The sequence below is a fragment of the Myotis nattereri genome (assembly GCF_964212035.1).
Source record: "Myotis nattereri genome assembly, chromosome: 3".
In the NCBI taxonomy this organism is placed as follows: domain Eukaryota; kingdom Metazoa; phylum Chordata; class Mammalia; order Chiroptera; family Vespertilionidae; genus Myotis; species Myotis nattereri.
In genome coordinates, this window is record NC_138077.1 from 7,995,121 (window position 1) to 8,116,999 (window position 121,879).

General features: G+C 46.3%; 2 protein-coding genes across 3 annotated transcripts; one reads left to right on the forward strand and one right to left on the reverse strand.

Moving 5' to 3' along the window:
• Positions 1–18,921: 18,921 nt before the first annotated feature.
• HSF2BP (heat shock transcription factor 2 binding protein) lies at positions 18,922–85,264 on the reverse strand (the record flags this gene model as incomplete). Its single annotated transcript, XM_081087957.1, has 8 exons — positions 18,922–19,613; positions 51,028–51,131; positions 59,866–59,983; positions 64,154–64,286; positions 65,692–65,841; positions 72,085–72,188; positions 84,285–84,435; positions 85,229–85,264. The coding sequence occupies 8 exons, from the start codon at positions 85,262–85,264 to the stop codon at positions 19,405–19,407; spliced, it is 1,005 nt and encodes a 334-aa protein (XP_080944083.1). The 3' UTR covers positions 18,922–19,404.
• Positions 85,265–86,567: 1,303 nt separating this feature from the next.
• On the forward strand, positions 86,568–114,812 carry RRP1B (ribosomal RNA processing 1B). 2 transcript variants are annotated; one of them, XM_081086502.1, is made up of 16 exons: positions 86,568–86,778; positions 94,710–94,792; positions 96,490–96,547; positions 97,755–97,840; positions 98,206–98,267; positions 98,626–98,755; positions 99,654–99,718; positions 100,200–100,381; positions 102,209–102,303; positions 103,230–103,327; positions 104,814–104,833; positions 105,563–105,694; positions 106,251–106,996; positions 109,928–110,077; positions 111,327–111,390; positions 112,197–114,812. In XM_081086502.1, exons 1-16 carry the CDS (start codon positions 86,661–86,663, stop codon positions 112,388–112,390), a joined length of 2,283 nt encoding a protein of 760 aa, XP_080942628.1. In that variant the 5' UTR covers positions 86,568–86,660; the 3' UTR covers positions 112,391–114,812. The 2 variants fall into 2 exon arrangements, with proteins under 2 accessions (XP_080942628.1, XP_080942629.1); XM_081086503.1 differs by having other exon boundaries at positions 105,566–105,694.
• The last annotated feature ends 7,067 nt before the right edge of the window (positions 114,813–121,879 follow it).

The following is a 121,879-nucleotide window of genomic DNA, read 5'->3' on the forward strand; positions in this document are numbered from 1 at the left end:
CCAGGCCCTAGCTGGGCCAATTCCAGGAAGCCTGGTCCCAGGCGGCTCTGTCTTGTCCTGGCCTGGAGTGTGGACAGAGGCTGCCCTGGGCTGGGGCTCCCCGCTGTGGAGGCCGCAGGCTCCCCTGCCCATGCCCCTGCCCCACCGCCCCTGCTCTGCAAGGCCAGGCGCCCAGGCTGGCCTCCAGCGTCGGGTCTGGGTCCCCGGGGCTCAGCGTGTTTCCTGAAGAAGCTTCCTCAGGAAGCAGAGCTCCCCCATTTCCTGTGTTCCCAGAACTGGCAGGGAGCACAGCCGAAGCCACAGGCCTTCCAAGCAGCCTGGGCCTCAGGGAGGGCTCGGGCTGCCTGTGACCCTGGGCAGGCCCCAGCCCTGCCACACCTGTTTCCCCAACCACCATCAGGGACGTGTCTCCCCTCCCCTCTTGGGACCCAAGAACCAGCCTCCGCCCCCCACACCCCTTCACCCCCGCCAGCACCCTTCCCTCCTCCGGTCCCGGAACTTCCAGAGAGGAGTTTGCGGAACCTGTGTGGCCTGGTCTGCACTCGCTTGTCACAGAGGTTGAGGCTGGTGCCCAGCATGGACCCGGGCCCGGGGTCAAGTGCAGGGAGCGGAGGGGAGGGTGGGTGCTAGCACTCCCAGACTGCCAGCAGGCCCTCTACCTCCCACCTGCAACACAGGCCCCGGACCTGAGAGCCTCGTCCAGCTGTTAGGATAGAGGGTAACTGGCCTAAAGCCGCCATCCTGCCTGGCTCTGTGGAGCCGCTCGGGACACACAGGCATGGCCACCTACCTGAGGCCACGCACACAGACAGGCCCCGGCCAGAGCTGGGTGCCTGTCCACATCAGGAGCCCCCAGGGTGGAGGGTGGAAGGCAGACGGAGGACTTTCGAGCCCAGCATGCCCCTGTGAGCTGGAGGCCAGGGCAGGGGATGAAGCAGGGCTGTCTGCCCTCCTGCCCACCCTCTCTGCCCTTCCCGTGGAATCGGGGGCACAGACGCTCGCTTCAAGGCACACATTTGCCATTTGTTCACGTAAGGCCATCACGTGGACAGTAACTATACTTTCTATTTTTGTGAACTAACTTTTAATGAGCACGGTGGCCCTCCCCCCAGTGCAGGGGGAGAGCAGTGACTGTCCTCCACTCCCAGCCACCCACCTGGCAACCTCTGCCCAGACCTGCGTTCCTCAGCCTCTCTCTTCTCTCTTTTTTTTTTAAAAAACATCTTTTGTTTTAAATATGTTTTTATTGAGTTTTTGGAGAGAGAGGAAGGGAGACGGAGAGAGAGAATGAACACTGGTGAGAGGGGAACATCATCAATCGGCTGCCTTCCGCACGCCCCCCACGGGGAATTGAACCGGTGACCTCTTGGTTCCTGGGTTGATGCTCAACCGCTAAGCCCCACAGGCCGGGCTCAGCCCCTCGCTTCTCTAAGCGTTCTGTCACATGCACATTCATGCCGCACAGCCTTCACGGGCGCATTGGCAAGGGTACCCGAGTGTGGCCTCGGGGCTGCTCTTCCACTCAGCCTTCCGTTCCTGGGAAACATGGGGTGCTGGGCACAGCCGGGCTCAGTCCTCCTCTGTCCCGTCCTGTCTTGCAGGTGGGAACTGCTGCTCTCCATCCAGCACCAGACGAGAGGCCCACAGCCCTCCCCCCAATTGCTGGGTATCCTAATACCCACAGGCTGGTGGACAGGACGGCTCTCTGCCCAGGAATGAGTTGACCATCTTTCCTTGGGTTTACTGGCAAATGACTGCAAAATGCCGCGTGTGACGGGGCCCGTTTCCCATCGGCTGTCGGCCTTTTCCTCTGGTTTGCAGGTTCTGGTGCTGGTCCTGTTGTCTGAAGTGCTGCGAACCCCTCTCCTCAGGGTGTCGCTTACATTTCCTCGAGGTGGTTTTGATGGACACGTTCTTGGCAAACTCTCAGAGGTGTCCCGCCTTCCCTCTGGCGTCCAGCTCCCCCGCCTTGTTGAAACACTTTCTTTAGAGCCTGAGAGAAGCAGGGCGCGCCTTCTCCTGTGCCCGCAGCGTGGTGGCCTGGCCTCAGGGCAGAGGGCCATGAGGAGGAGTGTCCGCGGCTCCACTGCTGGCTTCAGGACAGACGAGCTCCAGCGACACTCCCCCCTGGTGACAACTACACCCTCGAAAGGACCCTTCTTTGGGGCATCTCACAAAGGGGAGGGGCCTCAAGGGACCCCAAAACAAATCAAACGAATGTGAGCTGCGCCCCAACTACCCAGAGTTCCCTGGGTGGCCCGAGCTGGCCAGGAGTACCCAGGTCAGGGCCAGTGTGCACCAAAGCCCGAGGGTCTGCAGGCCAGGGGGTGTGCTAGGCCAGGGCCAGAGCTGACCAGGCACAGTGCCCCCAAGGCCAGCTGGCCAAGGTGGACCAGGTCGGGTCTCAGCCCTGGACCCACCTCAGAGGTCAGAGCTGCCAGGAAGTAAGAGACAGCCCCACCCTGTGCTCACAGGCAGGTGGCCAGCAGGAAGACACAAGCCCAGGAGCAAGAGAGCGGGTGAAGCCTTGAGCCAGCCCCTGGCACAGCGTGAGTCAGCACAGGCACAGCTGATAAGGCAGGCAGGGCAGGGCAGGGCAGGGCGGGGCACCGGCTCGGGGACTCCCGCCTGCTGGACAGAGGAGTTTGGTGCTGCAGCCTTAGCTCGGCTCGTGGATGGGAACGTGGAATGGCCACGTCGTGGCAGGTGTGCAGACTTGTCCACATGTGAACAGCAAATGTGACTGCAGGAGAGGGTGTCTAACAACAGCCCATGGCTGGTCCCACCCTGGCACACCCAGAGCATGAACAGGAGCTGAGGCAGGAGCTGAGGCAGGCCTGCAGAGACAGATTCCCGTGGTCGGGAGGCATGACCACACAACACTCAGACTGTGCCCATTCTCGACCAATACGTGCTGCTCGGGGTCCAGGATCAGCAGGGTGCCTGCCCTCACAGAGCACAGCACCTAGGGTGCCAGCAGACCGCCCCACAGCCCTGTCCACAGGTTATGGCGCTCTCTGGTACAGTCATGCTGTGCCAAGACTCAGCGACCACACCTGGTCTCTTTGTGTCTCTGAGCCACAGTCTCCCCACCCAGGAACCCAGGCTGATAACAGCTGCGCCTCTAAGACACGGGGACGAGATAAACAGGAAAAAGAAACAAAGACACATGTAAAGTAGTGCTGGCCCTGGGCGCCCAGGAAACGCCTGTCATCTTGTAACCAGACAACCAATGGGTCCATGCTGCCTGTCACTACTTGAGCCAAATGAGCAGAGACAGGGTTGAATCATAGATGAGTGTTTATTCCAATAATGCCGGCAGCATGGAAGAGCAGGAGGTCATCCACGAAAACCTGCTCTGCAGCCCCCATAAGTCAGCTGGGTGTATAGCAGCGGTTCTCAACCTGTGGGTCGCGACCCCTTTGGGCATCGAACGACCCTTTCACAGGGGTCGCCTAAGACCATCGGAAAACACATATATAATTACATATTGTTTTTGTGATTAATCACTATGCGTTAATTATGTTCATTTTGTAACAATGAAAATACATCCTGCATATCAGATATTTACCTTACGATTCATAACAGTAGCAAAATTACAGTTATGAAGTAGCAACGAAAATAATTTTATGGTTGGGGGTCACCACAACATGAGGAGCTGTATGAAAGGGTCACGGCATTAGGAAGGTTGAGAACCACTGGTATATAGGGAAGGACAAAGTTACATGGGGAAGTAGGGATTACAGGAATGGGGAAGTAGGCTATGCAGGCCAGGCTAGGACTCCATTTTTTGGGCAAGAAGATTGTTAATCTTTCCATAATAATAGGCAGTTCTTGAATGAGAATGGACCGCATTCCAAGGTTGACTCCCTGGTCCCGAAGGTACACAACTCCTATGCAGGTCAGAATGTCCTTTCTTTAACCATCATGAGGCAGTCATGGTTAGCGGAGCATGGTTAATATTTCCCATAACCATGGCTAGTCCCCGATATTCTGTATTTGCCCCTAACAATCTGAACTTTGTTGTGTCCCCCAAATTCACACGTTGGAGTCCTAGCCCCTGCACCTCAGAGTGTGGCCTTTACGGAGGTGATTAAGTTAAAATAAGGTCACTGGTGTGGGCCCTAATCCAATCTGACGGGTGCCCTTTGAGAAAAGATTAGGACACAGACACACAGAGGGACGGCCTTGTGAGGACACAGGCAGAGGACCCCTCTTCACGCCAAGGAGGGAGCTGACCTCAGGTTTCCAGTCTCCAGGACTAGGAGGCAGCAAGTGTCGCTGTAAGAGCCGCGTGGTCCGTGGATGAGCTGCGGGAGAGCGCCCCAGTGGCCTTTCCTTCAGCAAAGACATCTCCACCGGCTGACCCGCAGGCTCCCGGAGGACCGCCTCCCTCAGAAGCAGCTGGAGCAGGCAGCAGGCGGGCTCCTGGGGGAGGGAGCTGAATGTCCTCAGATGGGGTGGTGGTAGGGGGAGGCCCATCCACAGAGGAGACCTGGCCTCTCCGAGGAAACCGCAGGTGAGAGCAGCATGTGCTCCAGTGCAAGCTCACATGTGCACATACACTCACACATGCGTGTCACACAGTGTTACATGGGATTCACCAGATGCTTTTGAAAAATATATCGAGCCCAAGTGACAGTGACGGGGGTGGGGGTGGGGGGGGGTGGGGGGTGCGGGGGGGGGGGCGCCCACTGGCTGCTCTCAGAGTGCTGTGACGTCAGGAGGTGGGCACAGCCCATCAGAGCTGCAGGTGCCCTCCTGGACCGACTGACTGACGGCTGGCCCCAAACCAAAGTGCTCGAGGTGGTAAAGGAAAGAAAACTGTTGCCCTAAAAGTGAGTCTTAGGAATCCGTATCCACACGGGGCAGCAGCAGCCCTGAGCCACCTGCTAGTGTGGCTGCTGAAGCTGTCAAGCACTGGGACCAGCAGGGCCCGGCCTGCGAGGGGGGTCCCCAGCTCTCCGTGCTCACCAGGCGTCCCCTCCACCCTCAGGCTCAGGGTCCCTGCAGAGTCCCCGTCCATGGAGGCCTAACACCACCGTGTCACTGCTGAGTTACCGAAACAGGAATTCACAGGACAAAAGGGCAGATGGTCCCAGGCCTCTGGGCCAGGCCCGGATCCAGGCAGATGGCGCTGAGAAGCTGGGGCTCCGAGCCCCCATCACTCCCCTCCCTGGCTTCACTCACCTGAACAGAGGAGCCACTAGGAACGCGACTTCCCCGGGGCTTTGCCTCCCAGCTGCCTCTGCACACTGGGCACGGCCCACAGTGCTCTCCTGACAGCACCGATGCAGGATGACACTGAGTTGTTGCCATGGCAACCATTCTTGACTCATTTCCTCTTTCGCAGCCCCTCTCGGAACTCAGTGATTAAACACTCCCACCCCCGCTGTGGGGCTGATGCGCATCCAGTGTTGGAATTGGCTGCCCTGTCATGCCTCCCAGGCTTAGGACACGCGTGGTCCTGGTGGAGCATGTGGGTAGCTGGTGGGAAACCCGAGGGGTGCGGGAGGCCTATTCGCATCTACTCTCTCTTCTTTCCCACCCAACCCCCTCCTCTGTGAGCAGTGCCCCCAGGAAGGGCCCTCCCTCCACCCACCTGGGGGCAGCGTCCCATCTTATTTCCTAGCAAAGCCCCCTGGTCACCTGACAACCATCCACTGTGTGTCCCAGAGGAGACCCCTGAGTAGGGTCCAGCCTGGGGTTTGCACAGAAACCATGTGCAAGGTTGGGAGGCAGTCCTAGCAGGAGAGGGGAGGGGGACAGAGGCCCCACGTCCCCCTTGGTGCACACGTGCGCGCACACACACACAGCAAGTATGGCTAAGCTCCCCCTCTGCAGGCCCTCCTGTAAGCCCCAGAGGAGCTGCTCGGTCTGGCCCCACGTCCGCCTGTGAGCAATTCCTGGTTTAGAAAGTCCTCCTCGCCAGCCTTCCTCCTCTGTCTTCTAGGAAAGGCATCGCCATTGCTCTTGGGCGCAGCATGGAGAGACATCAGCTCTCTTCAAACACGGGAAGGTCTGCCCAGCATGGGTGGGAATAAATGGTCCCAAGCACTTCTGAGGGGGCAGAGCTTTCACCCCACACGTTCCTTCCACCAACGAGCATTAGCCCAAGGCACCGTCACATGAACCCTCCCAGTCTCACCCTGTCCCCTGGCACACGAGCTTGCCACTGCCCTGCCTCCCACAGGCACAGCCGGGCGCCCTCCTTCTCACTCACCCAGGCCCTGAGTCCTGGCCAGCATGAACTGGCACAGAGCTACAGCCCCGCCAGCCGACTGGATCCGAGCTCGTCCACCGGCACTCACGACTGCACGACTTCTCCAGGTTCCTGCGCCACCTGGGCCTGCTTCCTTTCGATACACTAAAGCTCTGGGCTGGCTCAGTGATTCCCAAGAAACAGCATGTAGAACAGGAAGTGGGCTGGGGGCCCGGGGCCGGGCAGGCCTGGGATGTCGAGGTGCACAGGTGTCTCACTGGGGCTTCTCTGGGCCTTGGCACAAGCGGAGATCTGAGGGCGACGGATTGAACTCCAGGACCCAGGGCACTGGTCTGCACATCAGCCAACACCAGGTCGCTCATGCTCGCAGCCCACATTCGGGAGACATGGTGGTGGAGGCACCAGCGCCACCGCACTGTGGGCTGTGGTTCTGCGCTGAGCCCCACGCAGCATCCGCCCGGGAGGCCTCAGGCGTCTTACACGGGACTGGAGGACAAACCAAGGCCTGGGGAAGGAGGCAGGAAGAGCCACTTGGAAAGGAAAGCTTCAGTCTTCCACCGGCCGCCTTTCTTTAATCCTCACCGAACATATGCTTTTATTGATTTGAGAGAGAGGGAAGTGGGGGAGGAGACATCCATAGAGAAACGTCCGTAGGCTGCCCTCCGCATGCTCCCGACCAGGGATCAAGCCCGCGACCTGCGTGTGTGCCCTGACTGGGAATCAACCCCGTAACCTTGTGGTGTTCAGGACGACACTCCAGCCGAGCCATCGGCCAGGGCCTTACAGCACAGGCCTTCTTATCAGCCTCCTGCGATGGTGGGGAGAGGCAGGGCCAGGGTCAGCCTTCCATGGAGGATGCTCTGCCATTCACGCTCTGCCTTCTAGAAGGCTCGCCCATGGGTGCAAAATACAGGGGCAGCAAATGTGAGGTCCCACAACAGAGAGGAGCCGGGGCAGGTGTGGCTTGGTCTGGGCCACTGGGACCCATCGGCAGTGGACCTGCCTCACTCAGCTCTAGCCCCATCCCCGCTATGGCCTAGATAGGCCAGACTAGGGGGGCTGATGGGCAGCATTCCTGGATGGCAGGAGCCCCGCGCTGCAGTGATCTTCCCCATTATTCACTGTGTGGATGTGTGCCAGGCACTGTTCTAGGCCAGGACTGTCCTGGGCCAGGACCACAAGTCAGGCCCCCAGGCGGCCTCCCTCAGCCTCCTCCGGCTCAGGCTCTGCAGGGCCAGGCAGATCTGCACCAGAGACCTGAGACGGGGGTCATGATGTGAGCCCTGAAATGTGGCAATAGCCCTTCACTGCCAACTCAGAATGGCTCTGTAATTCCAGATGTGAGCCCAGATGCCAGGACTAAGTACATGGTTATGCACACACTCAGGCTTCCTAATAGTTTCCCAAGAAGGGATCTAGCCTGCAGGAAGATTCTAGAAACCAGCTTTCTAGGAAGAGCAGGCCTTGGTGACGCTTGTCTCCAGGAAGGGCAGAGCTCAGGGAGAGGCTGGTGAAGGGCAGCATGGTGCCAGAACTTTCCGCTGCCAGGGAGCAGCAGATCCGATGTCTGGGGAGGGCCACATCCTTTTTCTTGTGTCCCCACATGGGAGAGAAAGAGACCATCGCTGTCTTGTCTCTTCCTATAAGGCCACTACCATCACCAGGACCGCACCCTCATGACCTCTCACCTCCCCACAGGCCCCACCCCACCTCCTCACACACACAGCCCAGAGCAGCAACTAAGGCTCAGAGCCCTGGGGACCCTCTGAGGATCTGGGGAGAATGCACCCCAGCGTCCTTTGCCCAGGCCGGAAGTAGGGAGCATGTGTCATGCCAGGCAAGTGCTGGCCAGGCAGGCCTGGCAACCCACTGCCCTGCCCGAGGAGCCTGGCAGAGGGAGAACAGGCCACAGCTCGGGCCGGGGCTGCAGGCCACACCAGGGGACCGTAGTAACTGAAGTGGGTGAGCCAGGGCCCAGGGCCCAGACCCTTGCCTCACAAAGGAGAGCTGCTCGGGTCACATGGAGAAAGGCTCTGGGCTATAAAGCTCTCAGATGCCAAGAGAGAGACTGCGAAACCCCTGCCAGCCTTTCACCTAATTGGCACCCTCGAGAAAACGGAGGGGCAGATGGCGGAGATATCGGAGGGAGACTTATGAGACGCTGGGCAGCCACGGAGAGCCGAGTGAATCCAGATGAGTCCACACCGTCAGGCGCAGGCCAAAGGCCGGCAGGATGGCCAGGTGGTAGAGGGCCAGGCCACCCCATCCAGCCTCCTCAGGGACCCTGCATCAGGACAGGCCAGCCCTGGCAGCAGCACCTGCCCCCAGTGTGCACTGTCTGCAGGTCATCTGGGCCCTGGCTGGAGTCCCCTTCCCTCCTCTTGTGTGCTTGGGGCATGCTAAGAAAATACAGACAGGTTTTATTTTATTTTTATTATTTATTCATTATAAATATATTATTGATTTCAGAGAGGAAGGGAGAGAGAAACATCAGTGATGAGAGAGAATCATTAATCGGCTGCCTCCTGCACATCCCCTATTGGGGATTGAGCCCACAACCCGGGCATGTGCCCTGACTGGGAATGGAACTGTGACCTCCTGGTTCATAGGTCGACGCTCAACCACTGAGCCACATCAGCCGGGCAGCAGACAGATTTTAAAGGGAACCTAGACTAAATGCAATCAGGGAGAACATTTAAACTGGGGCAAAAACATGGGATCCGTTCCAAAGCCAGAGTGAAAACGGATTCAGATGGACCTCCTGCCTGTCTGTCACACTTGAGTGGCGGTCTAAGAATGGAAACTGTCAAGTCACGGGTGGAGGAGGGCCCATGGAGGCTGGTGACTGTGGGAATGGGCTCCCCTCTTCTGAGATGGGAGACCAGCCCAGAATCCCACTCTCCCTGCTCTTGATGGATTTGCTCCAGATGGGGCTCTGGGATAGGGCGCAGCCTGGTGAGCGGTGGGCACCGGCCTGGCCAGCCAGCAGCCCCTCTGGAGCCTTGAGAAGTGCCTTGTTCAGAGACTGTGATAGATCATTTCACTGATCCCCGAGCCCCAAAGACAGTGCATGTAGATCTGCAAAGAACAGAAACAAGCTGACCCTGGGTCAGTCTGCTTCTCTCGGTGTGCACATTCTTCAGTCCCGGGGACCCCGAAGCGCGAAGGTGGCCTTCACCCGGCCAGGCGCTGGGCCAGGCCCTCATCGGGCACAGGAGCAGAGCTTCCTTCTGTGACAAAGGCTGCCTCTCCTGGCTGCCTCACAGCGCAGCCCAGCCCAGTGTTCCAGAGGCCTTGGACAGAGGAAGCGTGTGCTGAGTAGGGCAGAGGTTGCAAATGACAGGGAGGAAACGCCACCCGCTGCTTTAAGTGCCCATTGTGCAAGCGCCAGCGGCCCCGCAGCCTGGGGATGAACACCGGAGCAGCGGCTCTTGGCCCAGAATCAGTGTGACTAATTGGGGAACAAACAGGAAGGCTGTTCTGTTCACCTGCCCAGAGCTCGGTCAGGGTTTCCTACGGAGAGCAGCAGCCCCAGAGAGTACAAGCAGTTTTGTTCCTTGCTTTGAGACTCTCATGCCGGTGACGTCAACAGGGCCTGAGGCAGTGTCCGATCTGGACGGAGCAGGGGAGGAAGCTGGTCAGCAGGCATCTGAGACTCTAAGGCAGGGAGCTCTCGTCCCAAAGCCAGGCCTCCGTCCGGGACCAAAGCTATTCATTTCCCTTGTGACTCCTGTCCCTCTGACCTTAAGATAGGGCTTTTCTCTTGGCAACTTCCAGGAATGAGACTTTCTTCCAGCACAGCGGCAAAAACAAGATTAAGGAAAGGGAGTTCCTGGTGCGTCCTGCAGGGCTCAGAGATGGCCTCCGTCCCGTCACAGCCTCCTCAGGCCTGAGCACAGTACGCTTGAAACAGGTGACCAGATATGCATCCCAGGAACGGCGTGAAGGCTTTCAGTGTCAACTGAAACACACCACCTGGGCCCACTGGGTGTCCCACAGGCCCTCCCATGAGCAGACAAACCCCAGGCTGCCCATCATGGGGACACAGAGTGAGGGGACATGAGGAGAAACATCCACTCTGAACCCTGTACATCCCCCTCAGCAGAGGGCTCTGTCTGTTCTATTGTCTTCCTTGGCTCTGCACAGGAAATGCATGACCAAGATATCAGATAGAAAATAACCCTCCCATTGTTACCAGTCCATTCAGGCAGGACACAGGTAATGAAAGGCCAGCCCCTCGTGAGGCCTCGGTGACCAGCCCTCTCCTCTGCTCCGTCTGCTCGAGAACATGACGGAGGCCTCTCCCTGGAGGACATCCTCCCAGGACGTTGCTGCCTCAAGCCTTTTATTCTTTTATGTGCTTCCTTCTATTCCCGAAAGAAATCTACACAGGGGGCTTGGGTTTTCTTATTTGTGGCCAAATTCCCACCAAGATTTCATGGTTTGGAGAACAGAAATAACAGGATAACCTGGCTGAACTAAGGGAGTGTAACTGAGCCCACACGCAGGCACACAGGTGCACGTATGCTCACACAGGAACATGCATCCTCACAAAGGTGCACGCATGCTCACATACACACAGAACAGACAAGATCTATGGCTGGATCTACTAACTGACCTGCCAGGGACATCATTACAAAGACCTGCACTATGTCCACACCTGATTCAAGCAGAACGTGTTTCAGGGTGGGGTAGGGTTGTGGGGACCCTGTGGTGTGTATATGGGGGGAGGAGGGAAAGGGGGGGACAGCTCAGCAGCAACAGCAGATGCCACAGGCCACTGGCAGCTGTGGCTTCAGTGAAGGTGCTCTGGCCATCAGGGACACAGGTCCTGGTCCAGGGGACAAAACGCAGAGCGTAAGGACACCAAGAGCCCAGGGCCTCACCACCAGGCAGGTCAGCACCTGGGAGAGGCCTTTCCCTTCACTCGCAGGAGCCAGGGCCCTGGAGGAGTCAACATGGGTGAGAAGTGAGACAGGTGGGAGAGAATCAGGCAGTGCTGGGCCAGCCAAGGGGCGAGGGGGCTCCAGGAGCTGGCTGGGTGCTCGTGTCCCCTCCATCCAAGGGAGCACCAGGGCGGGGCTCCCCCAGAAGCAGGTGGTGCATGCAGGGGCTCTGCCTGCTCCCCCAGGACCCTCAAGGGCACCTTCCTGGAGACCAGGAGGATCTCAGCAGTGAACAGTCCCATGGGGCCACGCCCACAGACACAGCACACCACCCAGGCTTCAGCAGGCAGGATCACAGCTCAGCTGGGCCAGAAAGGCCTCAGCACTCCCAGTGCCCAGTCAGAACCAAACCCAAACCACCTCTGACCAACGGGTCTAGGCCAGTGGTTGGCAAACTGCGGCTGGGCAAACTGCGGCTCGCGAGCCACATGCGGCTCTTTGGCCCCTTCAGTGTGGCTCTTCCACAAAATACCGACTTCTGCGCATGGGCCACGAAGTATCAATTGCACTGTACATGCGCGCCCACACATGGTATTTTGTGGAAGAGCCACACTCGAGGGGCCAAAGAGCCGCATGTGGCTCGCGAGCCGCGGTTTGCCAAGCACGGATCTAGGCCAACACCTACTCCTGTCCCCATAGCCAGGAGACACAAGGAGGCAAGACACTCATCCCCACATAGAAACAGCCTCCTCCTTCCTCCCTGAGGAAGTGTGTTCAAATGCCAAAGTGTAGCACCAAGATTCTGGAAAACTCACTTCCCTGGAGGGTGGGGAGAACACTGATTCATCAAGAAGAGACCAATGTGCCAAGTAGAACGTATAGAGGCAGCTAGTGTGCCCTGTTTTATAGACTGCCTCAGAAGCAGCTGTGATGCTTGAGGCCAGCTTCAGGTGTGTGTGTGTGGGGGGGGGGGGGTCTCTTTGTGAATTTCATGACAACTCAGGGATTTGCTCCACTCTGCCCTTATGTGATAGCCTCCAACTTCAGTTGCCCTACATTTCTCCTCTACTAGCATTTAAAAAACAAAAAGAAAAGTAAAAGCTCTGGCCATTCCTGCAGGGAGTCGCCTGGGCAGCACCTATCCCTCTGCCCTGCCCTAGAGCCAAGGCTAAGCCAGCCATCTCCAGTCCTGGCTGGCACGGAGCTGGGTTTCCGGCCTACAGCAGGTAAGAGAATTTGTCTACTCCTGGCTACTTGTCTAACTCTTCGGGATCTTAAAGAAATAATTTTCTAGGCAAAGGTATGACAGGTCGTAGTGACTCTGTCAACAATTAGCTGTCTGAGACAAAAGTAATGTTAATTTTGCAAATTTACCTGCAGATACTGAACATACCTTTTAAACATCAACGTTTTTAATATTCATGATTAATCTACATTTCCTCTACCTTCCTAAGTTATCATGTGATCAGGCAGCCACGGGAGCCTGCCATGACCAACACATGCTGTCTATCACTTGGGGTGGACAGAGGGTTAAATGGTGGATGTCTGGCCACCGTCCTCCGCCTCCTCTCCCTCCCTCTATGATCCCATAGACCTGCTGGTGGCACCCAGGGCATGCTGGCTAAAGAGGGTGCCAGGGGAATTTAAACCACTAGTCACCAAAACTGTGAAGGTCCAAGAACAGGACCAGACCCTCGTCTGGAGAACAAGTGCCCAAGGTGAAGACAGACACATACCCAGTGATGTCACATTGTGATTAAGAGCTACTAAACAGGGACACAGGTTCAAATGGCAGCTCTGCAGGTGGGCAGCTTAACATCTCTAGGCTCATCCCCTCACCTGCAGAAAGTGGCCATGAGGACTGAGCTGGTACAAATCAGACACGGGCCCTGACCCCCACCAGGACACTAAACGCTTCCTGTCCAGCTACAGGGTTGACGTCAGTGTGGGAGACCTTCCAATGTCACAGGAATCACGACACTACTAAATGCTTTTCCTGCCTGAGTGCCTGGCTACATGCCTGGTACTGCACTAGGCCATACGAATTCAATAAACGTTGAATCCTTACCCCAGAAACCGTACAGGAAATGGCCCATGTGCTTAAGTGCATTTAGTGAAAAGAAGTTTATCAGGTTGTCCAAGTGCTCCATGACTGCACGACAGCTAGGAACCACTGTTCTCAGGGTCTGAGTCAAGCAAAAAGCAAGGGGATTTCAAGAGTAGGTGGAAGCTGCACTCACCTGCTCCCAGTGCCACACCAAAATCATAGCTAACATATAGAGCGATCAGTCTGAATAACCAACTGAAGGCTAGCTGTACTGGTACATTATAACCAAGGATTTACAGAAGAAGCCACATAAAGACTGGTAAGAAGGGTAGTGACATGGAAAGGGCTGGCCCTGGCTGAAAAGCTGGAGGGATATCTTGGCTGCAAAACTCCTCTCCCCTAGGAGCATGGGATCTCAACCCCCTGCAGGGATGCCCAGGGCAGGGCAACAGAGACAGGAAGGGAAGCCTGTAGCACTTAATGCTGAAAATCTGAGGGTTCAGTCTGCCTGGGAGAGAAGAGAGTCTGCTAGAGACCCAGAGGCCACCTTCCCAGGGTCGAGCACTACTATTGTTACAGCACCAGCCTGGGGAGTGCATTGCCCTGTCCTCCAACTACAGGCAACACCACTCTGCCATACTTGGCTCCTGCAGGGGGTCTGCTGGCTGCACCCAGCAGGAACCTTTGGACTGCTTTTTCTGAAGAAGCTCTTGGTGGAGACTCGGACAGTGAATGAACTGTGTAGCTTTGGAGAGGGGACCATTCTCCCCTCCTTAAGGGCTCAGAGTGTTCTGTCCCTACCCCCTAACATCTGCTGCCCCCCCCCGCCCCGCCCCCGCCTGTTGAATCACTGGCCTGCCTTTCCATTCCCTGTGGCCCACCCTGCTGAGTTCAGTCCCTCAGGGGGATCAGAGTGCCCTACAGAGCTGGGACTTTGGAGTAAGTCAGGAGGCTTTTGTTTGAGAATCAGATGGGTGGGTGATGGGTTGTGTGGCTACATTGTAGGGAAGAGAGCTACTCCTATGTCCCCTGTGAGCTCAACCATGATATTCCAGGAAGGGGAATTATCCAACCCCTACCCCCTGGGCAGTTTTCTGGCAACACTCCCATCAGGAGACTGGATCTGCCCTGAAGTCCCAGTAGCCCAGCCCTGCTAAGCTCAGTTCTCTCCTTTGTTGCCTAGAGATGCTTTTTTGTCACGCCCAGGTACCAGCTTGAAAGGGTTGACAGTTCCAAAACTGAAGTTTGGTCCAACAACAGAGACATTTTTTTCTGTGAACAACTTGAAAAGAACTGAATTGTTTGAGATGGGAAACATTTGAGGAACAAGGTTTGATGGTATGACCCAAAGAGAGAACAAGAGAAATCCCCAGAAAAATAATTAAATGAAATGGAAGCAACCAAGATACCAGATGCAGTGTTTAAAACAATGGTTATAAGAATGCCCAAGGGCCTTAGGAAGAGAACTGACGATCTCAGTGAGAACTTAGTGATATTACGTATTAAAAAGACATAGAATCCTGGCTGGTGTGCTCAGTGGTTAGAGCACTGGCCTACACACTGAAGGGTCATAGGTTTGATTCCCGGTCAAGGGCACATACCTAGGTTGCAGGTCCTATTCCTGGCCTGGTTGAGACATGTGTGGGAGGCAACCAATCAATATGTCTCTCTCACATTGATCTTTCTCCCCCCGCCCTTCCATTCTCTCTAAAAATCAATGGAAAAAATATCCTTGGGTGAGGATTAACAAAAAAAATTTAAAAAATAGAAAGAACATAGAAACCATAACAAAGAACCAGTCAGAAATGAAGAATACAATATCTGAAATGAAGAATATACAAGAAGGAATCAATAGCAGGTTAGATAAATCAGAATATCCTACTAGGACGGCTATAATCAAAAACAGAAAACTACAAGTGTGGTGAGGAGGTGGAGAATTTCAACCCCACGTGCACTGCTACTGGTGAGAATGTAAAATGGCACAGCCGCTGTAGACAACAATTTGGCAGTTTCTCTAACAGTGACACACAGAACTACCATATGATACAGCAATTTCTCATTTAGGTATACACCCCAAAGCTGCAGCATTACTCACAACTGCCAAAAGATGGAAGCAACCCAGCTGTCCATCAACAGGTGAACAGAAAGATATAAACACACTGTGGCATACAAGTACAATGCAATATTATTCACTCATAGAAAGAATAAAGTTCTGCCCAGCCAGCATGGCTCAGTTGGTTGAGTGTTGACCTGTGAAGCAAGAGGTCCTCGGTTCAGTTCCCAGTCAGGGCACATGCCCAGGTTGCAGACTCGATCCCCAATAGGGGAAGTGTAGGAGGCAGCTGATCAATGATTCTCTCTCATCATTGATATTTCTATCTCCCTTTCCCTCTCCCTTCTTCTCAGAAATAAATTAAAAACATATATTTTTTTAAAAAAGAGTAAAGTATGACACATGCTATATGACATGAATGAACCTTGAAGACATTACATTAATTGAGATAAGACAGATTGAGATAGACAAATATTTTATGATTGCACTTATATGAGGTATGTAGAGTAGTCGAATTCATAGAGACAGAGTAGAACAGGGGATACCAGGGCTGGGAGGGAGGCAGTGGAGAAAGAGGAGTTATTGTTTAATGGGTACAGAGTTTTTGTTTGGTCTGATAAAAAGTTCTGGAAATAGATAGTGGTAATAGTAACACAATACTGTGAATGTATTTAATGCCACTGAATTCTACACTTAAAAACAGTTAAAAAGGTCAATTTTATGTTTACCATTTATGTTTATGTGGTAAATTTTACCACATTTTTAAAAAGTCAGAAAACTACAAATAACAAAAAACTAACAATAGTCATTTTGTCACACACACTAGCACATTCAAAGGCCTCCTTACTCCATGTTTTATTCTACATCTGAAGACACATTTATGTGGGCTCCTTTCAGGGCAGGGAGACAGCCAGCAACTTTCAAGATGAGCCCTGTGAAGACAGAGGTATACCAGTTGTCTCTTCTCCTCCCCACCTGAGCCTGGACTTGGAAAGTACCAGACTTTTTTTTCTTTTAATATATTTTGATATTTTACAGAGAGGAAGGGAGAGGCACAGAGAGTCTGAAGCATCGATGAGAGAGAAACATCGATCAGCTGCCTCCTGCACACCTCCCCGGGGGATGTGCCCGCCACCAAGGTACATGCCCTTGACCGGAATCAAACCCGGGACCCCTCAGTCCGCAGGCCAACAGTCTATCAACTGAACCAAACCAATTAGGGCAGTATCCAGACTTTTTAATGTATTTATTCACTCCACCTTCTGAGCTTGCACACCCGCTACAGGATGCTGTATACTACTCTGAGTCCTACACTCTCCCAGGACCCCACTGAGACCCTACACTGGTCAGAGAAGTCCTTCCCAAGTGGTCTAAGTACATACATCACACATACACACAAAATAAAGGAAATTCACCTGCAGGACTTCTAAGGAAACTGGTTAAGTCTATGCAAGTCTTTATCAACCATTTCCATTCAGACTGATGTCACGGTAATACAGCTAATGGGAGGTCTGACAGAAGCACTATAATGGGCACATCTACAACTTGTACTGAACCCTTCCTTAACCATGATCTGACTTCCAGCCTCAGGCACCAATTTCCTCAGGTCCCAGACTTGTGGTGCTTGGTTGGTACTCTAATTTCAGAGTGCCAAGTGGAATAAGTGAAAACACAGGGCTATATAAATATCTGGATGAGAACTCCTTATAACATTAGGCTTCTCCCAATTCATGCCATGAGCAGACAGAACCAGAGCCATCCACGAGGGTCCACTCCTTCCAGACCCCACAGGTAACAACTTTGATTGGAAACAAGAGGCCTGCTCAGACCACCTGTGAGGGGCAGGGCATGGGAGGAGTCGTCTCACTGCAGGCCTGGCAGGTTTCACACCTTTATACAAAAGCTGACCGCACCACAGAGAGAAGAGTTCCTTAACTTAAACAGAAGAGCAATTTTTAAAAAATTAAATTTTAAAAATACATGTACCATTGTACTGCTTTTGTTGATGGTTTTAAAATTCATCAGAGACCTCAAACACTGTCAAGTACCTGCACATACTTTTTAAACTGCATTTCTTTAAATCTCTGGATGCAAAAAAATTTAAAGAACCCATGTTTTCTCCTTGACCCTCACACGAAAACAGAATATTAGTAAGGCTAGTGCCCTGACTGGTTTAGCTCAGTGGATAGAGCGTCAGCCTGCGGACCAAAGGGTCCGGGGTTCGATTCCGGTCAAGGGCATGTACCTTGATTGCAGACACATCCCCAGTAAGGGGTGTGCAGGAGGCAGCTGATCGATGTTTCTCGCTCATCGATGTTTCTAACTCTCTATTTCTCTCTGTAAAAAATCAGTAATATATATATATATATATATATTTTAAAATATATTTCATTGGTTTTTCAGAGAGGAAGGGAGAGGGATAGAGAGTTAGAAATATCGATGAGAGAGAAACATCGATCAGCTGCCTCCTGCATATCCCCCACTGGGAATGTGCCCACAACCTAGGCACATGCCCTTGACCGGAACCGAACTTGGGACCCCTCAGTCCGCAGGCCGACGCTCCATCCATTGAGCCAAACCAGTTGCGGCTAAAATTTTTTTTTTTTCTTTTAAAAAAAAGAAAGGCTAGTCACTCCTTGAAACTGACCTTAAGTACTTTTCCTGAGATATACATTCAAAATATGTATTTGTCATGTTCCTTCATGTAGGAGTTTTCAGTAAGAACTCTTGCTATCCTTAGCACTTCCTTCTTAATCTCATCTATCTACTAACTAGCTAAACTACAAACATTCACAGCTTGGGCCCAGTGTCATTTCTCTCCATACACCACTGACCCCACTTCAGCAAGAAAAAATCCTGTGTCTAGAGGCAGCACAAACTAATTACATTAGTTAGCTCCCATTACCTTATCAAACAACCAAAACAGAAATGATACCATGCTAGAAAACGTACAAAAACACATCCTCAATTTTATTCACCAATAATCAGGCCCATGCAGCACAGATGGACCAATTTCTGCCTCCATGAATTTTAAATTGCTTTTTACAACTTTTCTCTGGCTCTGATGAGCTAATGTTTCACAATATGCTGGCTCGTGAAATTCAAGCAACTGAGCCTTCCCTTAAGCTCCTTCATTCAGCCTCGGCCATAAACCACACATTGCCTACAAAAGTCTACTTAAAAGAAAAATGAAATTATCCTAAAATGCCACACAGTAGAAACTGCTTATAAACGTACCTGAGGCTGCCACGGTAAGGGACACCTGCAGGGGTTTTTGCTCACACAGGACACCCGGAGCCCACAGCCGCAGTGTCATGCTGAAGGCAGCAGCACCAGAAGAGAGGTGTGAACGCGTTCCCTGGCGTGACCTTAAGGAGGGATACAGATGCACTCCCACTCTCACACGTGGTGGTGTCTATGGGAAGTGAAGTGCATCCTCCTTCGTTCTTGCCAGTGGCCTAGATGCAGACGAGAAGGAAACCTGTGGTGCGGGGACTCTGGTACACACTAGTGTACATCATTACACTGCATGCGTTTCAATCCTGGAGGCCCTTTTCATGGTATTTGTTATATGAAACAGTGGGCTTTATTCTGAGTTTATAAAGGACCCAGAACAATGCAAGGAGAGTTCTCCTACCAATCATTGTCAGATACAGCTTCCCAATTCAAGTTTGTAATATTTCAAAAAACAATAGTTGGAGCACATCAATGATTCTTCTGACTTTCTTTATTCAAAAATAAAAGAGGCACAAAAATATAGAACTAAAATGTCCAATGGCATGTGAACTAGCAAGTCACCAAAAGTTTAAAGGTAAACTTGCATTTGGGGCATTAGTTATAATTACTAGAGAAAGAATGAACTGTTTTTCAATTAAATGTATCTCAGGGCTGGTGGTTACTTCATCTCCCATTTTGGGGGGACTCACAGGTCTCAGAAAGTCCCCTGAGCAGCAGGAGCCCTCTAAGAAGCCAGCACAGCTGACATGGCTGCTGCGACAGGATGGGTTCTTTCTCGGGCTCCCCTTGGCAAGATTAACTCACCACCCACAAGTACCTTCACTCCCAGGGGGAGGTGTGTGGATACATATTCATTCACGTCCATCTCTAGTCAAGAACATCTGGCCATCTCTAACACATGGCCCTCGGTGATGGTTCAGAACACCAAGTGGGGACCTGGGAAGGAGGAGGGACATGTCTACGCATCACACTCCAGAGCTCGGAGGTCGTCCAGGAGCTCCTGGGCCACGGCCTGCAGGCGGGGGTTGCGGCTCTTGGACATGGCCAGGATGCGCTGCAGGGGCAGGGAGCTCCGGAGCTCAGAGGCCAACTTGGAGAAGACTTCTGGCTCCAGAACCACTGACTGGACAAGTCGCAAAACATGAAGACACACCTCTGCGTCTGGATCTAGGGGCAAGAGGTAACACTCTGGTTAGAATGAAACTCCTAATCTTGAGGTAGAATCTAACCCTCAAGGGTTCTTGAATTTTCTGAATGACAGATTTGACAGTTTTGAAAATTATGAGCTGAACTAGAAATTGCATCAATTCTTGATGTAAAAACTTAGCTCATAAGAGCAGCATGAAAAACCTCAATCGTCATCTATTTAGTAATATCCCGTCTTCAAATATTACAACCACATAACTTTAAAATGCTGAAAAATACGAGGGCTTTTCATGTTGTTGACGGTAATTCTATCCACTTGCAACACTGTTTTCAAAGGTATTATTACACTTTCACTGCAACAAATCCCTCAGAAACCACATATGGATGTGGCATCTGTGCAGGACACTGAGTTCCAGAGTCACAGGCCACAGCACTCACATTGTATTCCACTTTTCCCACATGAAGTACAGAACCGAGTAGCCCTGCATATATTGTAGCAACCATTTAAAAAGCTAGACTGAAACAACAGTCCAACACAAAGTTTTATCCTTAACCAGGTGGACCCAGCTCTCCTTATCATTTCTCCCTACCTGGAGCCTTTGCTTCTTGATTGGATATTGTAACTGGAACCGGGCTCAAAATCAGTACCTCTTTCTTAGCATTGTTCTTAAAAAGCCTTTTAAGTACGTGAATGGAAAGAGTGGACTGAGCAAACCTTCACTGGGACCTGCCACAATACCAAGGCCCACCCAGAGCTTTCCCTATTGAATCAGAGCCCTTGGGGCATCGTAAGGACTGCTGGGCTAGGGCAGGAGAAAAGAGAGCCCTGCTGCACCCTGGGCAGGGCAGGGATGTCCAGTTTCAACTCTAATAGGTAAAGAGCTTGGAAACTGTCACCCCACCCATGTAACAAGAAAAGAGGAATAAACTGAGAATCAAAGACTTTTCTTGAAATGAGGTTGCAGGGTAATGACAGCCAACATCAGTTTTCCTAGACAGAAACCACTGGAGCCTAAACGGATAGGATCATTCTGACAAACTGCTGGAAGCTGGGTATGGAATACCATGATAGTAAGAAACTTCTGGGGGTGAGGCAATCTTAGGGGGACCTCCACATTCTTGTGGGTTTGATCTCCAAGAACCCCAAAAGGTTCTCACATGGTCTGGCAGAGGGCAATGAGGAGTGACTGTTCTGAAATACATCTAGGTTGCTTCCCATGACAAACTTTTTTTTTTTCCCAGAAGAGACTAAAGTCTCTCCACACAACAAGAACTACAGGAACTACAAAAACAAAGGATGATAGCTGGGAGACTGAAAGGCACAGACTCTATCTAAGGAGGAATTCTTAGGGAAACCCAAAGGAAACAGGGGAAATGGTGAGAACAACTGGAATATGAAGCCCCTGGAGCCTCCATAGAACACAGCCCAACCCCTAGCCAGATTAACATAAAACCGCACACGGAAGTCCTATTTACCCAGTAAATAATGTCTATCCTTCAACCAAAAATTACCAGGCACACTAAAAGGAAAAAGCACAGTCTAAAGAGACAAACCAGGCATAAGAACCACATTCAGATAAGACAGAGATTTTGGAATTATCAGATAGGTGATTTAAAATAACTACTAGAGGCACAGTGCACAAAATTCGCGTACTCAAGGGGGGGTTCCCTCAGCTCAGCCTGTGCCCTCTTGCAGTGCGGGAGCCCTTGGGGGATGTCTGACTGCCACGGAGGCGGGAGAGACTCCTGCCATCATCACCGCGCTCGTCAGCCGTGAGCCCAGCTCAGAGCTTCTGGCTGAGCTGCGCTCCCCCTGTGGGAGCGCACTGATCACCAGAGGCAGCTTCTGCATTGAGCATCTTCCCCCTGGTGGTCAGTGTGCATCATAGTGACCAGTCGTTCTGCCGTTCAGTCGATTTGCATATTAGCCTTTTATTATATAGGATGATCTGGCCTGGCCAGCGTGGTTCAGTGGTTGAAAGTCAACCTATGAACCAGGAGGTCACAGTTCAAGTCCTGGTCAGGGCATATCCCGATTGCGGGCTTGATCCCCAGTGTGGGGCGTGCAGGAGGCAGCTGATCGATGATTCTCACTCATCACTGATGTTTCTGTCTCTCCCTCTCCCTTCCTCTCTAAAATCAATAAAAATATATTTAAAAATAAAATAACTATAATCAGGATGCTTCGGGCTCTGTATTAATCAGCTGCCAAAACAAAATAGTACAGACAAGGTGGCTAACACAATAGAAATATATTTTTTCACAATTCTGAAGGCTGATAGTTCAAGATCAAGGTGTGTCAGCAAGGTGGGTTTCCCTAAGGCCTTGTCCTACAGATGGCCTTTTCTCTGTCCTCACACATGCCTGGTGTCTCTCCTATGTCCTAATCTCTTCTTGTAAGAACACCTGTCAGATTGGATTAGGATCCACTGTAAAGGCATCATTTTAATTGCTTTTTTAGAGGCCCTAGTTCCAAATACAATCAGAGATACTAGGTAGGTTAGGGCTTTAGCATATGAATTTTCAACAATTCAGCCCATAACAGGCTCTAATGCAAGAATAGAAGAACAATGTAAACAGAGAGATGGAAACTACAAAAAAAAGAATCAATTTCAGCTTAAATATTCTCTCTTCAGAGAGTCATTCCCTTACCACCAATGAAATTACCCTGTCACCCATCACCCTGTCTTAATTCTCTGAATACCAATTATTCTATGGAGTTATCTTCTCTCCTCCCCCACTGAAAAGCTACAGGAAAGCAAAGACCTGACTGTCTTGCCCATCACTCTATCTCCAATACAACAAATATCTGCTGAATGAATGAGATGATTGTATTTTATGTGGTCAAGCTGATGTAATATAAATGAGAACGAAATTTCTGAACAAATAAAATAATTAGGCAAGCTGCAGAGACAGCAGTGTAGCCCTTTAAAAAGGGCCAAGTAAAACAAGCCACTGGAGGTCATAAATGAGACACATGCAGTCAAGGGTGCAGCCCTACAGGAACAACTTCACGGTGACATCATCATAAGGAAACAGTTCAGTGACAGCACTGGAAGGGAACACAGACTAAGGGAAAGGGCAAATGGTTTGTAATATAAGCACCCAAACTGTACAGGGGGAGAATAACATGGAACTCAGGTTCATTTGGGCCACAGATTAACAAATGCTGAGTTATAATGATACAATTTCTCTTTTAAAACAACCATGGAAAACCTAATTACTTGAGATTGAGAACATCCCCACAGATGGCTCAATTTTGGGTTTAGAAATGGGTAAAGCAACTTGACTGAGAAAGGCATCCACCAACACAGACATGACACAGATGTCAGGATTACTTGACAGGAGTTTTCAAGAGCCTCCACAAAAATTCTTAACATGCTGGAAACAGATGAAAAAATAGAAAGTCTCAGCAAAGAAATAGAAGACATAAAGAACAAAATGGAAACATTATAACTGAAAAATACAATAACTGAAATTAAAAACTTGATGGAGACAGAATGGAGGAGCCGGAGAAAAGAATCAGTGAACTGGAAGATGGGACAATAGAAATTACCCAATCTGAATGACAGGGAAAAACAGAGCCTCTGTGTCCAGTGGGACTATGACAAAAATCGAACACTCATGTCTTTGCAATTCTGGAAAGAGAGGGAAAGTCAGCAGGGCTGGAAAATACTCCAAGAAATAATGGCTGAGATTTTACTCTATTTGGCAACAGATACAAACCTACAGATCCAATAAGCTGAGCAAACGCCAAACAGGATAGACCTTAAGAAATATGTGCCAAGACACATCACAGCCAAACTTCTGAAAACTAAAGACAAAGTCTTGAAAGCAGCAAGAGAGAAATGACACCTCATTTTAAAAAATATATTTTATTGATTTTTTACAAGGGGAAGGGGAGGGACAGAGAGTTAGAAACATCGATGAGAGAGAAACATCGATCAGCTGCCTCCTGCACATTCCCTACTGGGGACGTGCCCGCAACCAAGGTACATGCCCTTGACTGGAATCGAACCTGGGGCCCTTGAGTCCGCAGGCCGACGCTCTATCCACAGAGCCAAACCAGTCAGGGCATGACACCTCATTTATAGGAGAAAAACAATTTAATGATACTAGGTTTCTCATCAGAAACCAAGGAGGTCAGAAGCAAGTGACTCAATATTTTCCAGGTGTTGAAGCAAAAGAATTGTCAACTCAGAATTCTTTACTTAGGGAAAATGTCCTTCAGAAATGAAGGGGAATTCAAGACATTCTCTGTTTAAGAAAAATTAAGAGAAGCTGCTGCAGACCTACTGTAAAAGAACGGCGGGTCACACAGAAACTCATACAGGAGTGTTCATAGACGCATTTATCAGTAACAGCCTGTTGAGAGTGTAGCTCAGCTATTCCGTGGTATTACTGCCTCACCTTCCCTTTTGTTTTGCCCAGCGGGGCCCTAAACTAACACTGGCCCTCATGCAAGGTATGTCCTAGATAATAGCTCAGAAAGTCACAAGCAAACGTATGTCCTGATACAATTTCTCCAGTATCCTAAGACCAACAGTCTCCCCTGCCTTCCAGCGGCTTCCCCTACGTGCCCCTTAGATAAGACCTTTGTGGGGCTTACCCAAACCCCACTCTTTTGGTTGGAATTGACGAATCCAGTCTTAGTCTAGGAACCTCAAAGCACTCCACCCTCAGACCCTAATAAAGGCATGAATGAGCCCCAGGTCCTGCTTCCTGTGTGCACTCTGCCCTGACCTCCTGGTGTGGCCCCTCCAAGTGTGTAGGGTACCTCCTCCAGGACCTGTGACTAATAAACTCTTTTTCAATTCCCCTTGCGATCCATTGTTGAACCACAGCTCACCATCCAGCAACCTGCATTTACCAAGTTTTAACTTGACAATTTACCCAGTCTAAAAGTGGAAACAACACAAGTGTCTAAGGGATGAATGGATAAACAAAATGCGGTACATCTATACAATGGAATACTATTCAGTAATGAGAAGGAATGGATAATCCTTGAATACATGCTAAATGAAAGAAGCCAAACATAAAAAGCTACATATTATAAAATTTCAATTTTATGAATTGCCCCAAGTAGGTAAATCCATAGAGACAGAAAACAGATTAATGGTTTCCAAAGGCTGGGTGGAAAAAATAATGGGGAGTGATGGCTAAGGGGTATGGGGGTTTCCATGGTAGTGATGAAAACATTCTTAAATTAGATGATGGTGATGATGGTTGCACAACCCTGTGATTACCCTAAAAACTAATGAATCATGCACTGTAAGTGGGTGAATGTTATGATGTGCACAAATCTTATGTACAATTCAGAAAGTTCTGACAGATGTACACATCCATGAAAAAAACCATCCCAACAAGATCGAGAACACTTGGCACCGCAAAGCTCCCTCACGGCCTTCCCGTCCAGCCAGTCCTTACCTACCAGCAACCGATGTCCTGATTTCTATCACCACCGCTTAGTTTTGCCTGTTCTTGAAAAACGTACATAGAACCACACATTTTTTCAAAAAGCACTATTTCATTATTAAAGCTCAGGCAAATCAAACCCAATAAAATAATGTTCTGCTTGTTGTTTTCCTCTATTTTTTATGAATTTAGTCCCCTCTTGACATTGGGGGTATTCTCACGAAGCGTCCTACTAACAGTCTGGCTGGACACGGAATCAATGGGTCATGTACGTCTCTTCCCAGACAGTGCGTAGACAGGTTTCTCTGTGAATGTCTGTATTAGATTTAGTCCTTTGGGCGTGGGGAGAAGAGGTGAGGGGAGGAGACGCTATGCTAACAGGGCACCAACAATTATAAACAAGTGATGCAATTTTAACAAGCTGATCAAAGAACTCCTCTGGGTGATATCCTCCCCAGCTCTGCACTCTCAGTGACTGGTGGCTGTCCCAGACCCCCTCGCCCACCACCCCTCACGCCCCTTCCTATTCTCCAGACACACACTCATCACCACTGACTTAGCTCTATGGGTCCCAAACGGGGCTTTTAGACACGACTTCCCTGGATGGTGACAGGTGCTTCCGTCCACCCCACACCACCCCCACTGGGGAGGAAAACATGGGACAGGAAAAAAGGCACTCTGGGAATTAAGCTATGGCTAACTAAGGACTAGAAGACAAGGAGATGGCACTGTGATAGCTCTTGTCACAGGCACTGACTCCACATGCCACATTTCTCAAAAGGCACTCACACTGACACAAAGAAAACCTGACAAAGCTCAGGATTTCCTGACAGCTGACCTGGCTCCCTAAGGCACAGCTCAGACACACTCTCACACATGCTCACAGGGCCTTTCTGTTCTCAGTCATTCTTAAAATTAAAACAAACGGTCTAACTTTACTTATCAAGGTAACCATCCTTGTTTTCTAAATTACTGCATTAAATGCATAAACTGAAATATGAAGTGAGCTGCGAGTTCATCTCCATGACAAGGTGTCTCACAGGGTGAAGTATGTAACCTGACATCTCCCCACCGTCACTTCAGCAAAGCCAGCCGTTGTTTTCTCATGTGTAGACTGAATGTTTAATCGTCTACGTGGTTACTGTAGAGACTGAATAAGGAGACACATCAAAGTGTCTCTCAAGACGCTGCGCACATAGCTGCATTCCATAAATAGCATTTCCAAACTACACAGAACAAACCTTCACCCCCGCTCTCCACCAGCGGCCCATTCTCACCACACAGGCCTCTGCTGCTCTTCCAACAGAGCAGCGCCACCCCCACCTCGGAACTCTCGCACTGCCCATCCCCCTGGGCAACATACTTTCCTAGAAACCCTGGAGCCAGTGTCCCACTGCCTTCAGGTCTTTGTGTCGAAGTCAGCTGCTCAGTAGCCTTCCGTGAACATCTTAAAATAAAACCAAGAGCAAACACTGCCGCCTATTCCCCTTCCCTGCCTTTTTTTCTCAGTAGCATTAAAAATCATAAAACACACTGTATGTTTTCTAATTTATTTTCTCTACTGTCTCTCTTCACTCACCCGCTCCATGAAGACAAGGGCTTGAAACTGTTTGGTTCGCTGCTGTATCCCCAGTGCCAGGAACCGTGCCTGCACATAGTAGGGGCAAATCATAAAGATCTTTTGAGTGGATTAAGAGTGTCCAGTGTCAGAGAACAAAGGAATTACAGAATTCAAAAGAAGAAAACACTGCTGCTAGGAGTAAATCTAATGAAAGATGACAGTCAAGATCTCTATGCAGAAAACAATATACTATTGAGAGAAAGATCTAATCAGTGAGGAGATATATCATGCCACGTACTAAAGTCTCAACACTGTAAAGATTTCAGTTTTTGAAACTAATCTACAGATGCAATTTCAATCAAAATCAAAACAGCTTCCTTTGTGGAGTTTTACATACAGATTCTAAAAATTACATGGAAAGGAGCCAGCAATAGCAAAGGCATCCTTGAAGAAAATTAAGAGAAAGTGCCTGTATGTCTCTAAAAGAGATGATGTGATAATGCAAAGTGATGGGCTGGAATGGAGAGCCCAAGAACGTGAGGAATGCTATTAAAGGACAAAGGCCACTCTGAGGAGCCTGGGGAAAGGACAATCCTGCCCATAAATGTGCTGGCCTGCAGATATCCATATGGGAAGAAAATTAAACTTGATCCCTACCACACAGCATACCACATGTCAGGGAGATATGGCCACTAAATGCGAAAAGCAGAAAGAGAAGGCTACCAGATGAAAGAGAACTTCTGACTTATCAAAAGTCACCACTAAGAGAAATAAAGCAAGACACGGAGTGGTAAAATATATGTGCAACTTTTACAAAACCAACTGAGACCCTATTCCAGAATGTAAAAATTAATAAGTCAGACAACCTAACAGAAAAGTAGTAGCAGAGTAGAACAGGACTTGACAAAAGAGGGTATCCGAAAGGCCAAGCATACACAGAACTCATCAGAAAAATAACGTTAAACCACAATGAGGGAACATCTACCCCCGCTGACTGGCTGAGGACGGAGGCCTACAACAGCAGGCATTCATGCTGCTGGTAAAATTGACACCTGGTACAACCACTTTGGGAACAGCCCAGCATAAGCTACTAGAGTTTGAAGACATACACTTCCATTGATCCCAAACTTCCATTTCTAATTGGTGCCCCCAAACAGGAAAATATGCATGTTTACCACAGGCAGGTTCCAGAGTTTTGGAGCAGCATTATTTGTAAGACAGAAGCAACCCAAATGTGCGATCAGAATGACAAGTGGCCCAGCTGATATACAGGAATCCTGCACAGCCGTGAGTCTCAGCTGCGGGTGGGCACTGTACCCTCCGGGGGATATTCTGAATGTCAGTTTTGGTTGTCATAACTGGGAAGTGCTACTAGCAATAGTGAGTAGAGGCCAGGGCTGCTGCTTACCATCCTGCAATGCACGCTGACGGCCCCACCACAGAGAATGATGCTGCCTGTATGTCCACAGTGCTGAGACAACCTGCAGTGCGACAATGTGTCTCCAGGGACTGGCAGCCTGTGAGGAGCCTTGCAAACAAAATGTGAATGAAAAGCCAACACAAAAGCATGATTCCACTTAGATAACATTCAAAAATGGGAAACAGGCAGAAGAAAGAGTGACTAGGAGGGTGCAAAAGGTTTTCAGGGTGCTGGCAACTCATCATTTCTCGGTCTGGGTGGCGTTAAAAAATGTTCCTTTGTGATAATTCTCTCAGTTTCACTTTTATGTTTTATATATTTTTCTCTAAGTATGTGCACTTACTAATTTTGATAACAGAAGGAAGGGAAAAAGGAAGAAAGGGAAGAAGGCAGGGAGGGGACAGAAAGAAAAATATCTATTTGCCAAAGTCCTTCCAGAGAAGCCCTTCCCACACCTCCGGGCCAACAGACCTCCTGCTGTCTCCCAAACCTGACAGACTGGCATGGGGGTCAGCCCTCCCAGCCCACCCACTGGGGTCCACGCTAACATCTCTTCTCCTGGATCCCTCCCTCGCTCTATCAGGGCCCCATTGCCAGGTTCAGGGTCCAGCTCCACCACTTGATCCCTGGTGGCAAGAGTAGTGGCCTCACAGGGCTGGTGAAGGGATTATGTGAGTTAAACACATGTAACATGCTCAGGATAAGGCCCAGCACAGAGCAACACTAAGAAATGCTAGTTATCATCATCTCATCAAGTATTCTATACTGTCTCAAACTAGTTCGTTTAAGTATTGCCTTCTATGATGGTTGATTTCATGTGTCAACTGGACTGGGTTTAAGTACAGAGCTGGAAAACATGGTTTCTGGGTGTGTCTGTGAAGGTGAATCCACAGACTGAGTAATGATCACTCTCACCAGTATGGATGACATCATCCAATCCTTAGAGGCCTAAACAGAACAAGAAGGCTGAGAAAGGGCAAATTCACTTTCTCTGCATGAGTGTGATGTCAGCTCCTGCCTCCAGACATCAGATCTCCTGGTCCCAGGCATTAGACTGAATGACACGCCTGGCTTTCCTGCCCCTCCACTTTGCAGAAGGCAGACCTAGGGACTTCTTGGCCTTCATAATCACATGAGCCAATTCCTGTTATATCTCCTCTTATGTATGGATGGATGGACGGACGGACAAACAGATAGACACACAGATCCTATTGGTTCTATTTCTCTGGAGAATCCTGATTAATATATCTTCTCTGCAAATTTCAAGTTCTTTAACACAGACTACAAAGCAGTAACTCTGAGGCCCAGATCCAGCGCCGTGCACTCCTGATGCTCACGTCTTTGCAGACTGGCTGACACTGCACCTGCGTCACAGGGAGTCCCACTGCACACAATGTGCATCTGCTTTCCAGGCAGGCAGGAGGGCTGCTGCTCACATCCGGCAGCAGGAACCTCTGCACTGGGGTGTGTTGGCCTCAGCTGACTGTCTATTAGACTAAAGTCTGAGTGTGACCGTGGACAAATTCTGGAAATAAATAACACCTAACATGCTTTTAAAATAAGCTACACATCACAGCAGCAGCTCACCCAGCCATGAAACGAATTATTTACTTGGTTTTTCCTTTGTTGCCTGCAGGTCTTTTTCTTTAGATTAAAGAAATAGGTGCCTTGCCTTAGCCAGTTTGGCTCAGTGGAGAGCGTTGGCCTGTGGACTAAAGGGTCCCGTGTTCGATTCCAGTCAAGGGTACATGCCCAGGTTGTGGGCTCGATCCCCAGTAGGATGCGTGCAGGAGGCAAGTGATCAATGATTCTCTCTCATCCCTCTCCCTTCCTCTCTGAAATCAATAAAAATATATATTTTTTTAAAAGGTGCCTCGAACATCAAACTGTAATGTAAAAATATCTCTGAAGCCACAGAGTGTCCTCAATTAAAATCTAAGTAATCCAACTCATGTCATGTACACTACTTGTTCCAAGTGACAATCAAGCATTTAGAAAATCTCTTACTCTGCCATGTTCTTTATGAATCTCTTTAGCTATCAATGCATGTTTCCCAGGTGACAACTGTTCTTGCCCCTACAATGACATCTGATTATTTCAGGTTATTACCATACCAACCAGCCACTATGTATAAATGAAGATGCATGTTACTCCTGACAGAAACAACACAAAGGATTTCTCTGCAATTACTTCTCTATGATGGAGGAAAAATTAATTGGATCCAAAAAATCCCATTAAAATAAGAACAAAATCCATTTTCACAAATCAACCAAAACTGTTGTTCTAAGTCTCTAACCAGAGGCAGCTACTGAGCCGTAAGCATGAAGACAGATGAGATTCACGGTGTTATACTGCCACAGGAGCCCCCTGTGAAAGCAGCAGTTTGAGTTAATTTAGCACTCTACTACAGGAACAGTGAGCAAATACTTCTGAGTGCTCCCTGCAGTGCTCTTGTTGTCACAGGCTGACACTAGCGGATGGGCTCTGTAGAGTCCAACACTGTGCCCTGTCCTCTCTCAGAGCGCATGTTCTCTATGCCTCTCTTTGAATGTGAAACAGGGGTCTCAAACTTTACATTCACCAAAGCAAACTCCATCTCCCTACTGCTCCTCCCCAGTACTCCCAACAGCACCAACCGCTGACCCCAAAACCTAAGTGCCACCCTGGACTTCCCTCCTTCATATGCCTCGCCCTTCAAAGTGTACCTTAAATCTGGTCACCTTGATCACCGTCGCTGCTACCTTCCTGGTCACACTGCCACCATCTCCTCAGCTAACCTCTTACAACTGCCTTTAACTCCTTTTGGCCTTCCCAACAGCACCATAATGAGCTTAGTAAACAGTCCAACAGCTAACCTCAGCTAACCTCTTACAACTGCCTTTAACTCCTTTTGGCCTTCCCAACAGCACCATAATGAGCTTAGTAAACAGTCCAACAGCCCATGGCCTGCCCTGCTCAAAGATCTGTTCTCAGCTGTACACTGACCGTAAGGGATCTAGGCCCAACTCTGACTCCTCTCCTGCCATTGGCAGAGTCCTCTACAGCCACACTGGCTTTTCCCACTCCAATACTCTCACTGCCCATGGCTGCTGCAGGGCCCTCAGCTGCCTGTCCTTGGCCCATGATGCTCTGCTCCCAGATCTCTGCATGCTTGTCCTTCACTTAAGTCTCCACTCAAATACCTAAAGAGCAGACCCTAAAGCAGTGGTTCTCAACCTTCCTAATGCCGCAACCCTTTAATACAGTTCCTCATGTTGTGGTGACCCCAATTTCATTGTTACAAATTGAACATAATTAAAGCATTGTGATTAATCACAAAAACAATATGTAATTATATATGTGTTTTCCGATGGCCTTAGGCGACCCCTGTGAAAGGGTCTTTCGACCCCCAAAGGGGTCACGACCAACAGGTTGAGAACCGCTGCCCTAAAGCATGGTCACTCTTGAGTCCTCATGCTACTTCACAAATCAAACAAAACTGTGTTCTACATCTCTAACCAGGAGACAGTTACTGAGCCTTAAGCATAAAGATAGATCAGATCTTTATTTGTATTATGTGATACACGCCATTCTACCTGTTCATTGTCAAGTCTCTCCACCTGAATAAAAGTTCCACAAGGGAAGGACTCTGTCTTGTTCACTTTCGAACCTAGTTCCTAGAACAGGGCTTACTGCTCAATGAATACTTGTGATAAATGAGTTGCCGAGTGGACTCCAAGCCACAGCACACCCTAACCAATGCACCAGCCGCCTGAGGGACAGGTAAAGCCCCCACAACTACAAAGTCAGGTAGAGTCTCCTACCACCAAGGGGCAGGGGGTCAGATAGAACCCACCACTGCAATGAGGGCAGGTAGAGCCCTCAGCTCAGCAACAGAATCTGTGCAGGGGATGTTGAGCCCCTGCAAGTGTACTTTGTGGGCGTCAAAGGAAATACAACATCTAGTCTCTAGTCTCTTACCTAGTTAGAGATTAAAAAAAAAAAAAGTTCCAGGCCATTAACAAGCAACAGATCAGAAAGTGCAAATATGAGTTTGTTTGGAACATTCACCATGGGGCTCTGAAAAAGGAATGATCAGACTTGGGGACAGGATGTCTAGAAAGGCTCCTAGAGAGTGGTTTCAAGTTGGATTCTGAAGGTCTGGGAATAGAATGCATCTTTCCTTAGATGACTGGGAGATGGACTAGAGAAACTTTACAGAGCAGTCTATTTTATGTTTCTAATTTTTTCTTTCCAAAATCAAAAGAGAAGTTATTACTCCAACTATTACAAACTGAAACTCCCTCATCTTGGCTTCTTGCATTAGCTCGTCTGTTTCTGAATTACACTCTAGCAACAGATTCCTCACTTGCCTCCTTCCAAAATCACTTCTCAACTTTTCAACACGATACTTTAGACAACAGATCACACACAGAGGGAAATGGAAAAGGTGTTATTTAGCCCAATGAGGAATTTACTCCTTTTCTAAAATACACTCATGTGGCAGATGGGTCAGCTCTGATATATATGCAGAGCCTGAATCACAACCAAATTAGTCCCACTTCAACACATGTCAAAATACATTAAAATAAGCAGATGTCAGTAACCGTAACAGAAATACCACTGGCAAACACAGAATCCTCAGGAGGGTGTATCATGTATTAAATGGAAGCAACAAAGAACTTTTACATTTCAAATTAAATGTAGTTTAATTTATAAATTCAGCATGGCCTAGGAGAAAACACACAAGCTCAGGTGGAGGGCCACGATATGAACACCAAATACAGTGCTTCTAATGAACTGGTGTTCATGTTCTCTGAGGCTGTTTCCTCATCATAAGCGGGAAGTACACCCATCTCAGAGACTCACAGCACACTAGGTGACACATGTAAGCTTGTGCCAGGTAGAGCTGATACTCAGTAAGTACAGCTATTAGGACTCTGGCTGTTGTGCCTCCTTCAGCCACAAGGATTATCACATACCTATCAACCGACAATTTAGGCATCTTACCTGGAAGATCTTTCTAAGAATTACCTTTTGGTTTGGGTTTCCAGTATGAGAGCTTGTGCCAGCAAACATGTTTTTATTTACTGTGATGGGACAGTGTAGGGAGAGGCAGGGGAAGGGTGTGAAGAGGGTGATGAGCACATACAGCCTGCTCCTAAATGCTTTCTGAGGAGGAGGAGGGCCAGAACCCCAAGGAACACATGAAACTATCAAGTTTACCCATTCCGCAATTTTCTTCACTGGACTTTTGCCCTCACATGAACAGGAAAAAAGACTGAAAGAAAAGCAAAAGGCACCAGTAACCTGTAGGATAATATCAAGCATATCAATGGAGTCCCAGAAGGAGAGGGGAGAAAACATAAATTCTGAAGAAGAAATAGGCATAAATGAGTGAATCCATTAGTGAGTGAACGGAAGAGAAAACATGCCCACCAGAAGTCGCCTGTCCCATCCTTGCATGGCTGAGCAAAGCAGGGTTTGATCCCAGCTCCCCCGTTTTCTAGCACTATGACTCCAGAAAAACCATTTTCTGAGAGTCGCTGCCCAACATAACGGATGGAATGAACGCAGCAAACTTCAGCATGTGCTGTAAGGCTGAGCCCCACATATGTGCAGTGGCCCAGGACACTGTGCAGTCCAGGGAGTGGGTTTCCCCGGGAACTTGTAAATAATACCTCTTCTCTGAGATGAGGAAATCCCCATACTTAGAATGATAAATTAGGAACCTGACTGAAAATATGAGCAGAGAGTTGTAGACCCTGTTGAAATCTCCAGAGACCAGAGCAAAGTTCTTTCATTCATCAGATGAATGCTGATGGAACAGATAAGCCTCAAACCCCAGGTCTCAGCTGAGTATAACAGGACTCGGTGTCTGCCCTTATAGGGCACAGACAGTGTGACTGTAATGGTGAGCACCCTGGTGGGCAGATCATGCAAAAATGGAGAAGCTGGTCAGGCTCAAGCATGGTATAAGGTCGCACACAGAGAGGCAGTGCTGGGGAGGCTGCTGAGGACTGTGCAGAACATGGCCTGTCACTGGAGCCAAGCTCCACGCTAAGAGACTGGGGTGACTCCCAGGCTTCCAGGCTCATCTGCCTCCATGCTCTGCACATCCTTCCCATGCTCTGGGGGCAACTCTGTGACAGGTAGTTTGGCTCGCTAAGGAGTCAGAAACTAGGAAGAAGGTGCTCTGGATAGGGATGAAAGCAATCACCAGCAATCACCAGCACCAGCAATGACCTTCCCGGGGTCCACTACTCCATTAGTGTCTTGCTCTATAAGCCTCAGTTTCTCTGAGTGAGCGTGACCTGAGGCAGCTTTTCATTATCCAGATCATTCCGAGGTCTTGAACGAGGAAGAAGGCCCCGACCATGATCCCTCAGGTCTCTTGGCAGACTGCCACAATCAAGCCTTCCACTGGAAATCATCAGTCACTTTACCATGCCCTTTCGAACTACAGACGATTCTATTTGGCACTTAAATTTGACAAAAACAATCCACTGACCTCTTATCAGTCGGTTGCCACACACTGGCTGGCACCTCTGAAGATACCCAGCGAATCTATGAGCTGGGTGTTTACCTTGGGAGCAATGGTTCGCCCACCTTTTTTGGGCTAAAAAACGTATATATTAAAATTCTGATAAAAGCTATACCCAACCCCCTCGAAGATGCCAGAGTTACATTCTGGCTGGGAGGGCAATGCAGCCTCGAGGAGGAAGTCTGCACCTGCTGGGTTAATCTTGGTCTCCCCCCTGGGAAATGCCTTCCTTGCCTCCCACAGCCCTCCAGGCACTGCTGGAACATGGCTAAATGGAGCAGCTTTCCTGCTGATGGTGGCTAAGGAGGGCCAGCAAGACCAGCCAGCAACTGTAGCCCAGACTGACAGAGCCCTGGGCAGGAGCAGCGGGAGGCCTTCCCTCCCCTTCTCACTGCTAATGGACTTCCCACTATGCTTTTAAAATACCCTGTTAATATTTTCTTTCTGATTTAAGAACTGGAACTAAAAATCTTTGGACCTCTAGGGTTTGGTATTTTTCAAAGATTATAATGTATTCGTATCATAATCCTGGTAACAGGCGGTTGGTCAGCTACAAAGGTCAGAGCCTCGTTCAGATTCATAAGCACCTAGTCATTCTAGAACCTAGAATCTAGGTGCTGCAGTACCATCTCTTCACACTAAAAATAAAAGCAACTTATTTCAAAGACTTCACATTTCCACAGAGATGTCATAAACCTGCTTTGAGAGCTACACCATTCACCTGGTCCTCAGACTCTCCCCTCCACCTGGTCCTCAGACTCTCCCCTCCACCTGGTCCTCAGACTCCCCCCTCCACCTGGTCCTCAGACTCTCCCCTCCACCTGGTCCCCAGACTCTCCCCTCCACCTGGTCCTCAGACTCTCCCCTCCACCTGGTCCTCAGACTCTCCCCTCCACCTGGTCCTCAGACTCCCCTCCACCTGGTCCTCAGACTCCCCCCTCCACCTGGTCCTCAGACTCTCCCCTCCACCTGGTCCTCAGACTCCCCCCTCCACCTGGTCCTCAGACTCTCCCCTCCACCTGGTCCTCAGACTCTCCCCTCCACCTGGTCCTCAGACTCCCCCCTCCACCTGGTCCTCAGACTCCCCTCCACCTGGTCCTCAGACTCCCCTCCACCTGGTCCTCAGACTCCCCCCTCCACCTGGTCCTTAGACTCCCCCCTCCACCTGGTCCTCAGACTCCCCCCTCCACCTGGTCCTCAGACTCCCCCCTCCACCTGGTCCTCAGACTCCCCCCTCCACCTGGTCCTCAGACTCCCCCCTCCACCTGGTCCTCAGACTCCCCCCTCCACCTGGTCCTCAGACTCCCCCCTCCACCTGGTCCTCAGACTCCCCCCTCCACCTGGTCCTCAGATGCCCCTCCATCTGGTCCTCAGACTCCCCCCTCCACCTGGTCCTCAGACTCCCCCCTCCACCTGGTCCTCAGATGCCCCTCCATCTGGTCCTCAGACTCCCCTCCACCTGGTCCTCAGACTCCCCTCCACCTGGTCCTCAGACTCCCCCCTCCACCTGGTCCTCAGACTCCCCCCTCCACCTGGTCCTCAGACTCCCCCCTCCACCTGGTCCTCAGACGCCCCTCCACCTGGTCCTCAGACTCCCCCCTCCACCTGGTCCTCAGACTCTCCCCTCCACCTGGTCCTCAGACTCCCCCCTCCACCTGGTCCTCAGACTCCCCCCTCCACCTGGTCCTCAGACTCCTCCCTCCACCTGGTCCTCAGACTCCCCTCCACCTGGTCCTCAGACTCCCCCCTCCACCTGGTCCTCAGACTCCCCCCTCTACCTGGTCCTCAGACTCCCCCCTCCACCTGGTCCTCAGACGCCCCTCCACCTGGTCCTCAGACTCCCCCCCTCCACCTGGTCCTCAGACTCCCCCCTCCACCTGGTCCTCAGATGCCCCTCCACCTGGTCCTCAGACTCCCCCCTCCACCTGGTCCTCAGACTCCCCCCTCCACCTGGTCCTCAGACGCCCCTCCACCTGGTCCTCAGACTCCCCCCTCCACCTGGTCCTCAGACTACCCCCTCCACCTGGTCCTCAGATGCCCCTCCACCTGGTCCTCAGACTCCCCCCTCCACCTGGTCCTCAGACGCCCCTCCACCCGGCACATAGACTCCCTTTAGGAACTCTAAGAAAATGTATCTTTCCCGCTGCAAGACTGGGGAGCTGATGTCCAACTACTGAAAGACAAACTGCAGTACTGGCTACTCTCTTGACAGCCTGATTCTTTCCAGAAGGAAATGATGGTAAAAATACCTTACATTTGACTAGCAAGTTGCCACTTAAAAAGTACTTTCACACACAGCACTGCGTTTCTACTTTGGGGGAAAATCTCTTCAGGCCAAAAGGAATGTAAATACTCTGCTGTCGAGTGACCCTGTTCCCTCACTGACTCAGGAGGATGGGGCGGACTGTTAGGATCCTGCCATGGAATAAGAAAATCCCTAAAGACACCTCTCCTCCTATCCCTAAAGCCACGAGTAGGGCCAATTGGAGACAGTGGTAGGTCTTAAGGATATTTAAATCATAACTTGGAAGACATTTTCACATTCCCATGTCCAACGATGTGTAATGATATCAACATCTGAAGTGGGTCAATCCTTCTAGGCATGGACCTCAGTGGCCTCAATATCTAGGCAGAAAAGAAGTTGGGGTTGGCCATCTGTTCAACGCCTTCTTGATTGTTCAAAGCATTAAATTAACCTACAACCGTATATTTAAATCAGGCCTCTAAAGCACCACATTGCCTAGTCGTGTGGCCTTGAAGAACTCTAGTATCTTCATGTTTTTATACATACCAGCTGTAAAGACTAAACACAATGCAATAAATAAAGGCTTTAGTCCAGTCATCACACACTCAGTGCAGAGTACATGTGCTATATATTCTCATTCGCTCCTGTAGTTCAGTACAGAAATGTGACATGGTCACTAGGGGTTAAAAATAAGCCAATCATGTCTATTCCACAAAATATTACGTTGAAGTTAACCCTCTACTATCACATCGCATGGATGAAAGCCTTGCCTTGGTGATACGAAACCTTTTCAAAAATAACACAATTATTATCTGTATTCCTAAGAATTAAGCATCTGTGCGTAGTCTTAAAAATTAAACGTGTACATTACGTTTAACTGAGGTTTTAAATCATACAAAGTGAAAGATGTCTAATTCTGTTTAAAAAACAAACTTTCACTGAACATTATATGAAGCCAAAACAATGCTTTTAATTATCCTGATCACATTCCTAGAACCCAATTTTCACTTATTGATATGAACAGCTACTATTATTAGAGAAATTGTACAGCTATACCCTGTGAAATTGTCATTTTTATAGATCTAAAATGGACAAATAGTGGCAATTTCATGTGGCTCAACCTAGCCCTATGCCCAGGCACTGTGCTGGGATGGGAGCCTGTGTCGATGGACTAATTAGATTCTGTACCCGCTCTGCAGCATATGTCACGGACACCATTTACAGATGAAGAGTGGGAGCTGGTCAACAAACTTCTCAAGACCAACAACTAACATGTAAGATCTGCACTCCTTTTGTGCCCCTCCACATCTCAACCACTGGCAAAGGGTTCTGTTAGCTTCTCTATTTGCATTTGTACCTTCATATTTTGTCAAGAAGAGCAAATCAGGTAAGTTGATGCTGGCAGGATGTGTTTTCAGCAAATGCAGATGTTACCTCCAACTACTGTACTTTATAACCCTTCATTCTGCATATCAAGAAATGTGAAACTGATTTCAGAGATTTTGTTGTATTTACTATAGAAACAGTGAATCAGAATACCTCAACTAAAAGTACAAAACTCCAAGTCAAACTGGCTTAAGCAGTAATAACATGTATTCCTCACATCAAGTCCAGAAACAGGGCTTCATTCCATGGCTTATGTCATCAAAGAACTGGGTCCATTCTCTCCGCTGCCCTCCACAGCATCACCTGTGAAGCTGACTCAACTCACTCACAGTGCGATGCAACCAGCATTCGGGGCTGCACACTTCCTCGTTCACATCCAACAAGGGAGAAGCCTCCCCACCATCCGCGGAGTTTGGATGAACCCACTCAGCTCAGGTGTCCACCTCCAGACCAGGACTGTGGGCAGAAGAATGCCATGCACTGACTGGCTTAAGCCTTGACCCCAAGACTAGCCACTGGCAGAATGATAGGATTGTCATGACTTCCTCGACCCTGTTTTATACATGAGAGTCACCTGAAGAGGTGTGACAACCCTGATGCCTGGGTCCCACTCCCAATCAATTAGATTACAAGCTCTAGAGATGGGACCCACGCTGGACTATCAGGGCACGGGTGTGTGTGTGTGTGTGTGTGTGTGTGTTTTCTTTCTTTTTGCTTTTTTTTCCTTCACAAAAGTCCCCACTGGATTAGGATCTCTTTCCCAAAGGCATATAGTCCATTAAAGGGAGAGTGAACCCCTGAATAGTTAGATACAAGGAAAAGATACAGGGGCACCACAGTATCCAATATACACAGACACAACCAAGTAAGTCATGGAGGAAAGGCAGTGTGGTTCCTAATTCAAGCTGCAACAGGCTTAGGAACCGTATTACCCTCAGCACTGTCTCTAGTGCACAGTTTTGTGTCATGTAAAACAGAGATAGCAATCGTAGAGTGCTGTGATCTGATACCACTGTAACATGACTTCTCTCCCGTTCCCTCCTGAAACCCCTCTTGTTAATTCTGTATTTCCCCCAAAGTCTTCTCAAAGATCACTGATGATTCTGTCAAAGCCTCTTCTCCATTCCTGTTTTCTGATCAAGTTCTATCTGATGCTGTTAGACTCTCTTCTTCTCAAAGAACTATTTTTTCTCGTGGTTTTTTTCTTTTTTAATTTATAAAGCACTTCCATTCACCGCTCTATTCAATTCTCATGGCCTTCATGGCATTTCTATTTCTATTGAGAAACAGTATTTGTATTTCTATTTCGTGGATGACAAGCCCAAGTATCACAGAATTTAAGGGACTCAGACAGAGCCACAAACTAGGAAACTGCAAGAGATGGACCTGCCTCTTGAACTCTGAGCTTCCAGAGACCCCTCCTCTTCTGCTCAGGCCTCTGCCTCTGGCCCCAGGCAAGCTAGCCTCAGCTGAGCTGCCATTCTCCATGTTCCATATTCCAATGTTCCATTAGTCACTCAGCTTTGTCACTTGTTTAAGAATGAGTCCCAAACCCATGTCTCTGGACTGTCATGTGAACTCCAAGTTTCCCATCTCCAATGGGCTTTTTGGATAGTTCCGTGTGTGTGTGTGTGTGTGTGTGTGTGTGTGTGTATCTTTTTTTTTTTTTTAATCTTACAAACACTGACCATGTCCCACATCAAATTTGTGACTATGAGTTAATTCTACCTGGATCATATCTGGATCAGACTACAGTAAATTTTAGATTGTTGGGTTTGACATACGTAAACCAAATGTTTCCTGACATCTTTTAAGATATAATTGGTCATCTGACCACTCAATTCTATCAACAGCTTTAAGAACTTCCTTTCCTGTAAAGAAGGCCTGCTAGCAATAACATCTCTAAGTCTTTGTTTATCCAGGAATATATTTTGCCTACATTGTTGAAGAACAGTGTAGCTGGACATAGAATTCTTGGTAGGCAGCTTCTTCTTTCAGAACTTCGAAAACATCATCCCTCTGCTTTATGACCACGGTTTCTTTATGAGCACCGAGCTGTTAATCTTGTGGTTCCAGTACACACTTTTCTCTTGCTGATTTCAAGATATTCTCTTTGTCTTAAGTTTTAACAGTTTAACTATAATATGTCTAAATGTAAATCTCTTTGGGTTGATCTTACTAAGAGAACACTGTATTTTTTAAATGCATACACTGTTTCCCATTAAAATTAGGAGTTTTAAGACATTTTAATCAAATGTTTTTCTGCTCCTTTCTCGTATTTTCTTTATAGCCTCTTATTATGCATATATTGGTATGCTAGATAATATCCCACAGGTCTCTGAGCACTCATCATTTTTCTTCATTCTTTGCTTCTGTCCTTGAGACTGGGCAATCCTATCTAGCTTTAAATTTGCTGAATCTCCCTACTGATGGCTCAAATCTGCTCCTAACCCTGTCTAGTGAAATCTATTTATTTATACTTTTTTCTTTATTATTTTCTTCCTTAAACTTTATTTGGATTTTTTCACTTTTTTTAAAGTTCTTATAGTAAATCTTTGTTTTCTGCTTTCTTCTTTTTTAAATATACTCATTCAAACTAATAAACTTTCCACTAAATATTGATTTAGATGTATTTCATTATTTTATTTGTAACACTTTTATTATTCTGTTCGAAATATCTGATTTTGTTAGGGGCAAAAATAGAATACTGGGGACTAGTTATGGTTAAGGGAAATATTAATCATGCTCTGTTAACCATGATTGCCTTGTTCTGGTTAAAGAAAGGACATTCCAACCTGGCTGGGGGCTGAAGTCAAAGAATCCGCCAAAAAGAATACGCATTGTTCTCTAAGTGGGGACCACCCAGGTGGTCTAAATTAAGGCTTCAAAGCTGCATGAAAACCAGTCTACATGATTGGTTCTCAGAGATTTTTCCTACACCCTGCTCAGGTCAAAACAGGCGATTTTCCTGCAGTTACCAAGGAATGGTAAATACCTTTCAAAGCCCCCTACTAGGCTATTCAGCTGGGTGGATCCTGGGCTTTGCTTCCTGTCCCCAACACCTGCGAGGCCATGGAAACTGAAGGTCAAGTCTGACAAATGCCCCAAAGCAGGGATTAGCTCAATCCATTGTTGTCCTCCCTGCCATCCCATTTTCACTTAGCTTTTGTCATTAGGCTACTTTTTTCCTAACTCAGAGGAACATTTCTTTAGATCTCACTCAGCATGTGCAATGGAGTAGAAATTCTGTTTCTTCAACAAGATCCTTTTTATCCTTCCACTCCCTTCCTTAATCACTAAGCCCTAAGGATTTCAGATTCAGGTCAGCATCAAACTGTCCAAGCCTCAGGCCTGCTGACCACAGAAACAAAGTTTAGGTCAAACTGAAGATAGCATCTTGACCTTAATTGTGTTTCAGCCCCAGGCCTATGAAAGCAAAATAACCCTACAGACCACATTCTCATGAAATTAGACAGAATGATGCCACAGTTGACATTAGGACCTGAAATACTGATCAACTACTCCAGTAATGGCGAACCTTTTGAGCTCAGCGTGTCAGCATTTTGAAAAACCCTAACTTAACTCTGGTGCCGTGTCACATACAGAAATTTTTTTATATTTGCAGCCATAGTAAAACAAAGATTTATATTTTTGATATTTATTTTATATATTTAAATGCCATTTAACAAAGGAAAATCAACCAAAAAAATGAGTTCGTGAGTCATCTCTGACACGCGTGTCATAGGTTCGCCATCACTGAACTACTCCCTACCCTGGCCTCAACTAATCAATAGAGCCCACAACTCCATCTTCCTTAATCACCATGATTAATAATTTTTCCTGTATATACTCTGTCCCTGTTCAGGCCCTCAGGAAGCCAGGTTTTAAATTCTAGTTCACCTGTGCCTCCAGTTTAGTGCCATTTCCTTTGCTACAAACACCTGTTCTGTGTTACTGGGCTTTGATGTGTGCAGGGAAATGGACCCAGAGTCCAGTAACACATGTTGGCTGTTTTCAGTAAGGAGAGCAGGTCTGGGATCTAACCCATCATACCCTTGACTCTCAATTCCTGGCCTGCAAGGGTGGACTATGGCTGAGCTGTGAAGGCTCTAAAGTTCTCTGAAAAAAAAAGGTAATGGATGGCTCAAAACCAGGCAGTAATGGTCAATGATTGTCAGATTCTGGATATAACTTACAATAGAACTGTCAGGATTTTCCAACAGGTTGGATGTGAGTGTGAGAGAAAAAGGAGACAAGAATCACTCCAATGTTTTTAAAAGCCTGAAAAATTAGAAAAAATAGAGTTAATGCTGGAGGCCAAAGCATAACAAGCATTTGCATGAAAGTGCAAAAGGGACATTGGAAGGTCAATGGATCTTGAATCCAGCAGGGCTGACATCAACACAAGATTGCTCCTGCTGTGACTGTGATGGCTTGAGGCGATTTCCTGACCTGATAATCCTTAAAATATTAGCAAACTTTTACCTTCGATCTGCCTGTATGCATTGCTAAAGGACAAATGCATATTCAAAGTGAATAAAAAGTGGGCAGGACCTGGACTTGGTGTTCCTCTTCATGCAAGAGGCTTCCACCTGGCCCCCCAATGCCTTCAAAATTCGTATCTCTTGTATAGTGTACTCATTGTGTGTCTCAGGCCTCCTGCCAGTCATCCTGAACCCGCCATGCAGGTCACAGCAAATGGCGCCTGAACAGGGGCTTGAGGAGAAGGTTCGCCTGAGCGAAAATGAAGTGGAAGTGGAAGTCGGCCGAACGCACAAGCCCGTGCCAGCTGTGGAGTTGTGACGGTAAGTGGACAGGGACTTTTCTGAAATCAGCCAGGTTATAATGGGGCAGAATTTGAGTAAAAGGCAAAAACATTACTATAGACTTTTGGCTTGCATGTTCAAGGATAAAAAAGTACTCTCCTACAGTTTGTGCTTATCATCACAGAATATAATCCTTGGTTCCCTGATGCTAGAACATTAGACCTTGATCTCTGAGAACAAGTAGGTAGGAATTTAAGGAGAAATCAGGCTCAAGGAAAATGAGCGCCTTTGTCATCTTTAACTATGTGGGCTCTTGTTCAAGCTGCACTATGCCCACTTTATATTGAGGATCAAAAGCCTACAGAATGCCATGAGGATTTGCCACTGCCCCCTCTTCCTGAGGTAGAGCCTATAAAGCCTGTAATACCTCAGGGCCCCATCCTCCACCACCAGTCTAGGAAGGCTCATCAACTAGAGAAAATGGGGCTGACAGTCCGTTTACAAAAGGACTCCTTAATGCTTTGTCTGAAAATTATCATATGACACCCTGGGACTGGCAGTTTTTAGCTAAAATGACTTTATACACCAGTCAATGCTATGGGGAGAATATGATAAGACCTGTAAACAACAGGCTGTGGGTGTTCACTGGGACCCCACCTGGGAACCCTCTGGGCCGCATTCTGGCTGTAAGTCCCAGGCACTTTAAAACATCTGAAAGAACCATGAACAGAACTCTGATTTATTAAGTCTTGTCTATGTGTTATGCGTGGTTATAAATATAGTATATATGAGTGTCTGTTGATTATTGTTTTACCTGTCTTTGTTGTTTGGTTTGTTTATTGTTAGTCTATTCAAAAAAATGTATTCCAAAAAAGATGGAAATTACTAAGAAATTTTAGAGACTGTCTCAGAATTATTCTAAAGTTAATAAATGCCTACACTCCATTCCACACACCTCCCCCCCTCCCCCCGCCCCCTGTAGGAAGCATACCTCTGATTTATCTTCATAGAAAAGAAATAGTAGGTGGCCAGGCCATTACTGAATTTTCCCAGAGCAAACAGGATGTGGGGGTGGGGAGAGAAAATACGAGCGGTACACGTGGCTGATAACACAAGTCCTAGGAAGATTCCCCTAGACCAGTGGTTGGCAAATTGCGGCTCGCGAGCCACATGCGGCTCTTTGGCCCCTTGAGTGTGGCTCTTCCACAAAATACCACGAGCGGGCACACACGTACAGTGCGATTGAAACTTTGTGGCCCATGCGCAGAAGTCGGTTTTCAGCCTGGGCAAGTCTATTTTGAAGAAGTACTGTTGATATTTGGCTCTGTTGACTAATGAGTTTGCCGACCACTGAGATAGACGAAACAAGTATACAAGACGAGTGTGGATGGGAGAGTTGGAGGGGTCAACCTCAGCGAACATACCTCAATCAGATTGAGGACGTCTTTAGCAAAGGCCAGCTTAGGAGTACCCTAATTAAGTTAGTAACAATGTACCTACCTATATAGTTTAAGTTTAAAAAATTTGGCTCTCAAAAGAAATTTCAATCGTTGTACTGTTGATATTTGGCTCTGCTGACTAATGAGTTTGCCGACCACTGACCTAGACCAGTGGTTCTCAACCTTCCTAATGCCCCGACCCTTTAATACAGTTCCTCATGTTGCGGTGACCCCCAATTTCATTGTTATAAATTGAACACAACTAAAGCATAGTGATTAATCACAAAAACAATATGTAATTATATATGTGTTTTCCGATGGTCTTAGGCGACCCCTGTGAAAGGGTCGTTCGACCCCCAAAGGGGTCGTGACCCACAGGTTGAGAACCGCTGCCCTAGACAAAGGGAGGTAGAGGTAACTAAAAAAGGCCCCAGCCATTAATTACTAGGTCTCTTGCCTATTGCCTTTATTGTGATCCTGTAAAATGGGCGCCTGCTCTCAGGAGTGTTATTAAAAGTCTCGTTTTCGCCATGTTTTTGTTTCCAAGTCTATCATTTGAAATTTGTGCAGGTGAGCCATTTCTCACAATTTGGAGATGCATCCGTAACTTCTATACCCATGAAGAGAGAAAGGCTAGTTTAAGGGAAGGCGCGCCCCACCCGATTTTGGGTGGCCTCTTGGCCTAAGCCCCATCTCTTCACAGATGCTATAGAATAGGCCCAAGACTATTTTGGAAGATGGTGAAAATGACACAAGGAAAATATACAGGCTGGGTTTGGGCAACAAGGTTAATATTTCCATGATAATGGGCAGTTCTTGAATAATAATGGACCAGATTCCAAGGTTGACTCCCAGGTCCCAGGGGCACTCCTGTTTTTTTATAAAGAAAAATAAAATAAAATAGTACTTTAACATTAAAGCCACTGAAAGCCAGTGAGTTATCTCTGTTACAGAACTTGCCAAGGAAAATGCCTTGGATAATAATAATTGGCTTTAAAATCTCAAAGTTGTTAAGGCAAAATATATATAACTAAAATGAAGGGTATATGGTAAATCTTTTTCAGTGGTAATTATATATGCCTAAACATAGTTTTCCATAGTCTTTCGTAACTTAAAACTTTGGAGTTTGCTGAATTAAATAGTAAAGATTATTAAACATCTAAATATTTTGAAATAACAGTATACTGAAATATTAATCTGAGTTTGTCTCATATGAAGAATCTAGGGAATAAATTTAATTCTATTAATTGGATGTTTTGTATTTTATTTGAAATATATCCTTAAAAATATGAATATATTACTAATCTGAAAATGCTAAGTATTTAACTTGCCACCAAAAATTTGAGGCTTCTAAAAGTTAAAAGTTCAAACTAAGTTGGGACAAATTATATGGTTGTGATAACAGAATGCATGAAGTATGGAAATTCATTTTTGAGGAAAATAATTCTTGTGTTTTCTCTGGAAAAATTGGTAGTTCAAAATATGTTATAGTCTTTATGTGTATGTGTGTCTGTGTACTACGTGTGGTAAAATTTCAACCTAGGATATAGTATTTTATTGGCCTGATTGAAAAAGAGAATTAATTCTATGGTCTGAACCAAATTTTTAATATTAAAACTGGTTTAAATTTAATTGATGTCTTTTAGAATAATTACAAAAAGTGCGTAATACAATCTTTGGGTTATGTATATTTGATAGTCTTTCCAAGTTAAATTTCAAGACTTTAACCAAGAGATAGATAGCTTTGGAACATTTCAAGGGCCCTGGAATGACTTAAGAATTTATTCTCTTTTCTTAAAAGAAATTAGTTCTAAGACTAACTATTTACAAAAGTTGTAAAAGAGTCATAAAAGTCCCACAGAAATTTAAATAAAGGCATGACCACTAGCTAATTTATAGCCTACCTGTAACTAAAAATCCCTTATCTCCCCCCTCCTCACGCCTCGCCAAGGACAGAGCAAATGGTTAATACAGAAAGGGAGGGGGAGAGGGGGAAAGAAAAGAGAGAGAGAAAAAGGAGGGCCGTTTTACTCTGAGCAAGAAAGCCCGAGGTTTCAGTCTCTAAGCTTGGCAGGCAGCAGCGGAATTTTAAGACAGGAGCATACATAATGCCTCAGACCCCCACCAAGCCTGCTCTTCAGATTGGCTGGGGGGGAGGGGAGCATCTGTACTTCAATGGATCAAATGTATAAATTTGCTTACTTTGCTTTTTCAATAAAGGTGCATACTTTAATTACTTAATAAGCTAGTTTTTCACAATATAATCAAGGTCTCATGTAAACTCATTTATATGAGAAGCCAATATTTTATGAGCGACTAGTTCTAATAAAGTCCAAAGTAAAATTTGCTTATATGTGCAAATAAGCACTAGCCAAAAAGAATGCTGTTTAGAAGTAAATTTAAGCTTAAAAAGGAGAAATTTAAAAATCTCTTCCACTACTATTTACAAAGTAAACTAAAAGTTATTATTCAAGCATTAAATCTCACCATTAATGAGACACCATAACTAAAAGAAAGTTACTTTTACTTGAGATATACTCATTGCAGCATTGGCCAGCAGCAATGGTCAATGGTGGTCAGATTCTGGATATAGCTTACAATAGAACTGTCAGGATTTCCCAACAGATTAGATGTGAGTGAGAGAAAAAGGAGATAAGAATTACTCCAAGGTTTTTGAAGGCCTGAAAAATTAGAAAAAATAGAGTTACTATCAACTGAGGGTGGGAAAGCCATAGGTAGTTTAGTGTGGGGGAAGATTAGGAATTTAGTCTAAACACATTGAGTTTGAAGGCCTATTAGACCCCCATGTGGAGAGTCAAGTAGATAGTTGAATATTAGTCTGGAGCTCAGGAGAGATATAAATTTGGCAGAACTGATCAGTGTTTCATATTACTTAGACAAGCCAAATAAATGTAAGATGGGATGCAAATGCCTCTAAGCCTAGTCAACACTGTAAATGTGGGTAGGAAATGCATCACTACGGTTACAAGAGTCATCATAACACTGGTTTGCATTAACAGTTACGCAACATGTGGTCGTCAGCCCAATACACTCTGTCTTCATCAGCTATTTGCTAGAATTCTTTGCCAGACCTGTGGCTTAAAAGGAATGTGAAGAATTTGGAGAACGCCTGGAAAAGAGCCAGCCATCTAGTTGAATAAAGAGAAGGAAAATGATATCCAGTAAAAGTAAAAAGAAATGAGACCATTTAGTAAAAAATTATTAATAGCAAAGAAGTCCGGATGCTTCATTGAAAGCAACTTGCCACCTTTAAATAAAATAAAAGGAAATGAGCTTTTATTTTGGCATAAAAGACTCAGATTGGAAATAAAAAGGGAAACTAAGACCTATTTAACACCTACTATATGAGGTGCTGGCCTCAGCACTATTGCACTTTAATCAACATGAAGACCCTTGAGGTAGAAATCCCCACTTACTTACAGATCAGAAAAGAGGGGACCCTAAGTGGTTAGGTAAGTTCCCAGTAGAAGAGCTGCAGTTTCAGTCTGGGTCTAATAAATCCAAAGTCCAAGCTCTTTAAAATACATCAAACTTCCAAACAGGAAAACTGATAAAAGTAGAAGCTGATTACTGAGAGAATAAAATAGTTTTTCCTAGATCTTTTTAAATTAGAAGAGAATCTTATTTGTCTAGAATAAACCAGTTTTCAAATTCTCTCCTAGTCCTAAACAATTATTAGAATCTAGAATCTGAAGAAATCACACCACCAGCACCAAGCAGCACATAATATTTTCCAGGGAACTAGTCGTATTCCTATTTTTCTCTTCTATAGTAAAATACATATTCATCTTCCTAAAACATACACCAAATTCTATAACAAATTTCAAATTAAGTTAATTCCATACACAATTAAGGGGTCAAACATCCTGGGCTTGATAGACCTTGTTTTATTTGACTGTGATAATAAATAACTCTAAAGATATCAAGTAAGATATATTGAAAAAGATTTATGAGGGTTTGAGCTGTGCCCATTATGTAAAACACACACACACACACACACACACACACACACAGTAACTGTCTTCATGGACAAGAAAGCCTGATGCCCCAGTTGCAATAGCAGTACCACCCGCTACTGCACATGACCAAGGTTTAAGCAGAAACAATCCAGCTGGTCAAAGAGCACCAGATTCCGTGTGAGCAACACTCTTGTGAGCTTGCTCCTTAGGAAGCTGCACATATTACACGGAAACTCCTAAGAATTTTCACTTAGCCCAGGAAAATTTCTAGAGTACAAGAACTAGAAGGAGCCCTAGAGAACATTTAGCCTAAAGCTTTGTTTTTTATTTTATTTTTTTACTTTATTTTTATTGTTGACACTATTACATGTTTCTATTTCCCTCAGTTTGCCCACCTCCACCCAGCCCCAGCCCCAGCCCCAGCCCCAGCCCCAGCCCCAGCCCCAGCCCCCACTTCCCTCTAGCCATTACCGCACTGTTGTCTGTGTCTATGGGTTATGAATATATGTTTTTTGGCTAAGGTCCTCCTTTTATGAGAAAGTAAACAATGTGCAAAAGGTGCTGAGGATTACTGGCTACAAGCTAGCTGAAACAGAGTGGGGGATATGTGTGTGTGTGTATACACACATATATATATTTTTTAAATACGTTTTTATTGATTTCAGAGAGAAAGGGAGAGGGAGAGAGAGGTAGAAACATCAATGATGAGACAGAATCATTGATCGGCTATGTCCTGCACGTCCCACACTGGGGATCAAGCCCGCAACCCAGACATATGCCCTGACTGGGAATCAAACCATTACCTCCTGGTTCATATGTCGATGCTCAACCACTGAACCACATTGGCCAGGCTAAAATTATTTTTTTTTAAAAAAAGAGAATAAATCTCATTTTAAAAAATTTTATCTAATTAGAAAAAAAATGAGCCAATTAATTTGCACACTTGAGTGAAATATGTATCTACTAAATACATAGTGCTAAAAATTATGATGAACAGATTGGTACAAAAAATTAGGTTAATTAGTGGTAAAGGAGAAGAGGAATAGAGAGGCAGCAGGAATAGCTTTTATTTTAAAGAAAACAAAAAGAACACATATACATTATATATAATTATATATATTATTAGAGGCCCGATGCACGAAATTCGTGCAACGGGGCTCAGCCCTCGCAGCCCCAACTTTGTCCAGAAGGTCGTCCAGAAGGTCGTTTGGCTGTCCAGTCTAATTAGCATATTATGCTTTTATTATTATAGATAGTATATACACTGAGTGGCCAGATTATTATGACCACCTGACACTTGTAGGCAAATTAGCTATAATTTCGTGCTGAAGCTGCTAGAGGGCCAGACCATTATAAATAGGGAAGCGGGTTGTTTACCATGACAATAGAAGTGATTTTTTTCTGAAGATATGGTAAACAACGTGATTTAACAGCCTTTGAACGTGGGATATATTTGAACATGAGTGGCCAGATTATTATAACCACCTGATGTTTGTAGGCAAATTAGCCGTACACTGCAATCGTATGGGATATGAAAGCCGAAGGCCTGTTCGAACACCTTTTCTGTCTGCAATTACAAAGATAAAACATCTCCAATTCGCACAGGAACACAAGGATTGGACAGTCGAGCATTGGAAAAAAGTCATGCGGTCCGATGAATCACGTTTCCAGTTGCACCATGCAGATGGCAGAGTGAGAATTTGGCAGAAACAGCATGAAAGCATGCACCCCACATGCATGAGTACAACCCTTCAAGCTAGTGGGGGCAGTGTTATGGTTTGGGGCATTTTTCCTGGCATGATTTGGGCCCTTTAATTCGTGTGAACAACGTCTGAATAGCACAACATACCTAAGTATCGTTGCTGATCAAGTTCATCCTATCATGTTGATGGTGTATCCCAATGGAGATGGCTTCTTCCAACAAGACAATGCGCCATGCCACAGTGCTCATATTGTGCAGGAGTGGTTTCAAGAACATGAGAGAGACTTTACCTTGCTTAGGTGGCCCCCACAATCACCAGATCTCAATCCAATTGAGCATTTGTGGGACGAAGTTAAAAGAGCCATCAGGCAGCTGGTTCCACAACCATCAAATCTCACAGAACTGGACAGTGCTATTCATCAGGCATGGTGTCAATTCCTCACATCACCTTTCAACATCTCGTGGAGCCAATGCCAAGAAGAATCGCCACAGTATTGAAGGCAAAAGGTGGCCCAACGAAGTACTGATGGGGTGGGGTGGTCATAATAATCTGGCCACTCAGTGTGTGTGTGTGTATGTGTGTGTGTGTGTGTGTGTGTGTGTATAACACCTTCAGAGTTGTAGTATCTCTCAGGTTTCCTCTTCCCCGCATTCCTTTAACACTAGGACTTCTCCTTTACTTCATATTCAGAGCCACAGACACCTATAGTGCTGGACTGTTCTCAGAGGAAGGAACAGGTCAATGACATCTACCAACTGCTTCATAATTTTTCTTTGTGTCACAGAATCATAACTAAATTGAAAGCAATACTTCAGAAACAGAACTAAAAATAGCTTGGCACACGACTGAGTTTTCCATCATTTGAAATCTTCTTTTCAAGAAATGATAACACCTTGGGACAGTCGATCCTAATTTCTAATGTGTGACAACCTCCCTCAGCTACAGAGGAAAAGTATGTAAGCTGTATGGGAAGACATCCAGGTCACCCCCTCCTTACCACTCAGAAGCCACCACAGCAAAGGGATGAACCCTGGGCTCTCACTGATGTACTTCAAGCCTTTCAAATTGATGCTCACGTTGTACAGGGACATCAGCATTAGCCTGAAATGCAAACAGAAGGTGGTGAAGTACTGGCCCCTCCACACTGCACTTCACCATAAATCCAGCTGCTGGTTAAGAGGACCTGAGCATACTTACACATCAGATGTCCAATTCTAAAATCTGGATGATAGCAAGAGTAAGCAGAAGGTATGTGAGATAATATTTGTCTCTATGAGGCTACAGCAAAATGGGAAATTTTAGCAATAGCACCATAACATCAGCTCTTACAGGCTCACAGAATCAAGAGACACAATTGCAGAGAGGATCTCGTTACCAATACTGCATTTACATACAGGTAACCTTCAGATTAACCAAAGATCTTACCTATGGACACAGACAGTAGGGTGGCGAGGCGTGGGGAGGGGCGGGAACCGGGTGGAAGGAGGTAATGGGGGGCCGGGGGGGAGCACATCTGTAATACTCTCAACAATAAATATTTTTAAAAAATATATATATAATATATATTACATATATAATATATATAATAAATATCCCTCAATTCATAAATACACTGTACTCTGAAAGTTCAATTTAACTGTTTAAAATTTGGTCCTATCTTTCCATTCAGTAAACTCTATCCATGACGTCTGGGCAGCTAGGTCAGGCCATACACGCCTGTTTAATCCACAGCCTGAGGGATGAAAAACACCATAATCCCAACCATTCCAAACAACCAACCAAGCACTTTGCGGAGTTAAATAGGATTTTATAAGCGGTCTTGGGAACTGACCTCAACTGGTAATATAGAGTCTAATGCAAATTGGAAAACTACAGGACTGGTTTCTGACACTACTGCAAAATACAGACATCCCCAAAACTTCACACTGAAAATCCATAAAAAAGGCTACACAAATGTTTCACAAACCCTTAAAAGAATGGATGAGATTTCAAGAAATGAAGAGGGAAAACCTCTCTGATCAGGAACTACGTAAGTGAAAACACAAATTCAGGGAGGTAAGTGCTAAAGATGATAGATTTCAGAATTGCAGAGCTTAAGTATTAGTGGCTTCATGCAGACAGGCAGCCTCAGACCAACACAAGACAGATTCAGATCACAGGCCCCTGCAGAAAGCCAGGAGAAAGTTAACTTTCAAGCGTGACCTATGGCCATACTTTTGTACAGTCTGAAAATCCACAGCCAATAACTTTAACACAAAGAGACCAGGGATAGGAGCTCCTTCGACTGCCTGGCCAAAGTAAACAAACATTCTCTTAAAGGGCCCTCAACCTGGTCTTCAAATAATTCCCAAAAAAACAATACTAACAAATGTGAGTTCGAAATAAAAATAAAAACATCCCCTGGCCAGTTTGGCTCAGTTGGTTGAGCATCATCCCATGCAACAACAACAAAAGGGTGCTGGTTAGATTCCGGGTCAGGACATGTGCCCGGTTTGAGGCCTCGATCCCCTGTAGGGAACATGCAGGAGGCAGCTGATGGATGTTTCTCTCTCACATCAATGTTTCTCTCTCTCCTCTCCCTTCCTCTTTCTCTAAAAATCAATAAAAACATTTTTAAAAAATAAAAATAAAATAATGAAAAATGATATTATAAGTAACAGTACAAAGAACCAATGAGAGCCAGAATTTTTATTTTTACTTCTAGTAAAAGGTCATATACTAGAGGTATCAATTGCAGTATAGAAAAAACGATTATGTTTAATAGGTATAAATAATTTTTTTTAAAAATTAAAGCCCTAACCGGTTTGGCTCAGTGGATAGAGCGTTGGCCTGCGGACTGAAGGGTCCCAAGTTCGATTCCGGTCAAGGGCATGTATCTTGGCTGCGGGCACATCCCCAGTGGTGGGTGTGCAGGAGGTGGCTGATCGATGTTTCTCGCTCATCGATGTTCCTAACTATTGCTCTCCCTTCCTCTCTGTAAAAAAAAAAATCAATAAAATATATATATATATTTTTTAATATATTTTATTGATTTTTTACAGAGAGGAAGGGACAGAGAGAGTTAGAAACATCGATGAGAAAAACATCGATCAGCTGCCTCCTGCACATCTCCTACTGGGGATATGCCCGCAACCCAGGTACATGCCCTTGACCGGAATGGAACCTGGGACCTTTCAGTCCGCAGGCCGACGCTCTATCCACTGAGCCAAATCGGTTTCGGCTAAAATATATTTTTTTAAAAAATTAAAAACATGATCAAAGATCTACTGAGTATTAGAAATGACCAGTTGTAAATAAAGTCAGAATTGGGTGAGAAAAAAAAAAAAAAGAAATGACCAGGCACTTCAAAAAAGAATCCAGTAGAACTTAAAAAAATGCAAACTATAATAATCAAACTGTAAAACTCAAGAGCAACTGACACATGGGAAAAGAGAAATACTACACAGAAAATAGAGCTAAAGAAATGGCAGCAAATAGCGAAGCTAGGAAGGAGGAAGCCCTGCAAGGCCAATCCCAGAACAAGGGAAGCACAAAACACAAAATCGGCCCAGGTCATGGCCAACTTCGCACTGCACCAGTAGGAGACTAACACCAGGCGCCAGGGAAGAGGACAGCTGGCACCCCACAAGGAGGTGTGGGGTTTGGTTGGTGGCCACCTCAGGAGAGCCAGAGTTGAGGAGTCAGGTAAAGCTAACTACCTGCAATGACAAACATCAATTCTTTTCAGGAAAAGACACCAGAGTCCAGAGTCCACAATGTATCTTCTGCAATGTCCAACGTACAATCGAATATTTTACTAGCAAGGCCACATGAGGTGAGCAGAGTAAGGCACTTGTTTGGGGCGCAAATTTAAGGAGTGCCAAAATGCTCAGTAATCAAGATTTGCAAATAATACTGCAATGCAAAAAAAAATTTTTTTAACCCTCATTCGAGGATATTTTTCCACTGATATTTACAGAGAGAAAAAGGAGGGGGAGAGACACAGAAAGAGAAACATCAATTTGAGAGAGACACATTGATTGGCGGTCTCCTGCATGCAACCGCGGTAAATGCCCTTGACCGGGAATCGAACCTGGGATCCTTCAGTCCGTAGGCCAACACTCTATCCACTGAGCCAAACTGCTAGTGCTACAATGCAAAATTTTAAAAAATCAAATCTACTGCAAGGAACTCCACAATTAGCAATATATCAACATTTCAGATAAAGATGGGACAGTCACAGTGCCATGCCATGACATAATGCTGCCCTCAGCAAAAGGAAAATCAGTAATTGTGACTGAATCCATTAAAATGGGACGGACAATAAACGACAGGGCATGCATATACACGTGCCAGGAAACATGCTTTCCAGTTTTCTGTTGAAACAACTGTTTCCCCCTAAACTTTGTTTATCAAAAGCCAGCCCCATGGCTTGTTCGTCTTTACAGCCATATGGGATGGCACCAACTGGGACACAGTGAGTGCTCAGTGTAAACGTGGAAAGTGAGTGATTCCCAAAGGCCTGGAGCTGCAGCAGGCAAACACACAGCAATCGCTCCCCTTGTGCTCCCATGGCATTTTCAAAGTGCAGGCAGGGCTGGCATCCAGGCAGACACCACCACCAGCACCTCAAGGGAATAGCGCCCAGTTCTCATTATGATCCTCACTCTCCTCATAGGCCACAACATGAGCCAAAATGGCAATCCTTTCAAGTTTTCCTGACAATTTTTACACATAAGCAAAATCTATTCACTACTAATCTATTTAATGAGTTATTAAGGGCTATTCAAATGTCATACTCATGAGGAAAATTCAGCACCTTCACTAAAATTTTCTGAGGTCTCTAATCCAATATCCCGGGAGAAAAGTTCCTACTTTAGATCATCAACACATGACTGGAATTCTTTAAAATTAAGTGTATTGTCTATGCTGCTTTCACACCACAAGAGCAGGAATGAGTCATCACAACAGAGATCCTTTGGCCCACAGAGCCTAAAATATTCTCTATCTGGCTCTCTACCGAAAAAGTTTGCGAACCCCTGCTTTAGAACATGAAAATACCACAAGACAGTCTTCTCTAGATCTTAACTGGCAAAGTTAACATCTGAGTGATAACTGCAATATGGAGCAAACTCCAGAAAATGTGTCCACTTGAAAGTCTCCAATGACTCCATTTAATTTTAAGATGTTAAAAATGACTCACACCCTAGCCGGCTGGCTCAGTGGATAGAGGGTCGGCCGAAGGGTCCCAGATTCGATTCCGGTCAAGGGCATGTACTTTGGTTTCAGTCTTCTCCCCAGCCCAGGCCCTGGTTGGGGCACATGCAGGAGGCAACCAATCAATGTGCTTCTCTCACATCAATATTTCTCTCCATCTTTCCCTCTTTCTTCCACTCTCTCTAAAAATCAGTGGGAAAATACCCTCAGGTGAGGATTTAAAATAATAATCCTATATAATAAAAGGCAAATAGACCAAATGGCGGAACCGAACAATAGCCGCTATGACATGCGCTGACCACCAGGGAGAGCACGCAGAACATGGCAGGCATCAGCCACGGCAGGATGGTGGAGCAGGTGAGCAGGGGTGCCAGGCCAAGCAGAGTGCCGGATGCTGTCATAAGGGCGAGTCTCTGGTGCTTACTGAAAATTCTTTGCTCCCGCGTGCCATGGTCCCACCCAGCATGTGCACCCGCTGCTGGCGCAGGAGCTGCCGCTTGCACCCGCTGCTGGCGCCTGGCGCTGGCCACAATTGCCCCTGAAGGCTCCTCCACCTCCCAATGCTCCTGAGGGGCGATCAGGGCAGCAGCCACCGCTCGCACCCGCTGAGGCACTGGCCCCACTCACACCAGCTGCTGGTGCTGGCCCCAATGGCTCCGCGCCATCTGTGAGTAGGAGCAGTGGCAGCGGGTGCGGGGCTGCTGGCTTACAGAGAACCAGAGGGGCTGCGGCGGGAGGGGCTGGGCGGGGGTGCGGAGGATGGGCCAAGACCCACCCCTGTGCCCACTGCAGCCTCGCAGCCCACAGTTCCTTTCAAGGTGCACGAATTTGTGCACTGGGCCCCTAGTAATAAAATAAAAATTACTCACAAATTGAATATCTTTAAAATTTCGCATTTGGTCAAAGTCAGCCCTCCTTAAGGAGTCAAGATGGAGCAAATGTAATTGTGATGACCATGGTGCCATGTGAGACCCCACATCACTGCGAGGCTGTATCTCACAGAAGACCAGAGACTTCTCCAAGGTCACACAAGACTTAGTAAACAACAAATCCAGAATGAGTTTTCCTTGCATGTGCTTCTCTTCCAACATTTCTATTCCAACCAAAAGTATTTTATAAATATCAAGTGTCCAATTGTCAAGTCAAAAGAGACTGGCCACTCAATTCCCTCTTCTAGTACTGAGATACTAAAGGCAAATGTCATTTCCAAAGTACTAGGAGTCAGATTTCCCCTTCCAGTGACAGAAAAGACAGGCAAACCCTGCTTCCTTCCTACCACAAGCCTATACGCAGATCAACGGGTTCCAAATGAACAACTTCCCAGGCTCTGCAGTCTTGAGAATTTTAGAGACACCTGACATTTATTATAAAATACCTGAAAACAAGGCTAAAATAAAGCCGGGAACTGCAGCAGGGCAAACAAACGGAGACAGACTCCCATCGTGTGCCCGAGGCATTTTCAAAGTGCAGGCAGGGCTAGAGCCCAAAATCAAAATAAAGAAATTGGCAAACCTAAAATGCTACAGAAGCTTCACAAGTAACTCTCCTTCAGTAAAAGGGCACTCCCTTCCCCTGGATACACCAGGCCTGGGACAGAACAGGTTCTCCCAGCAAGAAACCAGAAAGCCCTGCTGACAGTCTGACTACAAGGCTGAGTCACTAAAAGTAAAAGTGACTCAACCGAACTGCCTAATTCTTCTTAAAAGAAATTAAAACAAAGAATAAACACATCCAGTACTTCAAAACACACCAGCAATAAACAAAAGGGCACGATTGTGCTGCCCCCTCCACCAGAAACAAAAACTACACATCAGTAGCCAAATTAGCACCATCAAGTAATTCTAAGGAACAACAAGCAATAAAATCCTTACAGAAAACTGCAGATGTTATGAGATAGAGAAGCAACTGGCAGAGCAATCACACACTTCAGACCACATGACAGAAATCTGCAGCTGGAGGCCTACCGATTTTGAAAGAGCAGCACAGTTATTAACTATTTACCATGTTGTTTTAGATTCTGTGCCCCTGCCCCAACCAAATTAGAACCTAAAAATCTATGATGTCAATGCCATATGTAATTCTAAACAAATACCCATAGATTTTTTTCTACTATGTAACACTGAAGGCACACGGGTATAAAGAACAATACATACTTACCTCCCTGGTTAAGAAAAAAATATCTTATCACCATAGTCAAATCCTCTTTGTGAATTCTGAACACCTACTTCAGGGATGTGGGTACCACTATCACCATTTGATATGGAAAACAGTCATGCATTTCCATGAACTTTTACAAAACATGTACAGAACCTGACATGTATCAGCAGCAGCATACTGAATATAATTTCCCATACCACAGTGAGCTGTTTTCCACGTTGATTTGTACAGTTCTAACGTATTTTCACTGATGTGTCCTAACATATTAACTGTTCACAATCTATCTATTCTCCAGCTGGTAGAGGTATAGATAATTTCCCGGTGAGAACTATCACCAGCACGGCTGCTGCCATGGTCCTGCACAAGCATCCTGGTGTTTGTGGGTAAAACCGGTTTGGCTCAGTGGATAGAGCATCAGCCTGTGGACTCAAGGGTCCTGGGTTCGATTCCGGTCAAGGGCATGTACCTTGGTTGCGGGCACATCCCCAGTGGGGAGTGTGCAGGAGGCAGCTGATCGATGTTTCTGCACAGCAAAAGAAACCATCAACAAAACAACAAGAGAGCCCACTGCATGGGAGAACATATTTGCCAATGTTATATCCGATAAGGGTTTAATCTCCAAAATTTATAGGGAACTCATACAACTTAACAAAAGGAAGATAAACAATCCAATCATAAAAGGGCCTATATAGACACTTTTCGAAAGAGGACATACAAAAGGCCAAGAGACATATGAAAACATGCTCAAAGTTACTAATCATCCGAGAGATGCAAATCAAAACGACAATGAGGTACCATCTCACACCTGTCATCAACAAATCAACAAACGACAAGTGCTAGAGAGGATGCTGAGAAAAAGGAACCCTCCTGCACTGCTGGTAGGAATGCAGACTGGTGCAGCCACAGTGGAAAACAATATGGAGTTTCCTCCAAAAAGTAAAAATGGAACTCCCATTTGACCCAGTAATCCCACTTCTAGATATATCACAAGAAATCAGAAACACCAATCAGAAAGAATATATGCACCCCTATGTTCATAGCAGCACAATTTACAATAACTAAGATCTAGAAACAGCCTAAGTGCCCATCACCAGATGAGTGGATTAAAAAACAGTGGTACATCTACACAATGGAATACTACGCTGCTGTAAAAAAGAAGGAACTCTTACCATTTGCAACAGCATGGATGGACCTGAAGAGCATTACGCTAAGTGGAATAAGCCAGTTGGAGAAAGATAAATATCATATGATCTCACTCATTTGTGGAATATAATGAACAACATAAACTGATGAACAAAAATAGATCCAGAATTATCAAACAGACCATCCAACCTCAGAGGGAAGGCAGGGGGTGAGAGATCAACCAAAAGACTTGTATACACGCATATAAGCATAACCCATGGACACAGACAGTAGGGGAGGGGGTGAGGGCATGTGCTGGGGGGTGGGAATGGCTGGGGAGAGGTCAATGGGGGAAAAAGGAAACATATGTAATACTTTAAACAATTAACTTAAATTAAAAAAAAAAGAGACATCAAGGCTAAGATGACACAAATGTTGGAAATCATTGACAAAGACTTTAAAGAAGCTATTATAAAAAATGCTCCAAAAAGAAAAGCAACACTAGAAATGAATGGTGTGAACAGCAGTCCACAATTTCCTGCCCTAATTGCAGGGACTATGCACAGAATATCACACCTTGGTAAGTTACAGGACAGAGAGACTCTGCAGATATAATTAAATTACTAACCAGCAGACTCTGAATTGATCAAAGGGAGTCTACCCAGTTATGCCTAATCTAAACCCATCAAAATCTAAGAGGGATTCAGTGAACTACTGCAACTTAAAGGTAAGGTGGGGTCATGTGATAAGGAAATCTTCCAGCCCTGGAAGCTGAAAGTGACACCCAAGGACCTCAGTTCTACAAAGGCAAGGAACTGGATTCCGCCAGCAATCTGAATGCACCTGGAAGCATCTTGCCCTGAGTCTCTAGAAAAAAGCCCGGCCCAGACAATGCCTTTACTTTGGCCCTGTGAGGCCCTAGCTGGAGAACCAGTCAAGCCCACTCAGACTTCTGATTTATAGAACTGTGAAGGAGATACTGTTTTAGCCCCTAAGTTGGTGGTATTTTGTTACACAACAGTAGTAAATAAAGACTGATTTTGGTAGTTGGAAGTGAGATGCTGCCATAACAAACACTTATTTAAGTTCATTTTGAGGTCATTAATATAACCCTCAAGTATCACATGATTGCATCTGGGACTCACTGATTGCTCTAAAGTGAGAACATTCCTTTTGTTTATATTATTTTTCTAAAATAGTATTGAATAGACTGCATCCCTGAATTCTGCAGGCATTTGTTCCTTCTATTTTTTCTAGAACCACAGTCAAATTAATTGTGTTTATATGAAAAGGAGGGCCAAACAGCAAATTCTGACTAATTTGTAAACAAACATTAACTCTTTAATACTGTCCACCGTACACTTTGAGTTTGGTGCACTGTCCTGGCTTCAAGTCTCCCAGAAGTTGCAGTATGGTGTCCAAGAGCACCCGGCTGGAGTTAACCAGGAATTCACGACCACATGCTATGGCAGCAACATCTGCAACAGAAAGACAAAACCAAGTTCAAAATCTCTGTAACTTCAGACTCTAGAAAAGTTTCTCAATGACAGAGTATTCCTTGCTGTCTTTCTCCTAACAAAATAGCCAGTGAGGCATTAAAAAATGGTGTTGTCCACAGAGTGACAACCCAGAAAGAACTGACAACCACAACAGTTACTCAGTGAGTAATGCGCTTTGTGAATAGCAAACACCTTGATAGTGGAACAGAGCACTGGAATCTAAATATGACTGCAGCCAACCATAGGACAGCAAGTGGATGCCTTGCTCCAGAACCCTGATTGACAGCTGTGGGCAGTCAGGGTCCAAACAGAAGATGGGGCAATGGAGAACCAAGTTGGTGGCGTAGGTAAATGCTGGTACTCACTGCCTCCAACAAACACATCAAAATTCCAACTAAAATACAGAACAACCATCATTCAGAACTGCCTGAAATCTGGCTGAATAGAAGTCCTACAATTAGAGAAGTAAAGAAGAAAATACACTGAGACTAGTAGGGGGGGCGAAGGCACAGAACGGGCTGGTGTGGTGTGTTTTTTTTAATCTGGAGGGATATCTGGCTGTAGAGGCCTCCTGTGAGGAGCAAGGGGTCCCAGCCCCACACCAGACCCCACCAGCCCAGAACTGGGAAGAGAATTCCACATAACGTTGGCTGTAAAAACCAGAGGGGATTGTGGCTGAGTAACAGGGAGATTGCTACAGTCCCAGGCAGTTCCTCTTAAAGGGCCAGCATAAGAACTTACACAGTCCTGCTTCCTCTGAGCTCCAGCACTGGGTGGCGGCTTTGGGGGATTCAGGGACATACAGGGAGGAAGTGGATTGTCTGGCACTGGGGCAGGAACTTGGGCCGACTTTCTCCAAGATGGGGGTGCTCACATGGGTCACTGTTCCTGTGCTGGGACCTTCCCCATTGCAAAACTGAGATTCCATCAACGTGGCCCACACTGTTTACTCCACCCTGCCCCATCAATTTGCAGCCCAACCCAAGCTGTTTGCAGGGGCTTTTCCATATGCATGGCCTGTTCCAGCTCAGGCTTCAGACCTTTATAAAATCTCTCAAACAAGCAGCAACTGGCATCAGTGTGGCACAAACATATCAATAAGAAGCCCAAGACCCAGCACCTGCACCAGCCCACCTTGCTTCACAACTGGGCCTTGCCTGGGCACTTCCAAGCCTAATACAAGTAGCAGCAATCTGCAGATCACTCTGTAGCTGCTGTGGGTGGCCCAGACAGTGGCTGACTTTGCACTTTCCAGGAAGCCCCAGAGCCAATGCACACAGTGGACAGCATCAGACCATACCAGATTACAACTCTACACATCCATGAGCAACACACTCAAGGGGCAGACTCGGTGAGCACCAAAGCCCCACTGAAGCAAGTCTTGCTCCACAGGGTGTCTCTTGCACAGCAGCTCTTCCACTGTAGTTGCAAATGTTCCTCACAGGAATGATGATCATTGACATGAGGGTACTCTATTGACTTTGTGGAACAATTATATCCATGAAAGATAAGCTGGATCTTAGTCATGCCCATATATTATCAACAGTCAAAAAATAATTTGTATTCTGAAATCACTATCTAATATTGTTTGAATGAATAAACCCAGAATAAAAAGGCAAGTAGTGTAATTATAACTTGCAAGTAAACAAAAAGCAAAAGAAACAATTAGAAAAATAAGTTTTCTGCCAGCTGGTGTGACTCAGTGGTTGAGTGTCAACCCATGAACAAGGAGGTCACAGTTCAATTCCTGGTCAGGGCACATGCCAACGTTGTGAGCTCAATCCCCAGTAGGGGGCTTGCATGAGGCAGTCAATCAAAAATTCTTTCTCATCCTTGATGTTTCTATCTCTCTCTCCCTCTGCCTCTCCCTTCCTCTCTCTGAAATAAATTTAAAAAATTTTTTTTAAATATAGCTTTTCCACTTGCATGGTAAGCAAATTAATCTTTGCAGGATTCTGACAATTTACCATCTTCTTTTACATTCTTCATTTGTCCCCTTACACAAGTTATTGAAAAGAATCACATGCTTATGTTGAAGAGCAGCTTGGTTTACAATGTGCTATCACCTCCATAGTTCAGTAAATATTTACAACAGCATGTAAGGTGATTAGAGCAGGTACTACTATTGCACGTCAGATGAGGAACAGAAAACCAGAGAATTGATAACCTGGGAAGTGGACTAGCTGTGCCTGAAAATCCAGACCCTTCACTATACTAACCTATTACTAAGGACAGTGACTGTGGATGAGTAAGAAATCTAACAACTTCAATAAATCCTTGACTTCCAGTTTTTCTTTAGGATACATTAAATTGGAAAGAGTTACACCTTGATTCTTTAAAAGGCAGGGGCGGTCATTTCCAAAATCACAACTTTTCTTGAACACATCGGAGCTAAGGTCAGAGATCAACCAACTAACATGAGAAATAGGAAAAGGCAGGGGCTCATGAAGAGATATGAGGCAGACACTTGCTTACCTGGGGCAGATGCTGGACACCAGACAAACCAGCAAGAAAAATCCAACTAAAAGTTTTAACAAAGTGCCAGATCAGCAGTTGCCTGTGGCTGATGTAGACAGAGTGGTTGACTACAAAAGGAAAAGGTGGGGAGATATTGAGGAGATACGTTGGAAGTTATAGAACTATTCCACATCTCAACTGTGGTGGTCACATGACTATATACATTTGTCAAAACTTAGGAACTGCAAAAAGGTGAGGGGAAAAGTGTAAAGGTAAGTTTATTGCATGTAAATTTTTAAAAAGAATCCTTGTTTTAGAAGGCAGAGGATCTGTGTGACAGCTAACCAAGGTCTCTGCTGTACTGCCTACTCCCCAAGAACAGTGTTCTCAGTGTTAGAGATGCATAAACCACCAAAACAGCGCTTTAATAAAACCACCATAGTATGTAATACTCCAGTAAAATTCATCAGTGAGGAAGCAAAAAAACATATGTGTCCACTTTCCAACTCTTTATGACAGCTCCTGTGAGTCACTCCAAGCAGGGAGAAACAAAGCCAAATTGAACTCGTATGCTGGGCAACAGGCTGGCTCTGCCCACTGGCCAACTGTCTCACCATTACACACCAGCTGCAGTTCAAGCCGCTCAAATTCACAACTCAGCAGAATGACAAATCACATATGTCATAGACCTTTGGCGTCACTTGCAAATAGCAAAAACTCTAGTCATCAAATTTACAAATGCCTTCTGTTAAAAAAAAAAAAAACAGAAACAAAAAACCTTAAAAGAATTTGAAAAGGTACAGCAATGCAAGCCTCCTCCAGCAGAAGGTGCCAGGATGAGAGTGCATGATGCCTGCTGTCCTGCAGAGTAGATGCTGGATAAACCAGGACTGGCCTGAAGACCACAAGTCTCAACATCTCCCCAGAAGAAGGATCATAAGGAATTATGAAGGGACAATGACTACACAGGACCTGCCTCATTTGTATTTAGTAGGTGAAGGATATTGCCACAAGGAAAAGTAAAATGTCCTCTCTCTCTTTAATGGCAAAGAATTAACCTAAGATACACAGCAGAGATGAAAGAGCAACATAAAAAAATAAATCGTAGCATCTATTTAACTATTTCACTGACTTTGGAGCAAAAAGCCTTGGTCCTCACTAGTACATACTACTCCTACTATACACTAAGAGATCAGTGATTGATTGGCTTTATCTGTACAGCAGTTTTGCCACAGAATTCTATCATAACTGTATAATTTTGGGGAGAAATTTACTAAAGAGACAGTTTAGGTTTTGGAATTCCTTAATTATTGTACCACAACAACCGCAATAGTTTAGGCTTTTACTTGACTAGACATTAATAAAGTGGCAATGACTCCAAATAATAAGCAGCTCAACATAGTTTTGTTCTGACTTCAGTAAAGGCACAGACTGAACATGCAAACTCATCCCATGCTTCCTAAGACCAGTCATGCTTACTCAACAATATCGTACTTACCAGAATGAACTGCATGATATGCACAATCACACAACCTGGTACCTATCCCAGATCCACAGAACCAGAGTCTCCAGGGTGAGAACCACATGGCATTTGAAAAAGTTCCTGAGAGAGGTTTATGCTCAGACACCTGACTGTAATCGCTGCTCTAGGACACACTTAAAACTGCCACTATGCTTAAAAGAATTACTTACTTGTCACAATTCCAGCCAAAGCAAAAACAAACTGATTTTCATCAGAATCGAGCTCCTTGACATCCCCATCCAGTGACTTCACAAAACTCTCCATTGTCTGACCAGTGATGTTGAAAAACTTCAAAGCTTTATCCTGCAAGTTTGGAAATGAGAGCATCACGCCCCTTCACAAATACCAGTGTGAAACATGTTAAAAGTGCAGGATACATAAGAAAAGACCTTGGTGGTACTTACAGAGGCAATATTTTAAAATCTATTCCTCATTAAAAGTTTCTATTGAAAAGATGAAAGGAAAAGGTTTTACTTTACTAGATACAAATATAAGTATTAGAAAAATTACCTAAAGACTAACCCAAAGAGTAAAATAAAAGTACTTATGGGAGACAGCTCAAAATTTACACAATGATGGAGCACCAGGATCAATTCACCCAACAATATACTAGAAAGGCATGTATGGGTTTTCAAACCTTCGGCAAACTGCTTTTCAAATAAAGTCTTAACTGAAATCTCAACATGTAAGATAGATAAAGAAGCAGACTGGAAGAGGTTAATGGGGGGGGGGGACCTATGTAATACTTTGAACAATAAAGATTTAAAAAGAAAAATAACAATATTTCCAAGTTTACAGAGCCTTTGCAGCACTTCACTGAGGACCTGTTTGAAAACCAGGGCACAAGGGAGCTTCAAGGGTGACACAAATGCTCTAAGACTAGGTTGTGGTGGTGTTGTGCTACTATGGAAGTCAGCTAAACACCACTGAGTTGTACACTTACAGACGGGTGAACTTTATGGTATATAAATTACACCTCAATAAAGCTCAATAAACTTTAAAAAATAAAGTCTTTCCCCTGAAAGGCAAGTACAATTTTGATTTTTAGAATGATGAGCAGTTTACTACCGGCCTTCCACCAAACATCCCCTTGTGACTTTTATTTCCATTCATGACATCCCATTTTCCCAGAGTCACTCAGTCTTCCTTGGTTCCTTTCATTCTGTCAGCTGTGGAGTCCACGCTGTCACCACACTGGCCTGAGTCACAGGCTCCCCTTCCCTTCCGTCCCCCTACAGAGAGCCAGCCCACTCCAGCCTGAGCCACTGCAACTCTAATTCGTCTTCATGTCCAGTCTGTAGACCCCAACCTGCCCCCTCAAATCCACACTCACTCTGTGTCAGGGTAACCTTCCCCAAACTCTCCCCTTATCCCATCTTCTTTTAGTCAACGCTCAGGAATCCAGTCCTCCCACCTGGACTGCATCATCAACCTGCATTGCTGGTCTTCCAAAATTACACTCCACCCAACCTTATAAGCCTTCTCTCCCCACAACTTTACCACACAATCCTCCACTCTGCGTCAACTAACCTACTCACTGTCCCTAAACAAACTTAATACGTTAATTTCACATACCCCCACAGCACCAGGTTACAGAGGACCCCACACCTCAATTCCAAAATTATTTGATGAAAGAAATGGATGTAAGCCATGCTGCACCCTCCCAGCCCATGAGCATTAATCAACAAGGTCCAGTAGCCATGCTTACACCTCCCAGAATGGCTTTGACGACCTCCTCACTGCTGGAGACGCCCCAGAGCAGAGTGCAGGCTGCTGCCCCCATCTCTGTGCAATACTCTGCCTGCTGCAGGAGTTGCTGCTTCGCTTCATTCAGCTGCTGGCGAAGAGCCAGTTTCTCCTGAAATCAAAACAAAATCAGAAAAATGAATAGCATTGAACTTTAAAATATCTCATGTTTTCTCTTTCAAAGATATTTTAAAGAAAATAAATGCATACAGAATCATAGAAAACAGTTGGCAAATGAAAACTAGTCCTTAGAGAGCCATAATCCATATTTTAAAAATAAAATTTAGAGGCAAAATTAACACTCTTAGAAAAGAACATCCTATTACATTAGAGTTTATAAATACCATCAAAGTCGAGAAGCTTTCCATCTAGGGGAGAAAAGGGAGCAGTGGAGCCACAAATTCATCTTCTTTAAATCAAATGAACTCATTAGGCATCTCAGGTCCGAAGTGTCTATACCCAGGACCAGCACCAACTAGGACATCTGAGCAAAGTGACAACCTCAAACAGCAGTCCACATATAGAGCAACACTTTTTAAAACATTTTTTAAATATATTTGTATTGATTTCAGAGAGGTCAAGATACCACCTCACACCTGTTAGCGTGGCCATTATCAACAAGGCAAATAATGTGTTGGAGAGGTTGTGGAGAAAAGAGAACCCTCATTCACTGCTGATACAACTACTATGGAAAAGAGGCTGGCCATTCCTCAAAAAAATTAAGAATAGAGCCTCAGCTGGTTTGGCTCAATGGATAGAGCGTCGGTCTGTGGACTGAAGGGTCCCAGGTTTGATCCCAGCAAAGGGCACATGCCTGGGTTGCAGGCTCGATCCCCAGTGGGGGGTGTGCAGGAGGCAGCCAGTCAGTGATTCTCACTCATCATTGATGTTTCTCTTTCTCCCTCTCCCTTCCTCTCTGAAATCAATAAAAATATATTTAAAAAAAAATAGAGCTACCATACGACCCAACAATCCTTCTCATGAATATATACCTGAAAAACTCGAAAACATGTATTCAAAAAGATATATGCACCCCATGTTCACTGTAGCATTACTCACGGTGGCCAAGACATGGAAACAACCAAAGTGCCCTACGATAGAGGACTAGATAAAGAAGATGTTGTCCATATATACAATGAAATACTATTCAGCCATAAGAAAGGATAAAATACTACCATTTGCAACAACATGGATGAACTGAGAGAAAATTATGCTAAGTGAAATAAGTCAATCAGAAAAAGCTAAGAACCATATGATTTCAATCATATGTGGGATATAAAACTGAAACTCATGGACACAACAGCAGTGTGGTGGTTGCCAGAGGGAAGGGATGTGGGGGTAAAAGGGACCCTAATATATGGTGACAGGAGAAGATTTGACTTTGAGGGATGGGCACACAGTGCAATATTCAGATCCTGTAACACAGGAACCCATACCTGAAACCTGTATGATATTAACCAATGTCACCCCAATAAATTTAATAAAAATAATAATAAAAGGAAATCCTAGGGCCCTTAAGAATATACTAAATTGACTCTGCCAGTGCTTTATAAATGGAACAACAAAGGATGGATGACAGCACATCTATTTACAGTATGGTTTACTGAATATTTTAAGCTCACTGTTGAGACCTACTGCTTAGAAAAAGATTCCTTTCAAAATATCACTGCTCAATGACAGTGCTTCCAGTCACTCATGAGCTGTAATGGGTATGTACAATGAGATAAATGTTGTTTTCATGTCTACTAACACACATCCATTCTATAGCCCATGGGTCCAGGAGTAATTTAGACTTTCAAGCCTTATGATTTAAGAAACGTTCCATAAGGCTACTATCGATAGAGATTCCTCTGACGGATCTGGGCAAAGTAAATTGAAAACCTTTTGGAAAGGATTCACCATTCAAATGCCATTAAGGACATGTGTGATTCATTGGAAGAGATCAAAATATCAATATGAATGGGAATTTGGAAATTGATTCCAACCCTCATGGATGACTTTGGGGGGTTCAAGGCTTCAATGGAGGAAGTAATTGCAGATATGGTGGAAATAGCAAGAGAACTAGAATTAGATCTTGAGGATATGACTGAAATGCTGCACTGTGATGATAAACCTTTAACAAATGAGGATTTGCTTCTTATGAAAGAGAAAAGAAAATGGTTTCTTGAGATGGAATCCACTTCTGGTGAAGATGTTGTGAAGACTGTAGAAATGTCAACAAAGGATTTTAATAGTTGATAAGGCAGTAGCAGGCTTTGAGAGGATTGACTTCAATTTTGAGAGAAGTTCTACTGTGGGTAAAATGCTATCAAACACCACCACATACTATAGAGAAATCATTTGTGAAAGGAAGAGTCAATCAATGCAGCAAATTTCATTGCTGTCTCATTTTAAGAAATAGTCACAAACACCCTGATCAGTCAGAAGATGAGTTAAAAAGACCCTCTACCAGCAAAAAAGATTACAACTTAGCCGAAGGCTTTGATGGATGATAGTTACATTTTTTAGCAATGAAGTATTTTTAGTTAAGGTACGTAGATATTTTATATGCAATGCTACTTAGTGCACACTTTAATAGACTATAGTATGGTGTCAACTTTTATATGCACTGGCAAACCAAAATATTTGTGTGCCTGGCTTTTTGCAGTCGTCTGGAATGAAACCCAAAATATCTCCAAGGTAACTTGTAAATGTAAAGATATACCATTTTCATGGACTTGAAGACTTGAGATTGGTAAACTGGTAATTCTCCCCAAAATTGATGTACAGATTCAACACAATCCCTATCAAAATTTCAGAAGGTGGTTTGTTTTTTTTACAAGTTGATAATCTGAGTCCAAAACTGATATGGAAGTGCAAAAAAAAAAAGTTTGAAAAAGAAAAACTGTTAGAGGACTAGCACTGATTTCAAAAACAAAAACTTATCATAAAGCTATAAAAAATAAAACCAGTGTTGGATTGGCATAAGAATGAACACAGAGATCAGTGAAACACTGACATTTATGGCAATCAACTTTAACAAAGATGCCAAGCAATTCAATGGAAAAATTATTGCCTTTTCAAAAAATGGTGCTAAAACAACTAGATATTCATTTGTAAAAAAAAAAAAATATATATATATATATATATATATATGTGATAAAACTGCCTAGAACTATGGGCGTACACACAAATGAGTGCATACAAAATTGGGGAAATACAAACAAATCCAGGTAATGCTGATGAAACCTACATAAACTCTGGGGATTATATCAATGTCAATTTCCTGGCTTTCAGTTTGTCCTGTAGTTATGCAAGATGTTACCAGTGGGGGAAACTGTGTGAAGATATAGGGAACTTCCCTGGACTTTTTGCAACTTCCTATGAATCTGTAATTATTTCAAAATAATTTTTTACCAAAAAAACTGGATTAGGGTGATAGTTTTACAACTGCATAAATTTACTAACAATCATCAAACTATACTTGTATAACAGATGAATTTTGTGGTATATAAAATATAGCTCAATAAAGCTGTTTTAAAATAAACATTAATCAAACCCTGATATATTTGCTTACTTAAAGTGAATATTGATACATAACAGGGTATCAAGTACAATACTTTCCAGGTTCCTTCAAACTCTGAAGTTATTTTTGATTTTAATTGAACTATACTATTAGTTAGTTTTTCTTTTAAAAGTTTTCTGAAATAATGTACAAAGTTTGCAACAACTTTCCTTTTATTACCATAAAAGTAGTAATTCTTTCCTACCAAATTAAAAATGTCAATAACAAAATTTGGCAGTCCACACTTGTTAGTGTACTGACTGTGAAAGGTGCATGCCAGAACAAAGCAACACACAGAGAGGACGAAACCACAGGTAAACCACTGAAAGGCCTACTCCTCAAGAACACAGGGAACTGTACATTGTCTGCGATCACTTCACACAGAAAAGCCAGCCAGGCACTAAAAAAGGGCCGCCAGCAGGTGGAAAGCCTCCTCTAACCTTACAGTGACAGCACAGTCCTTCAAAAAGTCACCCAGCTACCCTCTGACAGTTTCACCTACACCATAAACGCTGGGCTCTTCCTCTTGCAGAGTTCAAAGGCTGCTTTGCCAGGACTCTCTGGGCCAGTCTCATAGATCACATCAAGGCCCAGCTGGCTTCCTCCACTGATCTGACTCAATCACACTAAGGAAACATCTCAACTGAGGTCAGGAGCCAAGTTTTCCTTGTTCCAGTCACCAGTCTAGGGCAGGTGGGTGCTACTGCTTTATGAATTTGAGTCCATTCTTTATCTGATCTCTTCTTTCATACGGGAATCAGTACCTTCCACCTTTCCCTAACGACTTTCATCCACGCTGGAGTACTTACTAGCAATACTCTAACTTAGGATAGCCTCTGGATTCTTTCCTGGCTCCTCAACTCTAAAATAAGCTTCCAGAGTCTGGCACATGATCTGTGTAGACCTGGACAGAGACCACAGAAAAGGCAGCTGCCAGTTCTCCACAGCAAGGAGACATGGTCTTGTTACACAAACTTGTATTACACTGGGGGGCCTACTAAACAGCAAACTTCACTGGAAACAGTTTAACCTAAAATATCCCCACTTCTGCCCTGGCCAATGTTTCTCGGTGGTTAGAGTGTCAGCCCAAATGAGCACCTTAGAGTCTCATGTTTGAATCTGAGTCAAGGGCACATACTTGGGTTGCAGATTCGATCCCCGGTCCTGGTTGGGGCGTGTGCAGGGTGCATATGGGAGGCAACCAATCGATGCGTCTCTCATATTAATGTTTCTCTCTCTTTCTTTCCTTCTCTCCTTCTCTTCCTCCCTTCCACTCTCTCTAAAAAAAAATCAATGGAAAAAAGGATTAACAAATAAATAAATAATAAAATAAAATATTCCCACTTCAACTAAGATCATTGTGAAGACAACAACACGCTGGTGATGTGAAGCTGCTTTACCAAGGCCCTTTCATCCTCTATACTGGCATTAGTAGAATGGTTTATTTTTAAGCATTACAGCTAACATGCCAGCAAAACATGCATTTTCCCTATGCTTTCAACTTAAAAAAAAAACAGAAAATCTAAGATTCTGTTCCAATGTAAGCTTCAACAAGGATGTCTCAGCAATTTAAGAAGGAAATGAACCAATGAATTGCATTGTTAACATTGATCAAATTCCTTCTTGCCTATTGGTCAACTTCTTTCTGACCATGATACTTTAGGCCCAGACACTGCCATTTTAGTTTATCATGATCTACGCAGAATACAGCAAAGCTAAAATGTAACCTTTCACTATGTGATGTTCCACCTAACCCAGTTTTAAGACTAAACCGTTTTCTCTAACCTTTTCTCCTTGCTCAATATAAAGTCTATAAAAATTCCCCTCGTTTTGGAAAACCTCTTTACAGGCACATTCAGAATTCCTTCACATGAGAAGACAGTATGAAATAAAACTTTGTACACAGGGAGGAGTCATTCCTGTAAGTTAGTAGTACCTGCTGCCCTAGCTGTGCTGGGAGAAGCAAGTGAGATGCATGGACAGCCACTGACCACCTGCCAGCATGCAGTAAACAATACACACTAGCTAGTTATTACTAGTACAATTATTGTTTTACTATTCAAAAATAAAAATACATTCAAGCCCAGCCGACATGGCTCAGTGGTTGAGCATCAACCTGTGAACCAGGAGAGGTCACGGTAGATTCCTGGTCAGGGCACATGCCCAGGTTTCAGGCTCAATCCCCAGTGTGGGGCGTGCAGGAGGCAGCCAAACAATGCTTCTCTCTCTTCATTGATGTTTCCATCTTTCCTCTCCTCTCTGAAATCAATAAAAATATATGTGTTAAAAAAATGCATATTCAAGCTCCAAATTTTACCAGGAGGGGTAGAATAGTTCATTTTACAGAAGAAGAAATTTCTTCCATTCCAAAAGTAAAAATTAATGTGTAATTTTCAAGAAATATTGTTAGTCTCCCCTAATATTAAATAAAATTGGTTAATTTTAAATATCAGTAAATGATCCCTAAATTAATTACAAATATTTTATTTACTACATCACCTCTGGTTATAAATTATGTGTACAATATTTTTCTTCAATACTTTTATTATGAATTTTTATGTTTAGGAATGGCCTTTTAAACATAAAAATTAACGGTGACTATTAAAAAGCACCAAGTAAATAATCTCCACAATAAACAGTTATAAAATCCAAATGTTCAACTATTTTCCAACCCATTCAAAATACATACACACATACATTTAAAAATACAATCTCCTGATGCTTAAAGGCTAGAAAAACAAGTCGCCAACACCGCTGAGTAGACACAGACACAATGCTGGTGTTTCAAGCAGCGATCTGTGAGCATCATACCTTCTTCTCTTTCACGCTGTCGGCTTGCACAGTCTCCAGGCGTGCTTTAAAGTGCTCACAATCCATTCTCAGTTGCTCTAGTTCTTGCTCCTTCCTTTCTAGATCTACAAGAAATAGACATAAATACCTAGTATTTCAAATCACTAATCTCTCTTAAGCATCCATTTTACCTGATCTATTAGGAAAATCTATACTCACTTCTTAGGTAGTATTTGCATAACCAGTCCTTGAATAACCAATATTCTAAAAGTCCTGCTTTTTACATTTGCCAGTTTTTAGCCCATAGTAAAAAGCACTTTTTTTGTTTTCTGTTTATAAGACCTCACTTTACTGCCAAACTTGTACTCAGGATCTAAAGTGTATATTTAAAGGACTGGAGGCAGGGCTGAGAAGCCCGACTGTCTCATGGCACAAACTTGTATCTGTTCCAGAAAAGCAGAAGGCAGCTCAGTGGTAGACAGTGCCAGCCGGGGCTGATTCACAAAACTGGTCTCACCAACGGGCAGAGTGACTCAGTGAGACAGCTGCAGTGGTAGTCAATGGAGGAGTGAGAAATGGTGATGGGGACGAGAAAAGGCCATAGTGAAAGGTGGCGACTATGGAATACTTCCTCTACACCATATTCATTCGATGATTCAAACGGCCAACAAAAGTCCCAAAAGACATCCACGTTAATAAATTTGAAGTCAAAAGTATTATCACTTTAAATAGAAATATTATGGGGCAGAAATACTGGCGTTCAAAAATCAAAAAAATACGTAATTTAAATTTTTAACTGCCTAGATTTCAAGGGCTGAGAAATCATCAGTTTTTATGCTGACATGTACCAAAATTGGGAGAGCAACTGTGCTCAGAGCTAACGGTGTTACTTCTCTGATTAAAGTAGCGATAGCTAAGGGCAGTGATTCTCAGACTTGAGAGGACTCCTTCAAACAGGCTGCTGATTCAGTAGGATCGAATTGGGCCGGAGACACTGCATTTCTTACAAGTGACCAGGTGAGGCTGATGCTGCTGGTTTGGGCACAGACTTTGAGGACAACTGCTTTGGGACAAGAGCCTGGTCTCTCATCACTAACTAAATGAAATCCACACAACCAATGACAGCAATCGAGGGAAGGCAGCCATCGGAATACTAAAGGGTGGAAAAACAGAGGGTGGTGCCAGTCTCAGGAGCAGACCCCTGGAAAATGGAACATTACTCCAACAAAGAGGAGAAATGTGGCTTCCAGACACTTCTTCCAATGATGAGCAGATGAAAGAGACCCTGGGGTCTCAGGGAGAAGGCAAGGAGAAGCCCAAACAAGAAGCTCAGGGGTCCTGCCAAGAATAACACGGGCATCCCGAAAGCTCTGGAGAGTCTACATTTCGGAGACCCTTTACCCTGGAAGGAAGGTAAAACCTAAAGTTCAATATTCAGACAGAGATTATGAAATTGGCTGGCAAACCTTCTTTTAAAACACGTTTCTTATAAACTAAGATGAAGTAACATGCGACTATTTCTTCTTACTTAAATCAGTTTCTTTTCTGCCCTTCTATGATGTACGGTAGTATGCCATATGACTTTCACTGGAATTCTTTCTTTTGTCCCATAATCCTGGCCACATAAGAAAACAACTATCAATCAAGTGCTATGCTTGGAAAACTGCATGGTTGACTTTCGTAACAATGCTAAATGAAAATATATATGTGTATATATTCCTTATAATTATGTATGAAATACAAACTGGTCACAAGGAAACAAAATGAAAGTAAGGTAAAATTATTGATAGCGTAAATTCTTTGCAGTTAACTTTTAAATGTTTCTTCTATTATTAAACTGTATATTACTCAAACATGATAATGAAAATAGGAAATTGCAACTCTACAAGCCATGTTATCACGTGTAAAAATCTGTAGAAATTAATTTAACCACCCAAAAGACTTTCATTATGGTAATTTCATAATCTCTCACTCTATATAGCTGTACACCACTCACTGTAAGTTAACGGGACCACGGGACAGGGTTAAATACAGCCCGTTCTACCACAGGCCACCTCACAAAACTCAGTGTCAGGGATGCCGCCCACACTGCAGGCTCTCCAGGGGAAGCAGTGCCTTTCCGCGGTGTGAGGCCGCTGCCTTGTGGCCAGATGGGAGCACTGCCGCTGCCACGCCTCCTGACAAAACTCCCACCTTGCACTTTCTTTTTTTATTTTTTTTATTTATTTATTTATTTATTTATTTATTTATTTATTTGACTTGAACAAGAAATTTTTTCTCCCACAGTTCTAGAGGTTACAATTCTGAGATCAAGGTGTCAGTAGAGTTGGTTCCTACTGAGAGCTGCAAAGACCTCTATCCTTAGTTCATCTTCTTTTGGCCTATTCACATCGTCTTCCCTCTATACATATTCCCGTGTCCAAAATCCCTGTTTTTATAAAAAACATACATCATATGTTGAATTAGAATTGATCCTAATTACCTCACTTTAACTCTATTATCTCTATAAAGACCCTGTCTCCAAATAAGGTCACATTCTGAGATGCTGGAGGTTAGAACTCAACTTAAGAATTTGGACCACCTTGCATTTTCAACTTGGCCCACAGCATGCCTGCCATCTAAAACACCTCAAGGGCACAGATGTTCATGTTTTGTTTTCTAATACATCCCAAACGCCTACAACAGTACGTGCCACATAGTAGGCACTTTACAAATATTTGTCACAAAAATAAATTTCACTTCTTTATGCATTCCTTCTGCTAATCCTTCAATAAAAAACACAATTACTTTAATTATATGTCTCATTCTTCTGTTATAAGAATATGTTATTTCTTTAAAATCACAGAAATAATATGAACAGTAAATGATATACTAGTGGAGACATTATCTACCCAGCCTCACTATTAGAACAGAGAAGGGGCTGCCACTAAGCCTATACTGTACTTCAACAGTTAATTAACCTTTAGCATTCAAAATGAAGGAGAAATCTCCATTTAACTGTTAACCGAATGAAGGGTGGCCTAGACAGACTACAACAATATTTATATAGAAACAATCTAAATCACAGGCCATTTCAACACCTATATATCTTCTGAATTTTACAATTCTTTTTGATAGTTTTAATAACATGAGAATGACTGTATCTCTTAATGCTCAACTGATTCACAGGAAAGGTATAGATAACTATAAATGAAAACATTAATCAAAGAAACAAACTATACAAAAAGGATCAATTTCTTCTACCCCTTTTTTATCATCTGGCATAGTTATAAATTTACCAGTTGTTCATATTATGAAAATTTGTTTCCATCAAAATAACTATGGAAAGAGTCTCAAATCCAAAATAAAGGCTTTTTAACACCCATTAATTTTTACCTTCTTATCACGTTCTAATAGGTTTAGAAAAGAATTTAGAATTAGCTACTAATGGATTCCATCTTTAGTTGAGCTGAGATTTGGAGGGTGTTGTTTGTTTCCAGCACAAAGTATGGGCTTCCCCCGCAATCCAAAAGTAGAGCTATTCCTATGAAACCATCATAAGCCAAAATGGCATAAAGTGAACAAACAATTACCTGAGGACACATCTTGCATATAGATGCACAAAATAAATGGATATAAAGCCTAGATGCTAACAGATACAGTTGAAAGTTCTGGCAGCTTGATGCTGAAATGCTGAGTGTGGTTCCCAGCAATGGAAAAAACAAAATGAGGGACATCTGTAATACTCTCAACAACATTTTTTAAAATTTTTAATTAAAAAACAACAACAGGATTCTCCAGTTTAAAATAAATTATTGAGCTTAATCGGTTTGGCTCAGTGGACAGAGCGGACTGAAGGGTCCCAGGTTCGATTCCGGTCAAGGGCATGTACCTTGGTTGCGGGCACATCCCCAGAGTGTGCAGAGGCACCTGATCGGTGTTGCTCTCTCATCAATGTTTCTAACTCTCTATCCCTCTCTCCTCCTCTCTGTAAAAAAAATCAATAAAATATAAATAAATAAATAAGTTATTGACACCCACTGAGGCAGGAATAACTCCCTCACTGCTGAATGAATACGCCCAAGAAGGAGAAAATGGGGGGTGGGCTAACTTTCATGCCTCAGAACTGCAATTCACACCCAGGTCAGACCTATTGCAAACCTCCCTACACCTTTTCCAAATTCATGGGCGTCAGTGTTTGAGCCAGAACAGAAGTGCTGGGCCAGGAACAGAGCGCTTTCTTCAGGACACCAAGTGTTTAGCAATCCCTCCACCTGAGGAGGTCCTCTTTATCGCGGGCACCCGAGCTGTGCACTGTCCCAAAGAGGGTCCCACTTTAAGACTTACACTTCCTGTGAGGTAAGCCTAACTGTCCTCGTTTCATAGACAGGGTAATACCAGGCACATGAGTTAGATGCAGGATACGGATTACTCCCACATCTCTGTATTTCCATTGCTGAGCTCTGCCCTTACTTCCTTACCAAGATGAATCATTTCTTCATATCTCCCTCCAACTCCATCCATGTGGCCATAGTCCCAAACCTTCCTCAGTGAGCACACTCTCATTAATACTCTATCCTCCATCCAATCCCTCAAGCCTATTCTACACTCAGATACAAAAATCATTCCCCTGAAAATATAATTTTAATGACTATTCTATGTCATTTTCATGTGATTATTTCCAGTTGCTTCTCGTCTCAAATTAAAAACAATAACTCAGGATTATTTTATCTTCTATAAGCTTCTCACACTTACTGACCTCAACTATACCTGACTCTACTATACCTCAACCCTTGCTTCATATATCAAGCAGAAAAAAATAGCTCATTAACCCACAATCAATCCTGCTTACTCCTTTTTGTGACTTGCATACATGACATCATTCTAGTCTAAAAGTTTCCGCTTTTCTGATAAATCATGCCTCTCATTCCCTATAGATTCTCTGGCCGCACCCTCGTCAGTGTTATTCCAAAATCCACCACTTACCTGCCCAGTTTCCCAAAGGGAGTTACTATGCTAGAGTCACAATAAAGTCCAGTATCTACTTGATACTTATCAATGTAAGTCCTTTGGCTGACTTTTAAACAAGTGATCCGTTTTTACTCCGTGGGATCCATTCTCTGTACCATGGCTCACATGATTAGTCTAGGAAGACAGGCCCCTGGGAAGGCCCCAAAGGGCCAACAAACCTAATCCTTATTTTAAAAGGGGGAGGGGTATTTTTGTTTTCTTTCATATTACCCAAGTGGTAAGAATTTAAGAGCCCAAATTAGGTAAAAGACACCTTAGATCAGGCTTAGGCCAGAGAAGTAGATGTCTCCAAGGGTTAGCTGAAGTTCAAGTTCACAGTAAAGCCTCCTACAATCACCCCAATCCACTCTAATCCTCTCTAATCCTCTCTCTCTCTCTCTCTCTCTCTCTCTCTCTCTCTCTCTCTCTGTTAATTCTCACCTTCTCTCTCTCTCTCTCTCTCTCTCTCTCTCTCTCTCTCTCTCTCTCTCTCTCTCTCTCTGTTAATTCTCACCCAAGGATATTTTTCCCCACTGATTTTCAGACAGAGTGGAAGGGAGACACACTGATTGGCTGCCTCCTGCACAAACCCCAACCAGGGCTGGGATCAAACCTGAAACCCAGGTACATGTCCTTGACTGGGAATTGAACCCATTCCTGGGCCAATACTCTATCCACTAAGCCACACCAGCCAGGGCAATCTTTTTTTCTCTTAACACCCAGTTTCCTGTAGTACATATACTACTAGCTTCATGAGATACTGCTATAAATTAGGAGGGTAAGCAGGGCAGTTTCTCAGGACCAAGTAGTCAGCCAGGCACAGAACATATAAACAGGGGCTCTGTATTCCCACCAACTTGTACCTTAAGATGGGAATAAAACCATTTTGTCTGAAGGAAAAGTACAGAATGCCCTGACAACATCTAAAAAGTGATGCATCCTAACTAGGCAGACAGATAAGGAAGTGAGACTGTACCTGAGGCTGAGTAAAGCAATATCCAGCCTTTCCAACTATGGCACAGTATGGGTCAGGTTTTTGGGTGGGAGTGGATTTTGGTGGGTTCTCTGCTTAGTTTTTGGTCTTTATCCTAAGAGCAAAGAGAAGCCATTGAAGACTTAAGCAGGGGAATGAAACACTAAGACAATTGTTAAAAATGCTCAATGTCACTAATCATTAGAGAGATGCAAATTAAATCCCCAATGAGGTATTATCTCACACCTGCCAGAATGGCTACAGTCGATAAATCAACAATTGCTGGTGAGAATGTGGAGGAAAGGGAACCCTAGTACATTGCTGGTGGAAATGCAGACTGGTGCAGCCACTGTGGAAAACACTATGGGGTTTCCTCAAAAAAGTAAAACTGGAACTGTCTTTTGATCCAACAATCCCACTTCTGGGAATATATCCTAAGAATACTGAAATACCAATCAGAAAGAATATATGCACAGCAACGCAATTTATAATAGCTAAGATCCGGAAACAGCCCAAGTGCTCATCGGTAGACAAGTGGATAAAAAAGCTGTGGTATCCTATATAATAAAAGCCAAATATGCAAATCAACCGAACAGCAAAACGACTGGTTGTTATGACACTCACTGACCACCAGGTGCAGAAGCTGCTCCCTGATGGTCAGTGTGCTCCAACAGGGGGAGCACCGCCCAGGCAGAAGCCAGGCTTATGGCTGGGAAGTGCAGCAGCGGTTGGGGGGCCAAGTGGTAAGGAGCAAGGAGTCCCAGACTGCAAGAGAGATGTCCAGAAGCAGGCCTAAGCCGGCAGTCAGACATCCCCCAAGGGGTCCCGGACTGGGAGAAGGCGCATGCCGGGCTGAGGGACCTCGGCCCCCTGTGCACGAATTTCGTGCACCAGGCCTCTTGTCCTATATAATAAAAGCCCAGCAACCGAACGGTGGAACAACCAGAACAACCGGTTAACCAGTCACTATGACACGCACTGACCACCAGGGGGCAGACTCTCAATGAAAGAGTTGTCCGCTGGTGGTCAGTGCGCTACCACAGTGGGAGCGCTGCTTGGCTGACCAGGATGAGCGGCTGCTCCTGCTGTGAACACCGGGCTGACAGGCAGGAACCCAAATGCAATCCTCAGCTCCTCGCCCCAGGCTCCTCCTCCTCGCTCCCTGCCGCCTCCTCCAGATGCCCACAGGCTGTGCAGCGCAGCCGCTGGGCTCACAGAGCTGACCCTGGAGGCTGGGAGACAAGTTCATGGCCACCACGGGATTGAGGCCTACTCCGCCACCTCTCAGTGCTATTGTCCCTGAATGGGTCCCCTGGAGAGGTGAATGCTGGACCAGAGAACAGCCGCTCAGAGGGCAGATTCACAGCCACTCGGCTGACCGGGTTGAATGATGATTCCATAGCAGGCGATACCCACAGGCTACTCCCCCCGTCAGTGCACGAATCCCATGCTCCAGGCCTCTAGTATTTATATAATGGAATACTATGCAGCTGTAAAAAAAAAATCTCTTACCCTTTGAGACGGCATGAATGGACCTGGAGATTATTACACTAAGTAAAATAAGCCAGTCAGAAAAAGACAAGTATCACATGATCTCACTTATGTGTGGAATCTAATGAACAAATAGGTCCAGAGACATAGAAGCATGGAACAGACTGACAAATCTCAGAGGGAAGGGGAGAGGAGGAGGTGGGAAGACATTAACCAAAGAACTTATATGCATATCTGCATAGCCCATGGACACAGACAATAGTAAAGTGAAGGCCTGGGGTGGGGCAGGAGCCAAGTGGAGGAAAGTAAAGGGGTTGGGGGTAAGAGGGACATCTGTAATATTCTCAACAAAAATAAATTTTAAAAAATATAACCTCAGGTGAGGGTTAAAAAAAGACTGAATTGTTAAAAATTACTTGGGCTTCCCTGGCCAGGTCACTCAGTTGGTTGGAGCTTCATCCTGAAGATCCAAAGATTTTGAGTTCAATCCCCAGCCATGGTGCATATGGGAGGCAACCGATTGATGTTTCTCTCTCTTTCTCTCCCCCTTCCTCTCTCCAAACATATCCTCGGGTATTTTTGTTGTTGTTGCTATTAATCCTCATCTGAGGATATTTTTTCCATTGATTTTCAGAGAAAGAAGAAGGTAGGGAGGGTAGATCAGGGGGAGGGAGAGAGGGAAGGAGCAAGGAAGGGAGGGGATATACAGCAGTGTGAAACACACTGATTGGTTGCTTCCTGCATACTCCCTGACTAGGGCTGGGGGTCAAACCTGCAAACCAGGCACACGCCCTAGACTGGGAATCAAACCCGAGACCCTTTGGTGCATGGGCTGATGCTCTAACCCAGTGGTTCTCAACCTTCTGGCCCTTTAAATACAGTTCCTCATGTTGTAACCCAACCATAAAATTATTTTCGTTGCTACTTCATAACTGTAATGTTGCTACTGTTATGAATCGTAATGTAAACATCTGATATGCAGGATGGTCTTAGGTGACTCCTGTGAAAGGATAGTTCGACCGCCAAAGGGGTCGCGACCCACAGGTTGAGAACCACTGCTCTAACCAATGAGAACACTAGCCAGGGCTGGGGTGAGGATTTCTTTTTAATCTTTTTTTTTTTTTTCAAACATATTTTATTGATTTTAGAGAGGAAGGGAGAGGTAGAGACAGAAACATCAGTGATGAGAGAGAATCATTGATTGGCTGCCTCCTGCACGCCACTTATTGGGGATCCAGCCTGCAACCCAGCCATGTGCCCTTGGCCAGAATGGAACCTGGGACCCTTCAGTACGCAGGCCAACCCTCTATCCATTGAGCCAAACCAGCTAGGACGAGAATTTTTTTTTTAATTACTTAGGCTACAGTGCATAGAACAGACTGGAGAGTGGCAATGAGTGAATGCTGCCAGGAGGCAGAGATTCAGGCAAAATGATAGGGGCTTGGACTCAGGTGGTGGCAGTGACAATGGAGGTAAGCTGACAAACTCAGGTTGCACCCGTGAGGGAAAATGTGTAGGACTTACTGGCAGACCAGTGAGGGTTGAATAGTGAGCAGGAGAAATGGGCAACAAGGAGGATCCTTAGTCTGTGTGTGGATTGTCTGGGGAGAGTCAGGCAGCACAGTTTTAGGTGAGGAGGGAGGATGGATATCATGAGGGGGGTTAATATAATGAGTCCGATGTAGAAAGTAAAAATGAGCTTGCTCTGAGACAGTGAAACTCTGTCCTGCAATTGTCAGGCTGGGACAAGACACACAGTAAGCTAGCTGCCACGTTAACAGGAAACAATACTCCTCTCATGGACACACTGCAACTGTAAGAGAGTCATAATGACCCCTTCTTTCAGTGACTGCTAGTTTCTTATTCAGAAGAAGCTTATTCTGTAAAATCCCACACTGCCAGAAATTTTACTTATACCAGTAAGAAGGAAACAGCCCGCTCTCACCTACAGAGTCAAAATCACTGGGACCGAGCAGCAGCCTTGATTTCCAGCTAGCTGCAGGGATTCGAATAAGGATTTCTAGACACTAAGTGCTCATCGATGTACGTTTTGTAGTTTTCAAGGAAACGGGCCCTGGGTCCACTGCAGTGAGGTCTGATGCTGACCCTTTGGCACACAGCCCTACTTTGCTCAGAGCCCATCAAAACATGACTTCATTTGCACTTCACCTACTCCACCCTGCCCAAGTGCTACAGCAGCTCTGTCCTTTCGTTGTTTGGCACGATGCCCCGGCTCCTCTGGGGTGTGGCCCTCACTACAATGAGCCCATAAAGCCGACCTTGGGAGACGACCAGGTCCTTTCTGATGGCCATAGACTGATTAGGCTGGGACAAACATTTAGAATTTTAAGTGACTGACAAACACGTGAGAAAAAATACCGCACAGCAGTTACGGCCTGAGCCTGGAGGGGGTCTGAGCTAGAGATAAATGCAGGGGCCACTGGCACCAAGACGGTAACTGAAGCTGTGGGCAGAGACTGCCCACAGAGAGGCATGGAGTGAGGAGAGAGTGGGCCTGGGCCTGAGCCTCAAGAAACTCCACTGGCTGACAAAGAAGGATGAGTCAGCAGAGGAAAGTGAGAAGAAATGGCTGAGAGATCAGTGAGGAAAGAGGTAACCACATGGCAAGGGAAAGGACAAGATCTCCTAGAGCAGCGATGGCGAACCTTTTGAGCTCGGCGGGTCAGCATTTTGAAAAACCCTAACTTAACTCTGGTGCAGTGTCACAGATAGAAATTTTTTGATATTTGCAACCATAGTAAAGCAAAGACTTATATATATATATATTTTTTAATATATTTTATTGATTTTTTACAGAGAGGAAAGGAGATAGAGAGTCAGAAATATCGATGAAAGAGAACCATCGATCAGTCGCCTCCTGCACATCCCCCATGGGGGATGTGCCCGCAACCCAGGTACATGCCCTTGACCGGAATCAAACCTGGGACCTTTCAGTCCGCAGGCCGACGCTCTATCCATTGAGCCAAACCGGTTTCGGCAAGACTTATATTTTTGATATTTATTTTATATATTTAAATGCCATTTAACAAAGAAAAATCAACCAAAAAAATGAGTTCGCGTGTCAGCTCTGACACGCGTCATAGGTTCGCCATCACTGTCCTAAAGTCTAACGTTGATCATGTCACCAGACTCATGGGTGGCCCTGGCTTTTGTGAGCACAATTTGATTTTGGTGGAGGACTGATCTCCAAAGACTGACCCATGCTCATCTGTTCATGAGACCCTGGTACACTTTTCAGAATGCCAGTTTTACCAATTTGCAGATTGCCACTCTCTGCTACCAGTTACCACTTTCCTTCCTTTAAGATAAATGCACTTGGGATGACTGACTGTTCTCAGAAGGTTGCTGGATGAGCAATGCATCAGAACTGGGAAGTTTAAGAAGCCAATGAGCTGAAGCCATGGTAACCAGTGACATGGACTTATCCAGCAGGATCCTGATGGGAAACAAATCAACCCAGATGTTGAGACTTTATGGGATCGCAAAGATAAGAGACCCAACAGGGACAGTGAGCACCCAGGGACTAGCAATACCCCTCAGCTGAAGGAATGAGGGGAGGAAACGGTGTTACTGGAGCCCAGTGAGAGCTGAGACTGTGGAGGCTCTGATGCCTTCCATTGGGGAGCCCTGCTGGCAGCGAGGAAGCCAGAGGCAAGCATTCTGCAGGAACCTACAGCACCTGGCAGAGGAGAGTGGATCTGAGGATTCCAGAGAGACAATAAACGGGGCAGGGAGTTATGGCGACCATGAGCATTCTCCTGGCTAACTGAATGTGCCTGCCCCCTGACCAAACACATCTGCACAAACCAGAAACTTGTACTGTTAAGATAACTTCTTGCCTGGACTAGTGCTAGAAACACAACCTACACCCGCTCCATGCACCTTTTCTACAGGTGATGGCAAATAGATGCATTGTGGTGAGTCAACCTTAACCACTGAAAGTTGATTCTGATTATAATTCAGCTTCAATTAGGCAAGTGCTGATTCAATCCCAGAATATCTCCAGGAACGTCAATAGGCTCCTGGATTGATATCTTATGTGGCAGCTCAGCTCAACTCTCATCGTCTAAATGGACAAGGGCTAGAAACTGACCAACCCATCAACCTAGAGACAAGCAAGCACACATTCAGCCATCTCTACAGATGCATTTAACTGCATGGCAAGATCCTTAACTTCCACCGGTAAGGACTTAATTTTTGGAGCAGAGCTTTTAAATTATAAAAACAGCCCTGGCTGGTTTGGCTCAGTGGATAGAGTGTTGGCCTGTGGACTGAAGGGTCCCAGGTTCATTTCCGGTCAAGGGCATGTACCTTGGTTGTGGGCACAACCCCAGTAGGGGGTGTGCAGGAGGCAGCTGATCAATGTTTCTCTCTCACTGATGTTTCTAAGTCTCTATCCCTCTCCCTTCTTCTCTATAAAAATATCAATAAAAATATACATATATACATATATATATATAATTCTTCTGCCAAGGAAGGAGGTGGAGAGAAAGAGAAGCTGGTAATAGATACTTCAGCGAGCTAGCAACCCTTCCTCCAACACAAACACCACAGGTCCCAGTCACTCATTCGAGCCCCTCCCTTTCTAACTTTGTCTTCTCTGACTCTCCCAAATGCAATGAAGAGCTAGAACGGTACCTTGAGGTTTATTTACAATTATTTTACCGTTATCTATGTAAGTAAGGTAAACATGCTGGACCAGACTGCTGTCACCAACAACGCCTGCTAGAGAGGAAGCAAGACTCACTTTTTTCTACAATCTTTAATTTCTGGAAGCTTTCCAGTACTTCCCCATTTAGTATCCTGGGTAGGAAGTCCCGTATTTGCATCACTTCAGTCGTCAGCCGTTCCAGATCCTTCTTCCGGACTTTAACAAACTCTTCTTTAGTTCCCATAAGCTGGAAGAACAAACAGGTCTTCAGATTATTACGTTTCTCTTCGGGCGACTAGAACCAGCGGCCCCTGGGCGTGCTTCCCTTTCCACGCCTTTCACCTTCATAGCTTCAAAGGCACGCCTGTGCCTACAGCGCCCTCTGCTGTACAGACCACACCTCGGAGCCCACGCCCCCGCCTGCACAGCGGGGCCACTTCTTCCCGTGCACACCAGGCCCCGCGCCTGGACGTCCAAGAAAACGCCAGCAACTTCTCCCTAACGTTTCAGCGCCCGGCTCATCGGGAGGAAAGGGAGTTTCCTAGATTCCTACCGGGTGCCCAAGCCCTCGGCTGGCCCCCTCATTCAGTGTCCACCGTAACCCTTCCAGGTTGCCCGGGTCAGAAACAGGAAGTGGGGTGACTCAAAGCACCGCCATTAACAGGGGGCAGAACCAAGATCCTCCTCCATCGCGTGTGGTGGAAGCGACATCGGGGCCACTGGGAATCTACACTAAGCCCCGACACAGCCTCACAGCCTCGCGGAGAGGGTCGGCTCCGGCTCCAGGTGTCCGAGGGGCACCACCGCCATCTCGTGTTCCCGCGCCCACCGCCCACCGCGCAGCCTCCTGGACCCGCCTCCAGGATCAGAGGCAGGGCCACTCGGCCTGCACCCCAGGCCCAGGCCACGCCAGCGGCTCAAAGAGGCCCAGGGCCGTTTTCAGGCGCCCTGGACGAGGCCGACAGAGTCGGCAGTAAGCGAGGGTAAGCAAAGGGTGGCCGCTCAGACACGCGGGCGGCAGCCCAGGCCTCCTCACTGACCCCGCAGGCCTCCTCAGCGCCGCCCGCCTCGCCCATGGCCGCCGCGGCCCTGGCTCCCGGTGCCTGCGCTGCGCCGCGGGGCGCCCTCTGACCCCTCACACCAGAACGCGCGGGAACGAGCGCGAGAACTAGCACCACGGCGGTCGGGTATGGAGAGCGGCAAGGCTCAAACCTCGTGGAGTTTGCGCAGCCTTCTCTGCCCCGCGGGCTGGGGGTGGGCACGGCCAGGTCTCGCGTCGGATCTTCCGGCTTAGCTGGGGTTTTAAACTTGGTCACTGCCAAGTGGAAAAACAGTAAGACCCGGGTGTAAGCATTGAGTGAAATACTGTTTGCGGAGAGATGCTAAACTAAGGGGCCATGCGTTCAAGGGCACTGCCCGCCCGCGCTCGGTCCGAGCTCCTCTAGCGAGGGTGGACGGCGTCTAACAATAGGCTCTTGGGGAAGTCTGCCGGTTAGGGAGTGTCGGTGCAGCCCGCTAGCCCTAACTGAGATGACCGGCATAAACTTGGAGACGTCTCCCAGTCCACTCGCTTGTCCCAGATAGGCCCCCTGGGTCCTCAAAATACGGTGCAGCTTAGGGTTGAAATACACCGAGTTACTTTACGACTAAGTCACTAAGGCTTCGTTTGTCTCTGAAACTCGCAGGAAGTGGACACTGCCGAGTCCCAGAGTGCGTGCTCTCCAAGCCTGAGGGCGGTCTCACGAGGACACTCCAGATCCCTGTCCCCGCCTGGAACCTGCCTGCACTTGCCCTTTCCCTGCCCCAGGCCCAACCTCCGCACAGGGACCTGCCATGCCCTGCCCTGGACCCTGCCCTGCTGGCATTCAGGCACCTGCTCCCGCACTGGGACCTGCGCCTGCACCAGGACCAAGACACGGGGAGACGCGGGAAGGACGCTGCCTACGCCTGGCCATGGAGGCCTCTCCATGGGGCTGTCCCCAACATCCCGCCAAGAAAGCGAAGAACGGCCCTTCTTCCCAGGCTCCACCTGCCGAGGCGGTACCAGAAGTCGAATACAGTTAAAAACTCGGTGCCGTGTATTTTGCAAGACAGCTGCCAACCAAATGGGTATTTTTGTGAGTGGACTTAGAGATTCTAGGACTTTAACAACTGGCCATCCGACTCTTCCTGGCCAAGACCCAGCCCTGGCTAACCTCGCCGTCAACGGCCTGGCGCCCTATCGACCCAACAACAGCGAAGGAGCGACGCCAACCACCACTGGCTTGTGCCCCGGCCGGCGGCACTCGCTCCCAGAACGCGCTGCGAGGGCCGGCGGCGCCTTTGTGACGTCATCGCCCCGCGCGCCGCCGCCGCCGCGTTCTGCGCAGTTGCGGCCGAAGCGGCGCGGCGGCGGTCGCTTGGCAGCGGCGGAAGGCTGAGGGACGGCGGGTTGTGGCCGGGGATGCTCCGGCGGGTTGCAGGGCCCCCGCCATGCAGCCGGCCGAGATCCAGTTCGCCCAGCGGCTGGCGTCCCACGAGAAGGGCATCCGGGACCGGGCGGTGAAGAAGCTGCGCCAGTACATCAGCGTGAAGACGCAGCGGGAGACAGGTGGGCGCCCGGCGGTCAGCCGCGCCACATGGCGGCAGGGCGGGCCGCGCTCCGCCCCGACTCCGGCCGCGTGCTCCTGTGTGTGTGTGCGCCCCGGGGGTCTAGTCTCGTTTTACATTTGGGGGAGAGAGGCTGCCGGGGGTTAGGGAGTCTGATGGAAGTCCCAGCGAGTGAGGACACTGAGAGTAGACCCGGTCTGTCCGACACCGAGCCGATGCCGTACGTACGTACCAGGCTCAGCCTGATCCATCCTGCTGGGCGCCTCACGGAATCGTGCCATCTTCAGACCCGTGCTTTCAGGAGCTGGGGTGACGGGGGAGAAGACAGTCCTGCCCTAGAGGAACTTGTGCGCGTAAAGCCGGGGCGGGGAGGTCAGGAGAGCAGAGCCTTCGTAGTGTAAATAACGGAAATGGAGATCGCAGGCGGTGGTCCAGGGAGGCCGCTCTGGGGCGAGGTTGCACGGAGCCGAGCAGAGGCGGGAGGAAGAGCGGAGCAGGCCCGAGAAATGCTGGGGGAGACCAGGAAGTCAGGGCGGGTGGGGCCGGGTCACTTTGGGGGTTGGAGTTGCAGCAGCGGGTGCTGTTGATTTCGTTTACGCGATGCAGTGTGTGTCCTGTCGATCCTTGTGCTCCCTGAGGTGTGAACTGTGCCATACGAAAGGGAGGCTTTCTGTTGCACTGAGATCAAGTTGGCTTTATTTACTAGTCCACTGAGGATCTACTTGAAACAATACGTGTTACCTCCCCCTATACTGACATTGTCAGTTTATTTACTTAGGAAAGGACACCCAGAAAAAAAGGAAATATAATAATATGGGAAGTCTGCTAGAAAGAGGAATGAAGACCAAAATTCTCTATTTCAATTGTGTTGGGATCTCCCTTGACAGACTTAATTTACTCTCCTGGTTTTAGGTATCCCAGATATATTGAAGGCCCTTCAATCTAAACGTCTAGCCCTAACCGGTTTGGCTCAGTGTATAGAGCGTCGGCCTGCGGACTCAAGGGTCCCAGGTTCGATTCCGGTCAGGGGCATGTACCTTGGTTGCGGGCACATCCCCAGCAGGGGGTGTGCAGGAGGCAGCAGATCGATGTTTCTCTCTATCCGTCTCCATTGCTCTCTGTAAAAAATCGATAAAATATTTTTTTTTTTAAATCTAAACGTGTAGCCAAGACCTTCGCTACTTTCAGCTCAGCTGTGCCCCACTAACTGGGCCTCTCCACCTGGATGTCCCACAGGCACCTCAGACTCAGAATGCCTGAAAGGGACTCATTTTCTTCCCCCAAAAACCTGTTCTTTTCTGCTGCCCATCTGCCACCTGTTCTTAGTTTGTTCCAACCGTCCACTCAGACTCGAGTGGATTCATGGCATTGTCCTGGACTTCTCTCTTCCTCACCCTCTCCAGCCCCCACCCCCACATCCAGTATCCTTCAGTCATACCTGTTTCATCTCCTGAATTACTCTTTTCTGGCCCCTATCTTCTTTATCTCATCTGGGCTTCTGTACTGGCTTATTTCCTAACTGATTTCCTTGACTCCTCTTGTGCCCCCCTTGAACCCATCCTCCATAAACCAGCTCAGTCATCTTCCTAAAACAGCTCCGATCTCCTCACCACCTTCCTGGAATTCCAGGCCTGCAAATCACCTCTCCTCCCCGTTTCTTTCCGCCTAATCCCCTACATGGCTGCCTCCTGCGCTAACAGCAAACCATTCCTGGGTGCTGGTGTACCTGCCCTATGTCTCACCTCCGCCTGTGCTTCTCTTGTGCACGCCAAAAAGATTTCGTTTCCGCGATGCAATATGTGTCCTGTAGATCCTTGATCCACTCCCGGTATTCAGTGTCACTCTTCTTATCATCTCACCCCCTCTCTAGGATTCTGAAATACCCAGTTTGTCTCTATTGTAGTACTTGGCTACATTGCTTCTTAATTATCTGTTAATGTGTCACTCCTACCTCAAAACACTGTAAGTGTCCATCTGTTTTCTTAGCTGGAGTGGGAGCACATCCAGGCGTATAAGGGCCTGGCTGTATACAAAAACAGAAGAAAGGCCAGATGCAATGCATATGGGCTGAGACAGCCAGAAAGAACCTGTTCCTCAAACCCCTTTGGTGAGCAGGTTCAGGATCTGAGATGCTGAGGCAGGGGCATGAGGCCAGTGGTTTTACACCAACCAGTGCCCCAGGGTGTTGTCTGGTTAGCACCCATCAGACCTAAAGTTACTTGTCTGGTACCTCTTGTTCATTGCTGTATCCACATTGCAAGAGAATAGTGGCCCTTCAGAAAACTAACTGCAGAGTGAATGTCATAGAGGTGATGATGGGACAGAATAAGAATAAGCATGGTCTCTGCCACAGCTGTGCTCCATCAAAATAGAAACACAAGTTTGGAAATAACTGGGCCTGACATTTGAATCTCATTGACAGGCTGAAATTTTTTTGTGTCTTGTCTTGGGCACAGTAAAAAAAATCCGATATTTTACTTTTTTTTTTTTTTAATACAAATATTTTTTGAATTCTCAGATATGTTTAATATATTTTTATTTATTTCAGAGAGGAAGGGAGAGGTAGAGAGAGATAGAAACATCAATGATAAGAGAGAATCATTGATTGGCTGCCTCCTGCATGCCCCACACTGGGGATTGAGCCCGCAACCCAGGCATATGCCCTGACCCGGAATCGAACCATGACCTCCTGGTTCATAGGTCGATGCTCAACCACTGAGCCATGCCAGCCAGGCACATAGCTTTGTGATTTTAAAAACAAATAAGAAGTTCTGTATCACTTAAAGCAACTAAATGTTGCCTGAGTGCTCTATCAGTTCTTCAACTTTAATTTGCATTCTTTTTTATTTTTGTGGCACATAAGATAACAGTACATGTTACAGTTGGTGGGTGTTAGATTTGTGGCAGTACTGGGTGAAATAATTGTTTTTTCATACTTATAATGTTGGGGGTGGGGGTCTCTCAACCCAATATGGTACTGATTAGGAGCAGTGCCTGTTCTGACAGGTGTGGGTTCGAGTATAACACTTCACCCCCACCTGAAACGGCTTCTGTGCTCACTCGTGGTGAGGGAGGCTGTTGGATTTTCTCATTTCAAAGCTTGGTATTTCCTACATCCACCTCTCATTTTCACTTCCCCTCAGTTGATTGGAACGAACTAAGCCTATATTGTCAGAAACTTAGTTGTATTAAGTTTAAGAGACTCAACCCCTGGAAGAAAATGCAGGTCAAGAAGCAGTTGTGGAAGGAAACTGCTTTGAATATGCACTTCACCTTCAGAGTTTTGAAAGAAATTAAATAATGAATATGTCTCTGTTTTGCTTTAAATGCTTCAAGCATTGGTACCTTGTTTTTATCAGCTAAATTCTTGGGTGAAAACAAGTGGTCTTTATACTTATATTGAAAATAGATATTTTAAACAGGAGAAGAGCTTCAACAGCCTATAGGTAGAGAATGTGAGACTATCATAATACCCACAAATTGAACAGTGCTTTGCTCTTACAAAATGCTTCTGGTACTTGCTCTTAATTTCGGCCTGAATCATAAACATTACATATATTATAGGCAAGGAAACAGGCATTAGCAACAGTTCTGTAACATTGCACTGCTAGTAGTAAATAGCAAGCTGAGACCTGGCCAAGGGTTTGTTTCTACTGTACTTTGTTTCTTCATCTAGGATGAAACAGTCAAAATTCGCTTTCTTGTCCAGCTCCCTTTCCTGCCCACTGTCTAGGACAGGGGTGGGCAAACTTTTTGACTCGAGGGCCACAGGGGGTTCTTAAACTGGACCGGAGGGCCGGAACAAAAGCATGGATGGAGTGTTTGTGTGAACTAATATAAATTCAAAGTAAACATCATTACATAAAAGGGTACGGTCTTTTTTTTTTTTTTTTTTTTTTCAGTTTTATTCATTTCAAAACGCGGGCCGTAGTTTGCCCACGGCTGGTCTAGGATCTGCTAATCACAGTTACTTGGTCAAAATCTGTTTTCAATTACAGAAGCACCTGGCATATCATCTTTTACCTTCACCCATTACAGGTATGGGTTGTCCACTGAGACAGATTATCACTTAAAGAGTTAGACATTTTGTTGCACTTGAAGAACTGTCTGGAGATACACACTGCTATTTTTAAATGAAAGGGGCCAGAATTCGGAATATGTAGAACACGTGATGCTATTTAGGTCACACACAACTGCATTTCTGTATCACACGTAAGTAAATGCATAGGAAAGATACATATCAGCAGATAACAATAATCCCCTGGGAGGAGACTGGGGTTTGGGTCACAGTGATCAAAGCACTTTTGATTGTCTAACTTGATATAGTATATGAGATTTTTGCCATGAAAATGTGTTCTTATTGGTTAGGACTCTCTCAGTTGCAATTGGAGAAAACATCCAAGCCACCCTAGTTTTAAGGGCAAACTGAAACACAGCTTCATGCAGAGCTCAACTAAAGACACCAGAACCCAGTTTTTCTCTGTTGCAAATTCTGCCTACCCCCAGATTGGTTTCCTTCTCAGACATACTCCACAACATGTGTCAAGCTGGCAGAGCGCAGGTCCAAACTGTGTCTTCTCTTCAAGTCTACTGAGAGAGAACTGGAGATTTTCCCAAAGCCTGAGCGAGGGCCTGTCTATCTGGGGGGGGTCCATTCTTGAACAAGCCCTGTGGCCAAGGGAATTCATGCTGATTTGGCTGGCATAAGCTCAACTCACTGATTTGCCTCCATATGGATAAGTGCAACCCAGACCACTGCCCCCTTCCACAGGCACTGCTTTAATAGTAAACAGCCCTGGAGGGGGCAAGGGTGTAAGTGCTCAGCAGAAATGCCCAGTACCAAGCCTCATGCAGAAATCAGTGTCATTTAAGTCATGTTCGTCAGTGTTTATGCATTTCTGATTGCATTATGAAGAGTTTTCTAAACAAGAAGAAAGAACAAGAGCCCTCAATAACACTTTGGTAATATCCTGTAGCTTGGGGTTTGTTTGTTTGTTTGTTTGTTTTCTTTTTATTAAGGAGTAGTTCAGGCATTTATCGGTACCTGGCCAGTTTGATCTGCCCACTTCCTCCTTCCCCACTAAATCCTTAAAGCAATTCCCAGACTTCTCATTTCATTTCCAGGTACTCAGTATATATCTCTAAAAGATAGGGACTCTTTGTAACATAACCACAGTACCATTATCACACCCTTCTGAAAAAAAATATGAAATCAAGCTGCTGAGTTCTTCCCATCAGTTCATAAGAATTTTTATGACATCATATTTCAAACAAGACTCACCCATTGCATTTGGTTGATATGTCTGCTAAGATTTAAATTCTAACAGTTTTTATCCATCTTGTTTTTCTTTGCAATTTATTTTGTTGGAGGAACTGGGTCATTTGTCCTGAGGATTTCCCACATTTAGGGTTTTGCTGTCTCCATCCCATGGTCTCATTTGGCATGTTTCTCTGCCTGTGCGTTTCTTGCAAACTGGCATTAATAGTTAGACCTGATGAGGAGTAGGTTAATGTGCAGGAGGAAGAAACTCCTTTCAGTGTTCTTCCCGCTGGTCTAATAGTTAAGTCTACATGAAACAGGTAAGAAAGTAACCAAATTTTATTACATATGTACATATGGGAACCCCATATATCAGAGAGTCAGACCCCACATACAGGAGAGGGACAGAGACAAAGTTAAAATGAGGGATATGTGACCTGAGCTAAGGATGAGGTAAGGCACCTGGGGCTACAGAGGGGAGAGCAGATGTCCAGTAATTAGTAGCTGCCCAGCCCTATACACAGGTCAAAAAAGCAACTTCTGGTGAAACTCTTATTATGGGCAAGGCCCCTAATTTAAATTCCCTAAGGGAGAGAGAAGCGTTGCCCGGGAGCCTGCAGGGTCTCGGTTGCCTTCAGCTCATGACAATCCACATACAACAGAGGCGGGTCTTTGGTGACTCATTCTGAACTACCATCGCAGCTTTTTTGTTTTTGTGAGATTATTTAGCAGGTGGTGCTGTGTTCTTGTTGCATCACATCTGGCATCGAATGAATAGTTGCTGATGTTTGCAATTTGCAAGTAGAGATGGACCAGTGGGTTTGTGTTTGTGTAGTGTTGTTCTGATTTATCCATTTTAAAGTTGCTCAGTAATTTTTAATCTAATGTTTTAGCAGCCATTGGTGATCTTTGCCCACATCCACTCGTTCATTAGTTTTAACATGAATGAATATAAGCACGGGTCCCTATCACAAAGTTACTACAGTCAGGACTGCAGTTGGCTCAGTTCTGTGGAATTTGTCAGTCACACAATCATGTTGTATTCTCTATAGGCAGATCCCCAGATGTGGCTTGTTTGTAACAGGAGGAGAGGAAAACCAATTGGCTGGTCATTGCCCAACCTCAAAGGAAATGCACTTCAATAAACTAATTTTACTATGGTTTCTGGTATAATTTAAGTGAGAACATAAGGAATCAAAATAGACCATAGTAAAATTATTAATATAAGAGAAGTCTTTAGTAACTTGGAAATCAATACCCATAAAGGTATAAAGCTCACTTTGTATGGACTAATTAAACTTCAGTCCATCAAAAGGATGTTTGTCACTTTGTAATTATCTTTTGGAATATTGAGGTCACATTGATTCCAAATATATACTTGTTTGCATTTACCTGGTTGATCTTAGTTTGCTCCTCCAAAAGACTTCCTCGTACCTCCTAGAGCAATGGTTCTCAACCGTGGCTGCACAGTAGAATCACCTGGGAATCTTTTTAAAATCCTGATTTCTGGGCCTCATCCTCCGGAAATTCTGTTTCTTTGTTACTCATGTTGTGGCCCCACCCCATAACAAAGAAACAGAATTTCCGGAGGATGAGGCCCAGAAATCAGGATTTTAAAAAGATTCCCAGGTGATTCTCATGTGCAGCCAAGGTTGAGAACCACTGTCCTAGTGGAACATTAGTCAAGACCATTTGTAAGATGCATAAAAGACTTGAGGGTTTGGTTTGTTCTCCACAGGCTTGGACACTCCTCATTTTATAATTTTCTAATTCCTTACGTCACGCAGCAATTACCCCATGGCCCAGACAGTGGTGGTGAACCTATGACACGCGTGTCAGAGGTGACACGCAAACTCATTTTTTTGGTTGATTTTTCTTTGTTAAATGGCATTTAAATATATAAAATAAATATAAAAAATATAAATCTTTGTTTTACTATGGTTGCAAATATCAAAAAATTTCTCTATGTGACACGGCACCAGAGTTAAGTTAGGGTTTTTCAAAATGCTGGCACGCCGAGCTCAAAAGGTTCGCCATCACTGGCCCAGCAGATAGAAGGCTGTGCGTGTCTTGTGGCTTGGTCATAGGTGGTACAAGCGGAGGTAGAGGACTTACATAATGAGAACAAGGCTAACCGCAGTGCCACTTAAAACAAGACTAACATTGCCCAGTAAATGAAAACCGTAACTGGGAGGGGGTTATGTCGGGGTACAGCAAGTGTGATCTTAAAAGGATCGTCTTAGCAAAAATATCCCTAAGCTTTGCCAGTGTCCCTGGGGCCAGTTGTGCATCTCTTATAGGATTTGCATTTTTACTTTGAAAGTCTAATGAAAATGATGGAGTGCAGGGGAGATGCTAGTTTCAGCAGAGGGGCATTGAGGGGAGCTCATTTTATAAATAAGTACCCCATTAGTTAATTTTTTGTTGTGATTCCTCACATTACTCAGGCAATAAGGACACACGATCACTACCACCCTGCCCCATAGCTGATAAAACTGCCAACTTTAAATGTGCTTGTTTTATAACAATGAGGAAATATGTGCTTCAATTAGAAAAGCCCTTTGCAGATGAAATGTATGTGGTTATTCTCACTGCTCATGTGGCAGTTCTGAACTTGAGGAAAAGAAATGCAAGGACTCTGAAATACGATTTTGTGTTGTTTTGCCCTCTAGGAGGTTTCAGTCAAGAAGAACTTCTAAAAATATGGAAAGGGCTCTTCTATTGCATGTGGGTGCAGGACGAACCCCTTCTGCAGGTAACATGAACTTCCCTTTGTCACATTACTGGATCTTTGACCTAGAGCCGTGGTCGGCAGACTGCGGCTCTTTGGCCCCTTGAGTGTGGCTCTTCCACAAAATACCACGTGCGGGCGCGCACATACAGTGTGATTGGAACTTCGTGGCCCATGCGCAGAAGTCGGTATTTTGTGGAAGAGCCACGCTCAAGGGGCCAAAGTGCCGCATGTGGCTCGTGAGCCGCAGTTTGCCGACCACTGGCCTAAAGGGATAAGAGAGACTTGTATCAGTCCCCTAATGTGCCAAACAAACTGAGAAGCATTGCTTAAGGATTCCCTGTCACCTCTTGTCATATGGAAGAGGATGCAGTGTCCACCCGTTGAGGTTAATTACCTTTTCAGATAATAAAGAATTCACATAAATTAAAGGTTTGTCATTTCTCTGCCGGTTTCATAGTCCCATGGTAGGGTTTACCTTAAAGTGTTTGTTTTCTCTTATTTGTGGTAAAAAATGTCCTGGCACTGGTCTCAGACCCTGCGAGCTGCCCGGCCCCATGCCGGCCTCTGCCAGTTTTAAGTGGTGCAGAGGACGGGGCAGCCGCCTCCCTGGGGTCAGGGTCTTCGTAGAGCCACTCGCGGCCCCTTCTGATGCCCACACTTACAGTCGGCGGAGACTTGTCACAGGTGTGTGTGTGCGTGGGGACCGTCTGCCGAGCACAGTGGGCACTCCCACCACAACTGTTTAGAAAAACAATTTCACTGCTGAAAGAGTTCAGTTGTGATGTGTAAAAGCAAAGTGAAGAGATAAGCCTTGAAATGCCATTCAAAACCCTGTAAACATCATGGGTGGATTTTACTTGCCTAGGTTTTTAAGGCACAACTCTGCCTTTTCCTCCAAGCCATGTAGTAACTCACTCTGATTATGGCTTTTTCTAACCTGAACATATTTTGAGTAGGATAGCAAGGCAAAATATTTTTAAATTACATTCAGAAGTAACAGCTAGCAGCTTTAGTGGAGGAAGGAAATGGAATAAGAAATTCGCTTTCAGGGAATTCATTAGAAATGGGTGAGGGAGACCTGAGGCGGGGGAAGTGCAGATAATATTTATGAGAATCTATATTTTACGTAACTCATAAAAATTCTTTTGTTGACAGTCCCCTTAGACCCAAACCACCAAATTCTCTACAAGCAAGCTAGCCGTCTCTGAGTAGGACTTGTGTTTCCAAAGGCACTTTTGCGCTGGTCAGAGCCTAAGGTGCTATTCCCTGTTCTTGCTTCCACCCTGCCGCTGCCGCCTGTCTGAGCCAGCCAGGGAGAGGGGATTCTAATTCCACTCACTGAGTTTCCTAGAGTGACCTGGGCGTCTGTGTTTCCATTACTGGGGGATTAGGATAGACATCTCAATTTAAGTTTTAATGTATCTTTTAAGCCAGGAATTGACAGCTAATTTATTTCTTCTGTAGGTCATTTGAACAGATAACTAGAGATACCTTTTAAGCAGACAGCTTAAACAAATCTCAGAGGCATATGAAATTGGCACAGTAGTCCATGGAAATTGGAGATTTTGCATAGATACTCACATGCACACTTCTGTGGAAGTGACAGAGGTACAGATCCTCACTCACCCACCTGCCCGAGCAGGTGTGGGCCTGGTGCTGTCATCTCACAATGTTGCCACATAGTAACCCCAATGTTTCTCCCCAACCCGCCTTTGCAGGAGGAGCTAGCGAACACGATTTCCCAGCTCATCCATGCTGTTAACAACTCTGAGGCTCGTAAGTCCTGATGTCTTCATGCCTCTCAAAACGTCCTTGCTTTTCGCATTTGGTAACTTGCCTGTGATATCTAATCCATATTGTTCCTTCTCCTACCTTCCAAGCTTCCGTTTCCCAGTGGTCTCATTTAATGTGAACCTGGGGTATCAGTGTGTAGATGTCAGGCGACAAACTCCTCCCATGGGAAGAAACTATGATAAACTTAGATACTGACTCTGAAAGAGGGTGCAGGAGTACCTTGTAGAATATCATACTGGATATCTCAAAGATTTCAAAAAAATATACCTTAAATAATCCTCCAGAATCTCCAAATTCTGAGTTACTTTAACACTCCTAGAAGCTATCCGTGCATATGTCAGTGTGTGCAGTACCCTCTGGATGCCAGGTTTATCCCCAAAACTAGAGCCATTAAGGTTGTCGCTGGTAATAAACTGTAAAGTAACCCCCCTTTACCAAAAAGGATAAACAGGGGAGAGACATTACTTCTGGGACACTCAGGCTCTGATTACTTCCAGGGGACAAACGAGACTGCAGAATGAGTTTTTCCTGCTCACCCTTCCTGTGAACAAAGCCATCCAATAGCCTTCATAGCCCTCAGAGGTTGTCTGAACTTGAGCAGAGCCCCAACTGACATGTAATGAACAAAATTCTACACATGGAATATGATATAGGTCTTCATGTATCAAGAAAGATTTGTACAAAAAGAAGTGAATAAAAAGATTTTTTTGACAAAATGCTAGTTTTGTGGCTCAGAAGAGAAAAATCGAATGTTTTGTTATAGCTCACCCAGCTGACGCTGAGCATGAAACAGAAAGCTGAGTTTCTACAAGAGTCATTCAAGTGTCCATCAAAATTACTGGCTTTGGATTCTTAGGTGTAGGTGGGTTGAAAAGACCAGTAGATGTGGTTCAGAAAATCTTCTGATTTAGAAACTTGGCTTTTAGGAGATAAAGAAAAATGCTCCAAAGAGCATTCTAGTTAAGCATTAAGATATTACCAGGTTTCCTGTTACTATAATGTGCTTTTGCTTAAATGTAAAAGAAATTATTGAGCATATTTAATGATTGACCAAATTTTCTAGCAGCCCAAGAATTCTTGAGAAAAGTAAAACATGAATAATCCTAGTTTGTTTCTTTTCATTACTTTTGTGCTTTATGGTAATGTGCTAACCTGAAACCAAGCATTCAGAGCCTTCTGTTCACTGCAGAGCACCTGTTCATTCAGACCTTTTGGCAAACCATTAACCGAGAGTGGAAAGGGATCGACAGGCTGCGCCTGGACAAGTACTACATGGTGAGATCAGCAGGCCTTCATCCCAGTTACTGCAAAGGCTCATGAGAGGGAGGGAACATTCAGCATCTTAAAAACAGTGGGAAGGTTTGATTGTGAAGCAGAGTTAGTTCTGGGACTGCTGAGATGACAGGCAAAGTGAACATTAGACAGCCTTTGAACCTGTACTCAGAGCCCTCTCTCTCGTCTCTTTCAAATGTTAGGGACCAGTTTGGGGACCTTTAGTTAGCATTTTATGATCTAAAGTTAAACGTGATTATTGTGGATATTTTCTCATTTGGGGATCCAGGCTACACCCGTGTCATTGTCTCATTCTACAAAGCTGATCAATCCTCCTTCCTTTTGTAACACAAGTTTTCTGTCTTTAGCTGATCCGTCTGGTCCTGAGGGAGTCCTTTGAAGTCCTGAAGCAGAATGGCTGGGAGGAAAGGTTGGTAAACTATTTGGGTTAGCATTTGGTGGCCTGAAAACTTTTAAGGTAATAGTTTGTTTTTCAAGCCTTTCAGTTAATCACCAAGTATGAATTGCCACATCTGTGCTATGAGAGGCAAAACCCCCTTTCGCATAAAGAACTTAAACCCAGCGGAGGAATATGAAAGAGTTGAGTACATAAGACAGTCAGCTTTTTATACTGATTTCTGTAGTTACTTTTTTCCTTGTAAAACTTTCTCAGTCTCGCATGACTTGTGGTGCAGTGTAGCATGAGACTAAATGTTACATATTCCCAGGGGGGGTGGGGGGAGTTGGCACACCACAGTTAATAGACCCATATGTGTTGTTTTCTTCAGCCGAATCAAGCTTTTCCTCGATGTCTTGATGAAGGAAGTCTTACACCCTGAGAGTCAGTCTCCAAATGGGGTGAAATTCCACTTCATTGATATTTATCTGGATGAACTATCCAAAGTGGGAGGGAAAGAGGTAAGAAACAATCCGATGTCTGCCAGCAGTGTGATGAGACCACAGCTGACCTGAACAGGGCTTGGCTCGTCAGGTCCTCCTGTGAGCTGGAATGCAATGCTGTTGGTGGCCCTCTGCACTGCCAGTGACAGAGCGTGAATCAGTTCAACCTGGCTTTTTTTTTTTTTTTCAACCTGGCTTTTGACACATTCCTTCCCCATCTAAGAATGTGTCCTAAGCAACTAATGAGACATGTGGGCATGATTCATGCACTAAGGATGTGTATGGAATCTAACTTAGGAAACGTTTGAAAGCACCTACATGGTCCAGTAAAGAATTTGAGAACATGAGGAAATGCTCAGAATACTGAGTTTTTAAAAAGCAGTAGTAAAGAAAGGCAGTAGGCCAAGCTGTGCAAGGTGTCTGACTTGTGTGAGTGCATTCATCCAGGAATAGGCAAAGGACTGGAGGGGAAACACTCTTTAGCGTGTCAGTGACTATCTGAATTAAAAATGGTGAGCAATTTTTACTTTTTCTTTCACAAGTGTTCTGCAGTGGACAAGTGTTTTTTTAAATTAAAGTATAAATGTTGTATTAAAAAAATACTCCCTCATCGCATTCTCTGACCGTCCATACAGAGCTGCTCCACAGAAGAGGAAGTGTGGAGCGGTGCTGGAGGGTCACTGTGCTAAGATGCCCGAGCGGCTCTAGGGCAGCTGTGGCTTTGGCCTGGCTCTGGGCACCCGGGTGATTCATGCACAGTGCGTTTGGCATTGTGAGATAAGTGTTGTTCAGTCTGATTCAATCTGTGTGAAAAAAACAAGTGGTACCTTTTTCAAGGACTTGTCAGAAAGGAGAAAAGGCTCTTTTTCCCCCTATTTTTATTTTTATTTTTTCCTATTTGATTTCTAAATTACAGCTTTTAGCAGATCAGAATCTCAAGTTTATTGATCCATTCTGCAAAATTGCTGCCAAGACTAAGGAGTAAGTGATTCACATGTTTGTTTTTGTTGCTTCAATTACTGTTAATTGGGAGAGGTGGGTTGTTCTGTGTTGTTCAGCATGATACAAGGTACCTGGGATGGTTGTCCAGAGCTAATAACAGCCAAATGCTTAATTCCCATTGGCAAGACGTTTGAAGCTTTGAGTCATAATTCAGCTTTGCTGTTTGATCCCAGTCATTCCAAGAATCACACACTCCCCCACCCAGAGTTCAGTCTGTTGCTGGTCCCACTGCTTCTGGCACAGATCCCTGGACTGGCTCCTTACAGCCACCACTGCTTAGCACAGAAGTGTAGTTAGGAATACGTGTGCTTGCTGAGCAGCTGGGTGGTCACACCGGGTCCTGGGTAGGCTGAAATGGGAGGTGCAGTGACCCTTACTTCTCATCCCTCTGTTCTCTTCAGACAATGAGTTCCAGACCATTGGTTTTAATCACATCCTCTTTGCTGTGCTTCCCCCTCAGCCATACACTGGTGCAGACTATAGCTAGGGGTGTTTTTGAAGTCATTGTAGATCAGTCTCCTTTTGTACCTGAAGAGACAATGGAAGAACAGAAAACTACAGTGGGTGACAGCAACCTCCCTGAAGAAGAGATAGCTGAAAATGAGGTGACATGGAGAAAAACATTCAGTAAAAAGAAGACAGGTAAGAGAGTGTCCTTAAGCACTCTTTAATACATTTGTTGGGATCTCAGTGACTACAGTCTAGAATTTATCGAAGGTGGCTTTGGCTTGAACACCTGAGAAAGGAAGCAGATGCATATTCCCAACCCCTGTTTTGTTCAGGGGTCCTCTGGGGAAGACCCTGTGCCACCCACCCGATTCTTTTTAATTTTTTTAATATATTTTATTGATTTTTTTACAGAGAGGAAGGGAGAGGGATAGAGAGTTAGAAACATCGATCAGCTGCCTCCTGCACACCCCCTACTGGGGATGTGCCCGCAACCACGGTACATGCCCTTGACTGGAATCGAACCTGGGACCCTTCAGTCCACAGGGCGATGCTCTATCCACTGAGCCAAACCAGTTAGGTCCCACCTAATTCTTATCTCCCAGGATGGCGGGACATTCCCCTAGGGTTTATCATTGTTGGTGTTGCATTGGGTTTTGTTTGTTTTTGTTATTTTGACTTTTCAGTTGTATTTCAACATCCTAATGTGGACTGGGATCTATAGAGGGTCCTCGACAGGAGGCCTGATGTGCATGTGTGTTGTGAGCGCACACTTGTTTCTGTAGCCTTCTGATCTCGGAGTTCCTTCGGGGTTCTTTTTCTTGTGAGTTTAAATGCCCACTGTGGGCTGACGCTGTTCTTACCACTGTTTTATATCCGTGCAGTCATGTAGAGAATATGCATTAAAGTTGTGGCCCATCAGAGCTCGGTGGTGCACGGCTGTAGTGCATGGTGAGGGCATCCCTGAAGCCATTTTGAAATGCAGAGTTTTCTAAACCCGTGACCAGACAAACATGTTTTTGAAAGCAAGACATAATACTCTATGTGGGAAGAGCCTGATTTGTTTTACATTTACATGTGCCTTACATAATCAGGGAGGATATATATCAAAATGTTAATATTAATAGCCCCATGTGGCAGAATTGTAAGTGACTTCTGTTTGTTTTATACTTTTGTCTGATTTTCTACATTTATCATGTATTATTATTTTAAAAAAAAAACAAGAAAAAGAAGAAACATTTTAATTTTAAATTCCACATAGGTGGTGGGTTAATTTAAAAGCCTGAATAGATTCTATGTGGTCATGGCAGCTGCCCCTGGGTCCCCCTGCTCCCCACGTTTCTATCTAAACTAGAGAGGCCTCTCTCCAGGAGCACCAGCACCTGCTGTCTTCTCTGGCTATACCCTGAGGTCACACCACTAATGAGCTCCTAGGAATCCAGAAACAGTTCAAGTTTGAAAAGTGGAGTTTTCATTAGTAATTTTTAGCTGCTTTCTCATGGGCTTTAGTGGTTTTTGAATTACTTATTAAATGTTAAAATTTGCATTTATATATTAACTTGTGCCTCCAGTAGCAGCCCCATGAAGTTAGTATACTACTATACAGATTTTTTTGACTACAGCCCAAACCTATCTGAAATTAGGGATAGACAGGCTCCTGAATCCACACTCCTTCCACAGCCAGAGTCACACGGTGCCTGAACCCCTGACCAGCAGCTTCCCGTCCCCTGCGCTGTCTGGAGGGGGCGACCATGTGTGCTGAACAGTATTGAAGGCCAGGGAGGCTTGTCTGTAATCGATTTAAAAGACAGAATTTATGATTGCTCCTGGATATTTTTTCATGTCCAGGGCCTGCAAACCCAGAACATCTTTGGGAAATTATACTAGTAAATGTATTGCAGGGTTTTTCTCTTTAAGGAAATTTTCTTTTTTAGTAAGAGACACCTAATTAGACAGTAGCTCCTTCGGGAGTCGTCATTGCTGTGTAATTGGAGAATTTTGTCTTTGGCTGTGTTTTGATAGCACTGGGCAAATATCACTCCAGAAAGGAAGGAATCAGTGATGAAGGTGAGACAGATGGTGGTGGAAGCATGGAAGACACTGGGCCACTTCTCCAGGTTGGTGGCAGTTGTTGCTTTTTTTAGAAGATAGATTTACTGTGGCGTGCCTGGCTAATTGGGAATTAGGGTCAGAGCTAATTAAACTCTAAGGCCTAATGTATGAAGTCCTTTCCATCCCTTCAGTCACTAATGTCACCTTCCTTATAATGAGCTTATTGCAGGCAAATCCAAATATGATGGAATTTTGCTAAGATATATTCCATACAGCAAAGTCAGCTCAGCGATACTTCTTATTTTTATTTTTGGTTAATCCTCACCCAAGAATATTTTTCCATTGATTTTTAGAGAGAGTGAAATGGAAGGGGAGAGACAGAGAGGTACATGGTACATGCCCTTGACCGGACTCCAGTCTGGGACCCTTCAGTCTGCAAGTCAACACTCTAGCCACTGAGCCAAACTGGCTAGGTCTTAGTAATACTTTTTAAATAAAGGTTATTATGTTACCAAGTGCAAATTGGACATCTTTGTAAATTACATTACAAAGAAGCACACCCAAGTGAATGGTATGTGGTATATTTTACCCCAAAGATCTTGCTTAAGTCTTTGGTTGCCCAGTCTTAGTGGTGCTTGTTCTGACGGCCCCTGTGAGTGCTTCCAGAGTCCCAGCTGGGGGTGCTCTGACCCTAGGACAGTGACGGCGAAGGTTTTGAGCTCGGCGTGCCAGCATTTTGAAAAACCCTAACTTAACTCTGGTGCCGTGTCACATATAGAAATTTTTTCATATTTGCAACCATAGTAAAACCAAGACTTACATTTTTGATATTTATTTTATATATTTAAATGCCATTTAACAAAGAAAAATCAACCAAAAAAATGAGTTCGCGTGTCATCTCTGACACGCGTGTCATAGGTTCGCCACCACTGCCCTAGGAGGTGCATTTCCAGGTCACTGCAGGTTTATGTTCCTTTTTCTTCTCACGTAGTTTGACTATAAGGCTGTTGCGGACCGACTCCTGGAAATAACCAACAGGAAAAACATCCCTCCCTTCAACAGGAAACGTCTCTGCAAGCTAATCAAGAAGTAAGTGATTGCTTGAGAAGGTGTCCCTTGATTCTCATTCATGTTCAAGTCCAGCCCTTCCATTTATCTCATGGTATAGGACATGTTATTACTATGCTTACATTTTTTATTTTTAGCATATATATGCACTTATAAACTGCAGTGTTTAATGATGACAGTCACCTGCCTACCACTCCACCCCACCTCCACCCCTCATGTCCCATTCTGCAAATGCAGCCACACTCAGCGGTTTCATAATGATGTAAAAAGAAGTCTGCCCTGACTGGTTAGAGCATTGGCTCATGCACTGAAGGTTTCAATTCCCTGTCAAGGGCATGTTCCTGGGTTGCAGGTTTGATCCCGGCCTGACTGGGGCTGTGTGCTGGAGACAACCCATCCATGTGTGTCTCTCTCATATCTGTCTTTCTCTAGCTTACTCTCCCTCCCTCCCTCCCTCTGCCCCTCCCTTCCACTCCCTCTAAAAAAAATCAATGGGGAAATACCCTGGGTGTGTGTATTAAAAAATAATTACAAAAGTAAATCTATTGATAATATCTAAAATTAGGTTGAGAAATTGCAATGTGAGCCCTAACTGGTTTGGCTCAGTCGATAGAGTGTCGGCCTATGGACTCAAGGGTCCCAGGTTCGATTCCGGTCGGGGGGATGTGCCTTGGTTGCAGGCACATCCCCAGTAGGGAGTGTGCAGGAGGCAGCTGATCGATGTTTCTAACTCTCTATCCCCCTCCCTTCCTCTCTGTAAAAAATCAATAAAATATGTTTAAAAAATTTTTAAAAAAAAATTGCAATGTGAGTGTACTGCTGAGGTGTTACCTGTTGGTGCGGTACTGAGCTGGGTAGGGATGTAGCTTTTTACCCCTTCCCCCACCCCTGGTGTGGTTATGCTGCATCCTCGTTGGTATCGTTATGACTGTACCAGTATTCACTGCAGAGCCCTGTGGCCTGTTATGATTGATGATATACAATAGCTGAGTTTGATCACACTCCATGTAAGCAGGCACTGTCTGAGCACTTAAATTACTTCACGTTATGTGGTAAAGCCTCATAAGCTGCCTTCTGTAATTCCCTCCTCTGACGCATGGTTGACTCGGGCACAGGGAAGTCACCGCCCGCCCAGAGTTGTAGCTACCAGTCACAGAGCTGGATTCAGTCCTCCTGCCACTCCCCCACTCTGCCCACTTCCTTTGTAATCTAATGCCCCAAATCTTATAGACTAAGCACTGCTTTCATTTCTCCACGTGGTAAGCAGGGGAGCTGAGTAGGGGCAGAGAATCTAGCTGTGTCAGCCTGTGGAGACAAGAAACAAAGTTCACTGAGGGTGATCTTGTCTTCATTTTTGGCCTTTGCGTCACACCACCTTTTCCCCCTCCCCTTCTAGAGGAAAAAATGTGAATTCTAAATATCACGTGTTTCTTAAAGTTTGTGCATATGTTTATAGAAGACAGAAAGAGGGGATTTCTTTATGAACTTCTGTTGTTTTCCTTTTCAGATTCCAAGATCTCTCTGAAGGTGAGGAAGGCAGAGCATTAGAACTGATGTTCTTACCTAAATGTGGACCTCACTGAGCACATTTAGGCCAAATAGTAAAAAAGCAAGGTGAAAAGCATAAGAAAGAGTAGTAGCCTTTATCTTTGAAAGATCGTCAGTTACGCCACTTGCTGCTCAGCTGAGAGAAGCCCGAAGAACCACTCTGTGGGGCTTTTTCTTTTTTTATCTCACCACCCACTCTCCCATCCCAGGAACCACGCTGAGCCAGACACGAGGCTGTATCTGTGCGGAGAGGGGGCATTTGAACAAGAAGGGTTTTTATTGGTCCATGTAGTTTTCAGTTTGACCTTTTTTAAGAACAGTCGATTTCTCAGGGTCCCTTTTGTTACTGTAAGATCCGTTGTCCCCTGGGGGAACTGCTGTCTATAAACGTGGTGACATCTGAGCAAATCAGTGGCTCACTGCCCCCATCCCTTGGGCCCCTGAGGTGCTTAGAACTAGGGTGCCCAGACCTGGTTGGCATATCTGGAGATGATGTCGCCCAAGATTTACAGTCCCTTGCCTTGAGTGAGAAAGTCACAAAGTTGAGAGCCTAAAGTCCCTGTGTTAGCAGCTTTGAAGTTTGGATGGAGAAGTAGTGAGGAACAGTGACCAGGAGGCAAATGAGGTGGGGAAGAGGCATGCTCTCAGGGCCCTGGGGACAGCTGTGAGGGCCTCAGCTAACTGACTACATGTGACTTTGGTGTCCAGCAGGCAGTATGTCTCAACTCGGTTTTGCTGAGGACATTTCTGCTGATGAAGATGACCAGACCCTCAGTCAAGGGAGGCATAAGAAAAAAGGAAATAAGCTTTTAGAGAAGACCGACATGGACAAAGGTGAAGGTGAGGCATAAGGCTTGGGACTACTAACAAGGCCTGAGAAGGAGGGGTGGGCTGCCCTCGGCAACCTTGGGCCCCTCTGTGGTCCTGAGAACCTCTGAGCCACTGTCTTGATAAATTGTTACAGAGCAAACGCTTTTGCTCTTATGGCTGAAAAGTAAAGATTGTTTCTGAGTATTTGATTTTTCTGGGACACCCGCATTCCCACTTCCAGTAGCATCTGAGAAGGAGATACACACTGCCCTGTGACTCGTTTGTCTTATTACCACCTGGATCTTTACCTTTGGCCTGAAAATTAGTAGAAATCTGAATATATTTCAGCTCCATTTATATTGAAAAGGCATTAGCAAGGTTTCTAATCACAGCTGGGAAAGGGAGGAAATGGGACCAAAGCAGAGAGCTCAGGGAGCTCACGTGCGCTGAGGATCAGAGCCTTTCTGGGGGTAAGACAGCCCCACAGGCGTTCTGTCGGCCACTCACTCTGCCCCACAACCCCCTGCGTGACCTGCTGTCTGCTTGGCGTGGGGGCGCCTGCTCACTGGTTTATGTGTCTTTCTAGGAAGCAGGTTCTTTCTTGCTGAGGAAGAGGAGAGTAAAGCTGGTGTTCACAAGAGGAAAAGGAAAAAGAAGAAGAACCACCTTCAACCTGAACACTTAGGGTCAGGGCTCAAAGCCGTTCCCCCAGAACAGAATGGGGACCCAAAACAGAACGGGGACCATGAGCCAGAGGCAGGTCCAGGAAGAGCCCAGAAGCTGGGTGGAATTGCGCTAGGGTCAGGGGTTTCGCCCAGCCCCCAGGGGCAGAGCAGCTCGGAGCACCCCCTCGTGCATCCTCCTACGCACAGCAGGAGGAAACGACCAAGGAAGAGGAGCCCGCGGTTCCAGGAACTGGTTGCCGAGTCCACAGTGTCACCTCTGGAGGACCTGTGTCAAGGTGGCCCTGACAGTGGTTATGCTGTGGTGCCTGTCCCGCAGGCTTCCCCAGCCAGTGGAGCCCCAGCCCTGAAGAGGAAGCGGAAACTCAGGGCTCCCCTGGCCAATGGCAGCCCGCCCACGCTGGCTTGGCCCCCGCCCCAGGAGGAAGGCCCTGCAGCCAGCCCAGCAGACGGAGGGGATTGCCCGGCCACACTGCCCCCGGGTGGGAGACTGAAGAAAAAGAAGGGGGAGCCCAGCCGTCTTGACCTCTACAACCCGTCCACTCAAAAAACTGCCATCTTCAAAAAGAGGAAGAAAATGAGAGAGATGCTGAACTTGGTTGAACACAGCCGAGGACTGGAATCTGAACTCAAGCTCGTCCAGGCTCTGGTAAGGCAACTGGGTTCCAGGCAGGGTGGCCACGGCTTCCTGCTGAAAGAAAGATCAGGGGCCCTGCCTCGGGCTTCCATTTGCGGTGGAGGGAGGAGGGCGAGACAGGTCAGGCCACTGAACTAAGCAGCTGTCATGGTTCATAGTTCCCTTTACCAACAGTAAAGAAACGTGACCCGTTTTTGTTTCTGAGACAGTCACCACCCTCCTCCTCATTCCACCCCCACCGTCCCCTGCCCCCACCACACTGCTCGCTTTGAGGGGCTACAGAAGGGCCACATCAAGCTGGGAGAATGGTCCGTGGCCCAGGCAGACAGGCCGCCCTTCAGTGTAAACAGGCAGACAAGTTCCTCCATCAAATGCTGGTCTTATTTTTCTTTCAACTCATGACCAATCCCGTGCCCATGCTTTTTTAATGAAAAGACTTTCTTTCCGCTTGGCTCTCTAGACCAGGGGTGGGCAAACTTTTTGACTCGAGGGCCACAATGGGTTCTTAAACTGGACCGGAGGGCCAGAACAAAAGCATGGATGGAGTGTTTGTGTGAACTAATATAAATTCAAAGTAAACATCATTACATAAAAGGGTACGGTCTTTTTTTTTTTTTTTTTTTTTTTTTTTTTTTTCTTTCTTAGTTTTATTCATTTCAAATGGGCCGGATCCGGCCCACGGGCCGTAGTTTGCCCACGGCTGCTCTAGACCCATATATGAATGAAAACCAGGCTCTGGTTCCACTATTCACACCCTCACTCCGGACATACCGTGCATTCAGTGGTCGGCAAACATAACTTCATTGGCGCACAGCCACGCCTGATGGTGCACACTCCCCGCTGCTTTCACTCCTCAGCTGCAGAGAGGAGTAGTTGTGGCAGACGCCTTGTGGCCCTCAGAGCCAAAAACATTAACCCCCGGCCCTTCACGAACAGGCTTGCTGATCCCTGTTCAGTACTTGTGTTTGTACGCACTACTGTGCAGCAGTGTGAATGTTAGGGGAGTTTCTGGTCAGTAAGAAGCCTTAGCTGGGGAAAGCAGAACATTCACCTGGACTTCGCTCTAATCCTAGATCTTCCCCTGACAAGCTGTGTCACCTTCCCTTGGCTCTGCAGCCCCTCCCTCCACTCACTATTCATTTGTTGCTCTTTCTTCACTAAGAATATCAGAAAATTACTTCTTCGCATCATTTTCACGGGCCTGCACCCTCTCTTCAAGAGGATTAGAACTGTTGCTAAATAAACCACAGGGTTATCGGGGGTTTTCCTCCAAAAAGGGCAATGTGTCTACATCTCTGCCAGCAGGGGTGGGAAGGCACATGGGAGAGGACTCCTGGGTCTGCCCCTCATGGGTGCTCAGGGAAGGCAGACAGCTTCCAAGCCAGGACCAAGGACTTGCCAAAACCACCCGTGTGACATTGGCCACATTGGGTTTCCCAGATCCCTGCAGTCCCAGAACTAGTGCCCAGTCTTTGCTGTGGGTGGTGATTTTTTTTTTTTTTTTCTGTAAAGCACCCAGTGAATGTTCTTCATCTGCCTTAAGTGGACCTCAGTAAGCTAAAGTTCGTTTATGGAAGAAGAAAAATACGTTTTATAAATCTAGTGTTGCCTGAATGTACTGTGTTACAAAGTCTCCAGTGTGTGCAGTGATGTCCTGGCCTCCACGTCACCACCACCCCTCACTGCCGGCCCAGAGCACCTTCCAGGCCGGCCAGCTCCATTCATGGACAGGGCCCTCTGTACAGAGCCCTGGATCGTTTACACTGGACGTTTTCTATGTTTAGATATTCAAATGCTTACCTCTGCTATCGTTTCCTGTAGTATTTAGTGTAGTAACATGCTGCACAGGCTTGTAGCCCAGGAGCAAAGGCTATGCCGCAGAAAGACAGAAATCTTCAAAACATGAGCCTTGAGTCTGAAAAAAATAAAAATAGTTCTTGTTGCTGAAAAGATAGGAAACTTCTGTATAAGTTTTTCTCTCTCCTGGGCCGCGACCAGCATGGCTAGAGAGCGGACGAGTCCTGAGTAGGGGCGGCCGGGGATTGAGAAAAGGAAAGAGCAGACACAGAGACAGTAGGGAAAGCTGGGACGAGGTGGGACAGTGACCCAGAGCTGGTGCAGCAAGTTTATTATATACAGCATGATACCAGAAGTTTTACTAGAGTTTAAGACAGGAAATTATGTGAAATCATGGTTAAGGATCAAGCTGCAATTCTTCATTCTTGTGGCTTCTTTGTAATCATCACTCCTGTCTGAGCCCGGATAATTGAGTCTGTTCCTGGCGCCTGGCTAAACTTAAATAATGAAACCCACCCCCTGGCGTCTGAGCTAAAGGTCAGGCCAACAACATACCTGCCTCTGGCAAGGTATGTTTCTAGGACATGGCTCTGCTGAAGCCACTGGAGTCAGCCAACAATCAGTTCATGCGCCTTCCCAGGCACACTCTACACTTCCAGGCCCGGCCAGTGTGGCTTAGTTGGTTGAGCATCAACCCATGTACCAAAATGTCACTTGTTCGATTCCCGGTCAGGGAACATGCCCAGGTTGCAGGCTTGATCACTGGTAGGGGGTGTGTGGGAGGCAACTGACTTATGTTTCTCTTTGGTGTTTCCATCTATCCCTCTCCCTTCCTCTCTCTAAAAAAATCATTTAAAAAAACATTTTTTTGAAAAAGTAGGAAACCTCTCGCCCTACTATGGTGAAGTGGCAATTCTGTTCATGAAGTGTGTGTCCTGCTGAGCCAGAAAAGGTGTTTGCGAGTCTGGTTCCGGAAATGGTGGGGGATGGGGCATCGGCACTGGTAAATAGCTCTCACTGAGATCCCCTTCGACCTGTGGCCTCGCTCCCCATGGTGTCTGCACCTGCCCTGCTTTCACTTCCTGTGTGTAGGTGTGGCGCAGGTGGCCCTGGGCGTGACCTCCCCTCTTCTCGTCCCTCACGCAGGGGAGCAGCGGAGCTTTCAGCCCTTTGAAGAAGAAGAAGCTGAGGACTGAGAATGACTTTGTGAAGTTTGACACCCCCTTCTTACCAAAGCCCCTGTTCTTCAGAAAAGCGAAAAGCAGCACCGCCACCCCTGGGGCCCCTGCTATGCAGGTAAGCGCACCGCGACCGAACCAGAGGGGCTGTGCCCAGCAGACGCTTGGCCTCTGCTCCTGTCCACGGTGCACGGGCGCCTGTTCCGGGAGCCCAGGTCTGCGGTGCGGGCTGTGCTGGGACTTCTGGGGCCGACCCTCGGGATTGACCAGAGGTGCCTCCTCTGAGAACTCATGGGAATAGGGGAGATCTAGAGAGATCAGTAGTGAAGGGGGCCCCCGAGGGCCCTGGATTTACAGATCAGATAGAGGAAGACCAGAGGGACCTGCCACGGACACTGGCAGGTGCTCAGACTAGAAGAAGGAACGAGTGCTGTCCCCAGTTGGGCGAGGTGAGCACTGTTCTGGGAAACCAGGTGGGAGGCCATGAAGGACGGGTCGCCTCTGCCAAGATGCAGACCAGTGTACGCGAGAGGCTCATCTGGGGTTGCCTCCAGGAGATGGAGGTCTTGGTGGAGCTGTGGAGACAGGGGCCTGGGCTGGCCCTGCTGGGGAGACCCACAATAGGTGGACTTTTTGAGAAAGCAGTAGTTGCTGTATAAATAGCCTCCAACCGGCAGAGTGACCACTGCCTATGTGAGTGTTTATGCCTAAGATACTTTCAGGATATTTGTAAATGACTCTGGGCTTATAGAAGCCAGGTTCCTCTGATGAAATGATAATGTTAAAGCAAAACGGTCTGAGGTAGAACTGGGGATTCACACAAAAATACGGGGTTCTAGGAATAAATTTGAGAAAATGCTCCAAATCAGTTTGGAGCTCTGTGCACAAAAGGCCAGGGATGTGGGTACATTGCTCACCAAAGTTCAGTCCCATTGTAGATATAATCTAATCAATTTGCTTCCAAGTTAAGGCTTAAATTCTAGGACGCAGTGAGTGGGAACTCCTTATAATTTTTCAATGTTGAACTTTTCCTATAACTTGGAGATTTCAGACATGGTCATTTTGCTCTGCTTTCTTCCCTGGAAGGCAGAGGCGGAGTCGGCAGTGAGGCAGTTTACTGCAGAGGAGTGCTGGCACTGCCCACCTCCCAGATCTATGAATGTGCCTGCCGAAGTGTTTCATGCAACCCAGACCTGGGGCATGTGCAGCGTGGTCCTGATGAGGCCACGGAGGCGGACACAGGCCCTGGGGCCTCCAGGCTGAGTGCTCTTGTGGGCTGGTGGGCACCTGTGAGTGCTCGGGGACGCAGACACACAGGGCGCCTCAGCTCTTTGTGCTCCTCTCACTCCCATTATGCTTTTCTTCAGCTCAACAAAACACCGTCCAGCTCCAAGAAGGTCACCTTCGGGTTGAACAGAAACATGACTGCGGGTGAGTGTGGGGTTTGCTTGCAGTCACCGTCTGCTCCTGGGGAGGAGGTGGGTTGGTCCCCACCTCCCCAGCGGGCGGCCAGGGGAGGTGGGGGTTGGGGGGCAGGAAGGAGCTGACCTGGTAGGAGGTGATGTGGATGGGTGGATGGCCTACCTGCCTAGAATATGTTAGTCGTCTTGACCTGAGATTTGATGCTCTGTAAGCTATAGCCGCCTCTACCTAAATTCAGAACCACTCTACCCAAGAGGCGGGAAAGGTGGGACATCTCGTGTTTCAGCTTTTAACATGGGTGTGATTCATTTGTGTTGGTTTTTTCCCAGAGGAAACCAATGTTTTTTTAAAGTATCTGAGTGTAAGACCTGACTCTCTTTAGGCACAAATATCTGTGCGCGTGCGCATCTGTATGTATGTACATACAAATGCACGCACACGCGCACAGGGGAGCAGCTATCAGGAGAGACGTGGGCAGGCCCGTTTCCCTCCATCTCTCCAGGTTGAGTCTGTAGACGGGGAGGCAGTGTGGGAGGAATAAATGCCAGAAAGAGGGCTCCTCCTGGGGCTCTTTATTGAACCCAAGTATCACAAGGGGGCCCTGAGGCCATTTTTCTTTGGGGAGTAAATTCATTCTTGCTGGTGACTTTCATTTCCTCAGAAAGCCCTGGAGGCCAGTTCTCTGCGGGGCTGCCCTGCACTGAGCGCCCTGGCTCCATCGGGGTCTCCTGGGCAGCATGGAGGCAGGACGCGGGGTGGGTTGGCAGGACAGAGAAATCATACCCACTAAAGTGTGGCTCACTCTCATTGGGCAGAATTCAAGAAGACAGACAAGAGCATCTTAGTCAGCCCCACAGGCCCCTCCCGAGTGGCCTTCAACCCTGAGCAGAGGCCCCTCCACGGAGTGCTGAAGACCCCCACCAACTCCCCTGCCAGCACCCCCCCAGGGACCAAGAAGCCGCTGACTGCCACCCCAAAGAGAAGGCCAACAGCTATGGACTTCTTCTAATAGTAGCAGAGTCCCTTTGTAAAAACTGCTTTTGTACAGAATACTCTATAAATTATAACTTTTAAAAGGTGGGGTGTTTTTTATTGCTTTATAAATTGTATATATGAGGGTCAGAGTGTGAGCCATGACGCTGCTGCGGGCATCTTGGTTGAAGCTTCACTACGAACACGGTTTGTGCTGGCGCTCACCGGGATTTCCACACTCGTGGGAACCTCGGTGACTCCCCTAGCGTGGGAGCCGAGAGCATGTGACCTTCACCACGGATAGATGCTGCTGGCACGTGTCAGCCTGGGGTCAGACTCCATCGGCTGTCGCCTGTGCACAGCTTGGGTACTCGTGTCTGCCTGCTTGGCTGATTTCTGGTGGTTTTTCATGTAAGTCTCCATTTAAAAAGCACCTAGGCTTTGTTCCCAGGCTCTGTGGGTAGTGGGCAGTTTTTGATCGGATGACTCTTTGACTGAATCCGAAATACAGCTGAGGATGAGCCTTCTAGTGGGGGCAGGAGAGCAGAGTCCGTGGCCTGTGGCCTTCCCTGTGTTGCTACCTCTCAGACAGCCCAAAGTGTCCTCATCGGAGAGCAGCAGCCCCCAGCGCACCCCCGTCCAGTCGTCGTGCTCTGGCTGCTCTGTATACGTAAATGTCTGTGCCAGCGGCCTATCGCCGGGCGTCCACATGAGCAGCTCTCCCATCTTAAGTGAAAACAGTGCTCCGAGGCCTGGCCACAGCACCCGGAGACCGAGCTGCTGGGAGGCAGGCGAGCAACTGCCAGGACCGTGTGTGTGTATTTACTTGTTCATAGGTATCTAATATCTGAAATGCTGAATCATGCACTTGCAGGTTTTTATAAAGTCCTCATTTTAATTAGAAAAGGTGGGAGGCACACAGACTTACAGTTGGAGAAACAAATGCAACTTGGAGCAGCGCTGCTTAATCCTTGATTTGATCCCAGAGCCTGAATGAGGGGCGAGATGCAGACTCGGAGTCAGGGGTCGCGTCAGGAAAGCCCCTGGCCCGGCTCATTCTCGAGTTTGCACAGTAACAAATTGCAGATGTACCTGGGGACACAGTTTTGCCTCAGGTGCCCAGTGCTTCCCCAGCCTGCTCTCCACTCAGGGACCTCAGGCCTCCTAGAGTGAAAGCCTCCCTCCCCCCAAGCAGGAGCCCCAGTTTCTCACCAAAACCAGGGCCAGCCCACATTGCTACTTGCAAGCTGAGGGCCCGGGGGTGCCACCCCTCCCTGGTCAGGGCTGTGGCTTCGGAAGAAAGGCCTTCTGGGATGACATGGTCCAGCTGAGTGGTTTCCTTAATCACGTGACCAGGGGGGCAGACTTACCCAGGAAGGCCCTGCTGCCAAGGAAGGGAACTGCTCTTTGCCTGCTCTATAACGAAGTGTTGTCACAGGTCAGGAAGAAAGAAACAGCGAACATTGTGCTGCTGTTAGCTCTTGTAGTGAGACGTCTTCATACAAGATGACCTTGTGGCTGCATGGTTTTAGTGAGCTACATTCGCCATCATACATAAAGTCACTCAAAACCAGAACTGATGCGTGAAAAGATTAGATTTGAGTTGTCAGATATTTTTAACTTCATTTTTTTTACAAAAGTATCATTATTGGTCAAATTATTTTTCTAACAACTTTTATTTCAGCTTTAAAGATAGGTCTTATAGTCAAATGGGCCATGTAATCCAGCCATGTTAAGATGTCTTAGCAAGACGTTCTAGGACAAAAAATGGTACATTTATTGTCATGATGTGTGCAGGACCTTCTCTTCATAGCGCTGTATGTCACCTGTCTCTTCTGGGCTGCCAGCGAGTGCCCTGTGCGTGCTCCTGCACGTGCCTGTCTGCGGACTGGGTCCTGAAGGAACAGTGTGTCTTGGGTTCCATCTGTCCTCTGACTCTGTCCTAACTTACTCCATTTTGTGGGTAAGTCCAGTAGGTTTACTGTGGCTTATTTTTAATGCCTAAATTTTGGCTACAAAAGAATAAAAAAACAATTTTTTAAAATTCTCATTACGTATACATACAAGAATGTCAGATAAACTATTTAGAATACTGGTTTTCTACTTGATGCATGCTATTTTCCTAGGTAAAATCGCCAAGGGGACTTGGCAGTCCAAAATTGGAAATTATTTAATGCTGTCGATCTTACAGTATTTTGTAAAACAACCGTCTGTACGACTTGGTATCACACTTTACAGCGTATTGTCCTTTCTAACTTTTACTGAACTGAAAGCACAAAGGGGAGTATAAAGCAGTTGTTAGTGTTGGAAAAAAATATGAAATTGAGTCCATATTTTGATTTTTGTGTGTTTTCTCTGAACTTACCTGACTGCTGGCAAGGACTGTTTGTTTACGACCACTTTGTGTTTGTCAGTACTCATCAAAGCCAAGTTCAATAAAAAAGTTGTCTTTGCCTCAGACTTGTATTGGATATGACTGTCAGTGTGCATAAAAATACGCCTCTCGGGGAACTGCTCAGTGCAGCAGGGGTGGGAGGTGTTGCCGCCGTTGTGAGGGTTTGAAAACAGACTGTTCAGGCACCTGTCCTTCTCATGTGTTCACTACACGGAGCCGGGGGGGTGGGAGGGGGCTGCTGGGGCAGTCTCCGCGGGATGGGGGAGCAGACACTGCCAGACCTACCTAAAGCACGGGCCTCGGCCTGTGAGGACGATGCAGAGGTGCCACTGTCCTGGGTGCCTCCCCAGCTCATCCCCAGACCGCCGCCAGGTGTTGAGGGCACCGTGAAACAGGAAGGCCCACCCCGCATTCATATGTCCTGACCCCCGTGTCTGCACTGGGACCACACAGCACTGCACCACCTGGATGCACCTGTGTTCGTCCGTCCCTCTAACAAGAGGCATTGAGCTTTCTGTCTCAAATGTAGTTCCAACGTATTGCTCTTAGAGAAACATCGATCTGTTGTCCAACTTATGTATGTGTTCATTGGTTGCTTCGTGTATGTGCCCTGACAGGATCGAACCTGCAACCTTGGTGAATCAAGACCAACCAACTGAGCTACCCGGCCAGGGCTCCTCTCTCTAGTTCTCTGTCTTTTCACCCCTCTTCACAGGGCCTCGCCAGGGCCCCCTTCCTAAGATACTCTAAGGATCAGGGAGCAACCCTGTCCGGAAGGTTTGGAGGTTAGGGCAGAGGTTCCTTCACCCTCCACAAGCCTAAAGATACACTCGAAAGGGCATTTTTCGGAGTGACCATCACTGGATTTCTCCCCATCTCTGCGCCTGCAGCTCTGAGCCTTTGGCCATCAGCTGGCTCCCACTCTCCTGCCGCCACACTTCTCGCCCCAGATGCACTGCCTTTGGCTCCTTTGAGCCCCCATGGCTGTCCCCCTCTTTCCACATGCACCCACATGGTGAGCTCATGACAGGAGCCACCCTCCTAAGAAGACTACTTCTCCCTGCGTACACGGACTGTGTCCTCTACACCAGCGGTCGCCAGTCTTTCAGACCTCACGGACCACCAGTGCTCCATGGACCACCGTTTGGCCACAGCTGCTCTACACCACTCAGCAAATGCTGCACCCTTGCTGTGCCAGGCCTCGTCCTGGACGAGGTACTGCAAATGCAGGGGTCAGCAGACACAAGCCATGCCCTGACGTGGTGGGGACAATAAGCAGGTGACCGTGTGCTTGTCAGCAGGGGACAGGAGCTCCAGGTGGGAAAGCAACCCAGGAAGAAGGCAAGGATGCAGTGGGCTCTCGCCCTGTCCTACGTGACACTGCCCCACCCCTGGAGAGCTGGACAGCTTTGTGCAGATGGCACTCAGACTTGCAGACACGGTCTCCTTTTGAGTTCCTACTGAACTTCAAGCACAAGGAGTATAGAGACCAGCGGGAAACGGTTGCTGGTTTTATTAAGTGTTGGAAAGAATATTAAATTGAATCCGTATTGACTGGGGCGGGGAGGGGGAGGGCTTTAAAAAAGAAAAGATAAATTGAATCCATATTTTAATGTTTATGTTTTTTCTTAATTTACCTGGCTGCTGGCAAGACCTTTTTGTTTGCAGGAAGGCAGCATTTGAGCAGACACCAAAAGAGGTTGAAAAGTGACTTGGGTGTATCTGGAGAAAGCATTGCAAGCAGCAGGAACCACACATGCAAAGGCCCTGAGGCAGGGGCATGTGAAGAGCAGCAAGGAGAAGTGGGGCCTCCAGGTGGCAGTGCAGGGAGCTCAGGGACCCCAGCTGTCCCCATAGAGGACATCTGACATGCTGGTCAGGATTACAAAGACAGCCATTCAGAGTCTCTAGGGGTTGGTCAAAGGGTTGCAACAAACTGAGAAGCATTTATTCAACAAAATCTACAGAAGCTGAGTAAGACTAGCAGGAGGCTGTGACACGAACCTGGACTGCAGCTCTGCGCCCAGGCTGTTCCCACCTCCCCTTCTGGGGACGGGGGGGTGGGGGGAAGAAGAGGGGAGCGAAAGAGCTGTTCCACCCAGATCAGCAACCAAAGTGACGTTTACCTTCAAGCTTCCACAGATGCAGAGGGAGCGCAGGGAGGGCCCAGAGGCTGGTGTGGGGCTGGTGTAGGTGTTATGGAGGACGCACCTTCTAAAACTCAGAGCGGGGCTGTGGGACTCCAAGCAAAAGCCCGTGTCTCTCCAGACCCTGGGAGGTGCAGGAGCTTCTCCCTGGGGAGCCTTCTCTTCTGCCAGGTTCTGCAATTGACAGATGTCCCCACAGCTTCCCAGGAGGGAGATGTAATGGGTTCCTATCCACAGAGGAGGCAGCAAGGCTTGGAGAAGCCAGGCCCTTGCCCAGGCCTCACAGCTGGTACATGCCTGAGCAGGGGTCTGATCCCAGCTCCCCTGATCTGCAGAGCCCAGGCTCTGACCTACCTCCACCCACCAAGCCCTGGCCCCACCGGGCTGTACATGTGCTTCTCGAAGTTTGGGCACTGGCCAGCAGCAGGGCACCTCCGGAGCGGGTTAGGGACACAGGATCTCAGCCCCTCAGAGCCACGGAATCAGCACCTGCATCTCGCCTGCACACGCAAGCTGGCCGCAGACTTGCAGCCGTGCACAGAGGCCTCCACACAGAATGGTCCTCAGTGAGTATTTGCTGCATCGAATTTATTCCAGTTGAAGGAACACAAAACCAGAGGGGTTTTCCTTTGATGGACATCTCTTGAGCTCCAAGCTGGGGAAACTCCCACCAGACCCCTGGGCCTCAGCCTTTAACTTTCTTTTTTTATTATTATTTTTAATTGAATTTATTGGGGTGACACCAGTTAATAAAACTATATGGGTTTCAGGTATACAATTTTATAATATATTATCTAGACATTGAACTGTGTGTTCACCACCCTAAGTGATGTCTCCTATCACCATTTTTCCCCCTTTACCCTCTCCGCCCTCCCCCATCCCCGTTCCCTCTGGTAATCACCATACTGTTGTCTGTCTATGAGCCTTTAACTTTCAGAACTTACGTGAGAGCAGAACACACTGCACCCAAACACCCACAGACGGTCAACTCGAGTGAACTGGTGCCGTGCGTCTGGTTTATATATTCTTTTGACTGAACCATCTCAGACTCAGTTATGGACAACATGACCTTTTATTCCCGCACACTCCAGCCAACATTGCCAAAGAGTGACCTCTATATGCACGTCATCATCATCGCAGTCACACCATTTCCGCCCCCTCCCCCAAGTCATCCCCAAATATTTTTCTTAACCAGAAAGCAACCGAGGATCCCACATTGCACTTGGTTGTAGTGACTAAAGTTTCTCTTATTCTAGAACCTCCCTTATTTTTTCTCATGACATTGCGTTTTTGAAGAGTGACTCTAACCTTGACCTGCAGCCCACAGGTTGGCTGTGGTCACTCTGGGGATGGTCCAGCAGAGGTTGTGACCTTTCCATTGATCACAGGGACCCAAGTACAGAAAGTGCTGGCCGTCTGACCCCGGCCAGGCTGAGCTGGGCCAGGCCTCAGAGCAACAGGCTGGGCTGGTTGCCATGATAGCTCCAACCTCAGCTTTTGGCTTTCCCTCAGCTGGGAGGAGAGGGACTTTCTCCAACTCCAGGCAGGGCAGTTACCCCCTCCCGGTGTCAGGACTTGACCTCCTGCAGCACAGGCTTGTTTTCCTTGAGACCTGGGTCTGGACAGCCCAGCCCAGTGTGTGTCCAGGGAAACAACCCAAGGCCAGTTCTCACCTGTGGGGAGAGGGGACCCCACAGGCATCATCTCCCCGGAGGTCCTGTCTCTTCTCACACACAGTTATCATCTAACTTTTGTCTCAAAACTGTGGATCTACCGAGGACCTCAGAGGTCAGTACATTCTGGGGTTAGCAGCCAGGCAGCCCCCATGCAGCGGGCTTGTGCAGTGAATGGCAGAACCCTGGGATAAGCTTGGTTACTTTACCAATGTCCCAACTAAATATCACTTTTCTATAAGCAAAGCTCAAGCCAAGTCAAAGTTTTGTTTAACAACATGAATGCAGAAAAATGACGCCACTTACGTACATCTGTTTGCTGAGCCTGCAAACCTGTGGGAGCCAGGTCTAAACCCTGTGATCTGAATGTTCCATGGCGGCCTGCTGGGCTCAGAGGGCGGAGAACACCCAGCTGCCTCCGGAGGCGGAGGCTCTGGACCACGTACAACTGGCAGCCCGAATCAGAGAACCCCACGCCCCTGCCACCTCCACACTCACTCTCTGGAGAGAGGCACCTGGGGTGGCCCGGGAAGTGCCAGGCACTGGGGCAGGCACAGACACGAAAGGCAACAGGGTCGCGGAGGAGAGGCCCTGAGAGGCGGAAGTAACCAGCGCTGCTCCAGCAGAAAATCAACTGCAACCACAAGCGGAAGTGAAGGGAAAAAACGGGTGAAATCAATGTTAACAGTAAATTCCATTTACCCCACATATTACCATTTCAACACGAAATCAACCTGAAAAATTATTAGTAAGATGTTTTGCAGCCTTTTTTCATAGTGAGTCTGGGAAACCCAGTATGTATTTCAAGCTGAAGGCACAGGTCTCTTGGGACCAGTCCAGTCCCAGCAGTAGGATGCCACGCGTGTCTCCAGCCCACGGCAGCTCTGCATCCAAAGATGAGAGGAAGTTTGCTCAGAGGACAAGGGGGAGCACCTTAAGGCCGAAGGCTCTGTGAGGACCTTGAGGAGGGTTTGGACTCCCCTGGGGACACCTCAAGGACCTCAGAAGGAAGAGCTGCAGGCAGGCTGAGCCGAAGCCGGTGGCCCAGCAGCGGGCAAAGGACAGGCCGGACACAGGAGAGGCTGGAGGCCTGGCCCGAGGTCTGAGGTCAGCCTGGCAGAGCGGGGAGGGGCGGGGCAGGGGGAGGTAGGGCAGGTTTCTGGTTGACTGAGGAGGTCCAGGATAACAGGAAAGCAAGGCAGGTGACTCCCAAGGAGTGCTCTGCTCTCGGCCAAGTTCTCTGGTGTGTGTCCTCTCCCAGGCCACCTTTTCCCTCCTTCCTAGAAGAGCTGGGAGCTGGGCAGCACGCAGGCCTTGTCCCCACTCTGCTTAGGAATCCGACTGGCCTGCCACTTGGCCTTCAGCTGCCCAGCCTGGCTGAGGAACAGGACAGCCTCAAGGCGGAGCTGGAGAGAAGAGGCAGGTGAGGGCGCCCAGTGGGGGCCCACTTAAAGGGCCAGCTTCTAGACCTTCCCTTTTTGAACCTCTGCCAGCAGAAGGGTGTCTCCAGGGGCCATGAGGACTGACCTGTCCTGGGGTCCAAGAGGGCAAGGCCCTGGGGCTCCAGGGAGGGGCCCAGGCAGACCCGGTTCTCAGAGGGCCTAGGCTCATTTATTCCAGGAAAGGCTGTGTACCCCTTCCCTGTGGATGGCGAGTGCATTTCCCTTTTAGGGAGCAGGTCACACTGGGTGCCTGAATGCAGCCAGCAGGAGCCAAGGAACTTCGTTCCAGGCACCTGCCTTTTCACCGTGGTCCCGCCTCCGCGTTTACCAAAGGCTCTGACAGGCCTTTTGTTCGGGACTTGCTGCCTGGCCGAACCCACTCTAAAAGTGGCTGCAATTCTGCCTGGCATTAGTCACTGCTTGGTGACTCAGGCTCTGGTTCGTCAATCTTTAAATCCTATCATTATTTCTCAGCTTAGGGTTTTAAGAGTAAATGCTGAAAATATCCTCCCCTGGCAGCTCCTGGATTTGAGTCCCATTTTGTAGGCACTTTCTTTCTACCGGGAGCCTTTGATTGCTGTCACAGCCCACAGATGTCACACTGGCTCTAGCGACTGCGAAGGCAGTGGGCTGACGCTCATGTGTTTCCCTAATAACTGACTTTCTGTTAAAGAGACGTCGCCTTTTTTTCTCCATAAGCAATTCTTCTGGCCATGCTATTTGTTTTAACACAGTTGAGCCAGCAAAGTTTATCTTAATGGAAAGATAATGTGCTGAAATCTGCTGATAAAAATGCTGAAAGAACGGGGACTGAGATGGGGATTCGGGTGTGTTTATGTGACCGAGGAAGGAACGGGCGTCTAAGCTGTTCCAGTTGGATCAGTAACCAAGGAACAGTCTGTCCCTAACCCAGGCCTTCCTGCAGGGCTGGTGAGTGTATTTCCAGTAGCTCCAATTAGGTGGAAGGCAGCACCTGTTCTTCCATATCCTGACAAATATGTAGAAATAATCTCTTCAGACCCCTCCCATGACTCCTGGCTCCAGGGCTTGACGCCCCTACCTTAACTGAACATTCTCCCCGCCTGATGTAAAACTTAGTCCTTGAATGTACAGATGTCCCAAAAACTGTATACACACTTGGCCCTGGCTGTGGTTAGAGCATCGGCCTGCGGACTGAAGGGTCCCAGGTTCAATTCCGGTCAAGGGCACATGCCCGGGTGTGGACAGGAGGCAGCCCATCGATGATTATCTCTTATCATTGAGGTTTCTATCTCTCTCTCTCTCCCTTCCTCTCTGAAATCTATTTTTTTAAAAAGTCAAGATAATGCTCTGACTACAGTATAAAGGAGAAACACATTTATAATAGCATCAACTGAGTTTTGACATGTAAACGCCTGAGCAAGGGGCTATGCTTGGGCTGCAACAGTGAGAAAAGCCAGTGACACACCAAAAGGACCGCTCAGGCCCTGTCAGGCGTTGCCATGGGAGATGTGATTTTATGAAAGGCTGAACAGCCGTAGGTAAAGGTCAGAGAAAATTAAAGTATAATCTTCTGCCAATTTGCATGGCTTGAACTCCTGGAACATTATATTAAAGCCATGCAAAAATGTCCTTGTGCTTTTGTCTTAGCCAGCTTGGGCGGCCATAACAAATTCCACAGACAGGGCACTTAAACCACCACATTTACTGCTCACAGTTAGAGAGGCTGGAGGTCGGAGATCTGGGTGCCAGCCTGGTTGACAGGTTCTGATGAGAGTTGGCTTCCTAGTCTCTGTGTCCTCACTCCGGTGTCTCCTCATATAAGGACATAAATCCCATTGGATCAAGGCCCCACCCTTAACCCCATTTAACCGTAATTACTTCCTTGGT

Bases quoted from the DNA above. Each gene is read 5' to 3' on its own strand.
- RRP1B (XM_081086502.1), top strand. From the start codon at position 86,661: ATGCAGCCGGCCGAGATCCAGTTCGCCCAGCGGCTGGCGTCCCACGAG. The intron at 94,793-96,489 runs GTAACATGAACT...CCGCCTTTGCAG, and splicing joins AGGACGAACCCCTTCTGCAG to GAGGAGCTAGCGAACACGAT. The intron at 102,304-103,229 runs GTTGGTGGCAGT...CTTCTCACGTAG, and splicing joins ACACTGGGCCACTTCTCCAG to TTTGACTATAAGGCTGTTGC.